The sequence below is a fragment of the Onychomys torridus genome, chromosome 16, assembly GCF_903995425.1.
Source record: "Onychomys torridus chromosome 16, mOncTor1.1, whole genome shotgun sequence".
NCBI classification, from domain to species: domain Eukaryota; kingdom Metazoa; phylum Chordata; class Mammalia; order Rodentia; family Cricetidae; genus Onychomys; species Onychomys torridus.
The window spans coordinates 40,904,059-41,033,220 of NC_050458.1; the positions used below are offsets into that span (position 1 = coordinate 40,904,059).

Here is a 129,162-nt window from a genome sequence, read left to right on the forward strand (position 1 = left end):
CAGGGTGCGTGTGGAATGGGGGGGAGGTTTGGTGATGGATAGTCAAAGTGAAGATGGTCAGGTGGAGGGACCCTGCTAATCTTTCTCAGCCTCAGCCTCAGGGCCTTCAGGGCTGCTGCCTTCCAGGCCCTTCCTTTTGCATGTGTGCTTTGGGTCTGAGGCCGAGCCCAGAACCTCCACCTACCACGCCCACACCCCTGCCCATCAGTATTTTATTTCGTCCATTGTTCCCAACGGCCAAGGATTTGTGAGTTCAGCTGCAGGCATGGGAGCAAGGGACAGGAGAAGTGGGTCCCTGGACTACTGTCATACTTGAGTAAACTTAGACTATGTGGTTGGGATGTCCGAGAAGAGGGGCAAAGATGCAAGCCAGACATTTGGCCCGCCTGGTGGGGCATCTGAGTCAGAAGCCCATAGTAGGGGAGCTTAGTGAAGTGTCTGGCTGGGCAACTCAGTGGTGTAGGACAGATGTAGAGGCATGGCAGGAGCTTGGGCCACTTAGAGCTGTAGCCCAGGTGAGGGGACATGACAGCCAAGCCAGTACAGGGGACAGAGTTAGAGAGGTGTAGTGGTGTGTGCCTCAGTTTCTCAGGATAGGGAAGAGAGAGTGAAGACCTGTCACTAGCCTCAGAGGAGCTGGGTCACTCCAGATCACACCAGCCTGGTTAGAAAGCCACCGTTAGGCCCTCTAGAAAGCCATGGTCAAACAGCAGCCACCATACAGTGGCCTGCCATGATTTTCCATCAGGAACACAGACCGACATCTCTGCTGGGTGGGGCAACAATACTCCTGGAGGACACTGAGGACCCAGGACCTGGCTCCCTCAGGGGTAGAGAAGTCCTTGACCCTGTTCAGAGAGGAGAAGATACTGGCCAGGCCACCAAGGGCTCTACTCTGGCTCCGGAAGATCCTCTGGGCCACAGTACCCCTACAGGTCACTCAGACTACCTTCCTGAAGTTCCTCCCCAGCTCTGAGGTTGGGGGGAGGTAGGCCAGAGCCCAGCATTTCATCCCCCATCCACGTTCTCAGCATACTGCTCTCCTGTGACAGGTAGAGCAGGGCCAGAAGGGGCCCATCCCTGGCCCTATCCACTCAGAGAAGCCTGTGGCCCTTTCTTCCCTGCAGCTACAGTAATGCTTTGGCCCCCTGAGGCCCCAGCACTGCTCTGCTAGGAACACACTCCCCCTTCACTCCCCACCTCTGTGTCCCCAACTTCATTACCCCTCCACGCCCCTTCTCCCCCTCCAACTCCACTCCCCTCTGCCCCTCTCCTCTCTTGCATCCTTTTCCCCACACCTTGGCTCTCTCCTCCTTCTCTCCTTTCTCTTTCTCCACCAGCTTTCCACCCCCCATCTCCATGCCCGCCGTCACAGGCCAGCTTCACCACCCAACCTCTATCATCCTGTTCACCGCCATCACTGAAGAGAGCTTCACCGTCCTGCTGATTAGTTTTTTGTCAACTCGACACAAATTAGAGTCACTGAGGCATTTCCTCCATCAGACTGGCCTGTGGGCAACTCTGTAAGGGCATTTTCTTGATTAATGATTGCTGTGGGAGGGCCCAGACTGTTGTAGGTGGTACTACCCTTGAGAAGATGGTCCTGGGTGTCAAAAGCAAGCAAGCCAAGCAAGCCATGGAGAGCAAGCCAGTAAGCAGCATTATTCCTCCTGCCTGGCTCCTGTCAGCCTGACCTTACCCCACTGGCACTGACATCAACAGACACCCTCACCTATCACCATCTTCACCATCTCTGGCACTGAAGTGGCTGGTCTGGGCCTAGGCAGCCATGGGGACGTGACTCCAGGAACTGGGGTAGGGTAGGGTTAGAAGTGGTGGACAGCTCTAGTGGGACCTACTGCTGGCATGTGAGTGGACACCAAGGAGAAAGGGTAGATGCTGGGTGTATTCTCTGGCTAGAGGGAAAGGCTACTGTTACCTGAAGCTCACAGGAAAGCAACAGGCCAGAGAAGGAAGGGAGGACAGCCGCCAGACCCCAGGGAGGAGTCTGGCAGCATCTAGAGGAGGAAGTCAAGGTAGGTTGGAAGATGGGGAGGTAGCTACGCCCGGCCCAGGCAGGCCCAGCTGCTGAGGGCTAGGACCGGACACAGACCTTTGGCTAGGACTGAGATGGCACCCCCCTGTTGCAGGAGTCCAGACTGGGTTGTGGACTTTAGGCTGGTGGTAGAGGCGGGGAGCTGAGCAAGAGGCCTCTCAAGTCTAAGGTCCCATCCTTCAGGGAGGGGTCTCTACCTCAGCTGTTCCCACCATGAATTCTCAGTGCTTGCATGCTCCAGGAGCCCTTGGAGGCCTGTAGCCAAGGCCTACCCCATAGAGAGGGTCCACAGTAGCCTGGACTGGCTGCTTCTCTATGTATCCTCCTCGGGGTAGCCCAGGCTCCATGCACATGCATAATGCAGTATTTACCTGGAGGGGTGATTGGCAGCCTCTCTGACTTCCCCTCCCCCGCAGCCCCAGACGTTGAGCCAGACGTGCATTAAGGCGGGAGTGACTTATCGAGCTGTCAGGGGGAGCATTTTAAGACAGAATTATAGGGGAGAGGAAAAAGATTTTTACCAAATTAATGAAAAATCAATCTGGCCTCAAAAATCCATTAGCCTTCATAATGCGCCTGTTCCAGGCTGAGCCGCACAGTCCAATATCGGCTGTTAAATACCGCAGTGGCTCCCCCGCGGCCCGCCATTCATTATAGACGGGCAGTGTTTACTTCTAAGAGTGACACCTGCCCCCGTTGTCAGCCTAGAGCTCCCGGCCCCATGGCCCCCAGGAGGCCCCAGACCCGGACCCCCATCCGGGAAGTGAGCCATCGGCTCCCTGACACACGCCCAGATGAGCAGGGCCCAGCCTGAGAAGCCACAGGGAGAAAGTGCAGACCTCAGTGAACGGTGGTGCAGGCAGATTAAAATGTTCTGCTGGTGATAGATGGTGGCATCTTCGGGGGGAGTGACCATGAGGGTCAGGTAACCATGAGGACGATGTGACCCTAGGATGAGGTGACCACGGAGGTTAAGTGACTACTAGGTGAAGTAGCAGTGACAGCGGGTGGCCACTGAGGAAAGTGACTATTGCGTGAGTCGATCACGAGGGTGGAGGGAAGTGACCGTGAGGTAAGATGACCACGAAGATAAGGTAACTATGAGAGTAATCATGGGGACACCACCAGGTCCATGGTACCCATCGGCATGTTGTTGCTGTGCACAGACCGGGTGGGTGATGGGGGCAAGGCTGGTGGTCACTAGCTAGCAGCTGTAGTAACAACACTGCCAGTTGTTAATCGGAGATGGTCATGCAGCCATAAAGGTGACCACAGGGTAGCTGGGGAATGGACCCTGAGGAACTGGGCAGCTCTCACCTGGGGACAAACGGCCTACAAAAGCAGGTGGCTTTCCTGTCCCCTTCTATCCAAACAGGAGGACAGCTGGGATCCAGGGCCTGAGAAAGGCCTTGTCTCAAGGCACTGTTTTCCTCATACCTAGTCCCTGGGATGGGTGGACATCACAGGGCAGATGGCACGTCTGGGGTGGCTACAAAGACCCAGGATGCCCGAGGAAGCCGTGAGGCTAAAAACGTCAAAGAGCTACGGAAGCCCAGGGATGTTAGGGGTGGCTGGGAGGCCAGAGAGGCCTTAGGACAAGCGGCATGCTGTTGAGGTCAAAGAGTCCAAACGGACCCATTCAGCAGAAGGCCTAAGGAGGCCGGCAAACGGGCTTGACCCAGAGGGCTTCCTCCTCCCGCCTCCATTTTGAGCCACCTGCTGGGCCAGGCTGCAAATGGATAGCCGAGATTACTCTGTGTCCTATACCAGGCAGTTCCATGGCTAGAGACTGGATGGATTTTTTTTTTAATTAAATTGACAGAAACAACAACAACAAAAACCTCTTCTTTCCCTCTCTATGGAATATTATCTTGGGATGCTAGCTACCTTCCTAAAGCAGCCATAACCTGGGACCCTAGAAGGAAGGCAGGGTAGGTATCTATACTGGTTTCCTCAGGGGTCCCCCATGGACCTGGCCTTGGGCAAGGCAGCATTTCTGGGAATAGCTCATGCTGAAAAACAACAAACTGGCATTCAGTGTCCCTCAGGAGCCATGCAAGCCACCTCAAACCCAAGTCCTGCTCCTCAGGGTCCTCTTGCCTGACTCAGCTCTGGCCAAGATCACATGGCCTCCAGTCTACCCGCCTCGCCTAGACCACACTGTGTAAATGGATTCACATTCCAGAAAACTCAACTTCCAAAGCAGCCAAACGAATTGTCTGGTTTCTTTTCTCACTCCATCAGAGTCCTGAGTGTGGGAGATGTGCCGTGAGGTGTCAACTGCCCGGCGGGGCTTAGTCCTGGCTCCTGCTCCAAAGAGCAGGTGGGTTGGTAATAGGCTAACAGGAGAACCCAGCCACCTGCTCACTCCTCACCAAGTCCGCTGTGGAGGCAGACTGCCTGCCAAGGCCTTGTAGATTAAATCCCAATTCATTAGTGGTGGAGGCTGGGTGGGAAGCGTGGGTAGCCCCAGGCCCTGTCTGCAGTCTAGAGTGACTCCATAGGCTGTCAGACCCACCAAGTAAACCACTATTGATCTGTGGCCACATGCACCAGCTGCAAGCCACGCAGACAGACAGAGGGCAGGGGTAGCCCCAGCTGTGTGACCCGAGCGTGGGACCATTCTGAAGGTTTTTCAGGGCTAGTAGCAGAATCCAGGTCACCAGCAGCTACATTCCTCACTTCTGGCACATTTGCTGTCCTGCTTGTCAGGGTCTCCTCATGCACCTCCCTCATATGCCTGTCTTCAGGGCTCAGGAGAAGGTTTGGGGACCCCCGTACCTACTTTCTATGCCTGTGCCTGCTTCTCTTTCTGGCCTATGGATCTCACATTGTCTGTGGGAGTCCCCCCACCTCTGTCACTAGCATCGTGGTCTCTATGGGAGCATCTGTGTCCTGGGGCACCCAAAACCAACCCACTGGCAAGACAGCTGTAGCCTTGTAGCTAGGGGTGGCACTGAGGGCCAGCTATCCTCCGTGTAGAGGCCTGTTGGAGTAGTAGCTTTAGCTTAAGCACTGCTACCAACACTGGGGAACATCGCACACTTCTGATGGAGAAGCAGTCCTGTTCCCATGGCCGTGTCTGGATGGACTGACTCCCGAGAGGCCAATCCAGCCTATCAGATCAATAGCCAGGCACATCCTGGCGTAGCAGATCTGCTGACCCAGGCTGGGCCTGCTCCCTCCTGCTTTCCTCGTCAATAGCGGATCATCCGGACCCCTGCTGGTCTCAGCCCCTCAGGGAGAGGCAATGCTGACCTGGCCCTGTAGCCATACCAGGGGCGCCATCCTGACAGAGGCCAGACAATCAGACAAGGCCATCTAAGCCTTACCACTCGACTGTCTCCTCCTTCTAGGTCTTACCCACTCTACTGTCTTCTCGGGGGTCCCCAATCCATCAGGGTGGGCTTATGGAGACTGTGTGGGAGCTTGCACCAGACTGGGGTAACACAATTCCTGTATTGTTCACCATCAGTGCATGGCAGTGAAGGCAGCTAGATGCCAGAACTCTCATACAGAACTTAAGGGACTGACTTGACCTCAGAGACTTTGCCTGTCAGGTATCATGGCCAGGATGGCTTCCCAGGTTGCAGGACTGGATCCTGTGCCAGGAAACTAGCTGCCCAAGAGTTTAGGGGAGGTATAGTTCCAATGGAGATGTATACACCTCCTGCTTCAGCACATCCGGCCTCTATTTCCTTACCAGCAGTGGTTGGGGCAAAACAGACACATACCAAAACAGCGTGGATTTGAAGGCACCTTCTGTGTTGTACAGGGCACCTGATCTGTCACTCCACTTGACCCAAGTGAGGTCTTTGCTCATCACAGAGGCCCCAATGGTTCCCATGCTGATAAACCAGGGAGTGAGATGGCCACACAGGGACAAGGACAGCACCCACTACTGGGTGCTCAGGCACCAGGACAGAATAACCCAAAGCAGAAAGAAAGAGGGTTTTGAAGACTGCTTAGGTATTCCCCAGGCTGGCTGAAGAGGCTTTTAGTAGCACTGTGTGGGTAGGTGGGGGTGGGGAGGATGTTAGGCAGCTGTTCACCTGATACAAAGGGGGACCCATGGACAGAAAGTCACCTGACCACTGTGAGGAAGCAGAGGGACAGAGGGGAGGTACCTGGGACTCTGATCTACTTCACAGGTCCTGGGCTAGATGTGGGCTCCTGTTTTTGGTGCCCAGAGAGGCTCAGAGACCTTCTAGGATCACACAGCAGGTGGGGCCCAACCAGGTCTGATCCTTACCTCCTGGAGTGTTCAGGCATCTGCCTGAAGGCAGGCCCCTCTCTGCCACCAGCCTCTGTCCCGTCCTGCAGCTGTCCCTTCTGCCTTATGGAGGCTATAGGTGGCCTCCTGTGTTCCCCATCTCACGACTGCTTGACCAGGTCCTGAGACTTGCCTGTTCTTGGAACCTAGTTTTCTGAATATTTTCGAAGGGGACGTTCAATCAATTACCCCCAGTGCAAGGCCGTTTCTCTGACCAGGACAAGCATCATCCTACCCCTCAGAAGAGCCTTCTGGCTGATCAATGGTCTCAGCCTCAGTGGCAGCTTGTCCTCTGCCCCTGACAGGTCAGCAAACCTTGGCCCAGTGTCCAGAGGGGATTCAGAGACTCAGGGCAGGGAAGACAAAAATGACTCTTTTAACTCAGCCCTGATCCCTACCACATCAGCACCCCTGACCTCAGTTGGCACCTCCCAGTGATCCCAGAGCACCATACAGGTGGGTGACAACCGTGTCCCAGTGATCATGCCGGCCTGGCCTGTTCCCAGTCACCTGATGGTGTTTCCCGGTTCTCTTACAGGCTGAACACAATCATGGGCAGCAGGGACTGAGTCCCACACTGCCACTGTGAAGTGCCCTTCCCACAGCAGGGTTGTCCCCTAGGCCCAGCACTGCTTGATTTTCTTGTAAGTGGCTCTCAGGATGGCAATGGTGTGTCCTCCAGCCCTATGCTGCCCAGACTCTTGAGGCAGGCCTAGGATGGTTGCCCCCATGAAACTGCACACAGCTTCCACAGCAGCTCCCAGGAAGTCCTTGGCTTGTTATTCCTCTGCAGTCTCTCCAGGGAGCAGTTAATGTGACCCAGGGGCCACAGTGACTGCCTAGGCCCAGCAACCACCATCATTGCCTCCTCAACTTCTAGAGCCCTTGGTGGGGCGGCCTGGCCCCACCCTAGCCCAGGGAGTACAGTCAGACAACTACCCATATTGGCTGGACCTGGGCCCAGACAGGCTGGAACTGGACCTCCACAGCCTGTTAGAAAATACTCCAGATCTGGGTGGTGGTGGCACATGCCTTTAATCCCAGCACTCGGGAGGCAGAGGCAAGCGGAATTCTGTGAGTTCAAGGCCAGCCTGGGCTACAAAGTGAGTTCCAGGACAGGCACAAAACTGCACAGAGAAACCATGTCTTGGCAAAAAAAAAAAAAAAAAAGAAAAGAAAAAGAAAAAGAAAAAAAAGAAAGAAAGAAAAGAAAATACTCCCAAGTTCCCTGTCAGCCATTTTCAGCAAAGATCAGTGGCATTAAGCATAGTGCTGCTGGGACCGTTCCCACTGTCACCTCCAACTTTCCATCTTCCTATGCTGGTCCTCTGACCCTCTGATGGACCTCCCTGCCTGGGCACCTCCTTCTCCTGTGTCTCCTCTAGAGCCTTCTGTCAGTGGGGCCCGCCCCCCAGAGTGTTCCACAGGGTGGCCCTCAGCAGCATGTGTCCCCAAAGCTCTAAGGATAGGTATCTCTCTTGGTGTGTCAGAGCAGAGGGGCTCTCATCTAGGAGGACAGGAGCCAAGAGAGGCCAAAATGAGCCTGGAGAGCAGAGGCTCTGGAGGAAGCAGGGGGGAGGGGAGGGCAGGGCAGCAGGGTTGTGTCCAGCATAGATTGATGTCTCTGGCGGCTGGCAGCCCAGAATGTTTTTAATGGTCCCTAAAGCCCTCGGTCAGCCAGAGCTGAGCTCAGCAGCTGCTTTGGCCAGTCAGGAGGGCGTAGGCCACTGGGAGCCCACTTCAGGCCTCAGTCCCTCCCCCTAATTGCCTCCCTCCATGCTGAGGATCCTGAAACTGGCCCCCCCCACCCCCCACCAAGAACTCAGGGCGATGGATGCAGCCCTGTCCTGGGCTTCCCCCAGACTCCCGTGATGACCCTTGTGTGCTGGGCTGGATCTATCCCACCCTTGGAGCCTTTCTTGGGGTAGGGATGGAGAGGAAGCTTCCCCGGAAGCCCACTTCATTTGTCACAGGCCCATTAGGTGCTGACAGGTCCTTCCCACCTGCCCAGTTAGGGCAGGCTGAGGCCCCCTGGTGCCCATCCATCACGTGTCCTGCACCTTGTTCTGTTCTGGAGAGCTTCTGACAGCAGCTTTCCCACAGAGGAGGCCGGGATGGGGAGCACCTGGGTGTGTGTGATGGGGGGGGGGGTGGCTCCTCTTCCTGAAGCAGAAACAGTAGCTTGCAAGCTTTCAGCCCCTACCACCATCCTCACCTGGAGGAAGACCAAAACCTATGGGCACCTGCCTGTGTCACCAGTAGCCTGTCTAATGAGTGGGTCTCCCATGCCTCACTGCCTATCCAGGGAGCTCTGGGCCTCAGTTTGCCCAAGGCCTAGACACAGGACGTGGGAAGCCAGCTGGCCATGGGTGCCAGAAGACGAAGTAAGAGGGCCAGCTTCTCTTCTAGCCTCTCTTGGGGTGTCCTCTGAACTCCAGGCTTGCTGTCCAGATTCTGGGGGCTTCCAAGAGCTTTCTCTGAGCCTTTGGGAATGGCTGATGGCCCCTCCACTCTTCTGGGAGGCGTGGGACAGCTTTGAATGCAGCTGTCCAAGGTTCAGGCCTGCGCCCAGGCCATGGCTGTTTATAGATGCAGTTTATAATTTTAGAAGACATCTGGGAGGTGCTGCCACAACCAGGTCCCAGAGATACCGGAGGCTACAGAGGACAGAGCAGTGCCCCTGAGGCCACAGCCAAGCAAGCAGCTCCTCCAGTCCAGTCTTACTTTTCTATTGCTGTGACGAAGTACCATGATCAAGGCAACGTAGGAAACGTTTAATCTGGGGACTTACGGTTTCAGAGGGTCAGAGGCAGCACAAAAGCATGGCAGCAGGAACAGCCGAGTGGTCACATCTTGATCCACACGTTGGAGGGAGGCAGAGAAAGAAACACTGGGAAAGGTGGGAGTCTTTTAAAACCTCAAAGTGTGCCCCAGTGATTCACTTGTTCTAACAAGACCACGCCTCCTAATCCTTCCCAAACAGTACCACCACCTGGGGACCAAATATTCAGACAGATGTATGAGCCTGTGGGGACCATTCACATTCAACCACTGCAAGCCTTCTTCTTGGAGGACACAGAGGCCATAGTTACCTAAGGGTAGTGACAACCACATTTATTGAGCATACAGGCAATCTTCATGGATCTGTGGGTCCTACTTCAGAAAGTGGGGGTGACCAGCACAGGCTAGATCCACCTACCCTTCACACGAGGGTCTCCAGAGAGCATATAGGCACTCCAGGACATCTCTTCTATATAACAGTGAACCCTTTGTCAGGTAAACATATCTCAGATAACATCAGGGGTGAGGGAGTGGGGGAACACACCTAGGCCGGGGTAGTTCTGCTGTTTTCCTGAGTGCTTCTAATAGCTGCATCAGTAGAGGAGATGTCTGCCTCAGAGCGTACTGACTGAGGAGAAATGCAGATTCTGCCTTCTCACAGGGGTGGGTTAGGAGGCTGAGGGGCTCCTAGAGGTGCCACGGTCCTCCTCCTCCTTCCACGTTTCAGCCTCCCACTTTCCCAGCCCCACCCCCACAGCCTGGATTAATTTGGGAAGGGCAATGTTTATATTAACCGTTCATTTATCGACGTCTGCTTGCTGGGTCAATGGCCAAATTTATTGTCTCACAAGATGGGCCGTATTGAGCCAAGCAGCTTCCTCCTCGCTTCCCCCAACAGCTTAGCGGGGACAGACATTGTCAATATGAAGACCACTGACCTTGGGTCTACTAGTCTCTGCTGGGAACTGGGGAAGGAGAGAAGGGAGCTGGTAGCAGGGTCACCCCTGCACACACACACACACACACACACACACACACACACACACACACACACTGCGGAACCCTCATAGCTTAGGTGTCAATGCCCCAGGCAGAGGACAGAAGACAGAGAAGTTGGGTCAGTAGTCAGTATCCACACACTCACAGGGTACCTGCCATGCCTAGCCCAGGCAGCCAATATGATGAGAGAGACAGTCACCGGATGACCGGATTGTCCAGAAGCCAATGCGGATAAGTAGTACACTAGAGAAACTGCCAGGGGTCTTAGGTCCTGCAGTGTTGGCCTAGAGCCCAGGGGCATCTGAGGTAGGGAGGGATGAGGGAGCCAGGGAGTCTCCTCACCTGGTAGCTGTGCCAACCTTTTCAAGAAAGAGAAGGAGCTGAGGAGGGTGGATGAGGCCTCTGACCTCTGGCCCACCAGACTAGCCATAGAGCTCTGCCATATCAGGGAAGAGGCAATGGGGTGGGTCCGCAGATGAACAGTCTTATTAAATAAGAAACACAGAGCCAATAGCAGAGTTAAAAAGCCCAAGAGATCAAAGCAATAGCTAAGAACTAAAAACCCTTTCTTACCTCACTGCTGCTGCTGTCCTTCCCCTCAGCAAAGAGGCCTACTTCCTGTGTGTCTGTCCTTTTTGTTGACTTTCTGTTCTGCCTTCTCATTGGTTGTAAACCCAACCACATGACCTCCTCGTCACTGTCTGTCTATACAGACCTCCAGGTCTTCTATGGTTGGTACTGAGATTAAAGGCGTGTGTCTGCATGCTGGCTGTATCCTTGAACACACAGAGATCCGCCTGGCTCTGCCTCCCAAATGCTGGGATTAAAGGCGTGCGCCACCACCGCCCAGCTTCTGCTAGTAGCTCTGACCCCCAGGAAACTTTATTTACTAACATACAAATAAAATCACATTTCAGTACAAATAAAATATCACCATAAAGTTCCTCACAGCCTCAGTCTTGCCTGTGCTTCTGGGGTCCAAGTGGGCCCTGTGCCTACACTGTCTGCCAAAATCCCACTACACTGCCACCATGGCACCCTCTGGGAAGAACCCCACCCTGAGCTCTGGGCCTCCACAGATGGCTCAGAACACTCCTCAGGTGAGCATCCAGGCTCTAGTGAGAGCCCTTAGAGAACAGGAGCTAGTGTCAGCAACCTGCAGGCCTGACCTGACCCCAAGCTCAGCTCTGTGACCACCAGGCTCTCCGGCCCTTCCTCTCACCTCCTGGTTATTCATGCATTATTCAACCACAGACATGTCCTGAGTAGCTATTGAGAACCAGCCTCTGAGGAATAGCCAGCAGCCAGCAGAAGGCTTTGCCTTCTAGAACAGCCCAAGGCTGGGGTGCAGGCTGCAAGGCTGAGGTGCAGGCTGCAAGGCTGGGGTGCAGGCTACAAGGCTGGGGTGCAGGCTACAAGGCTGGGGTGCAGGCTGGGTGGGGGTGGGTCCACATGGTCATAAGCAGAGAAACCTACAGACATGGTGAAGAGTGTCTGCCTAGGGACCTACACATGTATGTGAAAATCAGCAGCAGAATGATCTGGAACACAAGGGAGATGGTCCTGGGGGCAGCCAGGGGGATTGTGGGACTTTGTGGAACTTACTAGTACTAGAGAACAGTAGGGGGTCTGTTCTATGCTGGTGGGGAATTGGTGTGTTTGGTGTCTTTGTTTGTGGAGCTGTTTGTTTGTTTGTGTTTGTTGAGACAGGGTCTCACCTCGTAGCCCTGGCTGGCCAAGGACTAGCTATAGAGACCAGGCTGGCCTTGAACTCACAAAGATCCATATGCCTCTGCCTCTCAGGTATTGCGATTAACGTGTACAGCACCATCCCATTCTGGTGTCTTATGAAGGAGGATTGTGTAGGGTGTGACAGGAGAGGCCACACAGGGTGGGCTTCTGCTATGTCTCCTACAGGTTGCCCACCAAGAACCCTGTCCTCCCCCACCCTACTACCTTCCACTCTGCGCACAGCTTTCTGGGCTGTGTTTCACCCCATGGCCACCAGAAGGCGCATGGAGCCCAGGTAGGCAACACAGCCCTGCGGAGGCCAGGGGCTAGTCAAAGGGCTCATTTGTCCACAAGCAGTTCATCGATGGCTTGGGAAGGGCAGCGATGTTGATTGAGATGCCACACTTGAATTAGAATCTCCACGGATGGTGATGAGCAATTGATCAGCTCATCAGGGGAGCTGGCCCTGGAAATGGAGAGGGTAGGAGACATGGGGGAAGAAAAGGGGAGGGGAGGGGAGGGGAGGGGAGGAGGCAGACACAAACCCCAGTTCCACCCACCTCAGTCTTGCTCATGATCTGTCCCTCTATCTGTGATTCCAGGGATGGGTAGATCCCCAAGCCTGTGTTCCCTCCAACAGCAGTGGGAGCCATGCCAGACCCTGATACCTCTTTTCAGTTTCCTTTTATACACATAATTAATGGTTTTATTTCCTTGAGCTGTTTTAGGTTGTAGACAAATGATTGAGGATTTCCAAGTCCCCTTGGTCTCCCCTGTCAGCAGCAGCTTTGCGTTGCTGTGATTGAGTGCTTACGACTTGCAGCCCTGTGGTGATCACCGAGCCACACTCACCGTAGACTCAGTCCCTGTGACTCTGCCAGCACCCAGCCCTTCTCAGCGGCCCCAGCTAATCTGCTCAGTGCAACTGTACGCTTGCCCTCTGTTGCCTTCTGTGTAAGGGCTCTCTCCACGTGTTTTTCCAGGTTTGCAGGGTGCTTCTTTTCAGTGCTGGGTCATAGTCTGCAGTCTGGATGGGCTGTAGTTCATTCATGCGGCACTTGCTGAAGGGGACCCTGGCTGCTTTAGTTTGAGTCACCAAACACAAAGCTGCTGGAGATGCTCTGGGTGGGTTTGATGGGGTCACCAAACTGGCTGGCAAAAGCCAGAGTGCACCTCTGCCAAGCCCTGCACTTCCCTCTGCAGGAAACCACACTGGCACAGACACAGACACAGACACACACACACACACAGACACACACACACACACACACACACCCTTCCATAGAGGCTCTGGGCTTCAAGGGAATTGTTTGCTGCTTCCTGACAGACTCTACCACCCGGGGGTACTCACCAGTGCAGAACACAGGCCTCCATTCCCTTGCCTCTTTGGGCTCCTTGTTAACTTCTGGCTCAAGTTATATAGACACCATCCAGCAAATCATAGTGGGACCCCTCCTCTCCTCCTCCTCCTCCTCTTCCTCCTCCTCTTCCTTTCTCTCTCTCTCTCTCTCTCTCTCTCTCTCTCTCTCTCTCTCTCTCTCTTTCTCTCTCTCCCCCTTCCTCTTTATGCCTGTGTCCTCCCGTTCCCCCTCCCCCACTCTCATACTTTCACCCTGTGTCCTGCCTACATTGGCCTGACCCCACACACTTGGTGTCATAGTGTCCCTTCTGAGCCTTCTGTACTGTGTGCCCATCACCTGAATGGTGTAGTGACTTTCCTGTGGTTGCTTCCCTCAGCTCTCCAAGCTTGTGACTGCCTCTTTCCTGGTTCTCTCTCATTTCTAGGTACCCTGACATCCAGAATGCAAACTTTCAGGACTCAGGACACCTCAGAGGTCCCTATTCTGCAATCATGAGTCTGCCAGGGGACTCACACTCCCATTGAGGCACCTTATCTTTCTGATTTCCTTCTTTATGTGTGACCAACCCTGCAGGAACCTTCTAGTATCTTCTCTGTCCTCAGCATTGTGAAGTTTCATGATCGCCGGGGTCTCTTTCTACCAGGTAGCAAATCCTGAGCCTATTTCTGATTTTGGAGGGGTCTTTTTCTCTGTCTCTGGCACAGTCTGCTTAGTCTTGTCCACTCCTTAGTGCTCTGGGTGACAACTGAAAATCTTTGATCTCACCTAAGGAAACTGCGTCTTCCTGAAGATGAGCAATCCCTTTACAGGGTCCTTAGCCTTAAGCCGTCCCCACTCACACCCAGCCCAGGCCACAGCTACCCTGGCCTTCTTCCACACATAGCCTATGGAGAACCTAACAGACTAACCAGAGGCAGATGGGAACAGTGTTCTGAGCAACAGAGGGGAGGTATTTGGGAAAGGGGGGGTCCTTAGGATATCCTCTGGAGTTAAGTTCATGCCGAGCAGTGGTGGCGCACACCTTTAATCCCAGCACTCGGGAGGCAGAGGCAGGCAGATCTTTGTGAGTTCCAGGCCAGCCTGGTCTACAGAGTGAGATCCAGAAAAAGCATAAAGCTACACAGAGAAACCCTGTCTAGCTGTCTAGGGAAAAAAAAAAAGTTCACCTTTAGTATTGATTATCTATTTAGTATTGATTATTTATTCACAATTTGGCAGAATGGCCTGAACCCAACCCAATAACTCTAGTTCTCTTTACCCCACTAAGCAGGCTAGGCTGGTTGGGGGTGCCTCCTAAGCCCCCAGAAGCACTGTAGGGTGTCACTGAAAAAAATATGGTGGGGTACAGTTAAGAAGTACCGGGCTGGAGAGATGGCTCAGAGGTTAAGAGCACCGACTGCTCTTCCAGAGGTCCTGAGTTCAATTCCCAGCAACCACATGGTGGCTCACAACCATCTGTAATGAGATCTGGCACCCTCTTCTGTATAATACATAAATAAATAAATAAATAAATAAATAAATAAATAAATAAATAAATAAATAAAATAAGTACCCAGAGGGGACAACATGGACCATAGCCAGGGATCTGCTTATCCTAGCTCTGGACTCTGCCTGGCATGGGTTCCCAAAGGGCTACAGCAGGTGTCATGTTCCCCCAAGAAGCCCTTTCTCTCTGCCAGCTGTCCCTGTACATCATTCCCAAACCTGGTGGACAAATTCTGGACAGTTCTCTCTGTCCCCTGATGTCAACTGGGAATTAAGACTCGGTCCTCTATAGAAGCCCACCCTGCCCTCCTCAGCAAGATCTCCACTCTTTCTCTTTCCTACCCTGCCCATGGATTCCTGCACACCTAACTGAGGCTGAGTCTGTTTGGAGCACATGGCAGCATTGCAAGGGTGTTGGTCAAAATGCAGAGTCTCAGACTTCCCGTGGGTCCCTAGATTCCCTGGGTGGATCGAGAAAGGTACCCAGGGTTGTTCTGAGCTTAGGGTCTGCTTATGGGTACCTTTGATGAAGTCTATCTGTCACAGGATGTGTCCCAGGGTCCCTCTTGGTCCCTAACAGCCTCCTGGAGGGATTGGAGTATCTGGGTGAAAAGACCCTACCTCCCTGAGCTTTCCCTATCCTGAGACCCTGAGGCTCTCTCCTTCATCTACAAAACACCCGGTGGGTTTGATGGATAAGCTGGCTAGTGTGAGGAAATACATTGAGAGAGGTAGGCAGAGTTCATGTTTCTGTTTAATAAAGCATATGGGGCAAGGCAGAGTAGGACCAGGAGTAGTGGCACTTTTAATCTCAGAGTTCTGTGAGTTCAAGGCCAGCCTGGTCTACATAACAAATTCCATGAGAACCAGGGCTACATAAAGAGACCCCATTCATGGCCTCAAAGCCACCTCAGGCCATTGCCCTGCCTACAGTAGTCCCTCTATAGTCAAGAGCCCAGCTCTGCCTCCTGCCACAGCGCTCCTGTCCCATGGTTCCCAGCTGAGCTCTTTACCCTTCCTGGGGGGTGGGGAAGGTGGGGGTGGGGGTGGGGACTTAGGCTCCAATACTCTTAGGCAGGACTATGAGAAATCCCTGTGGCAGCCCAGGGCAGCATGATGTCTGGCCAGCAGGAGGCGCCATGCCTAAGCCTCCAGGTTCTTCTGCAACCTGAGCCAACCACCTTGCCCTCCCATCACAGGGGTTGTAGAGTACCTAGGACTTGTCCCCACACCGTCCTCCAACTCACGGACATTGATGCCACTAGCACCCCTGGCAAGGCGTGGTGGGGAGCACGCCTCTGGGAGGGGCCCCTACTCAGCCCCCATCCCATTGCCTCTGTCCATCTAGTGGGGATGCTCCCTCGCTGCTAGGGCTAGGTAGGAAGAACTGGGGCTCCACAGTGAGCCCTTTAGGGATGGAGAGAGTGCTGCCCTCTTGAGGAGGGACGTGGCCAGGAGGAGGAGGCCGCTTCAGGGTCTCTACTCAAGCTCTGCGGGCCACAGCACTGTTCTCCACGCTGTGTGCTGCTGCCCTGATTCGAAGCCCCTGACCTGCAGGCCCTCTCTCTCTGCTCTGGCACTCCTATCCTGGGGTCTAGTCATGAAGGCCATGGCCGGTCTTCCTTGGGACTTCAAGGACTACAGAAAACTGTTCAGTGGACTCCAATAATCAGAGCCTAGCCCCCTTGGGCCCTAGAGCCACCATCTCAAGGGCAACGCTGTCCTGGGGCTCCCATACGGTTCCTTCCACAGCCATGCAATGGTCCCTGTGCTGTTTCCAGTGTTCTGTGCCCTGGTCCTACCCGCACCAGGCTCTCTATCTGGTCTCTAAGAAAATGAGATTTGCCCCCCTGGGACGGAGGGGAGGGGAGCCCAGCACCTAGGATTTTAGGGGGAGATAGTCACCACTTTTCACACCTTTGGTCAAATCTGAGTGCTGTGCCCTACCCTGAGTGAGGGGTTCTCTGAACTGGTCCAGCTGGACCACTGACATTCCTCAGGGATCTCCTGTGGAGCCCAACTCAATCTTCAGGAAGCTTCTGCCTGGGTTATGTAGAACCCACCCTGTACGGCGCCAGCCAGGTAGGCTGGGCCCTCAGCTTGCTTTAGACCAAAGCACTTCTGCAGAATGTCCAGTGAGGAACTCTGGCATCGGAGGAGGGGCTGTTTCTCACTTGTATTTGTCCAGACATCTGACCTGTCCCCCTACCTCCCCTATCTCCACCTGCCTGGCGGGCTTTCTCTGTCATAGCCCTGGGTGTCCTGGAATTCATTCTGTAGAACAATTGTTTCTCACTTTCTAACAAGAGGTAAAGTCGTAGCAGCTGGGTTAGCTACTGAAAGCTCAGATCAGAAAGGGCTCCTGAGGGACAGGAACTTGTCCTCAACCCTCTGCTCCTGCCACTTAAATTGCCACACACACCCCAATCTCCCGGGACACAATCTCTAATTCATCCTCACGGTATTAGTGTCCCAGACATGGGTCACAAGGTCAGCTGCAAGCAGGAAGGTGGGCTGTGGACAGTGAGGTGGGGGACGGTCCCCAGCAGCAAGGGGATCGATCTGTGAGCACATCGGTGAACATTCGCGAACGTCCGTCCTCGTCCTTTGCTCTGTACTTCACCCCGCACACAGGCCTGAGCGCCTAAGTACGCCAGGGCTGGCTTCCAAAGGCGCACAGCTGCTTGCAGACAGCTGTGCGATCCGCGGTTCCCACCTCATCCCACTTGCCCGGGTTGGGACAGCCCGGGGCACCGGCGGTGGCAGTTCAGCGCGTCACCTCCCCTGCCACCCGCGCGGCGCAGCGGGCACGCAGCCCCTCCAGATGCTCAGATCCCAGGGCCCCTGCGCCTCCTCGGGCGGCGCCATCTGACGCCCCTCTCTGCAAAGTCGGGACCCCCTCGCCTGCTGCCATCTGTCGGCGGTGGAACCGCGCCAGGCCATGAGCTGGGACAGGCCGGCGCTCCCGCCCAGTTCCCAGAGCCCCAAATTCCCGGCTGCGGCTGCGATGTGGGTCCTTTTTTCTTCGAGGTGCTGCCTCTGGGCGGAAGACTGGCCAATTGCAGGGATTGGGGAATGGGGCCAGCAAGTGCCTGGGCCCTGTCTTCCAACTTAGACCATTCGCTTGGGTCCTCCCAATCTCAGGCGATTGAGCCTCCGCTGGCTGCTAAAATCCCGTCCAAGCACCAGTCCGCCCCAGCCCAGCTGACCCCTGCAGGGTGTGATAACTCCCTAATCCCCACTGCTTAGCTGCTCCTCCAAAGAGTCCTGGAGCCCAAGATGCCCCTCTCAGAGGCCAGCTGAGGGCATTCTCCAGGCTCACTGCTCCCAGGCTTTCCCAGGACTCCCCACTCCCTCCCTGCCCCCTCCCCCAGCTGCCGCTGTCTTACAAGGCTCTAGATAGGATCACACTGAGCTTTTCCCAGCAACCCCCAACAGGTTTGTCATTACCATCTCAGAGAGGGTACAGCCAACCTATGCAGGGCCCAGAAAGGAAGAGGTGTGGCCGGCCAGGACCCTAGTGAGCCTACCACGGGCAGGGAGAGAACCCACTGTGGGCTGGGTGAAAAATGGAGGAAAGGCTTTAAGCCAACCCCAACCCCTGGCTCCTCCCCAACCACCAGCCTCCCTGCCCCTCCAGGCATTCCTGGAGCCTGTTAGCCGGGGAGCTGCTTCAAAAACCACTTCCAAGTTGTAAGACCACCGTTAGCTGCTGGCCACTGTGACTGCGTCACTCCTGGATCTGTGGCTACCTGTGGGAGCCCAGAGAGGCACAAGTGGACCTGCCAACTAAGGAGCAGAGAGGACATGTTCTGAGACCCAGAAGCAGAATCATGAGGAAGCGAAAAGGCTAGGGCTGGGATGGTGGGGAGGAGGGTGGGTCCCCAAGGGAGAGCAGAAACTGAGGCTGGCACCGAGGCTTTTCTGGGGTCTTCAAGAGCAAAGCCGCCAGGCAGGGGGTGCTTGGTGCCAAGGTTGCCCTTCACCCTCCTCCAGTCTCAATAAAGATGATAATTAGTATCCTGACCACTCAATTAATTAGGCGTCATGAGCTTAATTATGACAGAGGGGGCAGTGCCATCAGCCTCCTCCAGGAGCTGAGGGTTATTGACCAGAACAGGCACATGAGGGGAGCTGTCATCACAGCCCATGGAGCTGGCCGGGCGATGGAGGAGGCAGGCAGCAGTGTGTGTGTGTGTGTGTGTGTGTGTGTGTGTGTGTGTGTGTGTACACTGCCCCCTCCACACGCCTCCCCAATCCCCTATCTAACCCACCAGCCTCTTCTGCCTAAGGAAGCCCTCCAAAATCTGAGGACCACCCACTAGACCCCACCTCTTAAAGGTCCTATCATCTTCCACATAGTTTTGGTTGAGGACCAAGCTTCTAGCACATGAACCCTCGTGGGGAACAGTCACACAGTGCATCTCACCTTCGTCATCACCGTCATAGTTTCTGAGGAAAACTGGGTGTCGACTCTTCATGCCCACAGGATGGTAATTAGGGGGCTGCCTCTGCAGTTGGGTTGCTACACCACCCATGCCCCTTTCTTGCCTTGCTTTATTACATCATGCATAGAACATCACCAAAGGGGTACATGTGGGTACCATCTTATGGCCAGCTTTGCTCTTCTTTGTGTGTGTGTGGAAGGGGGCTGGTGCTGATGATTGAACCCAAGGCCTCACACATGCACTGATGATGGTGATGGTGGTGGTGGTGACGATATGGTGGTGGTATGGTGATGGTAGTGATTGTTATGGTGGTGGTATGGTGATAGCGGTGGTGTGATGGTGATGATGATGGTAGTGCTGTGGTGATGGTATCAATGATTATGGTGGTAGTGGTGGTGGTATGGTGATGGTGTTGATGGTTATGGTGGTGGTGTGGTGATGGTGGTGGTGGTATGGTGATGGTAGTGATGGTTATGGTGGTGGTATGGTGATAGTGGTTATTGTGGTGGTGGTGGTGGTGGTATGGTGATGGTAGTGATGGTTATGGTGGTGGTATGGTGATAGTGGTGGTGTGGTGATGGTGGTGGTGGTATGGTGATGGTAGTGATGGTTATGGTGGCAATGGTGGTGGTATGGTGATGATGGAGTGGGATGTAGAGGTGGGTGCAGTATAGAGGTGAGGAGCTTTGGGGCCTGGTTGAGGCTGAGAATGGTGCTTTTGCAACCCACCCTGTCCAACAGAGACTCCAGCAGTCTGTGTCCTGAGCACAGGCTCAGGGTGTCAAGGCCTCCCCCGTCCAAAGAGGAGGCAGGCCCCAGTGTTCTTGGAGGATGTTTGGAAGTCAGCGGTCCTGGTCAGAGGCTAGATGGCTTCTGAGGTTCTGGTGCCTTTCCAGACCTTCCTGAGCCCCCACCCTCCCCCCGTGCTGGAAAACCTCCGGGCAGGACTCTGGCTGACCTTGGAGGTCTACTTGAGTTGGCATGTTGGCACCTGGGAGGTCCCAATTATTGGTGGCCTGTCAGTGATGAGACCTGGAAAGACCAATGTTGGCTTTCAAAGAGAGTAGCAGGGAAGAGACTGGAGCCTCCAGGGAGGGCAGAAACCAGCCTCCAGCACAGTGAGAGGGCCGCGGTACAGGAGCAGCTTCCTCACAGGAGGCCTGGAGAGGAAGTCCTCCAGGTGCCTCTACCTTGCATGACTCTTGCTGTGCCTGAAACCCCACCTGGGTGAACTTCCTCCCCAAAGGCAAGCAGAGGCAGTGGGCAGGTGTCAATGCTTTTTGTAGCTAGAGTAGAGTAGAGATGAGTCCCTCAAACAGGCTAGCTAGGGCATATCCTGAGAAGCAAGGAGGCCCCTGGCACCATCTATAATAGGGTCCCTTTGCCATCCCTCACCTTCAGGAAAAGCCCCCAACAGGAAGCACGCTGCTCTTTCCAGGCGTATAGCCCCACCCTAACGCACGGGAGAAGCTGATAGCCTGGAACCTCAGCAATGCCAGGGGGCCAGGGCTGCAGGTGGTGGCGGGTCTCGGGCAGAGCTCTCCAGGCCAGAAGTGTGGAGGCCTATGGACCTCCCTTGCCCATGGTGGGTGCTCAGAGTCACATACAATTACTCACTCAGTGTATCATAATTACCACAAATAGCCCATTAAAAGAAATTATCATCAAGATGATATTAGCAGACAGCGGGGAAATGAAGAAAGAAAACTGCTTATTCTCTATTGTCCCTTAATGGGGACAGGGGATGGCCAGTCGGCAGCAACCGGAGTCGGCTGCCTTAACACCACAGCCCATTGGGCTGCCCCAGAATGGCATGGAGGGTGGCTTGCCTCGGGCTATCACAGGCAGTTGCTGCATCCTGTTCTGTTGGGGTGCCTTGTGTATCATGGGTCGGTTGAAGAAAGAAGGCACTCCCAAGATGAAATTGTAAGGCCGATGTGGCAGCAGGAAGGCCCAGCATCTTTTGACGGACTGAACCCTGAACAGCCGTACAATGGTATCATTTGTTGAAAGTTACACAAAATATTTCCTCATACCAAAGTCCCCAATCTTAACTTACATGTCTTACTGAAGGAGAGCATCACAAACCTTCGTGACTGTAGTCCTTTATTATGTATCATGTGCAACACACAATAATACAAGAGCCTCAGGTATGCCTGAAGCCTCTTGTGACCAAAGTAATGGGATGGCTGCAAAGCCCCCTCAGCAAGATACTTCTACAGATCACAGGAAACATTCACTGTTTTCCACAAGGATTCCTCAAGGTCAAAGTACTTCTAAAAAAAGAACCAGTTGTTCGTTCTAATATCTACCCCGATACAGTGATTTTGCTACATTCCTGTACCACCATTCCTCAGCTCTACTTTCTGAACCTCCAAAGCCCTCAGGAAACTCTGTCCTAGGCTCCAAGAAAAAATACCCAGAGGCCCTGCAAGTCCCAAGACCTTAGTCAACCTCATGGTGACCTGAGCTCAGACCCTGTGGGGTAGTATATAGGGAATAAGGGCAATCTGGAAGGTAGCAGAGAGTCTTGAGAATGGCAAGGAGGGACAGAGGATTGAGGGCCCCAGGACAGAATGTCAAGGCTCTGTCTGGTGGCCCTCTGTGGCTCTAGCCACCAGACCTCCTCCCTCTGGCTCCTGGAGACTCCTAGGAGCAGGTTTACTAAGGACAGGCAGGAGACCCTCACTGGATGCAAGGGACTGAATGACATCTCAAACTCAGCCCCTCTTCCTCTTACCAAGGACACCAGGAGTCTGTCACCTGGGAAGAGTACCCCTCTAGCCTCCTCTGAAAGAGTCCCTCAGCCACAGGGAAAAGACTGGCCACTGGCAATAATGACTTCCAAGAAACTACCAGACTGCAGGCTGGCAACCTTTTGCGGAGACCCGACCCCAGTAAAACTTGCCCTCCATGGAGAAGCTATAATGCTGTGTCTTCCTTGGAACTAATTCAGGACAATTAACCATCAGCAGGCCACTATGTGGGGCTGGAAAAATGGCTCAGCAGTTAGGAACATGCACACACTGCTCTTTCAGAGGACCTGAGTTTGGTTTCCAGAAGCCATGTTAGGAGCTTTCAGGTGGATCACAACTCTCGGGAACTCCAGCTTCAGGGGGTCTCCAGGACAACTTCATTCGTGTGCACATACCCCTACACAAACATACATGCATGTACATAATTTGAAGAGTAACACATAAATAAGTAAAAATGTTTGCTATATGGAGCAGGACCAAATAACCAGAGAGATGGAGCCAGAGGAACCAGAACATGAGGACAGTATGAGCCTAGGCCTTGAGAATACTTGGAGAGATGCAAGGGTGTTCAGTCCTCACCATGGAATCCCAGGGGTCAGCGGCACTATTATAGAAGAGTTGAGGCCAAATAAGTTCACATAAATCTCCCCACAGTCAAAGAATCCAGGGGTGGCCAAGTTAGTATTAGGGGAGGGGAGATACCCAATCACAGAGCAAGAGAAAGTTTAATGGGAAAATGTACTCGCCAGTAAGATTAGAAGATAATAGACAGAGAGACAGAAAGTAGGAGTGTTTTTAAAATGTAAGGATGATCCCGGAGGCCCAAATTCCTGCACCTGCAGGAGGAGCATGTGTGTTAGGGTTCTCAAGGAGACCCTAGTCATGTATAATGCTAGGGCCCCCTGGCTTTGCAGGAGTCAATCAGTGGTCAAGGGAGTCAACCCAGGACGATGGCCTGGAGCCTCCAGGAACCTCAAGACCTGAGCCTCCAGAGAGAAAGGCTCAACCAAATCCAATGTAACTTTGAGGAAAGCCCCTAAACGTTCCAAATCTGGTAATAACAGGTGGAATCCAGAGCCCATTGGAGGGAGAGGGACAGAGGGAAACTGTCAGGGAGCAGTCAATGTCACCGCACCTGAAGGAACAGTGGAAGCCCTCCAGGGGATAAATCTCAAGAGGAGGGAGGAGCCCAAAGCCAGCAATGGTACCCAGGCCTACCGGAAGGAGGAGGAGCCAGAGGAGGCTTTAGATGAGGAAGGGAAGGAGGTGGTTAAGTGGAACTGGGAGGCGCTTTTGCTGGTCTGTCCATCTTTCCATCTTTCTTTTTTCAGTTTCCCTTCAACAAATGCTTACTGAGTGTCCCTCAGTACCAGGCTCTCTGAGCAGCTCAGGAGCCAATAGTGGAAACACAGAGCCTCGCCCTCCTTGCTAACAGTGTGGCTGTCAGGACAGAGGCTGGAGATCAGCAGGTGAAGCAGATGGCAAGAAGAACAGAAGACATAAACAAGGGCTCTGGAGTGCCCTGCAGCCCTAGGCAGGCTTCTGGACATGGGTGAGTAAGGTTTGAAGAGGACAATGAGGGAGAAGTGGGGAAAGCAGAAAGAGACCTGTTGTGTGAGCTTGAAGTTCCCCATGACTCTCTATACCTGCCTTTCTACTCATCTCCACATCTCCACTAGTTCCCCCTCACCTGTCTACATATCTACCATCCACCCGCCCATCCACCCATCCATCCATCCACCCACCCATCCATCCACCCATCCATCCATCCACCCACCCATCCATCCACCCATCCATCCACCCATCCACCCACCCATCCACCCATCCATCCATCCACCCACCCATCCATCCACCCATCCATCCATCCACCCACCCATCCATCCACCCATCCATCCACCCATCCACCCACCCACCCATCCATCCATCCGCCCACCCACCCACCCACCCACCCATCCATCCATCCATCCATCCATCCATCTGTCCATTCACATGTCCATCCATCCATCCATCCACCCACCCATCCATCCATCCGCCCATCCACCCATCCATCCATCCATCCATCCATCCATCCATCCATCCATCCATCTGTCCATTCACATGTCCATCCATCCATCCATCCATCCATCCATCCATCATCTGTCCATTCACATGTCCATCCATCCATCCATCCATCCATCCATCCATCCATCCATCCATCATCTGTCCATTCACATGTCCATCCATCCATCCATCCATCCATCCATCCATCCACATGTCTGTCCATCCATCCATCCATCCATCCATCCATCCATCCATCCATCCATCCACATGTCTGTCCATCTATCCATCCATCCATCCATCCATCCATCCATCCATCCATCCATCCACATATCTACCCATCTGTCCATCCATTCACCCACATATCTATCCATCCACACACCCATCCATCTATCCAGCTATCCCACAATCCACTCCCCCATCTATCCATGCATACACACATACAAACACCAGTCCATCCACATCCACATTCTGAATCACCCGTGCATTTCTTATCCAGTCTCCATCTTCCCCTCATCCCACTCATTCTTCATATTCCTACTCATTCATTACAGGCTTCTGTCAACTCCATAGGTTTTGTCTTTGGCCTACACCAGCTGCTCATCTCTGATCCCCAGGCTCTAGTTCTCTTAGAGTGGCCTTGTCTGTACTTCAGAGAGTCTTGGAGTATACCTGTGGGTAGCTTGTCTGGGGCTTTCTCTAAAGGAGGGAGGTCCAGAGGCTGCATTTCCTCCTCAGGTAGAAGCCAAGCCATTCTCTCATCCTCTCACCTGGGTTGACCCCCTCCTTATACTGTTCCTACAGAGTGAGATCCAGGAAAGCCACAAAGCTATACAGAGAAACCCTGTCTCAAAAAACAAAACCAAACAAACAAACAAAAGAGGTAGTTTCTTCCTCCTTCCTAGAATACAGATGTGATGCCTAGAGCCGAAGTGGCTGGCTAGTTCGGACCACAAGACTTGAAGTATCTAGGCTCAGGTAGAAGGAGCCTGAATCCCAGAGTGTTTCATGAAGCAGTCATGGACCATCAACCTCTGGATTTTCATAAGATTAAAAATTCAATTTGCAATACTAGGGATGTAGTTGAATTAGTAGGATGCTTGCCTAAGATGAACAAAGACCTGGGTTCACTTCCCAGCTCTAAAGAAATATGGCTTAGATGCATACACCTGTAACCCCAGTGCTGGGGGTGCAGGAGGATCAGAAATTCAAGGTCATCCTTAGCTATATAGAGTTCAAGGCCAGCCAGGGACTCATGAGACCCTTCCTATCTCAAAACAAAATTTTATCTGCTTTGTTTGAGTCATTGTTCATTCTGCTCTCTATTATCTGAGTTTATATTGGTCACTGTACAGTGCCACTTTTGCAGTAGAGGTGTGGAAGACTTGTGGGTAATTCAAGCCAGATGTTCCAAAGATGGGTGAGGGTGCGTCCCTGCTCACTTGAGGTGGAGAAGCCCATCTCTTGCCCCTTCTCATTTTCTTCAAGGAAATGGAGCTCTTGGCAGAAGGGGCATTGGAGTCTTCCTGCATGGCTCTCTCCCTGGGGCTCCAGTAGCCCGTGGGCTGCAGATCAATCTGACGATAGCCTTTTCTCCAAATGCCTTTCTAGCTACAAATGAGCAATTTTGGTTTGTTGTCCACCACACAATGCATTTGCAATGTTATTTAATGTGTGGGTATAGGTTTCATGTTTAAAATATGCCAGACAGTGGGGTCTGGGATTATCTCTGGGCTTTTCCTGTGAATTCTGACGGAGTGTTTCTGAATTCTAGGTTTGTGCCTCCCTGGATTCTGATCTTCATGTGACCCCAAGTCCTGGGCTCCCAAGTGTCTTCAATCCTGTTACCCAAACTCAACAAACAAAAAACAAACAAACAACAACAACAACAACAAAAAACAACCAGAGGGTTTAGGCTAGACTGTCTGCAGAACACCACACCCAGGGCTGGTTAGGTCTGGGTTTTGCCTGCTGGATAGAACCCATTGGGAACAGGCTCATAGGACCTATGGGGGACAGGTTTGTACTGGGCATAGCAGCCTCTGCTGCAGAGTGCAGGAAGGTGGGTATGGAGAGAGCTGAGCTGAACTTCATCTCTATGGACAGGCAATTGGTGTCCCAGCTTGTGAAGCCAAGCTCCCTTCAGGACATGGCTATGTCCCTAGCTTTCCAAGTACACTATAAATATGGCCAAGATGTCTCTGGCCATGGACTGGGGGCCACCCTGGTTCCAGTCTCCTGTCCTCCTTTGCCAGTGCTTTTCAGACTGACTAAGGACTGTGGAGAGACCTGCTGGTTCTTACCATGCCCCCTGTGGAGGGGTGGGTGGGGACAGATCGCTGTCATTTTACTACTGAGGGGGTGTGACAGAGCTGGGGGGAGTGGACTTAGTCTGACTGTTCAGTAGGTGAAGATTGTGTCTCCTCCCCTGCTGAGACCATCATCCCCCTTGGGCCACTCAGTCCCCTAGGGCACAGGGGGAAGTGGATTCAGTTAGAGTGGCTCCCATCAGAAAGGGTTTAGAATAACTGGAACTGCCCATCAGATGGCTAGAAGCCATCATGGGGGCTCAGCCTGAAGCCCTCTTCCTCACAGCTCCGGCTGGCTTCCCGAAACGAAGTACCACAGAAGCGGGTGTCCTGCTGATGCCCAGTGAGACACCTGAGCTGCATTGTCCTTCCTTGTGGGGTCCCCACCCCCTCCCTTTCTTCCCTCGGGCTCTGTCCTTTCCCCAGCTCCTCCCCTCCTCTTCCGCCCTGCCCCTTTCTCCTCCCTCCTTGCCACCTTTCTTCTGACTTCTCCCCCCCCCCCTCTCTCTCTTGAGCTGAGGATCGAACCCAGGGCCTTGCACTTGCTAGGCAAGCACTCTACCACTGAGCTAAATCCCCAACCCTCTCTCCCTCTCTTATACCTTCCTTCTCTCCTCCCTCCTTCCTCCCTCCCTCTTTCTCCCTCCCTCCTCCCTCCTTTTCCTTCCTTTTTTTACCGCTCCACCTCTTCCCCTTCCTCCACTCCTTCTCTTCCTTCCCACTTTTTCTTCCCCTCCCAAGCGAGCCCCCCTTATCCTTTTCTTCGTCCCCCCTTCTTTCCCGACCCCTCTTTTTCTCTCCCAGACTTACTGCCAAGCGCTCCCCATTCCTGCTCACTCTCGTGGCCTCACAGTTGCACCTTGGAGTCTGCCCTCTGAGCGACGAGCCACACCCCCTCACACTTGTCCGCTGTGGGGTGCAACACTTACCTGCTGCTCTGACATATCCGGTCCCAATGACACCGCTCTGTGCCAGGTCCTGGGGAAGCCCCGTCGGGGTCTCCCACACCAACACACACAAGATGTCTGTAAGTGCTACTTCCCTGCCAGAGCCACACCCCACCTTGACAAAGAATAGCCCCTCCTCCAACCGTAGCGGAGGAGTGGAAGGTGCCAGGCAGGCAAGGCTGGAGCAACAGGCAGGGCAATGGGTGGGCAAGACATGGAAACAGCCCCCCACACACACACTGCCCAGATGGCAGCTTTGAGAGTCTTGGTGGTAACCTCCTCCTAGGGACAGCCTAACTTGGGTTAAAGAAGTCTGGCCAGTGAATCAGCGGGAGCTGGGGTGGGGGTCTGTGGCAGCCTGTATCACCAAGAGGGGCCCTGAAGGGGTGCCTCAAAGCTACTGGGCAGCACACTAGCTAGGTGGCAGTGGGTAGCCCTTGACCCCTCTTTTCCTTAGCAACCTTATCAGGTATAGTCAGTGGCTGCCACCCCAAGACCACTCCACGGAATCCAAGCAGGTCACGCATGCACGTCTGTCCGGCACACTCAGAGTCCTCCAGAGTCTCCAGCTCATCTCTCAGGATAGGTTTGGAGTGAAAGAGTGGGATGCCCTTGTGAGCCAGGACCAGGCTGTGATCGGGAGGTGCTGGGGAGGTAGGGCAGGTCTCTGGTGACTCTCACCTGCCCACCAGACAACATTGAGGGACATAGGACAGAGGGACGGCAGAATCAAGTCCCTCAGCTCTGGCCAAGGTAATGCCTGCTGTCAAGTGTTGGGGAGGAATCACCCCCAGGCTAGAGCTGATTCTAATTATCTTCAGGACATCAGCCCTTGGTGTCAGTGGACAAGAGCATTGGCGTCACAGCAGCCAGCATAGAAGGGGCCTCTGGGGTCAGAAGGAGCCAGGCTGAGGGGGCATTAAAGTTGGTGACAATGCTCACATCAAGGAAAGGGTCTTGGCTGTGGTCGCAGGTCCCCACACCCCCCTCCCCCAGCACACTCCTCCCCAGCCCCGGGCTAATTGGCTGTGACAGCTCAAGCCCTCAGCAGCTGAGCAGCGTCTCCGTGAATTAGGCAGGCGCTGAGCCCACCAGTCGCAAATTACTCTGCCTCTGCTGTGCTGGCTCTTGCGGTCGCTGAGCGGAAGTGAACTCCACTGCATCTTCGCAGGGCGGGAGTGTCCAGGGCTAGAGAGTGCACGCACTCATCCCCCCCCCCGCCCTCCCCTCCTGTCAACCAAGGGTCTCACCTTCACACCTGCCCGCAGCCCTCCTGCCCCCTCTGCTTCACCTCCTTTCCTCTTGTCCCCCCTGCCTCTGGTTGGTCCTCGCTGGCTAGTGGCAGGGATGAAGCTCTGATTTCACACATCTCTCAGTGGGACCGAGAGGATCCTTGGGGCTCCTGGAGTAGCCACTGGCCTCCACCACAGGACACCTTGAGAGTTGGGGTTTAGTCACACCCCCTTCTGCTCACAGGAAGCCAGCGCTTCTTCCTCACTGTCACTGACAGTGTCCCCTGCTCTTCCTCTGGACCCTGGCCCTGCAGCATACTTGGGTCTCACACAGCCACCGGGGTGTCATACTATGAAGGTGGGGCCCACTTTCATCTGTTCCTCTGAGGCTGCCCCTCATAACCTATACATCCCCCACTTTCTGATGCCCCAAAGTTCCCTCAGCATGGAAAGTTCTCCCTGGGCTACCCCATCCTGGTTCTCACTCTCTGACCCCCAATCACCCCATCCTGCACATCTGCCTCTCAAGAAGGAGACCTTCACCTCTCACCTTGGGGTTGGCTCTGTCACATCCAGAATGATGTCACCTCCTAAAAGAGCCCTCAGCACACAGGAGATGCTAAATCAAGCCTCAAATAAATGAATCGCCTCTCCAGGAGGCAAGGGCAGAAGGATTGTGGTGACGGGTCATGGTACACCCCCCACTCCTCCGACCACCACTGCAGTGCCTCCACCTTGGCCTGGCCTGGGCTTGAATCTGGAAGAGCAGGCGCCAGAGACCCAGTCCCCGTACTCAACAGGGACTCCCTGGCCTCTAGCCTGACTCCATGGCCTCACAAACTGCTGACCAGGCAGCTGGGTTCTGAGGACAGGGTCGGCGGCGTGGGATGAACAAGAGTTGTGGATCTAGCAGGACTGGTGTCCCTTCCCTCTGGCTTTCATGGCTGGCTCAAAGTCCCACAGTCCCTCTTTCCAAAGCAGCTGGCTGGTGAGGAAACCCCTAGCTTGAGGCATGGCCAGCTTCTTCCTCATACTTGCCCTATCCACGCAGCGGCTGCATGCACAGGGCCTGGCACCAGTGGCCCATCACTCATAAAATCCCTTCTCCTCCTCCTTGTGTATCTGTGTGAGGCCCATAGGCCTTCATCTGCTGCTGTGTACTAGAGGACCTGTGCCTTTGCCTGGAGTCAGCCTTGTGCATGTACTGGGATGGGAGGCGTGTGCGGGCACACATTCTGCACCCACATTCGCAGCCATCTGCATGCACATATCCATGTGTGCTGGGTTGGTGTCCCTGTGTGTACACAGCATTAGGGTGTGCCCTCCTTGTGGGGTGCTAGAGACAAGTGGGTCTTGTCCCAACTTTAGAGCTAGCTGTAAATAGAGACGGGTGGGGTGGTGGTGGAGGGGCTTCAATGTGCAGGGAAGGGAGTGGAGGAGGGCAGAGCGGTATCCAGCTGTAGCTGAGGTGGAGTTGTTCCATACGCAGAAGTGGGGCTTATAAATGGGCTGCCCAGAACTAGCGGCAGAGCCAGGACAGGGCTACCTGCAACATGATAACACTCATGGATCCTGGTTTGCAGGCTTTTCCGTGAAGTTTAATCTGCTGGAGTCTGTGCTGTGTGGTGAGATCTTTGCAGACCACAGGAAAAGACCAAACAGCCTCAAATGTTCCTCCAGGACATAGCTGAGCTCTCTTGCTAGATCCGTTGTTGGTCATTTTAGTCCCTGTTGGTCCCCAGGAGGCAGGTGGAAGGATGTGTGTGGGGTGCAGGGCGTGGGGTATAAACTGAGCAGATCTTGTGGTCCTCGGGCAGCCTTGCTAGCATAGCAAGGTATCTCTCCTACCCCACTCCACCCCACATCCTCAGACCAGAATGGCTGGTGGGCAAGGACTGGAGGCCTGATCTGCTCTGGTTCTCATACTGAGGCTTAGGAGACACCAGGCTCCTCTTGGTGACATCATGGCTGCCTCTTAGAGCACCTGAGGAGCCGGTGAGGCCCTGGATGAACAGTGCACAAGGCACTGAGTGAAGGCTAATTCCAGTTTGGACTATGGTCACCCTTGTCTCAGTCCCCAAACCACATTGTCCTCTAGCCCCTGTGGTCCAGGTAGGCCATAGCCAATACCTGGTACTGCTATTGCCCTGACACACCAACACAGAATGGACAAGCATGCACATCTGCACGCGCATGCACACACACGTACATTGGCACCCACAGAACTCTCAAGACCATTTTAAATGGAGCTCTAAGGCACCTCAAACACCCCAACCTCTGAGCCAGGAAACAGGATACCTGAAGTTTTTCCACCCTCACCACCTCATCTTCAGCAAGGTTCTCGGGGACATAATGAGACCTCCTTAGAAAATGGGAGTCTTAAACCAGGAGTGGTGGTGCACACCTTTAATCCCAGCACTTGGGAGACAAGGCAGGTGGATCTTTGAGTTCCAGGACAGGCAGGGCCACACAGAGAAATCCTGTCTCAGACAACCAAAAAGGAGAGAGAGAGAGAGAGAGAGAGAGAGAGAGAGAGAGAGAGAGAGAGAGAGCGCTTTGTGTAAGAGTACCCTCCTTGGGCACAGACCAGGGCTTCCTTCCCTGCACAGGACAAGGAAAAGCCAAAGGAACTTCCCACACACGGGGTTTCTGAGCTCCCCAAAAGGCTTCTAGAAAAGACCATCGTATGCCTCACCCGTCCTGGAGGAAGAGCCGAGTAAAGAGAGAAGAGGGAGGAGAAGGTAAGTGAAATCAGATCTAGTCCCTCACAAATAGGACGAGAACTTGGAGCAGTCCTAAGAGGACACCAGCATACTGTGGCTCCTGAGTACCACAGCAATGCTGCAGTGGAGTCCCAGACGCTCAAAGGGGACAGGCAAAGCCTCGAGTACTGGATGCTGAGAGAGACCAGTGTGGGTTGAGTTAAAAGAACTCATTCAGTGTGAGGTGAGACTTGCAGGTTCCAGCTTCATTGGGGGAAGTTCATGCACTTTGTCTTCCCAAGAAAGGGCTCTGAGTTGAGGGAAACTTGGCTGCTGGGGGTCCAATGAAACACCTAAATCCTAGTCAAGAACAGAAGCCCCATCTCTGTGTTCCCCTTCCGTTGCCTGGAGCCATTACAGAACCACCCTCTTGGGGGACGTTCGGAGACAGGTCCTGAGTGACCACAGAGTCCTCAACACACAGTGTCCATTTCTTTCCTTTCCAACAGCATTTTCTCCCCCAAAACGCTGGCTCAGCTGCTCCCAGCCTGGGGTCCTATGAGGCTCTCCCTGAGTTGTTTTTTTTTTTTTTTCCTAAGGCAAAAGGAGCCGGGGGACAAAGGTGATTTGCCTTTCTTGGACCTGGGGTGGAGACTGAACTCCGGATTGTCTCAAGACTGAAGCTACTGTGCAATGGATGTAGAGCTCCGACTGACTTCTGACACAGAGCCACACTCTAGGCAGGAGCCCCTCTGGGCTCTAAATTTGCAAACTGCGGACCTTTACACTCTCATGAAGGGAGGGAACTGTCATCTAAAAGTCTGTAGCTGCCCACAGCCTCGAAAGGAAAGGTGAGATTCTCAGAGATCTCTCTTACTACACAGGTTGGGCTTGCATGCTTTGGAGAAAAGAGGCTGGGCCTCCCCCTGGGAGAGGGACAGCTGGCAAGAATGGCCAGGACAGCTCAGGCCACCAGGATACAGCTGCAATGAACTTGAACTCACCACCAAGGACGCCTGCAGCCTCTGCCCTGCCTCTATGGCAAGAGGGCCAGCCAGAGAATGCTGTCTTGGGTACTGACAGATACATTTCCCTCCTGGTCCAGTTCTCCCTGTTCTTGCCTCTCTGGACACGGCAGCTCAAGTAACACTCAATCCAAGGATTTCCATATTTTTCTATTCCAGAAGAAACATGTAAAAAATGAAAGCCACAGACATCAGCCAGGTTCCAGTGACTTTTGGATCTAAACAGATTTATTATTTTTTTTTAAATTTTTTCCTTTCCTCAGTTTCGTAACAAATGAAAAAAAAAAAAAAAAGAACACAACAAAAACCAACAACACAATTTTTTTTTCAACGAGTTGTCTAACGTCCTGTTCAGAAAGCTCAGCAGGAGCCTCCTGGGAGCAGCAGAGGACTGGAGGAGCCTCAGAGCACCGGAGCCAAGCCTCAGAAAACCAGATCTCAGCCCGTGCAGAAGCGCCCAGCTTAGAGTGCCCACCGCCGGGCCTCTCTCCCGGCTAGTCCAAAAAGCGACCAAGCTTTAAAAAAGATTCCACAAACGAAACACCATTTAAATTAAATAAAAACACCTTACCACCCGCCCATGCCAGGAGGCTCAGGCCTAAGCCTCCTCTTTAAAAATTTTCTTCTAGAACTGTGCATTACTTTTAAAATTCTTTCACTTCTCTGGAAGGTTAAAATAAGATATATTTCCCCGGAGTCATAAATACGATCTGGTGCATAGAGAAATAGCAGCGCGGGAGTCCGGGCCAGCCCCCACCCGGCTGAGCACGGCCAACCCCCCACCCCCCTCCCCCAGTCGAGTATAGCAGGGCAGTGGGACCGACACGCAGGTAAGTTCCTCGGCTTCCTCTACAGGGAGAACCGGACAGGGTGGGGACAAGCGGGCTGGAGGGCAGGCAAGGCCGGGACCCCTCGGAGCGAGCGAACGAGCGAGGGCACATGCGGGCACTCGCCGACCTCCGAGGGAGCACGGAGACCAGGGGATTCCTCTGGGTTTTCTAATTATCAAGCAAAATAAATATTCACGTTGTGAAAATAAGACCGCTTTAAAAAGGAGGAGGAGGAGGAGTAAAAACAGGGCTAGGAAAGAGAGACAGAAAGAAAGTCGACGGAGGAGCGCAGGGCCGGCGGAGGCTACCGGGAGCTGGTGGCAGCGCGGCCCCGCTGCGGGTGGGCGGAGGTCGGGACGCAGAACTGCGCTCCCCGTCTGTACAAGCGAACGTTGCCGAGGAAGTCAGACCCGGCTCGGGCTTCGCTAGGATTCACCATTCCCGGGGCGCCGAGGAACCTCGACAACGTCTAGACGGCGGCGACCCCGAGGTCGTTCGGAGCCGGTGGCTCGGCGGCGGAGGAGGCGCACCGCGGTAGCTACCTGGCGCTGGGAGCTTCGCGGCGGGACGCACCGGGCGGACGGGAGGACCACGGCAGCTGCACCGCCGCGCGCGCGCGCCGCGCGTGTCCCGGGCCTCCGAGTCCCAGCCGAGGCCGGGGCGGCCTGCGCCAACTTGTCCCCGGCGGCGGCGGCCAGGCCCAGGGTCCGGCGCTCACAGGAAGAAGTCGGGCGCGCCTTTGGCTGCACCGGGGCCAGCCTGCGCCGCCGGCGAGGGCTCCCGAGGGAAGCCGGCCCCGCCCGCGCCCCCGGGGCCGCCCCGGCCCGCCAACTTCTCGTATTTCTCCTTGTACAGGTCCCGCTCCTTGGCCAGACGCCCCACCTCCAGCTTCAGCTGCTCCACCTGGCTCTGGAGCTGGCACTTCTCGCTCTCCAGAATGTGCCGCTGCTGCACCCGCTTGAAGCGGCACGACTGCGCGTAGCCGCGGTTCTTGAGCGTGCGCCGCTTCTGTTTCAGTCGGATGACCTCCTCCTTGCTGAAGCCGCGGAGCTGCCGGTTCAGCTCCCGCACCGACATGGACACCAGCTGGTCGTCGGAGAAGCGCTCCTCCAGGCGCACGTGGTGGCCCGCGCCGCCTCCGCCGTGACCCGCGCCGCCGCCGTGGTGGCCCGCGCCGCCGTGGTGGTGGTGGTGGTGGTGATGGTGGTGGTGGGCAGAGTGGTGGTGGTGAGCAGCGTGGTGTGCGCCGTGGTGGTGGCCGGCACCCATGTCGTCCGCGCCACCGCCGCCCGAGAAGCCCTGGCCCCGGAAGGCCTCATAGGCCGCAGCGGCCGCCGGGTGGTGCGCGCCGTGGTGCGCGCCGTGGTGGCCGCTGCCGATGAGAGCCTCCACGGCGTCCTCGGGCGTCAGGTTGAGCGCCTCCGGGTTCAGGTGGTGCTGGTACCCGCTCATCCAGTACAGATCCTCCAGCACCGCTTTTCCTGAGGCGCCCCCGACAGCGCCGGGGCCTCCACTCGGCGGCCCCGGGGCGCCCCCGGCCTGAGCCGCGCCGCCCCCGCCGCCCGCGCCGCCGCCGGTGCCCGGACTGGGTGCGCAGAAGCTGGGCGAAGAGGGCACCGAAGAGCAGGGCGTGCTGAGGGGCGTCGAGGACAGCGAGCCGGGTGGCAGGCGGTGGCAGAAGCGCTCGGCCTCGGGCGGCTCCTTCTTCACCTCGAACTTCATCAGGTCGAAGTCGTTGACGTACTCGATGGCCAGTGGGCTGCTGGGCAGCTCTGCGCCCATCGCCAGCTCCGCGGCCATCGCCCGGGGCCCCAGCCCCGCCGCCGCCGTCGCCGCCGCCGCGCCCGGCCGCGCCCCGACGGGCGGCGGGGGAGCGGGGGGAGCCGCGGGCCTCTCTCCCCCTAGCTCCCCCCCCACTCCGGATCGAGGTTTGTGCCGCGGTGGGCGCAGGCTCTGGTCGCACCGCCGAAGGGTGCAGAAAAAGTTTCGTGCAGTCAACTCCCGGCTGCGCTCAGGGAGCGCCGCCGGCCAGGCCTCTCGGGCGGCCCCCCGGCCCGCTGCGGGCGGGCGAAGGGCCCCGATCCTGCGCTCCTCCTCCTGCTCCTCCGCTGTCCCAGCCTGGCGGGTGCAGAGGCCGCGCCCGGGGCTCCGCCGCGCTCGGGGCTCTCCCGCCCCGCCCCACGCCCCACCCGCGCTGCCAGCCGGCCCCGCCTCCCTCGACCCTGCACCGAGCCGCGCAAGCCTTTATAGAGACGCGCTCCTGGGCCCGCCTCCCCAGGTGGGGGCCGGCGCCCCCGGGCCAATCGGAGGCCCAGCCCTGCCGCCTTCATTTGCCTATCCCCATGGCAACCGGGAGCCCAGCTGTCAATCTCCTGCGGGAAACAGCTGTGGGAAGGGGTGGGGATGGGCCGCCGGCAAGAGGAGTGGGCAGGGCCCCCTGGTGGCCGCCGCGTGGGACTGCACAGCGGAGGGCGCGAGACCAAGCGTCAGACTTCTCTACCCCTGGGCCCTGAGGTCCCAGGGTCGCACGAGCAGAGGGTGCGGTGAAGGTGCGCCCAGGCGATTCCCTCGACGTCTCGGTTCCGCTAGGTGGCCTAGCTGGCTGTGTCCCGCACGCGGCACGACCGGCCTGGAGTCCCCAGAACGGGGACCTCTAACCATCCTGACACCGGTGACTCCGAGCTGCCCAGGGAGCGCCGGCTATTTTTATCCTGTGGTTGGGACGGGTTCAGGAATTCAGTCAACAAAGTTGCTGGCACCTCGGGCGGCGGCGGGATGCACGGTGGAACCGCAGGCCTCTGACCGGTGTGGTAGGTGGAGAGGGACAGATGCCTGTGGACCACCATGGGGCTAGGGGAGCAGGTCTCAGGGGCCACCTGAGGTAGAGGACCCATTGAATGCGATGGGGCCGACGAGCCTGGACGCCTGCCAAAGAGATGCCAAGCAGGGCCCACAAGGAATCTCAGACCCAGCTGCCCACCACTGCGGTTTGGAGGCGCCTTGCAGGGTGGGCGAGAGTTGAGGTGGCAGGTGGAAAACAGATTGCCATCTTCACTCCCACTGAATGTCTCTCTACACCTACTGGGAGGCAGACTCAGAGCAAGAGAAACTCAAGAAGAAGGAGGAGGGTAGCTGACAAGGAGGTGTGAGCTTTGCGACCCCCTCCCTCCCAGAATTCCCGACCCCAACAGAAGATGGAGAAAGAGTGAGTGCACTTAGGAGCAACAGCTGGGCATGACTCGGAGCGGGCGTTTTTCTCCTCTGTTATCTTTATTGTGGTTATACTCCTTTAACTATTTAAAACAGAAATCTTCAATGTAAACCATTTGTGCACAGAAAAAAAGCCTGGAAGGATGGTCACAAGATACCTATCCCAGGATGCCATGTCAGAGGCTTTGCCTGCTCCCTCTCAGGTGCCTGCCATTTTATAGGAAGAATGTCTGGCAGCTCCCAGAGCCTTCTTCCCACGATGTCCTGTGGTGCCCTGACTCTCTTCCCCTTCATATTCCCCTATGCAGGAGGAAGCAAACAAAAGCGTGAGGAACCCCCCCACAAAGGTCTCCCCTCAGCCTGTCCCAGAGGAGGCTTCAGAGACGCATTGCTGGGACACAGCTTGGGACTCTGGTGCTGAGGTGGTACCCACAGCCATGTCAGGGTACATGTCCCCTCTACAGATGAGAAAACAGGCTGTGAACAGTAACAGGCTTTGTCCAAGACGAGTGAACCTGGGCCTAAAGTGGGGTCTTTGAGATAGAGCATGAGGGCTCACTAAGTGAGCCCGTGTTTCAGCAGCCTGTCTCCTACAGCTTGGCAAAAGGCTGAGTCCCAGAAGCCCAGGGCCTTAAGGACGAGCTACAGGTCTGGGCATGGCATCCCATGTGCCCTTGGGCACACTGAGAGTAGAGGAAGGAAATACTGAAATACTGATACTGGACAGCCTGCCTCCTCCAGCCCTGTTGTTTTTTGGTTTTTGGTTTTTGTTTGTTTGTTTTGCCTGTCTACATTAAGAAAAAGGAAGAGAAAAAAAAAAAAAAAAAAAGCAAGCCAGGTATGGTGGCGCACACCTTTAATCCCAGTACTTAGAGGCAGGCAGGTCTCTTGAATTCAAGGCCTACCTGGTCAACAGATCAAGTTCCTGGACAGCCAGGGCTACACACACACACACACACACACAACCAAAACCAAAAATCTGCCTCAAAAAAAAAAAAAAAAAAAAAAAAAAAAGGCAAAAGGAGAATGTTGACTCCCTCCCAGTATGCCAAGAACCATCATAAGCACAGCACCTCAAAAAGTGTGTTCACTCACTGTCTCAGGGTGTCAGGTCAGGAACACAGTAGGCAGGGGCTGGCACTTGCTTCTGTTGGCATTTCCCAGGCTGCACTGAGCTGTGGTCTTATCTACAACAGGGTTTTGTTTTTTGTTTTTGTCTTTTTTGTTTTTTTTTGTTTTTTTGACTCTAGGACAGTTGTTGAGTTGCTGCTGGCTGGAGGCTGCTGGGTTGGCTGGGTGAAGTGTGGGGAAAGCCAAGGAGACAGGAGAGCCTCAGATGTGAGCAGAGGGAAGGGTAAGCCCTGAATGCTGGGAGATAGCTGGGGAGGGACTGCTTGGAAGAATAGCCAGGGCTGCGGGATCAAGGTCAGACTTGAGGGGGATGTTGAGGAGCCTGGGAGACCCAGGCCCAGGGATTCTTCAAGGACTCTGAGTAGAGGGGAATTGGATTGTGAGAAGTGATGGAGAGGTTAGGGTGCCCATAATGCCACCCCAAACAACCAGTACCACCTACTTCCTGAGATTACTCAAGGCTACTTGCTTGCTATTGGGCTCAGTGTACTTAGCTCAACAGCTCCAACGACTATTGGATGACAAATACACTTCCAGGAACAGTCTCTACCCTTGGGTCCTTTACTCAGAGGAAGCAACATCTGGGCCCTCTGATTAATGTAGCTGGAAGGCTCCTCAACTGGGAGGTGGATAGGTTGGCCTGCTAGCCTCAGGGGACCGGCTTTGGGGCTCATGAGTTCCTACTGCATGGCTCTGTCCAGCAGGCCCTACCACTGGCAGCTGCCCATATACACCCACATCTCACTTAGCTCCTTGGGACTTGGATCATGTGAGGACTAGCTGCCTGCTGCTCACTCTCCTGCAAGGTTGAAGATCTCTAGCCCATCCACCATGGTCTGGAGGCTGCATGTGCCTCTGTCAAGTGCTTGCTAAGTCCTGCAGATAGTAAAGAAGTGAGGTAGGGCCAGAAGAGCAGCACCTATAATGTCTGTCTCAGCCTATACCAGTACTAGTTGAGTACAAGTGCCCATTGGGCTAGTCAGGAGTCCAGCCTACAGTGGTGCTCACTTGGGAAGTGAGCACAAAGCATGAGGGTATGCTTGCCTAGAACCTACCTATGAAGCCAGAGTGCTTAAGGATCCCAGCCTGAGGAGCCCTTTGCCAACCTGTGGAGTATCAGCCTTAGGGCAAGAGGTGGGGGACAGGGAACAGGTCAATGCTGCAGCCTGGTATCCTGTAGCTAGGTCTACCCGAGGGAGACAGATCCTCCTCCTACCCAGGGAGAGGAGGGAGACAGATCTGTTTGCCAGAGACTTTCTTTTCATAGTGTCTCATGGGTGGGTACCCCAGAAGCACAGGGAGAATACAGAGATGGCCCTGGGTGGCTGTGGTATGTGTGGTACTCCATTTCAGTGGACTTAAGAGTTTCACATTCTAGGCAAACACTCTACCACTAGTCCAGCAACGTGTGCCTTCTCCACCCCCTACCTCCACCTCCTCTGCTGGTGCTCACATGGGAACCCTGGCTAAACAATGGAGGGTCCGCTTAAGGCCGGGGTTGTAGGTGGCATAGGGCAACGCCCCAATAAGGCATCTAGGAGCCACAGTTCATGCCAGGCAAGGACGCCTGCCTGGGTTGGACTTGCCAACAGGAAGAAACTCACCTTGGCCCGCCTACAGGCCCTGCCCATCAAGCTCCAGGGGTCCAGTGTCAGGGGACTCTGATCCGTTCACTGATGGGTGATCTCAGGTTTTCCTTTGGACTAGTTCAGGTTCAGAGCCCACTCTTCTACTCAACTCCCCACAGTAGGGCCTTGATAAGAGTGACAGGGTGATAGTGAGGGGTGCCGGGCCACATGGCTAGACCTGCCTATGCTGGACAGTTTTTGTGGATAAACGTGTTTTCTCATGGAGGCCTAGGTGAGGAAACTCACGTCCTTGGCAGGGGCTGTGGTGGAGTACAAACGGCATACCTGTATCTCCTATAGCCTGGAGGGCAGAGGTCTTTACCACCTGTGTGTGGATTGGGCACCAAGATCCCGAAAGACAGACTTGGTACAGCAGAGGCTGAGGGGCTTGGGGTTCTGAGTCACAGGGGTAACATGGGCCCAGGCTACATGGTAGTGGTCTCACACACCACACTACAGCATGGGCAGGAGCTGACCTATACAAATATTCAGTACACACACCAGGAGGTTGCTGGCCTGCATCACTGGGGGCCTGTAAGCAAATCCTTTGATGGTCCATGCCTCAACCTTGGAAGGGGCACTTGAATGACCCCGTGTGCAGTTTTCCCTCTCCAGTGAGGAGGCTTTTCCAAGCCATACTCCTCCCCAGGGTAGCTAGGCCCTCTCTTCCTCTGCCTTGGTCCCAGCCTGTCCCACATAACATCAGATTATGCTCTGAAGCCCAGCAAACCCCATTCGTGTTGACTTGGCCAAGAGGAAAGGCTGCTTCTGAGCCTCTGAAACACACCAGAGTTGGTTAGAACAGGATTAGTCCTGCCAAAGGTAGTACAGGGCTCCTCTCTGGTATGTCCAGGGTCCTGTGGTTGCGTAGTAGTCAAGACAGACCAACTAGACACAGGATAAAACCTTTATTGCTGAACATCAAATGCCCACCAGGGAATCCTGGCCAGTGGCCTCTTCCCTGGGCAGGAGTCCTGGATGGAGAGGGCTGGGCACAAATCCTACAGCTATTGCCACACCCACCACAGGAGACAGACTGGGGTGAACCTCACATGGCACCCTGATGGGTGGGGAGCCAGGGATAAATCCTAATGTGAGGCTGAGTGCCTTGGGTGGGGTGGGAGGAGGGGGAGGAACAGGGAATGGACAGGGCCTTGGCTTGAGGAAGGAGAACAAGGCCTGGGCACACAAAGGCCTCCAAAGGCTGTAAGCCAAATGGGAGGAGCTATGTGCCCCTGCTTATAGCCCCAGCTGGGCTCAGTGGCAGGCTGCTTCTCCTCAGGAGCAGTGGTGGGTAGAGCCTCCATCTTCTCCAGGGGTGAGGGTCTGAGGTAGGTGTGGGCTGGTCCCCAGGGAGCCTCACAGGCGTGGTTTGATGTGTAGCGGCTTCCCTGCAAAGAGAGCAAAGGTCAAGTATCAAGCCACTCCAGCCCAGAAGGAACTTCCCCACTCCAAGTTTCTGGCTGAGGCTCAGGACAGGGCAAACTACCAGCCCAGGCCTGCCAGCAAGGGTCTGCAAGGAGCCAGGTGTCCTCCAGCTCTGATCTACCTCTTCAGTGCCTGCCGCCAGCCAGGCCCTGAGAGGGAAGGCAGAGAGGGAAGGGGACCTACGGACCCTGCCAGTTCAAGGTCTTTCTGGACTGTGTGGCCGCTGAGGAGGGCCAGGCAGCCCCTGTACAGTGGGCCCTCAGGTGGGAGCCACAACACTCAGAAGGCCAAGCTATAAATACTGGGCACGTGCAGACACCTGCCACACTCACACCTGAGAGCAAGGCTGCCAGACACAGACAAGGCAGGTGTGCTTCCCACATGGAAAACTGAGATGTGTGCAAGCAGGTGGCCCCAGGGGTGAGGTGAGTAAGACCAATAGAAGCTGACAGGGCCTGGAGGCAGGAGGGCAGGAAAAAGAGGGTCCCTGGAATAGCATGTCCTGAGGGCTCCTGCCTGGTGAGAGCTTTCTTTTCATAAATGTTCTGTGTCATTCTCCCAGGTTGACAGTATCCCGCTGGCCACAGCTATTTCAATGTGGCTATGTGGCACGACCCACGTGCCCCTGTAAGACCTCTCTTCTCGTGGCGGGGTTCCTTTCTTCAGGGCTGTTAATTCCATTCACTGTCCAGCCAGCCAAAGACAGGAGTGAGGCCCAGCAGCTGGGCCCAGGCCTGCAGATTCAACTCCCTCGGCCAGGTTAGCCCCCATTTGTCCTCTGGGCTGCTTCAGAGGCACAGCTAGGCTTCCTGCCAGAGACTGTCCCAGGCTCAGCTGCACCCGCCCCTCCAGCTCCCTTCCTGGCTGAACAAGCCTCATGAGCTTTCTGGAGCCCTCTTCTAGTCTGTCTAAACTATAGGTAGGGTCTAAGTACCCTATGGCTCCTTTGGTCCTGGGATTCACTTTTGGGTTCATGATCTTTACAAACACACACTGCCTCAAGGTCCACAGCTGCTCACTAGTCAGTGGCCACCTACATGGAAGGAACTGTTGCCCCATTTAGGTTCCAGTTGGGCAAGGCCTGGTATCATCCACTCTGCACCCAAGAAGGACGATGTAACCAGGAGGCAGCCCCTACAGCAGGCGCTTCAGTGTGCTCAGTGGGGCTGTTAGAGAAGCCTGCAGCAAGCATCTTCCATTAACGTTACGGCCGTGAAATATGACAATAAAATGATAGCCGTATGGTCGCAAATTTGCAGCCCGCCGAGCTGCGTGGGGTTTATCGTCACTCAAACGCGCAGAGAGCTGTAAAATGTTTACAGAAAGGGTCGTTTGCAGCCATAAAATCCTCTTTTCTCTCCTAAACAAGGCTGAGTGGAGCCATTTACCAAGCCCCAAACGCTCATTGGGGAGAGGGAACATCTGTTCTCTCCAGGAGTGTGCGGTGATCTTCCAGAACAAATTAACAGAAATGGGTGCTTTCTAATTAAATCAGCCCTCGCTGGGGTGGTCTTCAAGGCGGCCACTGCTGTGCTTGCTCCTCACTGGCCTGCCCTGGGCACCTGGTACACTGACTCCCAGGCCCCACCCAGAGATGCCATTCTGAAGTACACATTTTAAAAGATCCAGGAGGGACTAGACTGCTCACCTGAGTCCTTGGTGCGGGGGCTCCTGGGGGACTGGGGCCCACTCTGGCTTCCTGGGCTCGGGGAGGAATGCAGGGAGATGAAGGATGGCAGCTTGCAGAGGCTGCTGGAGCCTGTTCCTGAGCCTGTCCCACCTGTCCCAGAGGCGGCTTCTTCCTGGTCCAAGGATGGGGTGGGGGAGCTAGGAGAGGGGGAGGAGGAAGGGGAGGAGGCAGCGGTGGCCTTTGAAGACAGGGTAGAGGTGGAGGCTAATACCCTTGGGGAGTGGGGAGGGGAAACTGGGGCCTCAGTTCTGGAGGCCAGACCACTGGACATCAGTCTGGCAGGGCGCTGAGCAGTCGAGTGCTTCCTGCATGGAAGGGGGAACAATAGTGAGGGTGGGTGACTTCTCCCGCAGATAGTGGAGAGAAAGGGTACTTGTCAATTATTTGCATGGCACCTATCCTTAAACAGGGCTTCTAGACTCTCACCTCCATACCCAACCCTAGAGGCTATTGGGCATATCTATACAGATCTAAGCCTGGTGTACAGTCCAAGGACAAGCTGGTTTCAGAGCCTTTGACCTGAGGCAGATGGGGCTGAAGCCTGTGAGATTCCAGCTCCATTCCTCACCTTCTGGGGTCTAGGGTTCATCTGCAGGGAGTCCCCACAATCCACAGGAGATGGGCACAATTCTGGTTTCCCTATCCTTCAGGGGCATACTCCTCCTACCAAGTAAGGAGTGGGTTTCTGAAAGCCTCCATGCATGGGGATGTTTGTGACTATGTCCACATTTAGGGATCTAGAATATAGGCATCTTAGGAGCTCTTGTCTCCAACTGAGATTCCCTTTTGGATCTAAAGCCCACAGTTTTGGGGTGAGACTTTACCCCAGAGGGTCCTAAATGTCCTTAGAGCAGGGATGGGCCACCTCCAGTTCACATAAGCTCACATATGCAGCACCCATATGACCTGTCACCTGAGTACATGGCCAGCTGAGGCCCTGCTTCTGGGGGCCCCATCACTGGGCCCTGGGGTAGGAGGTGCAGCTGTCCGCCGGCCATGTCGCTTCTGGTTACGATGGAGCAGCTGGCACTGGTCACCACGGGGACAAATACCCTTGCGGGCAAAGTCAGGACACAGCAGCGTGTGCTTCTTCTTACACTAGGGGAAGAATAATAGTTGGTAGGGCTAAGCGGATGCTATGGCTACACAGAGAGAGGAGGGCCAAATACAGCCCAGTGAGAGCCCACTGACCCTGTAAGCTGCCCACCAGGTCTCACCAAAGGCTGCTTGGTGGAATGATGAGGCCACCAGGCTAGAGTTGTTCCACCTGGACATGAACTGAGGGTAGGGCCAGGGCCAGCACCTGCCTGGGGATTCCCAGAGCCTGAGGCCAGGCCATTGCTGGGGCTCTGCCTGTCTGCTCTGCCTGTCTGTCTCTGTTCCAGTGGGTGTGTTTGGAGCAGAGGAAGGAGGGTGGGGCTTGAGGCCTCAGGGGACCTCATGGGATAGGGTTTGGGCCAGGAGCCCAGGCTAGCAGGCAAGGCAGGTCGGCTGAGGCCGGGCATCACTGGGTTAGGGCTGGGCCAGGCACTCAATCCATGGCACCTGTCATGGGGCTAATTATACCAGTGTAGAGGCTAGGGGGAGGGCATGCCAGGCAGCAGGTGTCCAAGGCCAAGACTTAGATTCAGTTCTGTCCACCAGACCACACCAGGGACTCCAGCAGCCTCTGCCCAGTGTACAGTGGCTAGGCCCAGCCAGGGGGAGACTCCGAGATGTGTGCTCAGGGCTCCCAAGCTCTACTCTAGTCCAGCTACTACAAATCCAAAGCCTCTCCAAGGGAGGGTTACTAGCTCCCTCCCCAGTTTGGATGGGCACATCTTGGCAGAGAGAGCCAGAGCCTAGTTAATCTTGGGCACCCAAATTATACTTCCCATTGGAACAGGAAACAAGAAGCCCCAGGTCAAAATGAGACACCCCACTGAACTCACAGGATCTGTCAAGAGTTGAAAACTCACAATCAGTCACGGTACCAGAGCAGCCCATGCTAAGTCAGGGTATAGAATGGTATTCCAGCAGGAGACAGGACTCACAGTCTTACAACCACATCCTCACAGGCCGTGTGACCTCCCTATTAGAATGCGTCTTGTGAGGGAGGAGGGTATCCCCTGTCCCACAACTAGGACAAAGCCTGGCAGACAGCCTCACGGAGTGGGACACACTTCTTTAGCAGGCATCCAGCGGCACTGAAAGAGCCGTGCAGAGTAAGCACCCTAGTGGGACTTGCTCCTGTGATGTGGGTGCCCCACCTGCCCTGCAAGCAAGTGAAGGCAAGGTTCCTCCCTTCACAGACTCACTTATTTACTCCTACAAGGAATGTGAGCTCCTGTGCACTGGGCCCAGTTAGCAACCTGGGCTTAAAACTCAGGGCACCCTGACAGAGAAAATAAAAGCTGGAATGGCCAGAGAACAAAAGACTCACTGCCAGCATGCATGTGGCACATGTGAGCCAGTGCAGGTGTGTGTACAGTGTGAACAGTGACACTCAAGTAGTGCCAAGTGCCCCACAATCTAGTTCATCAAGCTATAGGAATCAGAGATGGGGCCCACCTCACTCCCAGAATGGGACACAGGCCACTCACTGATGCAAAGGCCTGACCAGTGACATACCCAAGCATCTGGAGTTAGGCTTGCACTGTTCTATAAGCAGCTGGACTATACGTGGGAACACTATGATAGTCACCACTGTCTGTGGAGGGCAGTGTAGTCCCTAGAATCCTAGAGCCTTAGGTGTTTGTGTAGAAAAGAGAACCCATCTCCAGAGATGAGAGACAGCAGAGAAATGAACCAAAGAAATGTGAAGGAAAGAGGTAAAACATAGCAGGAATTAAAGCCAAGAAACTCAAAGGGTGTCCCTTCTCATAATTAATAATCAGGAAGCAAGGGACCAACACAGAGGCAATGCTATCACAGAAGTAAAACTAGATGCTGAGGATGAGCAGAGACACGAGGCAGGGTGCAACTCAATGACACAGTGCAAGCCACGTGTGTGTGAAGCCTCTGGCCCAATCACCTGCACTTACAAAGACAAAAGACCTATGCCACATCAAAAACAAGCTTTATGCCAATCAATCTGAATACACAGGTGAAATCGACAAGTTCCAGAAAAATTGACAAGGAATAACAAAACTTGGATTTTCCTATTGCCATAAAGGATTTTCAGTCAGTATTTAAGGAAGTTCCAGCCCAAAGAGTTTTCATTATAATTTTCCAAGATTTTCCAAGACACAATTCTACTTCACAAACAGATCAAATCCACAGAGGAATAAAACAGAGCAGCACAGTCTGTGTGGCCAGAGTCTTGAGAGGACAAAGGCTTGCCATGAGGAGAACACCCAGGCCGACTCCGCACCTGAGGAAGCTGTAGGCAGAGGTGCTAAGCGACCAGGACCACAAGAAAATCAACACACAAAACCAACCGAACAACAGGTAGAAGTGAACTACAAAAAGATGACGACTGGGGGCTGGCAGGATGGTCCTGTGGGTAAAAGTCTTGCCCTGAAGGCCTGATGAACTGAGTTCAGCTTCAGGAACCCACACAATGGCTAGGAATGAGAGCGGAATCCTCAGCTGTCATCTGACTTCCACATACATGCCATGACAAGTGGCCCCCCTCACACACACAGCAGTAATAAATAAAAATTAAAATTAAAAAAAGAACACCAAGTATCGTGGCTTAATCCCAGCACTCTGGAGGTAGAAGTAGGCGGATCTCTATGAGTTCCAGGCCAGTCTGGTCTACACAGTGAGTTCCAGGACAACCAGGGTAGGAGAGATGGCTTGCTGGCTAACATTGAGAGGACCCAGCTTCAGTTTCCAGAGCTCATGTCAATCAAGTCACAACTAACCCTAACTAGGTTCTAGGGTATCTAATGCCCTCTTCTGGCCTCTGAAGGCACCTGCATGCACATGGTACACTCATCCACACATCCACAAATCCACAAAAAAAATGGTTTATAAAAATTAAGAAAAAAATAAGAAGATTGATAAACAGAAATTAGTATATTACAAGGCTAACTAAGAGGACAAAGTTTTTAGATCACCTCCATAGAAATAAATTCTTTAATAAAATCCAACCTTAATTCAAAGTTGAAATTAGGCAAATTCGGGATGGCAAAGAACATTGTCTTACTATACAGAACTTTCTAGAGCTGGCATGGTGGCCCATACTTTTAATCCCAGGACTCAGGAGGCAGAGACAACTGGATCTCTTCAAGTTTGAGGCTAGCCTGGTCTATATAGTTGAGTTCTAGGACAGCCAAGCCTACACAGTGAGAAGAATCTGGGCCAGTGAAATGACTCAGCAGCTCAGGCAGTTACCACCAACTCTGATGGTCTGAGTTCAATCTCCATGACCCACATGGCGGAAGGAAAGAGAACCAAGTCCAGCAGGTTGTCCCCTGACCTCCACCTGCATGCTGTGGCAAATATGCATGCAGGTACGTGTATGAGCACACACATACAGACCACTGAATAAATGATGTGGAGAACTGAGACTGAACCAGTAGAACAAACATGATGTCCCTGAGATGGTTTCCCTTTCCCTGCAATGTTCACTGTGCTCTGGTTCATCATTGTGGCTCACTGATGCCCAAGACAGGGCTGTTCCCATTCATCTGCTCTCCCTCCTTCCAGCTTCATTTGAGATGGCTCAGAGGTTAAAGGCACTGGCTGGCTGCTCTTGCAGAAGACCTGGGTTTGGTTCACAGAACCCACATGGAGGGTCACAACCATCTAACTCCAGTTCCAGGACTCAAACACCCTCTTCTGGCCTCAGCAGCCACCAGACACACACGTGGTGCACAGAATACATGCAAGCAAAACACTCATACATAAAATACAAATAAATAAATTTTGTTTTGTTTTGTTTTTCGTGACAGAGTTTCTCTGTGTAACAACCCTGGCTATCCTTGGAATGCATTCTGTAGACCAGGCCAACCTTGAACTCACAGAGATCTTCCTGCCTCTGCCTCCTAAGTATTGAGATTAAAGGTGTGTGCCACCACTGCCCAGCTACAAATAAATCTTTAAGCAAGCAAACAAGGGCTGGAGAGAAGGCTCAGCAGTTAAGAGCACTGGCTGCTCTTCCAAAGGTCCTAAGTTCAATTCCCAGCAACCACATAGTGGCTCACAACCATCTGTAATGAGATCTGGCGCCCTCTTCTGGCATGCAGGCAGAACACTGTATATATAATAAATCTCAATGTCACATCACTCAAAAAAACAAAAAACAAAACAAAACAAAAATAACAAGCAAACAAAAAACAAGTGTGCCTGAAAAGATGGCTCAGTGATTTGGAGTACGCGCTGCCCTTCCAGAAGACGAGAGTTCTGTTTCTGGTGCCCATGTTAAGTAGCTCAAAACTCACAAACAGATCTGATGCCTCTGGCCTCCATGTCTACCTGCATTCATGTGCACATACCCACACACAGACACACAAGTATACATAATTACAAATAAAATGAAAATTTAAAAAAAATGCGTGGGGTAGAGGGTCAGGAGAGGTGACTCAGGAGGTTAAGAGCACTGGCTACACTCGCATGACAGCTTACAACTACCTGTAACTACAGTTACAGGGGATCCACTGCCCTGCTCTGGCCTCCAAGGATACTGCATGGATACAAGTGATGCACAGACATACATACAGGCAAAATACTCAAGGCACATACAATAAAAACAAATAAGGGGTTGGGGATTTAGCTCAGTGGTAGAATGCTTGCCTAGCAAGTGCAAGGCCCTGGGTTCGATCCTAAGCTCCACAAAAAAATAAAAAATAAATAAAAAATAAAACAAAATTTCAATATCAGAAAATTTAAAATAAAATTCAACAGAAAAAGGCTGGATCATAGAATTGATCCATCAAAGAAAGGAATGGCCATAACTCAATCTGAAGAGGAGGCAGCAGAGCAGAGAAGGCAGATCCAGAAGGCCTTATATAATGGTATGAGGTGACGCCGTCAAGAGGAAGAAGCTACCCTAAATGCACATGCACATCCACCTGGCATGCTTGCACTTGCCTGTAATCACACACTGGGAAGCAGGAGCAGAAGAACTGTCACAAGTTAGAGACTAGCTTCCTCTAAACAGTGAGTTCTAGACCAACAAAGACACCCTGTCTCAACAAACCCAACCTAATAAAGTAAAACCTAAAATGTGTATGTACCAAACAAAAGAACTTTTTCATAAAAAAATTATTTTATTTTATGTATATTAGTGTTTTGCCTACATTTATGTATGTGTACCATATGTGTACCTAGTACCTGCAGAGGTCAAAAGACAGCATCAGATTCCCTGAAACCGGAGTTACAAATGGTCATGAGCCAACATGTGGATGCTAGGAATCAAGCCCAGGTCCTCCTCAAGAGCAGCAAGTGCTCTTAACTGCTGAGCCACCTCTCCAGCCCTACAAAGAGCTGTGTGGGAGCCAGAGATGGCTCATCTGGGTAAAGTGCTTGCTGTCCAAGCATGAAGACCCGGAGAAGGTAGGTAAAAAGGTAGGTACAGCAGCATGCTTGTAATCTCAGTCATAGGAAGACAGGGACAGGAGGATCCCCAGGGCTTACCAATATGGCCAGTCAAAGGCCCCGTCTCAAAAATTAAGGAGAAAAGCAACTAAGGAAAACATCTAATGTCAATCTCTGGCCTTTACGCACATATGCACACGCATGCCAAAACACATATGCACATGCATACGTATATATACAACAATCACAAAAAAACTTACTGACATGAAGGAGAGATAAACAGACTCATGAAAACTTGATGCCTAGGAGCTAAGGATATAGCTCAATTGGCAGAATGCTTGCCTACCGTGCATGAAGCCCAAGAGTTTTGGTCCCCAAGCCACGTAACTCAAGGCAGGGTGGCACACACCTGTAATCCCAGCTAGCTCTCTGGATATAAAGGCAGGAAGACCAAATGTTCAAGATCATCCTTAGCTACATATTGAGTTGAAAGTTGGGGCTACATGAAACCTTGTCTCAAAAAAAAAAAAAAAAAAAAAAAAAAAGAAGGAAAGAAAGAAAAAGAAAAATCTAGACAAAAACTCCAAAGAGCTCAAAAACATCTTTAGGGCCAGCAAGATAGTTCAGTGGGTGGAGGAGTTGATGGTACAAGTCTGGCACTTAGCTTCAGCTCCTGCACCAATGTGACGGTGGAGAGAGAACTGCCTCCAGAGCTGTCCTCCAGCTTGCACACCCCTCACATCTTATGTGTGTATATAGGTGTATATGTACACACATACACATATGTACACACATAATATATGCTCATATATACAGATGCATACAATAATAATAAAGGAAAAATTTTAAAAAATCTTTCAATAGCAAAATCTATTATTAAATCACAGAGTGTTTTATCCAACAAAAGAAAACATTTTTCAGGGCACCACAGCACCTCCTTTTTCCCTACACGGTGATGTTTGTTGAGGTCTGATGTTCTTACATAATACAAAACTAGCATTTGTGGTCTGACATGTTTTCAAGCACAGCTGGGGACAGGCTGTAGTCTCCCCCCTGGGAAACAAATAGATACGAAGTTTGAGTTTAGCCTTGGCTACCTAGTGAGATTCTGTCACAAACCAACTGAAGTTTAAAGCCTTTACATAAATGACAATGTGGCTGCAGGTATAAATGCAAGCTGTTTCCAACTGAAGGTCAGCAACAAGCCACATGTTTTGGTGAGAAAACAGCAGCTAGGAAGGAAAACCGGGTCTTGGTGCTTGCGCTCTCCCATCCTGTAGAAAATACCCAAGACAGACAACTCTCGGAGTAACAAAACAGGTCCAAAGAGCCAGGCGGTGGTGGTGCACGCCTTTAATCCCATATAAATGCACTTGGGAGGCAGAGGCAATCGGATCTCTGAGTTCCAGGTCAGCCTGGTCTACAGTGAGTTCTAGGACAGCCAGGGCTACACAGGGAAACCCTGTCTTGAAAAACCCAAAACAAAAACAAACAAACAGGCTCTTAGAAACTGAAATAGCTGGGGATGAAATGTAGCTTAGTGTAGAGCACTTGCCTAGCATGGGTTTGAGTCCAAGTTGAATGGGGATAGAAGCAGAGAAATACTAAAATTATACAGAGTATATTCTTTACTATGAGGAGATGAAATCAAGGTCAGAAAGACAACAAGATTCCTAGAAACTGAACTGAATAAGCCCTGAGTCAGGAAGCAGAGACATGAGGCCCTGAGGGAGAGCACAGCACCACAATGCTGGGGACACAGCTAAGCAAACATGCTCAGAAAAAGGGAAACTTCACAGTACTCTAAGCTCCCACTTCAGGAACCTAGAGGAAAGAGGCAAAATAAATGCCAAGCAAGCAGAAACAAGTAATAAAAATAACAGAAAACAATGAATTTGAAAAGGGAAAAAACACTAAGAGAAAGATCAACAAAACAGCTGTTCTGTGCAAAGAGCACTGAGATGATAGAACTTCTAGCCAAATACACCTCTAGAAAACTCACTTTCTATCCCAGAGCACTGAGTACAAAGACCTCTCCAGAAAGAGCCTCAGACTGCAGGCTCCACTGCCAAGTTCTATTACACCACTCAACAAAGAATTCGCCCTGAGTTTTTTCAACCGTTCATAACCAGAAAGAACATATTTCTAAACTTCTCCCATAAGGTCAGCATTACCTTGAAACTGCAACATCATACTTCATAAGAAGCCTAAGGCTATGTCATGCTCAGCGATGGAAAACAAGAGGAGGGATGTTCACTTTTGCCACTTTTATTCAACACAGTATTGACTTTCCAGCCAGAACAACTAGGCGAGGAAAAGAAACAAAAAGCCTTCAGATTGAAATGGGAGCAGTAACATTTTGTCTGTCTTCAGGTGACAGGTCCTATGTTTCAAAAATGCCAAGACACCTATACAAAATTATCAACGTTAACAAAGGAGTTCACAACCTGCGGTGGGGAGGATTCCCTGTTTATGGAAATGTGAAGTTGTCCAGTTACCATGGAACACAGTTTGGCAGCTTTACAAAAAGACAAATATAGGATTGACATATGATCCAGCAAAGAAGTAAAAGCAGATAGTTGTATGCCAGTGTTCTAGCATCCCTCACAGCAGCCAAAAGGTGGCACTAAGCCATGTCTACTCACAGACATGCACGGATGGACAGAATGCCTGCATGCATGTGATGGAATATTATGTGGCCATAAAAAGGAATGAAGTTCTTATATATATTGTGACATGACCCCTGAAAACACTATGCTGAGAAAAAGAACCGAGATACCAGACACAGAGGAACAAACGCTGATTTTATCATGTGAAATACCTAGACAAGGCTGTCAGGTTGGGGACAGGGAGGAAAGGGCAGTTGCTGCTTAACATGCTTGTAGTATTTCAGTTTGGGGGGCTGAAAAAGCTTTGAAAATACTTCCCAGTGGTGTAAACTGCAGATTACTGTGACTATGTACTTACTTTTGAGACAGGTCTTGCTGTGTGACCCTAGCTGGCCTAGTACTCAGTATGTAGACCAGACTGAGCATAAATGTGCACTGATCTTCCTACCTCTGTATCCCAAGTGCTGGGATTACCGGTGTGTGCCCTGGCTCAATACTGTAAGTTTAATGAAAGACAGAGCTGTTGCCTTAAGAATGGCTATGGTAATGAGCGTGTGGTATGTCACAGACCTGTTCTACAGCTCTGGGATTCACACTCAGGGCCTTGCCAATGCTAGGCAGGGGCTTTACTATGGAGCCACATCCCAGCTCTGGATCACAACGTTTCTTTTTCATTTCATATCATAATTAAAAAACCAAACCAAACAAACAAAACATGAGCAATGAGGACTTATTTCTATGGTGGGGTACTTGCCTAGTGTGCATGAAGCCCTAGGCTCAGTCCCAAGCACCGAAAAATATAATATACCAAAAGCTGTGACACTGAAACTTAGGGCTTTGTGAGTTGTATCTCAATGGATCCGTTACTTCCTCCAAGCCTTCACATTCAGAGGACAAGGAGGGCAGATCAGGATTTGAGAGATATACTCACTACTCACTACATAAAGGCTCACCACGTAAAGGCCTCACATGATAAGCAAATCAACAACAGAGTCCAGAGAGTACATGGCAGCCTGTACAAGACAGTCATCACATGGCTTTTTAAAAAAAAAAAAACAAAAACAAAACCAAAAAAAAAAAAAAAACCCATCACAGCCCCATGTGAGAGGCAGAGCCCTCATCTCTCAAAAAGAAGCATCCCTATTGGTTAAGACTTGTGTAGGTCATAGCTACAAGTGGCAGGGCAGGCTGGACTGGAGTCTGACCCTTACCCACAACCACCTCACCACAACTAATGGACTCAGCAGTACCAAATATGGGAGCTCTCTGTGATCACGGATGAACTCATAATGATGGGGAATACAGAAGGATTGAACCCAAGAATAGAGATCTGGGCTGATTGAAGGACACCCTCACCAGGCAGAGGTAATATGTGGTAATGGGCAGGAAAGCCAAAGATGCTATGGGAGGGTCAGGGTGCTCAGTAGCCAAGAGGGTCAGGGGATGGGTTAGCACAGGGCTGAGGCCTACAGGCAGGGTCCGGGACTGGCCTAGGCACATGCAGGAGGTGACAGAGCAGGAGTGCTGACTAGAGAGGAGAGCTGGGTAGCAGGTTCGGCAGAGAGGGAGAAAAGGCTGGGACACATGCACACACACAAATGGATGGTGCTCAAAGGCACACACATGCACATATATACCCAAAATGCACAGGCATACATCATATTCAGAGAACAGATTCGCCAGCTCTGTGCCCTGGGGCACGTTACACAGAATGAATACTCATGATCTAAGGAGATACATGCTGAGGCAAAGCTGGCATCACAGCCGTCAAGTGATCAAAGTGTGCCCTAGGTCACAATCAGGAGTGGGAGGAAGTGACACAGTGACACACTTGCCACTTTCTACTCTAGCGTGAGGATACACCAGACCCTGACAGTGAGAGGCATCCTACAAAACAGTCACCAGCTTGCCATCACTCATCTGTCCTCAAGTCCAGGAGAGTTGGCCTGCCAGCTGGCAGAGGCTACCCCGAGTGGTAAGACCTGGAGCAGCCCCATGGCCCCCAGAAAGGGAAGGAGCAGAGACTTACTCTCAGCCTAAATTATTCAAAAGGAAAGGGAACGCGCCTCTTTAACAAGCCCTGGCTTTATGAAGCAAGGTTAACAGTTTCACTTGATTCAGTGGAATATTATAAACTCTCTAGGGCCCATTTGAGGACTTCTACTTCAGGCGCAAGGTGACGACTCAGCACTTTTTATATTATTTAGAGAATAAAATTAACCCTCACAGGCCCAGGCTGCTACCTCCCCTCCCGCTGGATCTGGCCTGCTCAGCGCTTTCCCCCATATATAATTACAAGCTGCTATCCATCATGCGGCAGGGACGCAGCGCTGACACGCAGAAAGGGACGCAGTAAGCACTTCCACTAATAGAAGCAGGACTTAAATATCGCTCTGATATCTTCATTTAAATTGGAATATTTTACAATAATCAGCTGTAGCATCCATGGGGTCCTGCCCCTCACCTGGGCCAGCGCCTAGAAGTGCCCCTGCCAAGGCCTGCCAGTCCCCACCTCCCCGGAAGGGCTTCCTTGCCAGGGATCAGTGCCCTTCAAGGTGACCCGACAGCTCCTGTCAAGCTCACGCTGTCAGTGGCAATACAGAAGCATCAGTAGGCTCAAGGAAGTCACCACTTGTGTCCTCTCTGGAAGGAAGGCTCAAGCCACTTTGATGGGAAGACAGGATAAAAGACAGAAAGTATCAAGAAGCTCAGGCAACTTTAGAGGGCTATGCCCAGGCAGGATGAGGTAAATACACTGTGCTTCTGGTGCCCTCTGTGATGTGAAGCTTGGAAGGGTTCTTGGGACAGGGGCTGGCCCACACTGCCCGCTGGCTTTGATTTCACTTCACTGGCAGGTTGGGGGAGGGGGATGATCCACAGACAGGAAAGACAGCAAAGGCACTTTCTATGGGCCCCTGAGTTGTGTGTCATGGCTTTTCACTAGATACCAGGGACTAAAAGGCCCTCTCCAAGAGTCCCTAGCCATGCTTAGGCCCACCTCAGGCACAGAACCCCAGTGTGAGGAGCTCAGGTATGGGAGGCTTGGAGAAGAGGACTAGATCTCCAGGGCTCTCCTGTAGCTGTGCAGTTGGTAAGATCATGGCTAGCTCAGCTATGGGGATTTTCTCATAAAAGTCAACAGGTAGGACTGAGCTGCCTGGGCAGCCAGACAGGTAGTCTTGGACATCTAGGAAAAGGCAGCATGCTAGTTACCCAGGGATACAGTGCTAGCCCTCCTACCCATTTCCCAACCCTAACTCCACATTGGGTACCTCCACTGGGATATGGGATGCAGCCCTAGATCACCCTTACCAGCAGCCCTCTACCATAGGTGAGATGGAAGTGGGATACACAGACACACACAGACACACACCCACACCCACCCACCCACACACACACACCATCTCAGGGAAGCAGGTAGCCATACAGCTCACACAGCTACTTCAGTCCTGTAGAGTTTCCAACCTCTGACATCTCTTTCAGTCACGACTGGCTTCTCACAGCAATCTCCCCAGGTTTCACTATCTCAGCTACTTTATCCCTTACGTATTTTGGGTAGGCTCTACTATACACCCCTTGCTGCCCTTGCATGAGGACCTGGGGTGCTAGCTGGCCCTGTTGGACCCTGGGCAAGCTGCTGCACTTCTGAGTCATTTGTGAGATGGGCAAGACTAGCAAAGTCAATGCAGAGTACTGAAGACTGCTTACCAACCTGTCCCGTGCCCGCCTGAGCCCCTCACCTTTGCACCCAGCGGACAATAGCCTTTGAGGAAGTCACTGCACACTTCAGCCTTGCGGGACACATACACGTGGCTGTAGGGACAGTTGGTGTTGCTGCAGATCCCCTTCAGAAAGTAGGAGCACACAGGCATCTGTGGGAAGGAAGAAAGGTGTCAGGGCCCAAAAGTCTGGACCTTTGCACCACATCCACTTTACAAGTAAAAACACCAGGACTTGCAGACCCAAGAGGGTCCCACGGCTGGACAACAGCCACTCAGATCCTTCTTGAAGACCCTCACCATGGTCCTCCTGGTGGGAAGGAGAAATGGGCACAAAGCTGGCTCATAAATGGTGCACACCTTTAATCTCAACACTTGGGAGGCAGAGACAGGTGAATCTTGGTGAGTTCCGGGCCAGCTTGGTCTACGTAGTAAGCTCAAGACTAGCCAGGGCTATCTGGTGAGATTCCAGGGGGAAAAACAAATAAAACCAAAACAAACAAAAACCCCACAAAGAATAAACACACAAAGCCAGCCAGCAGCAGCTGGGGTCCAGGAAGTCATCTTCCCATATCAAACCCCTGCTTCCCTTGTCTGTTCTAACTCTGCCCAAATGAAGATATGGAGCTGGGCAGTCTGCAGCAACGAATTTTCCTAGGTGTGCTATCCCTACCCATGAACACAGTACGCAGGACTCCTAACCACCAACCCATGGCCTGGTGTATCTCGGGAGCCCTGGGATTTAGCTCTACTATCTAAGTGGGGCAGACTTGGAGCTGAACATCTAAGACACCAGGTCAGGCATCGGCCACATGGTAGCACCAAGGTCTAGCCCATCAGTAAATTGGGTCCTGGAGCAGAAAGTCTGGACCCACCCTGGCAGCTGTGGGTGGACAGGCCTGGGCAAGTGACTCAGCCCAGGAGCTAGATATATACCCTGTCCCTTTCTTAGTAGAGAGCTGCAACAGCCCTGATGACCGCTAGCTACAACTGCTACTTGTTACCACCGTGTGGGCCTGGAGGGGTCGATGGGCAATGGGACCTGGGTTTGAGACCATCCAAAGACGAGGCTACCTGTGATTTTCTAGGCAACTTTGCTCCTTCCCCTTCCATGGGCCAATCACCAGCCCTTTCTGGACTGTTTGGAGAATGGGTATTGTCACTGTCCTCATCCAGCACATCCTCCTCAGCCCCAGGAGGTCACTCATATCTCAAAATGCACATCTCAGCCTGCCGACACATCCCACACTTGCACTAGCAGCAGCTGAGGAGTACTTTCCTGACCCAAGGACTCCATGGGCAAGGTGGGAGAGGGAAAGGTAGGAACCTGTCTGAGGGAGGCCAAGGAGGAAGAGGCTGGGGCAGCAGCCCTGGAGTAGAGAGAGGAGGGGAAATCAAAGAAACAAAGGGTGATTTACTGAGCAAGAGTTTATTTTTAATTGTCTTTTAACTGCAGCCACAGAGGGGAGAGGGGCTGGGGGCCCTGTTTGGGCTGGCAGTGGTGAAGCTGTAGACAATTCCCTTAATGTGGTTTTTGATATAGAGCCCAAATTAGCTCTAATAAAAAGGGATAATAAAGCCAACTCTTGCACCAAACAGAGCTCCTCCTGGCTGTCAGAGCGGGGCCGTTACCAAGAGGAAACTGCGTTCTCATTTCAATTAACCTTGTTTGCACCCCGCCACGTCCACACAAATAACAATAACATTAATTCAGGGCGCTGGTGCGGCCCACACATTAGACAGCTTGGAGTGCGCACGGGCTTTGGAGCTGGCGCTTAATGAACCTGAAACTCGACGTGAATTTCCAAATTGCTCACGACAGAGTTTCGAAGCTCGATTAGGGAGAAAAATGCTGATTCTCTCCAAGCTTCTCAAGGGGAAAAGCTGTCGGAGCAGCAGCAGGCCTCACCCACCCGCCTCCTCTGCACTGCGGCCTTGGCCCCAGGCCCTTCCTCACACTCATGGGCGTCTTCTCAGAGGTCAGTGGGTCTAGGTGAGGCCCTGACCACAGAGCTCTCCGTCCTTGCAGGCTGGGGCACACCTGGGCACTGAAATCTTGGCTGTGCTGCCATCTTCTCTGACCACTACTCCGTCCACGGCAGTCTTGGGACAGGAGACAGAGAAGACCCTGACCTCCTCATACTACAGGAGCATCTAGGAGGCTTCCCTGCCCTGTTCCTGTAGTGGAGGTGGGAAGCAGCCTGGCATCATCACAGGACCTGGGGCGATGGTGACAGGAGAAGGAGACTCTCACATGTGCTATGCTAGGACCGCCCCCAGGTTGAGCGCTTCTTCCAGCAGGAGGAAGAGGCAGCACAACACTGCCAGGCCATGGGGGTGAAGGGGTGAGCTGGAGGACCATGTGAGTTTGTGGACACTGGAGGCGGGAGCTGCTAACTTAAGACCAAGGAACACTATGCAGTCCAGTCTGTCTGGAGGCTGGATGGCACCCAGAAATGTGTGGAAGAGCAGGCCTGCTGACCACACAGCACTCACCTTCTCCTTGGACACATGGTGAGAGAAAGGGCAGGAGCCATCTGTCTTCTTGCATGTGCCTCGGACAAATCTGCAGCATGGGATAGGAAGGTTTGGGGAGGGCTGGTGCCAGGTTTTGCCACTAACCCCCCAAGTTGTCGGTAAGGCTGGGCAGGGCACCTGGTGCACACGGCCACCTTCTCAGGGTCATGAATGTAAGGGCAGCGCTCGCCACGGTTACACCTGCCAAAGCGGTTGTAGTACATGCAGTACTCCCTTTTCTTCTCTTTCTTCTGCTTCGCCTGCCGGATGATGGCCAGGCTCCGCTGGACGGCCCGGCTACACAGAGAGAGGTTTGTGAGCCCAGGAGTGAGCAGGGAGCCCCTCCCTTCCCAGCCTCAAGGGACGCACCTGGCCAAGGATCGACTGCAGCTGGTGGCAGGGTCCAGTCGTCCTACGGGGCAACCAACAGGTACCATCAGGCCACAGCCAACTAACCCTTACCTACCACCCTTCCCTGGATGACTCACACTTCCTTCCTGCCAAACCATCTTGGCAAAGTCCCTTCAAGCCCCCTAGAACTTAGCTCAGGCATAGATGCTTCTTCCAGGAGCCCTTCCCTCTGGGGACACAGCATCAAGAGTAGGGCACTGCTGGGCCCTGTGTCTGCGTTATCCTGAGGGTAGGCGACCCTGGATCCAGCATGCCAGGGTCAAGGACTAGAAGAGCCTGCCAGCCCGATGTCTCCAACCAGCCAGGCTCCCTAAGATCAACTTGGTGCTTGCTGGTTCCCTACTGGCTTCCCAGTTTCTGCTCCTCGGTGCCCAGGTGGCTCACGGGGCAGGTCTTTGGGCTGAGGCAGGGATAGGCCCATTGACATGTCTCTAGGCTCTGTCCTTGGCCTGGCTACCAAGGAGGCCATCATACAAATGGCAAAGGGTAATGGCACCTAACTTTGTAGAGCCTGGGAAGGAAACAGAGGGGGCTACTCAGACCAGGGTAGAGGAAATGGGCCTGGCTGTATAGGAGAGAAACTGCTTTTTTAGACTTAAAGGATTATTAAAAAAGAAAGAGGGGGGGTGTAGGAGGAAGAGGAGGGGAGGGGAGAGAGGGAGAAGGAAGGGGGAGAGGAAAGAGGGAAGCATGAAGGGAGGAGGCTGGAAGGAGGAGGAGGAGGGGAGAAGAGGAGGAAGGGGAAGGAGGAGGAGGAGAATGAATGTGTTGGCACGGCTAGAAATGTGACTTGCCGCTCTGCACAGTGGCTGCAGACAGGGTGTCTAGGTCCAATTGGAGCTTGTTACTCAAAAGTTGGGAGGCTCCCTCCCTTTCATAGTCCTCAAACTCCCAAACACCAAAATCCAATTGGCCTGTCTGAGGTGACCAATGCGTCATGAAGACAATGGGATGGCAACAGGGCTCCCTGAGAACCTCACGGCTGCCATGTGGGGGATGCCCAGGCTCACCACACAGCTTTGCCTGCCTTTTAAAGATAGAGGCCAACCCCAGGATCACAGGGCAAGCAGGGCAGGGCCTGTTCAGGATGGCTTCCCCTGGTTCCTCAAATACACACATGACCCTTCCCAGACCAGATCCAATTTCCTACAGAGCAGCTGCTGAAATGAATACGTACAGCAGCAAGAGGCACAAGTGACATCACTCAGAAATTCTGAGGACCTGAGTGATGACAAAGCCATCTAGGTTTTAAAAGGGGATGTCCTAAAGTGCCTAAACCCACACTACCAGGCTATTATGATCCAAGCACCCGTGATCTGCTCTAGAGCAGCACCCCTCACTCCTTGCTCCAGACCTGCAACAGCCCTTCATGCCTCACTGCTTGGAAACTCATACCCTCTCACCTAGGCACTCTATAAGCTACTTGGCCCTGAGAGCCCCCCACACCCTTTTAAAATCCTCCCTAGACCAGGGTGGATGGTATGTTGAACCTTGGTACCTTAGGGACTTTGGGCCCAAGGCAAGACCAGGCCTGCTAGGGAAAGCCTGTCTGCTGCTAGGAAGTACCTGAGGTATCTGTTAAATGAGCTATGAGGGCAGATGTTACCCTCCTGGAGTTCTGTGGGGCCCTCTGGTCAGAGGCTGCCCTACACCTAACCTTAGTGCCCTTGAGTTTAAAAAGGGTATCCATGGGTCCCAGCGGGAAGCAGGGACTCTACTGCACAGCTATGCAGGCTCAGGCAGTTGGGACATGAATGAGGCCTCAGGGCAGGGACAGGGAGCCGAGAGCCCAGAAGGACTGAGGGTCTGAGGAGGAAGCTTCAAGGGAAAGGGTGGGACAAGGGTCTCGGGGTGTGGAGAAGCAAGGAAGAATTTAGGGTGGCTCTATTTCTAGCCGAGGACACCTGTCCTTAGGGTGGCAGTGGAGTGCTGTCCAGGTGGCACAGACACACACTCACTCACACCTGCCAGTCTTCGTAACCAGTGACGTGCAATGTGATAGTCTGTCAATGAGCACCAGTTCCCGGGCTGTCGCCCAGCCTGCTGGTGACACTGGCACCATCTGCTCCCAGCCAGAGACACGTGGGCATCACGTGCCACCTGTCAGGACCTGGTAGGGAGCAGCTTTCTCATCTTTCCACTTTCTGCTTTTAAAAACACATCAGCGTGGGGCTCACGGTGGGAGTTTTGACAAGGATAGGAGGCACCTTCCAAATGCTTTGCAGTGTTAAAAATGCACATAAAGTAGCTGGCTTGAAAAGAAGCAACCAGAGGTGCAAAAAGCTCCAGCACAGCCCTGACCTGGGAGCATAAGGTGCTGCTTCTGCTGTGCACTCTGGAGCGCTTTCACTTCCTGGAGTTTCCCAAAATAAATACTGGCTCCCTCCAACTCCACCCTTGCTCAGTGCCCTGTCTGTTCCCTGGTCCTCAAAGGGAGCTCATCTTTCGGAGAGGTCAAAGCCTCCTCAGCACTTGGCTATCATTCTGGCAGAGCCCACCAGGCAGGCAAACAAGGGGCTGAGCTCAGGTATCTGTCCCCAGTTTCATTGCTGAGCTGTCTAGCTGCTCCCAGGAGGTTGGAGCAAGGGCTTCCTAAAGCTCGGGTCTACTCAGCTGAGAGCCTGCCAGGTCCAGGCAGGGCACATTCAACAAAGGCATCTAGAGCTGCAATCTTGGAAAGAAAACCAAAATGGTAGAAGAAGTCACAGAGAGGAACAGCAGTAAGTAGTGTCTCCATGACCTGGTAGCTCTGCAGCTGACAAGGCTTCCCTGCATGCCCCTCTAATGTGACTTCCTGGTACTCAAGGAAGGGAAGGTAGGGAACAAATCATTAGTCACAGGGGGCCAGGTGTGATGGTGCGCGCCTTTAATCCCAGCACTCAGGAGGCAGAGGCAGGTGATCTCTGTGAGTTCGAGGACAGCCTGGTCTACAGAATGAGTTGCAGGACAGCCCGATCTACATAACAGAAGAACCCTGTGTCAAAAAACAAACAAAAGAAAAAGTTGCAGAGACCTCACTTGCCCAAGAACATATAGGTGGCTAGTCAGCAGCAGAAGGCTACAGCTCACACCTGCTTCACTTTGGCTGGAGGCCCTCAAGAAGCCAGGGCTAGCCCCGTCCTCTGAGACTTCTGTCCCTCACTGAAGGGACTGTCAGGCTTTTTGTGCTCTCACAAGTCCAGCCAACCAAGGACACAGGTCTCAGGCAAAAGTTCAGGGCAAGGGTGCAGGAAGTGGGCCATCTGACTAGCAGGTAGATTTGGGAGGGTGGGCTGAACTTCAGAAAGCCAAGAAAGCCATGGCTAATGCTGACTCCATCCTTGAGGGCCTGGAGGGGTGGCCAGGAAAGGAGCTGGTGCCCCATCCCTCCTGTGAAGTCAAAGGCTTGCTGACACTAGAGAAGGAAATTTATTTCTTTAATTATGACTGGTGTAAGTGGGCCAGTCAGCAGTAGTGCACTGTTGGGAGCAATCTACCTTCCTCACTGTGGGGTGGGGATCATGTGGGGGGTGTCTAGGCAGCAGGTGCTATCCAGATCACTGTTCATCTCCCCTGACTCAGAAGGAAGGGTGTGGTCTTGCCAGTCTGTCTTTCAACATGCCCCACATCCCATCCCAAGGAGAGAAAGGGCAAGCCCCAGAAAGGTCCTAGAGTAGCTGCCAAGCTTAGGTAGGTAGGTCAGGGACAATGACAGTCCTGACTGGCAGCAGGCTGAAGCCTTGGCAAAAGCAAGGAGAGAGGTAGAGGTAGTGGTAGAGAGGCTCCTGGGACTCCCACTCTGCTCTTGTCACATGTTCCCTTAGACAGCTTGCTGAATAGAAGACAGGCCCTAGGTGGCTGCTAGAGCACTGGGAAACAAGGCTGCAAGGGCTTATGGGAGAAGAAATTCCTTCTTAGTTGGGTCTATAGCCAAGAAAGGCGGGCAAAAGAGCCAGGCCCAGAGTAAGGGGGGTAGACTGTTCATATTACGGTGATGTGAAAGCTCTGTGTGCGGGAGCCAGGAAGGCAGAGTCTACAGAACTCGGCACTTGGTCCCTGGATCACAGGAACAGGCATAGCTTCCCGGTGAGAAGTGACAGGGAAGCAGCCCAGCCCTCTTTGTAGCTTAGAGCCCATCACCTCCCAGTGAAGGACCATGAGAGGCCAGCACTACTGCCTGCCCTGACAGAATTTATCTCTCTCATCTCCACCTCTCCCAGATAAGAGGGATACAAGAAGCTCAGATGGCTGGTGTAGCCCCATGTCCTAGGTCCATCCAGCCAAACACAGTGCAAACCAGGATTCAGCACAAGACGGTTAGTCCTTGTATCTGAGGACAGGACCATGTGGCAGTCACTAGGTAATGGTGGTCAATGCAGGGAGATGAGAGGGTTTATTTCCAAGCCCTAGGTTCAGTCCTAATCCCAAGCCTTGGTGCTTAGGAAGCCTGGAGTATGCGACAGTGTTTGGAATATGAGACAGAGCAAAAGCACAGGAACAGGGAGACTACAGTGGGTACTGGTGGGGACGCAGAGACTCAAGGGCATGTAAGAGTCAGGGCAGGAGCCCAAGCTATTCCCACAGTTCTTAAATGAGCTTACCAGGCTCTTCCACCCTAAAGGAATAAATGTCAGGAGCTATGTTCCCTATGCATCTTGTCTAGAACAGCACCTGGATGCTCTGGACCTGAAGAATAGCTCTCAAGCACAGCCTGGAAGGGACACAGAAGAACTGGCTGTCCCAAATGGGATATTCCCTGTTATCTTCGTGAACCTAGGACTGCCCTTGGCACTGCCTTCTCCCTGGTTGATTTCTTCTCCTTCCAGCCCGTCTGGTGAGTGAATAGGGCTGCTGGGCACAGCTGGGCCTCTGAATTCCACAGCAACCCATAATCTTGCCGTGCTTTTTGATGGGCAAAGAAGAGGATAAGATTGGACTGAAACCAAAATACTTTTCTAGTTAATTGTACAATAAGTACATCCAAAGCATTTCCTTCTCCTCAGCCTGTCCCCAGGCTGCAGGGGCTTGCAGCAGTGGTGATGTCTGCCTCCAGATACAGTTGGTGAGGCATCACCAATGTGATTAGGGGTGCCGTGGCCCCAGGTGTTTGCTCAGCCAGGCATGTTTACCATACCTGGCTCATCCTTTGTCCAAGAGCAAAACACAGGTGCTCCTGTATGGTCTCTCACAGAAAATCTGGCTGCTCAGCCAAGCGAGAGGCCAGCGCCACTCAGACTCGCAGGGGACATTGCCCCCACTCTGGCTACCCCTTCAGTTTCCCAAGGGATAGCTCCTAAAGCCCTGTGCCCATCCAGTTTTCTGGGTGCATCCACTCTCTCAGCTCTCTAAGTTCCAGGCCCCTGGCCTTGTCCCCTTATATGGCTATGCCCACAACTGAGCCCAGAGAAAGTGAGACTCACTGACATTCAGTGCTCATCCACATATTCTCCAGCATTCCATCTCACCTGTGCGAAGGAGGGCCCTGCTGCCATCACTGGGCCGGCTGGAGGTCTTGGAGAGCTTGTTGGCAGACACCTTGTAGAGAACCCCTCCTATACAGCGATAGCCTTTGTTCCGCCACCGAGGGGAACCAGATGGGGCTTTCCCACCTCCAGTGATGGCTGGACGCAGGCGGTTCAGCACCAGGGACCTACAGAGACAACAAACTGTTTATTAGACATGGCCCAGAATAAGCTTAGATTTGGTGGTCAGTGTTAAACCCGCCCTGAAGCACTTGCTGCTTCATGGGATACATTACAGTTGGGGTTGTTGGTTGTCTCTGGTCCCCCTGCCAGGAGACCCCTGTCCCCTTACCTCTCATAGAGACACATCTATAGCAATAGCCAAGGGCTTCTGACAAACTGGTTAGAAATTCATGAGCCCCAATGAGCCACAGAGAGGACTGGCCTCCAACACACACCTGTCCTTGCAGACTGTCTCCAAGCCTGGGCACTGGTGAGTATCTCCATGCTGGGGATGTTCCCTGGGGCACTGTATTTTGAAAAGCAGTGCAGGGCCTGGCCCCTTGGCACCAGTATATGATACCCACTTGGGTTTTTGCTAAGGTTGGTAGAAACTGTGCCCCAGGACAAGAGCTGCATAGGATCGACATGGACTACTCTGCTCATGGTACCCTCTCTTTGTCCACTGCTCAGAGAGCCCTGCACTGAGAATGTAGGAGGGTGGTCTCAAGCTCACCATGCCCACTGTGTGGGGTAGAAATTACTGTTCAAGAGGTAAAGGGGCAGCTGTAGGGTTGGTGGCTTGGAGTACAGACCTAAGCTAGGTCGGTCTTGGACCTCAGAGACCACCTTACTGCTCCCACCCTTTCAAGCCTTCAGGTCTACCAGATACCCCAGGACCCCTGGAGGCTCAGGCACTATACAAGCTGGGAAAGGGCCTTGATGTGACAGCCCTTGCCTAGCTGTGATTTGAGCAGACTGTCCTCAGGGAGGGAACTTGGTGCCCCAGCGTCCAGGTAAACCCAGAGGGCTCAGCATGCAGCCAATCTTCAAGATACATTTTGGTGGTGTGTAATGTTTATGTAAATCAGACACTACTTATCACATGATCACAGCCTGCATGCACTGCCCTCTAGTGGCAAATGTGAGCAATGGGCACCAGTTATGTATCAGTAGGGTACACAGAGGCCTTCATAACAGCAGTCCTCACTCCCCAGAGGACAGCTAAAATGGAAGGTATGGGCAACATATCCAGCCTGGTACAGGGCTGTGACCCTTCTCTTCCAGACCCCACTGGCGCCCATGGCCCTGTAGCCTATCCAGCTCTAGCTCCTGAGGGAAGCAAGGTCTGAAGGCTCTCAGGATTCCATAGCTGTAACAGACTCTTCTCCAGCCAACTAGGGCCAAGGAGGTATCTGGAGAGCTGAACTGTAGAATAACAGCCAGAGGAGGTCTGCTTGCTTGCTTGCTTGCTTGCTTGCTTGCTTGCTTGCCTGCCTTGCCAAGACACCTGCAGCACTGCCCTGTAACCCCGGGGAAGGCAGCCATGCACTTGGGCTCAGCTACCATTCTACCATCCAGCACCATAGCCCTTTTGAGCCTTGGTCTCTCCACTTGCAAGTTGGGATAACTCTTGCCAGCCAATGGCCTCAGAGGGCTCATTAGTGAGATAATGTGAGCAAAGCGAGCCAGCCGTCAGGGGACCAAAGCTGCGGTGTAAGTACAAACACAGTGGTGGGGAGGCCACAGAAGGCACTTAACCCAGTTTCTCTTAATTAAAATTCAAGTTCACAAACACCAATCTTGGAGGGAAAGAGTCCTGCCAAGCCAGGCTGCAGGGATCAGTCTGCCTGGCCACTCACTGCCCTAGCCATCACATACTTCAACCCTGTCAGTCCTAGAGGCTCAATGGTATGTCCTGACCTCTACTCAGAGCTATGGCCACTTCACTTAAGGATCACTTAAGTTCAACTTAATTCCAAATCCTCAGTTAAAATAAACTGGTACTAGAGCAGTAGCTGCTGGAGTTTGTTCACATGAGACTGGCTGGTTCCTCACTATCCATAGGGAAGACATCCCTGCAACCACCAGCCTGGGGCTAGAGTAGCATTCTGAGGAAGAGGGGACTGGAGAGTACCATTCTGCAGCAGTGACCTCTTACCTAGCTTCTGGCCACCCTACAACTGAAGCTAGAAGTCAGCTCTGGTCTCTTTACCAGAAGACCTGATGAGCTCCTGACTGGGATCCATGCAGGCTCTCTTTTCATAATATTTCTCTCAAGCACTCCATCTCTACACAGTGTATAGCTACACTATGCTATACAGTGTAAGCAAATACACAGCCACCAGAAATATGATGGTCACAAGACAAGCACACTCATGCTCAACTACAATCTGCCCAGCCCTGTGAGAACACACCTGATGCTTTTCCTCCAGAGGCATCTTAGGGAGCTGTGTAATGCACAGTGAGCTTTGAATGTGATTCCCATTTACTCCTCCTTAGACGCAGCCACAGAAAAGGAGCCACAGGTTAAAACAGTGAGGCAGCCACAGACCTATCCAGGCCCAGCCAGAACTGTGGAGTTCCTTTATTTCTTCAAGCACTTGCCCAAGAAGGAGGCCTGCAGCCCCTCCTTTATACATCAGGGAGTCTCAAGTTGGGGACTGTCAAGGGCCTGCCTCAAGAAACCAGGAGTCAGGAGAAAGCATGGGGTTCAGGCTAGACTAGGATGCCTCAGCCCAGACCTGGTTCTCACTGCCTTCACCCTCAGATGAACAAGCCAGTTTTTCATGACTGGTCTTCAGAGCTGAGAGGCTCATCTGTGGTTATAATTCTTCCCAAGACAGTATTACTTATTCCACATGTTTATTTTGTTTTATTTTTGCTTTGCTTTTTTGAAACAAAGTCTCACTATATAGGCCAAGATGACTTCAAACAAGAGACATTGCTGCCTCGACCTCCTGAGTGCTGAGATTACACCATACCTGGCTTGACATGTTTCAGTTCTTATGGATGATCAGGAAATACCCATTTGTCCCTTTCTCGTTCTTCCTTCAAAAAGTGCTCATTAGATGGTGATAACAACTGTGGGCCATCTGTGGAGCTACTTGGGCAAGATGCAGGATAGCAGCCCTTCTGCTCTTATCCTGACTGTGTGTGTGCAAAGGGCTGTGGGTCCAGGGCCTGCAGGGAATGGGGGCAGGTGCTACCTGCTGCTTTGCTCAACCAAGAGCCTGGGAGCCTTGTATGGAAAATCTACATTTGGGTTGCTGTGGATGAGACCTCAAGGGGACCTGGCTGGACCCTGGGGCTTAACGAGGTCAAGGCAAAGGCCTTTCCCTCACCCACCCCCAACCCCTGCCAGCTCACTGGCTTTGGAAGCTGCAGCAGAGGGCGCCAGGTGGGGCCTTGTAGCTTTTTACTGCCATGGGTGTCACAGCACTCCAGTAAATTGTTACCCTAATGGAGAGGACAGCCTTTGGAAACGAACTGTACAGAGAAGAGGGGATAAAATTAATGAGATAATAGCAGGGCCAAGGACCCTGCAAGCGCCTGCCCTCACGGCACGGCTCTGTAATTCCTTTTCTGCTACGGGAGCCGCAGATCTAAAGGCTTCTCCCATCCGTCCGGCAGGCCCATGCCGCCAGGAAATTTCATTAACGCTGGAAAATAGGAAAGGTATTAAGCGTGGATAATGAAGGCCAGGGAGGGAACAGTGCCTTAAGATAGTCTTCTTTCTCGCCTTTGTAATGGGAGGCATGAACTTTCCCTTCAAATCCATTTCTAATCCATTTGAAATACTACAGCAAATTATCTTTCCTTCAGCCCGAAAGCGGCCAGCCAATTTACTCCGAATAGAAGTGACAATGCCCCAGGATTTATCACCATAACCTTGACTACACCAGGGTGAGGCTGGGCCTCCCCTCTTCCCCTTGGGGGGGCACAAAGGATGGGGCAGGGGGAGATAACATTTTCAATGAAAAGCAGTGATAATGGGGAGAAAGACACACACCTCAAAAGTAGGGTTTTTTTTTTATTTCTTTCTTTTTTTTTTTCAAGAGAAAAAAAAGAAAGAAAGAAATGCTGTGTGTCTACTTCCTTATGGGCACTGGAAACTTCCAAGCCAGAAGCTGTCTGGGATGGCAGAAAGGCAGTGATAAGGTTGAAGGTACTTGGATGGCTAAGTCTGCTCTTTCCCTAGCTTTACAGGGTCTGGACACACAGAATGTTCCAACACTTACATCACCAGCCGCAGCCTCCAGCTCAGGGGACAGGCATCTGGCAGACAGCTAGTCCTAACAATTGCCCACCTGCCCCTCTGTGGGCACAGTCCTCCAGGCAGCCCAGCCTCTGCAACCCAGACTCTGGGTGCCATTCTCTTGGTTCTATAATGTCCTCATGCATGGGACCCTGACATGCAACACACCCCTTTCTTAGAGACCAGTGTGACCAGTACAGAGCCAGCACAGGTGGTAAGGGAGCAGGGATCCTGGAAGAGTCTGGGCAGTGCACAGTCAGGAGGCATGCAGAGGCCCAGGCCGCAGCCCAGTAATTCTAAACTTGGAAGCCCACACATACCAGGTCCAATGGCTTCTTTGAACAACAGATACTGAGGTCAGAGCTGGGTCTCTACAAAGACTGCCGATGAAGGAAAAGTTACCCGGGCAGCTGAGGCAAGGAGGTGGGACCTGCAGTTCATTTCCTTTCAGCACCCCAGACAGTACAGATAGTTTACGGGTAAACTGAAGTGAAGACAGAGAGTCCTACCCTGACCCTCCTGGGCCTCCCAGCTCAGCTCTGGCTCTTGCTGCCGCCCATCACACCCCAGCCTTTCCTGTTAAAACAAACAGGTGGCTGGGGAGACACCTCCCTCTGCAAAGCACTTGACACGCAGAGTGAGGCTCCATCCAGTACACATGTCCAGGCCAGTGCAGAGGTGTACACTTGTAATTCCAGTACCACTGAGGCAGAGAGAAGCAGACCCCTGGGGCTCACTGGCTACCCAGCTTAGCTGATTTGGTGAGCTCCAGACCAGTGAGAGATTTTGTGTCAAAAAGCAAGGTGGGCCGGGTAGAGCACGCATTTAATCCCAGCACTTGGGAGGCAGAGGCAGGCAGATCTCTATGAGTTCAAGGCCAGCCTGGTCTACAGAGTGAGTTCCAGGACAGCAAGGGCTACCCAGAGAAACCCTGTATAGAAAAACGAGAAAAAAAAAAAAAAAAAAAAAGGCAAGGTGGATGGCTCCTGAGGAATGACAGCTAAGACTGGTCTCTGGCTTCCATGCATATGTGCGCACACATTCACATGAACATACCTCTCCCCAATAAGAAACAAACAAAAGCCCATGTCTGTCCCCTCCCCTCACTGCCGAAGTCCAACAAGTAACACTTGTCTATACTTGCTTTCTATACTTACCGTCTGCCCCATGCCTACCCTCTCCCTCTAATCTATCTACTTCCATTCTCAGAACCTTCTGCCTCCCAGACCTCTCAGAAACTAAGGCCTTGCTACCTCCCCGCCAACCCCAGGCCTCATCCACTGTCCTCTGCCGAGATCCTAGAGTCCGGCCTGGCTTCTGCTGGTTCAGTTTAAGGATCCCTTCATCTGCTCTTTCCTGTCCATTTGTTTGAAACTACACAACTGATAAAGTCCCCCAATTTCCTCATCCCATGTATTTCACAAGAGCTCCACAGGGCTGAGCTCTTGCATCCTTTCTGGTCACTGCCCCCATGTTCAAACCTTCCCTCTCTCTAGTCCAGAATTCCACTTACCCTAGAGAAAGCTGCAGAGCCTTCAAAGTACTGTGTGTGTGTGTGTGTGTGTGTGTGTGTGTGTGTGTGTGTGTGTCCCGGAACTGGGCCTTTGCACATTGACGTCCCTCTGCCTAAAGACATGACTGGATATGGGTCCAAGCTCAGGCATTATGTCCTTGGGAAAGCCTTCTTCAATATCCAGTGAAGGTGAGATGCTCCCAGCCTAGGAAAGGCATGGATCCTATCTAGCCATTTATCTGTCACCCAGGACTCCCAGAGGACAAGGCCCATGCTGTGTGGAATGTAGGCAGCTCTGGAAACCTGTACTACTGGGCACACGACAGATATGGGAGCAGAGGAGTGGGTTCCCAGGACCTCTCAGGAAGGGCAGGGACGAGGGTGTGTTGGAAAGCTCTGGTCGGTTTCAGGCAGGGGTAGTGGGAGACAGAACAAGGAAGAATTGCTGGAGAGGGCAAGGAGATCTGACAAACAAGGTACCCATCTGTACATCAAAGGAATTGCTGAGCACCAAGGAAGCAATGGGATAGAAAGAAGAGGAGGGTCAGGGGACACATGAGGGCAGAGTAGTGACCCCTACACTGCTACCCAGAGAATGCAGCATGTGGGGCCAGGCTGCCCAAGCTGGAGGTGATGGAACAGGAGTCGGGCAGGCTGGCTGGGGAGCAGAGAAAACAAGCAGGGAAGCATTTTTCAGGAAATGGAGCACGGTTTTTGAAGGTTGGAGCTGAGCGATCGAGAGTGCGCAGTCAGCAGAAGAGGCAGCTTGCACGGCGAATCCCCAAGTAGGTCAGGCGGAGCCGCCGTGACAGGCACTAAACTGCTTAGCAGGGCTTTCCACCAGAAACCGGCCGCCCCACCCCAGCCATTCAGCTCAGGAGAGTGGGCTAGTATGTGTGCCTGTGTGTGTGCAAGCACACAAGCACGTGGTGGGTACCAAGCAGTACAAATACTCCTTCCCCCAGTGCTAGTCCTACCTAGTGGTTTCAGTACCTGCACAGCTTGGGCAGGGCAGCACGTGAAATGCTCTGGAAGAGAGAAGCCTCACTCAACAGGCTTATCTCAATGACCTGGACAACCCAGCGTCTCAGGTTCCCATGAAGACAGTCCTCGGGAGAAGACTACCAAGGCCATGAGGGACAAGCAGAGCAGAAGCATGGGGGTGGGAGATAACTAAGAAGACTCATGATCCCTGGGATCTAGGCACCATGCACAAAGGAAAAGGGCAATGTTGCCCTGGAGGGCCACAGTGAAGGTAAAGACACACGTGGAAAAGGCTGATCATGTAAACTGTACCAAAGGAAAGAGGTCAGCTTGGGGCAGGTAAGGCCATGGTTAGGCAGGGGGTGCAAGTGGGCGGCTGTTGGTGAAGGAGGTGAGACAGAGTTGGCTAATTAGGGCCTGAGGCTGCCCCATGATCAAGGGCTCCAAGGAAGAGCTCTGCTAGGGTATCACTCCTCAAGGGATCCTGCTCCACCCTTTCTCTCTCACATTAATGAGCAACAGTGATTCAGGGCCACCTCTTGCCAGCCCAGCCCAGTGGTGGTGGGTAAAGCCAATTGCACTGCCTCCATTACAAATGCCGCTGCCCTATTACAAGGGGCTGGGCGATTTTATGTACTTTATGTGCTCACATCTATTCAATTGGTATTTCGATCAATGGATACATTACAAGCTTTCCCTTTAAGAGCCTAATAAACAACAAGATGGAAAGTAAAATTCTCCATAAAATGACACTTTTAAAAATCCATTTCAGCTGAAGCTATTGGTGTTTTGTATGTTAGCTGCAAAAAACAGGTATTGCTGGGCCTTAATGGCCCTACTCAGAGTGCAGAGTTCAGCAACATGGGTAAAGAGGCTGGGGCCCAGTGGCCAACACAATTATCCTTGGTGGTAGTGGCTGGTATATACCACAGGCAGTGCCCTCAGTCCTCTGCAACTGGGTACCAGTTTTCCCATATTGTCTGCCCAGGACCCACTCAATACCAGCATGTCAGCTGCTGAGGGGCATAGTTAGGCCCTCAGGTATCCATAGGTCACACTTTCTAAGTAGACCCACAATGACACTCTTCCACCAAGCCATGGGAAAACCACTCCAAGACTGTGTAGGGAATTCAGCTGGCTCCCTGTATGAGGGAAGCCTCCCTAAGAAGTGGCCTCTATACCAACACCAGGGAAAGACCACAAAGCTCAACAATAAAAACTCCCTAGAGTTAGAGGGATGAACAGGTAAATGTGTATGAGAATCAATATCCTTCCAAGATGTTAGCAAAAACCAGGTGGAATAATACCTATGGAAGAAAAGTAATAAGAACTCAGAAGAACTTCAGGGGTATCTGGCCCACATGTGGAGGCAGTAGCACTTCCTTAACACGAAGAAGGGAAACCCACACAGCAGGGCAGGGCCTTCCTGACTGCAAGAAACAAAGCCTAAGAAGTAAGTGCAGTCTCGTTGCTTTGGAATGGCTGTTGGGGAAGGCTACAAAAGTACTCCCTAAAGTTCTCCTGGAAGAACAAGTGTTAAGGGACAATCCCAACAAACGACTCATCCACTGGTAAAATCGGAGGGGTCAGAACAGCCTAGTGTTTAAGGGTCTGAGTGAGGGCTGATGTCCATGTGCTTGGTGACCTTATCTCCTCTGAGAGGTGGTACCTCAGCCCAAGAAGGATCATAGACTCAGAGGTGACTTCCAAGTTGCAGGAAGAAAATAGGACCTTGGGCAGGCAAATATTTCTTAAACAAAGAACACTATTCATAAAAGAAAAGAATGATAGCCGGGGAGTAGTGGCCCACACCTAGTGCCCAGCACTAGGGAGGCAGAGGCAGGCGGATCTCTGAGGGAGTTTCAGAAGAGCCAGGGCTACACAGAGAAAAAGCAAAACAAAAGAATGATAGATAAGTCAGAGCATAAAAAAGCATGCCCTTAGACTGCTGGTGTAGCTCAGTAGTAGAGAACTGGTCTAGCATGTACAAGACCTGGCTTCATCATCAGCAACAATACAAAAAGCAAGCCCTAGAATGCAAGAAGACATTTAGGAGAAGAATATATACATAATGTACACAGTACTTCAGCAAATCAATAAAAAGGCAAACACAGGCAAAAGACTTGAAGAAGAACTCCATGGAAAAAGTACAACCACAGAATGCTAAGTAGGGAGGACACTCAGCAACATTAACTTGTCACGATAACGTGAAAGGGCTAGGAAGAGGCTTAGCAAGTTAAGGCTAAGCTGCCAAGCATGACAACCTGAGTTCAATCCCTGGGACCCACACAGTAGAAGGAGAAAACACAACACCACAGATTGTCCATTTGTGTACACACACACACACACACACACACACACACCCTCAGTGAGATGCTGCCATACACCAGCATCATGGCTCCTGTGCATTATAGCTGAACATGTAGGACCCCAGTTAACTTCACAATAAGAGACGAAGGGAAGGGACTCCAACACTGACGCTGTAACTGTCTGCAGTCGGGGCAACAGCGTGGGAACCTAGCTGTCTTATTTACTAATCCTCTCATCCATCCCAAGGCTGAACTCCACAAACATGAAAGTTCTCTGTCACCTCAAGACATGTCCAACAAGGCTGAGAACAGCTTTGTGGGCAGATGCCAAGGCAAAAAGTAACCAAGACACTTGTGAATAGCAAAATAGACAAGTCTTGAGAGAAAGCTACTGCAACACTCTGTACAGCCTGAGCACCTGAGGTAAGGAACCCGACTCAGGCTGGCCACAGAAAGCATGGGTGCTTCAACAACAGAAACATGTTTCCTCATGAGGCTGAGAGTTCCAGACCCAGGTGCCACTGACTGGTCTCGGGGGAGGCTTCCCTTCGTGGCTCCAGATGGCGCCTTCCCGCTGTTCTCACCGAGCTCTTCTCCAGGTGTGCACCTGTGTCTCTTCCTTTTCTTACATGGCGCCAGTCAGACTGGATTAAAGCTGAACATGTATGATCCCAGTTAACTTTACTCACTCCCAGAGACCTCTTCTCCAAATAAGGTTACATGAGGGTCAGAGCTTTACCTTATTTATGAATTCCAAAGGGACACAATCCAATCCACAGCAAGAGGCAAACAGGAGGAACTCTCTAGAGCCTACTGTACATTTCTATTACAGGAAAACCTCAGGACAGAGCCTTGGAGATCAGACTGTTGTAGGAACCAGGCAGAGGGGGTCTCAGGGAAGGCTCGTCTATAGAAACTGATTCATGGAGTCTTAAGAGGGAGAGAGACTTCACAGCATAGAAAATAGGACCTTCTGGCAAATGACCTTAGACAGACAAGCAAAGCCGAAGCTGGGTAAATGACCAAGGTGATAACCTGAACACTCAAAGAGTCCTATGAATGCACGAGAAACAGGCAAGCCAGAGGCAAGTGACCAATAAACAATGTTGAGTTAAAGCAATAAACCAAAACTCAGGAGTCCACATTTCTAATGACAGTGGCCATCAAAGGCAGGGCAGAGGAGCACACAACTGCATCTGCAGGACATGTCCAGCCCCACACCAGACCCATACAAGAGCCAGTCAATGGCACTTGTCCTAGCAGAGAGCCTCTGTTGTCATGAGAGGACCCCTGGGAAGACCACAGGAACAACAAGGAAGAATGGTCACTGCCAGACCAGCATCGGGACGGTGCCTCCTGTGAGAAGTTTCTTAGGTGCAAATACCAGAGGACAGACAGCATGGGGTCTGGAGTCCATTGTTCTAGCAGAACTCAGTCCTACTCTGTCACTCCTAATGACATCCAGGGGCTCTTCTAACACTTCATGGCACTGCTGGCCCTCTCTGCCAGGATTCCCTAGATTACCTGGGGCAAACAAGAGCCAGGAGGGAAGGAAGGGCTAGGTCAACCTCCCTCCAGCTGAGACCCTTAAACCCCTAGGTCAGGACATGTCAGAGCTGCCCTTCCAGCTTCTGCTCAGGCTCCTGCTCAGGTTCTGTGGTTAAGCCCTTGCCCCGCCCAGACCCAACCTCCCTGACCCAAACACTCAGGGGAGGAGGGACCATAATTTACGCTTCCCACCTATGCTTTATGGCTTTCTTAATTCAGCTCCTGCTACTATTAATGTAGTTAATGCTGAGATTATATCTATTTTCTGGCGTCAGGCAGAGATTTATTCAAGCCATTTTTCCGGTGGAGGCTCCCACGCTGTTAAATCAAGCACCTTGCCAATTAAGTGCTGACTTGGGAAGTGGGCGCAATCTTAACAGACATCCCACTGCAAATTACACAAGGGACTACAGCTCTGGGGAGGGGCAGGCAGCCACAGGCACCCTGCTGACTTGAAGAAAGCCCTCAAGAGCCTGGCATGGTGTTTGTTAGCAGTGGCTCAGCAGAAGCTGGGGTCCCAACCTGCCCACCCACCTGTAGACTGACCAGGATACCTGGGCCTGCTCCTGAGAAAAGGAGGTCTTGAAAATTTCAGCTCCAATCTATACACCAGGTCAACTGTCACCAGCAAAGCACACTGCAGGCCTCCATGAGCCTCAGCTGCCCAGGCAGCACGCGAAGCATTGAGATCTCCAACAGGCACAGCAAATGCCAGGTAGAGAAGGGTGGGGTGGAGGGCAGAAACCAAAGGACCTAGGAGGAGGCAGCTCCCACAGAAGGCCTGTTCCCTAGGCTCAGGGTAGAGATAGAGTGTCATCCACCCCCACATCTGAGAACACAGCATTATAAGAGGGTAAATGAAGATGAGAGGCTGGGAGGCAGTTGAAAGAGAGGACAAAAGAGGGGCCTCACCCGGACCTGAGAGCCCATGCCCCCTGGGGACACTCTTACACCTATGAAAGTGTCATTTCCTCCTGAAAGTACTGTAACCATAGCGATGCCAGCCCTGGCCACCCTCCTCCCCAACATGACACAGTGGGGTCCTGGGGTGAGCCCACTTGGATCCTAAGTGAGCACTTAGCAGGGAGCCCAAGAAATAGTATGATTCCTTCAGATAGCAGCTATCATGGGAGGGAATCTATCACTAAAAATGCCATGTTTCTCAGGTTCTAAGGCAAGGCCGTCACTACACACCATCCCAACACCAGGCCCACCCCTGAGAGCTGAAGCATGTTTTGAGGTAAGATCAGCTAGAGGACTGACATATAGGAAGTTAGATATAGTATTGATTATTTGAATGACACTTTACTACCACCTCGAAAAGCGGGCGAAAAGAGGTGTTTAAAACAGCATTTAATGATGTAAGGCACTCAGGTAGCACAGAGTGATAAAGAAACTTTGTTGCCCCCTGTCAGAGTAGCATCTCCACTTCTCTCTGCTGGGCATGGCCGGGACTGCCCATGCCTGCCCCTCACCCACGGGGCCCAGGCACCAACTACCACTGCATACGGGACAGCACAAGCACTCTCTAAGCTGAAGGAAAAGCTTACAGGCTTTCTGAACATTCCTTCTTACCAACCATCCTCACACAAATGGAAAGGATGTGCTCCCAGCTCTATCATTAAACACTTCATGATGTGGTCTGTGGTTATGTTGTGGCAAAGTCTCACTGAGGCCCTCCTGGGTCCTGTCTCTCAGGACTCACCCACAATAGGAGGAGAGACAAGCATCCATCTACAAACCAGAATGGTAAGGTCATACCTGTCTGACTGTGATCTTCTTTACTATAGGCCTATTACACCAGACAGAATGTCAGTCACACAAGCCAACAAGAAGGGGGAAGAGGTCAGTCACCTTTATACCCTCTAAATCAGATTCTGCAACATGGGGCTCAGGAATAGGAACAAGAGCAACGCCCAGTGCCTTGGAAGCCAGCCTTGATCTGGAGTCCACAAATTTCTCAGTAGGTACAAAGAAGATCCCATTACCCTCAAGTCCTAGCCTTCTGCCATCATCCTAACCCAAGAAGACTGTCCACCTGCAACAGAGTAGACTACTCCATCGGAGGGAAAAGCATTGAGCTGCAAGGTTTCTCCAGACAGCTTGAGTCCAAGGCAGATTGGAGGAGGGTCAGGGTGTGCCCACTTCAGGCTCATACTCAGGGCAGCAGCATCTGGAGCTACAGAATCCAGGCAGAGCAATTACTCCTCTGCTGGGAAGGCCTCCTTGTAGCTGGCAGAATATTCTGGAGAGCATCTCCCAGTTATGCATGAAGCCTCAGGGTCAAGCACAGTTCCACACAAACAAGGAGGCCAGAGTGAAGGCAGAGAGCACGTCACAGAGGAAGAAGGAAGAAAAGTCAGCACGTGGGACTTGCAGGCAGTCAGTCACAGAGCAGCACACCAGACTGCTGAGACTGCTTCAAGAGCACAGACATCACAAGGCCAGCAGGAGACAGAACGCGTGAGGGCATCAGTGCAGAGCCCCGAGCAGGGAGGATGGGCAGGTACTGCTTTCGGATGGCTCCTTGCCCTACCACCTCCTGATGCCCTCATGTTGTGGTCTGTCGACCTTCAGTGCTGCACTAGAGGGACAAATGGGTACTCCAGTAAGGCAGGGGAACAGACCACTGCTGCCTGCCCGGCCTTCCTTTGGCCCCGCAGGGCCTCAACATGGGGCCATTCCAAGTCAAGACCCTAGGCCTGTATGTCCAGAAGCCTCTTGGTCCTAGCCTGTACCCTTTCCCTGTCTCCCCTCAGACAGTCTCATCACAAACGCTCTAGCCATCGCTTCTTAGCTTCGTGCCAGTAGCCATGAAACCCTAGTAAAACAGCAGTAGAATGTTGGAAGAGGCTGACAGAGAGGTGTGTGACTCTGTGGGAAGAGGATCCTGTAGACTACAGCCCTGCCCTACACTTCCAGAACTTGAGAGGCAGTTGAGGGATAATTCAGGCTCTGCTCCTACTTGGGAACACAGGGGCACTGAAGTCTCGGAGGGAACTCTCAGTCCAGAACATACTTATCCTGGTCACAGGGCCATTCTGGAACTCACCCAAAAGCTATCAACTTGGATGTGGAGGGACCAAGCAAAGGAACAGACCCGGGTGCAGAAGCTCCATGTGGCTTCCTGCTCTGAGGGCAGAGTCTAAGAAAGGTACCTGCTGGCAAAGCATGTACTCACGTCCTGCCTGCCAGACAGTAGTCACCAACTCAGCCATCAACACCAGCGGGGCCCTGCACCCAAGAGCTTCCTCCTCAGGACTCAATCTCAGTCTGGACTCTGTTCCACCAGTTAGCAAGGGCTGGGTTCAAAGATCTCTGAGAAGGGGTTGGACAGATGGCTCAGTAGTTAAGAGACCTTATTGCTCTTGTAGAGGACTGGAGTTCAATTTCCAGCACCTACAAGGTGGCTCACAATGGTCTATAGCTCCAGGTCCAGGGGATCTGATGCCCTCTTCTGGTCTCTGCAGACACCAGACATGCAATTGATACACAGATATACATGTCGCAAAGCACCTTGCACATAAATTAAATAAAGTAACAATAAATAAAAAGATCTCTGGGAAAGTACCCTCTCTTCCTGAGAATCCTGTATCCCTCAGGTATATCCCAGCCTCGATATTGGTCAGGGGCTAACTGCTACCCTTACAAGATGGCTTTCCTGCCCATCCCTCCCTGAAAGGCTTTGAAATGGCATGGGCCTCAGCCTTAGTGCAAGCAGCAGGTGTCCGGCTCAGGAGGATGCCACTCAGCCTTGCAGCCCAGCACCACAGAAGACCCAAGCTCAAAGGCCTGCCTGCCTCAAACAGAAATAAATAACCAAGGCACTCTTTGAAATGACTTCCAAATTAAGAGTTGCATCCATGCTGTCAAGCCCCTGCTAGCAACTTCTGTGGCACCTTCCATGCAAAAACGTATCTCAGCCCATTTATTAGAATGATGAAGGCAAAGGGATCTAAAAATTGCACTCCTTCCTTAATGAGCAGCCGAAGGGATCGGTAAGCATAATTTCAGAAGCCAGTAATATTTTATATAATCGCCGAGTGGTTTAAATTGAAAACCCCCAACTGAATCAATATTTACTGCATTGAAACGAAATGAATAGTAATAAGTCACTAAGCTCCCTGTCCTGTTTCATAAAATAAAAAATTATAAAAATGAGCACAGGCGCAGGGAGGCCATCACATTAACTTTTACAGCACTTGGGGAGCTGTAACCGCCTGTTCTCATAAAATAAAATTCTAAAAAACCTGCCGGAAGAGGCCTCCTTCAACAGCACGTGGGTAAGCTTGTGGGGGCCAAAGCAGGAGGGGAATGAAAGCTCCAGGACTCATCCTCAAGAGCCCTCCCCGGGGCCAGAGAGGCCCCTGAGATCTCCTGCTACAGGCTGACAACACCTGCTGCTTGCTTAGCTTCTTCTGCACAGAGGACAGAGAGCTACCTTGAATGCAACTCCTGTTCCCCACAGGCAATATCCTACTTTGGTTTCTTTACCTATTTCTCAAATTTCAGAATATCAGATGGAATATGAGTGAGCAGCCTGACAGTGGGTCCACACAGGGCCCAAACAGACACACTCAGGCCTGCATCTCTGACCAGGCTAGGGAGGGACAGGAGTGAGCTGGCAGGGAATGGGATCCAGTAAATGTTCCCCAAGATAGAAGCATGGGACCAGGGCTTGGAGAACAATGGTGTTAGCAGACAGCCTGCCTGAGAGGTAAGTGTGTGCAAGTCACTATATGTGTGTGTGGCATGGGACAGGTGACAGAGAGGGCAGGTGGGACACACAGAGAAGGAAGGGCAAGCACCAGAATGAGGCCCCCAGGCCACAACCTTCTTGTTTCCTGAGCCCTAGGCAATCCATGAGGCTGATTCATGAAGGAAAGGGTAGGGAAAGAAAACATGGTACTGTAAAAAACCACAGGCACCCCCTCAGCCTAAGAATGAAAAGACAAACCACCATGTAGAGTAAAACACTGGACTGGATCTTTTACAAAGGAAGAGAACAAAGGGCCTGGACCAAGCTGTGAGTAAGTGCTCAACATCATGGGCACCAGGGGATACAGTGAGACTCTGCTACACACTGAGAGTAGATAGTAAAATAAAGCAAAACCAAACAAAACAACAACTCAATAACATCAGGTATAAGGGGAACAGAAAGAATCCTACCCTTAGTAAGGAAGACTAGGCAATTTCATATAACCTGAGTATGTGTCTTCTCCACATTCCAGTGATCCCCACCAGAGAAAAGGGAAGCTCAAGTGTGCACAGGTGCTTGGCAGCCTTCTCTCACATCTCTCAAATGAGAACCAGCTCAAATGTTCACCCAAGGAGAATTTGCATCAATATGGAATAAGAAATCACAAGGACAATAAGAAGTCACAAGGATAAGCATAAAACACAGGCTAAGCTGGCAGTGGTGGCTCACGCCTTTAATCCCAGCATTCTGGAGGCAGAGTCAGGTGGATCTCTGTGAGTTCGAGGCCAGCCTGGTCTACAGTGGGAGATCCAAAACAGGCACCAAAACTACATAGAGAAACTCTGTCAAGAAAGAAGGAAGGAAGGAAGGAAGGAAGGAAGGAAGGAAGGAAGGAAGGAAACAAAGAAACAAAGAAACAAAGAAACAAAGAAACAAAGCAAAACAAAACAAACAAAAAACAGGGCTAGGTGTTGGTGGTGCACGCCTTTAATCCCAGCACTCAGGAGGCAGAGGCAGGCGGATCTCTGTGAGTTCAAAGTCAGCCTGGTCTATGGAGTGAGTCCTAGGACAGCCAAGGCTACACAGAGAAACCCTGTCTTGAGAAACGAGAGAGAGAGAGAGAGAGAGAGAGAGAGAGAGCGCACACGAATGAACGAGAACATAAAACAGATCCATTGCACTGTGCAAACAAAGTGAGGGACAGTAACGTATGTGTCATTCCAGAACAAACAAGTGAGCCTAAGGGAGAAAAGAAAGTTGGATGGGAGCAGCACTGGGGCTGGAGGCAGGACCCAGGCAGGGCAGAGGAATGTGTCCCTGTACAGGCAAGCGCTACACATACAGCAGCATTCATCAGACTCTAACACTTAGACTTCTACATTTTACCACAGTGTGTTCCTCTACTTAGTAAGCTCCCTGCTCCCTGTGCTTAGTTGGAAGGAATGAAACTTGACTTCCAGGCCTGAACGAATGAACACACAGACTGATGCTGATGGAATGAGGATTCCCTGGGTTGGAGAGAGCCACAGACTGGTGGTGGCCGTGCCAGTGGCAGTGGCAGTGGTGGTGTGTGCACAAACACATCCAAGCACAGCAGATACAGAGGAAATTCAAAAGCAACATGGCAGGGTGTGTTTGCCCAAGACTAAATTTCAGGACTATTAATGATTGACCACAGAAGGCTTTCTACACACTGCAAAAACTAGCTAAGTGTTGACACACCATAAGGAGCAGGGTTTTTTTGTGTTTTTTTTTTTTTTTTTAATAAAGAAGTGACTGATTCCAGGACCACGCAAGGCAAAGTCCAGAGTGAACCTGGAGCACTTGTCCCACAAAAAGTAAGTGTCCAGGGAACAATGAGGCCTTGTTGAAAGAACCCAACCTAGCCTGAAGGATAGGACTGACCAAAATAAATAACGATAAACCAGATTGCAGCCTACTTACCAGTGTAAGTTCAGGACCACACCATTACACACAATCAAGGGGTCACTATTACAGGCAGAGTTCCATCAACCCACCAGAAGGAAGGAGGGACTGGAAAAATCCCTCACAGGTCTAAATGACTGGGTAACAACTCAACAGGGAACATGAGTCTGCCACGTTCTCACTAGGCCCTTGACATCTAAGGCCATCAGTGTGAACGGAACCCCATACTGAGCTGAGCTAGGGCCTTGTAAACTACCAGAGGGCTGTATACGACCTGGAAGGAGACCAAGGTGGAAGTCATCCTGGAGAGAACCATCACTGGCCTCACAAGGAATCACCCTTAGTACCTCTCACTACTACAACCCTCTTAGAATGTCTGGAAGCTGTGGCAACTCCAGCTCTAGCTGACAGTGAACCATACATCCCCTGATATGGATGGAAAGCTGCAGCCCTAGATCTAAGAAATGTCATTTGGAGGCAGGGCCTTTGGGAGGCTATTAAGAATCAGATTAGGGGGCTGGTGAGATGGCTCAGAGGTTAAGAACACTGACTGCTCTTCTAAAGGTCCTGAGTTCAATTCCCAGCAACCATATGGTGATTCACAACCATCTGTAATAAGGTCTGGTGCCCTCTTCTGGTCATACATGCTGTATACATAATTAATAAATAAATCTTTAAAAAAAAAAAAAAAGAATCAGATTAGGGCCTGAGGATCGGGTCCTCAGGATGGGATGAGTATCCTTTAAGTAAAAAGAACAAATGTCCATGAGCTCTCTTCTTCTCCCTTATATGAAGATGTCCCCCAGTAAACCAAAAGCAAGCCCTTCCCAGCCTCCACCATCTCTCTTCACCCTGATCTCAGACTTTGGCCTCCAGAAGTGAGAGGCAAGTCCCCACTTCTGAGCCATACACATGGTGACACTTTGTTGTGGCAGCCCTGGCAGTCACAAGACAGTCCCCTGCACAGAGAGCAGGCAGGAGGCAGAGCAGGGCAGTTGCTGGCAGTCAGGCTAGTAGGTGCACCTGCTCATTAAGGAAACACACAGAGACAGAGCACAGGAAGCAGCCGTGAAGTAGAGCTGCCTCCCATCCTTGGCTGAATCCTCTTTAATGAGACGTCACTTTGGGAGAAGCGTTTCAGAGCCTTTCAGAATCTTGGCCTAAACCTCGTCAAACTGCACAGAGATTACTTAAGATTTACCGCACGAGCACAAAATAAAATAAAATAAGGCACCCCAGCAAGCTGCAGCTCTGTGACAGGACCATTTGTAGTTGGGCTGGAAAAGCCTCTCGATTCATCTGCTTAAGTACAGTGGCTTCTGTTTATTTCGCACTTTCATGTCAAATGAATTTGGAGAAAGAAAAAAAGTGACAGGCAGTTTAGGGATATAAGTCACATTTCAGCTTCAGTTCAGATTGATGAACTTGCTGAAAGCCACAAGGACACAAGCAAATCCACAAATCTTAGGGAAAAAAAACCCGCCCGCCATGCTGATGTGCTCTTCTGTTCTAGGATGGCTCCTCTCTGAAGCCCCATTCAATTTCTGCCCCTGTATCTCAGACCCTGGGACTGCACAGCATCCTTTGGGCCACTTGGGCTGGTTCTGGGCCTGACACCCCTGGGGACAAGCCCTGTGCCAAGCCAAGAGTGGTATGCAATGCTCGAGGATTTGCTCTGGGAGGCTGAGGTGGAGCCAAGTGAGGTGCAGTGGGGCTCCCAGGCCCTGGACTGAGGTAACTAAACAATGGTTCCGTCCTGCTGATCCCCTGTGCATGAGCTAAGTACCACTTTCAACAGAGAAGCCCCAGAGCTGAGCAATACCCAATAGCCATTGCCAAGCACCCAAGAAGACAGAGATGGGTACCACAGATACTACCCTCAGAGTCAGAGTCCTGTACCAGAACAGACTGTGTCTTTTCACCTTGTCCCAGGCCTCAATGCATCCACCTGGCCAGGGCAACAGATGAGCTTGTCAACCACAGCCTCAATGGGCATGCTTAGGACTGAGGGTACCTCACTCAGCAACCTCCCAGTCTTCTGCTTAGACAGAGACAAGCACTGACCAAACAAAAAAAACCTGAGGTCACTAGCTGACTTCCATGTCCAGCCCAGAGAGTGTGTCAACAGTAGGAGGACCCACTTCCCCTCCTGGGAGTATTCTGTCAGCACATTCCCACCAATTTCTCATGACCTCCCCAGGAAAGCAGGGAGGTAAGAACACAGGCACAAGGCCCCAGGATGTAGCAGGGAGGCCTCACACAAGTTATGATGTCACCCAGTCACTGACAAGCTCTGCTTAGGATGAGGCAAACAGGCTGGTCTCTGGGCCTTTGAGGACCCACCTAAACCCTGGAGCCTCCCTGCCACTCACTGTCCATGTCTTACATACTCACTACCTGCTATTCCGTTTCTGACACTTCAGAATGAATAATGCCAATCCAAGGGCAGATTAGGAAACCAAGGCTTCAAGCCAGAAATGGCTTACCCACCCAAGGTCATGTAGCAAGCCATCCTCTCCAGAGTGGTCAAATCTCTAACCATAGTATCTGCAAAGGGTAAGAAGAGGCCATCTCCTATCTACATGTGTTCACCACTCTCCAACTCTGTCCATTAAAACTTCCAAGATTGCTAGGGCTACCCACCAGACCCTCCAGGGATGTCCTCCCTCCCCAAGTAGGAGGCAGCTATGGGCCTAAGGTAAGTCCCAGTAAAGAACACTGCTTTCTCTTCACTGCAGCAGTCCTTGGTCTGCGGGGGCCTGAGTCCAATGTCACCCCCTCCCAACTATTGCACAAGCAGACCTGAGAAACCTTCAGAGTTAGCTGCCCGAAGCAAGCCTGCCAAATGATGGCTGTGACCCCTGGCTCTGACAGGACACAGACAGCAGAGAAGCAGGTACCAGCTTCACCACTGGCCTTAGAGACAAGCTCTTTCTTCTGCTTCAATAAACCAAGCCCAAGTGTATGCAGCGGGCGATAGCAGGTCGAACAACTAGCTGGCAGCCTTTGTGCTGAGCAGGCAGCCACACCAGGGCATGGGTGACCTTGGGTAAGGGGGGCCCAATCTGCTGGCAGTCACTCTTTCCAGGGTCCCATGAGAACTGTATCCAAATATCTGGCAAGGGCTTAGAAGGGACCAGGGTGAGTGGTCAGGAAAGAGTGGAAGGCCCTTTACATACCCACAACAACTGTGTCCAGCTTGGTAAGCTGAACTATACCTCTGAGTACAGGGAGAACAAACACTGAGGCCTGGAGCCCACAGCTACTAGCTAGCATATAAATTCATTTCAGACACCTATGGCTGTGGGTCCTGAGCCATCAAAAGGGAATGTCCACCCCACCTCCTGCCCACCCATACAGTTGAACCACATCAGGTACCACCTTTACAGGACAGGAAGTTTAGAGAGAAGAGCCAAGTTGACTTTGCTGCTCTTTACCTCCTAGTCTCTACAGGAGATTGTGTGGCATGCCCACTGACTGCGCACCCACAGACCTACAACAAACAGTTCACTTTTCCAGGACTCTCTCAGCCCACTGGAGCCTGGGCACAAGTTTCTACATGACTCCTTTAGGGCCCTCCTAGGAAGCCCTGCTGAAACCTAGAGCCTGCTTAGCTCTCCAAGGTTGGAGAGAGAAGATGGCTGGGTCCCCCAGGAGCATTACCTTGTGCCCCTATCCAGGCCCCACGAGGAGGGATGCAGGACTAATACTGGCTGCAGGAGGGGGAGGTTCTCACTAGCTGAGAATCAATAAATCTGAACCTCATTCACGATGATCTGGGGCTCTTATTAAGTAAATTAATTTAAGTTAATTTAGCTCGATCATGACTCCCGATCACAGTGATTTAGTGAGGGGGAAATTGCATTAGGAAAGGCCATGCTCACCAGATAGAGGAACGGAAGAAAATTAGATCCACTTAGCAATGTGAATTAATATGGAAATAGCAGGTGTAAATTTAACCTTATCGAGAGAGTAAAAATTATCTTCATAAATTTGTAGAAATAGCCCCCAAGATGCATATAAATCTATTTAAAACAAAAATATTACAAAAAGTGCAGTAAAATTAATTTAAAATATACTTCCAGCTATTGCCTCCAGAAAAGTCAGCAACAGGGCCAAGCCTGGTGTGGCCAGTAGTAAGGGAGGAGGCCAGTAGACCTTGGACATACAAGCTAAGTAAATGTATGACACACACACACTTCCCCACCACAGGCCCTAGAGCCAGGCAGGGCTGTCCACATGCACCTATGGTATCGGCCTCAACCTGGACTCCTTTGGGCAGCAGCAGGAACACTGACAAAGCAGTACTACTGGAGGGCGGCAGGGCCTGGGATGCACTGTTCTACAAGCAGGCCTGCCCACAGTCTCCAGACCTACAGCTCCTCCAGTGCAAGGCTAGGCCACTCCTTGCTCCCTACCTATCCACTGGACTGCCACCTCTCAGAGTCTGGAGGTAGGACACTTTCACCTAAAAACAAAGAGATGAGTGAGGAGCAATGTCCCAAAAGACCCAGAGAAGACCCCAATGCCATACCCAGGCTTTTCCTGGAAATTGCTGTCCCTTACCCTGTGGCTGTCAGACACAGTAGCTATAGCAAGGCCAGTGCATTCATTGAGATGGTCTAGGTAGGGCAATGAAGAACCCTACATCACCGTTCTTTTTCGTTTGTTTGGGTTTTTGTTTTGTTTTGTTTTTCGAGACAGGGTTTCTCTGTGTAGCTTTGGAGTCTTTCCTGGATCTCACTCTGTAGACCAGGTTGGCCTCAAACTCAGAGATCTGCCTGGCTCTACATCCCGAGTGCTGGGATTAAAGGCATATACCACCACCACCTGGCTACATCACCATTCTCGACAGTTAATATGTTGGTAGTTTTCAGACAGGCTGCTCAGGGCCTGACTTCTCTCAATAGAAATTTCTCAGCAAGGACACCCATGGGCAGCTCATTGTAGAGGACCCAAATATATTGCAGCAGCAGTATCCACTGTGCATGAGGTCCCACAAATTAGTAGGCTTGCTGACATTAGCAGTGGACAAACACACACATGTATTTTTGTAAGTATGCCATATAAGCAAGCTGGCTGTGTATATGGTATACAAATTGCTAAACAAATGAAAAAAAAAATAGGCTGTTTGCCAATTAAGATGTTGCACACCATGTAGATCCTTGAAGAAGCTGAGATCCCAGAAGCCTTAGGTCTCAATCTTCAGCCCTCAATGCCTAGACAGTGAGCCAGTAACCAGGTTTGTAGACACCTCCTACCTGGATAATGAGATTCGCCGGGCCCGCCAGGAGGGTAGAGATGAGGGGAAGGATGGAGCACTGAGGGGAGAAGTTGGGGTCTTCTTGACAATGCGATAGCGGGTCTTGATCACCTTATTAGAGGGTGGAGTCCGCAGGTGTGCAGTGGAGGCTGCAAAGAAAATGCAGGCTTTAGCATGGATCAGCAGGGACAGGGCTAGGAAGCCCTAAGGGCCCAAGGCTATTGTCTGAGTTAAAGGAATCTCTATTACCCCTGGCCTCCAGCCTCACTCCTTGCACACACATAGATGTCTCCAAAAAGCCTGGCAGCTAAGGCTTTCAGAGGTGGCTGGTGCGGCCTCCAAGAGCCCAGAACATCCTCAAAGCCATCCTAATAGGATGGGAACAATGTATGACTGTTTCCAGTAGGAGCAGAAGCCCAGCAAGCTGATCCCCAGGCAACAGGGAGCCCTTACAAGTGAGAGTCCATACCAGGAACCCCTAGACTCCAAACTCCAAGATTGGTCCCAGAGGCTGGAGCAGACAAAGTCCTGCCCCTGTGCATGGGAGGGGCACCAGAAAACTCACTTCCTCTCCAGCACCTCCCAACACCATGCCCAAACAGATTTATGTACTTAATCACTGTTTTCATAACATTCTGTGGAGTGATATCCACGATGGCTTTTTCTTGCTGAATGTTTCTTGCAATTAGCAGGGATCTGTTTTGCCCGAGTTCCCTTCCACTTGATAGCCAGCAATTTCTCCATAGCTTCAAGGAATGCGCCTAATTGCCCGACTTTCATAATGTACAGCTCTAACTGCCCAGATAATTAAAGCTAACACGGCCGCCTCTCATGGCTGCTCCCCTCTGGCATGAGACACGGGGCCCTGAACAGACCCAAGCCAAACATACCCAGGTGGCCTGAGTCCCTTCAGTCTGTGCCTAGCTTCCTCCTGCTCCAGGAACACTCAAAGATACTTGTCTGTCCCTACTCTGTATTCAGGCTGTGAGTAGCTCTGAGTGACCCAGCTGCTGTGACAGTTCCTGAGAGTCATCTGCTGGAGACCAGCAGAGCGCCCACATTTCAGCTTCCAGAAGCAGCACCTCAGCCAAACAGGCTCTGGAAAAGCCACGGGAAAGATGAGCCCACACACCCACCGTGCCCACATCACCACTGTCCTTCCTCATTCAGATGTCACTGAAAGCCCTCCCTCAGGCACTGAACGCCCCGCTTGCACCAGAGCTACAGCTTCAACCAGGGCTTGCTTCAGTCGGCACGCACGCACGCACGCATGCACACTGACTGTCTCAGGGTCACCTGGTCAAAGCCCTCCTGGGTTGTGTTGGGGTTGAGTGACCCTCAGAGGGACAGTGCAAGAGCTATCTGGTCCCAGGGAGCAGAGGCAGGTGCCAGTCAAACGATGCCATAGCAGCATCTAGATGACTCATCCCAGCTACTCCCTCCACCTGCCATCACACCCTATTCAACAAGTTCTCTTTTCTATCAAAGACTCAGTAAGGATGTATTAATTTATTTACTTATGTGTAGGTGAATGCACACATGCCCATGTGTCACATCGCCCAGGTGGAGATCAGAAAACAACTTATGGAAGTCTCCTTACACCATGTGGGCCCCAGGGATCAAATTCAGGTCCTCATACTGGGAGGACCATCTTGAGCCATCTCACCAACTTTTCTGATTCATTCTCATTCTCTCTCTCTCTCTCTCTCTCTCTCTCTCTCTCTCCCCCTCCCCAACTCAGCTTTGAAAAGTATTCTTTTATTTTATTTTTCTGATTTTCTCTTTTTTTCTCCTGCTTCTGGTTCTCTCTGTTCCCATCTGTCTGTCCCAATTTTTCTCTCTCCTTCATGTCTATGCTATTTCCCATCTCCTAGTCTGTCTCTCTCCAAGTCTCTAAGAATAGCAGGTTCTGACCAAGGAGAAAACAGGAGTTCAGAAACCAAGCAAGAAGCTGCATTAGAGCTGGAAAGAAGATTCAGCAGTTAACAACACTTACTGCTCTTGCAGAGGACCTAAGTTTGGTTCCTAGCACCCATATCAGGGCACTAACAACCACCTAGGACTCTAGCTCCAGAGGATCTGAAACCCTTTCCTGACTTCCATAGGCACCTAAACTTATATGCACGTACCCAAACATGGACACGGACACAGATACACACACACATGCACCACACACACACACACACACACACACACACACACACACACACACACACACAACATGCCTTTAATCCTAACACTCAGGAGGCAGAGGCAAGCAGATCTCTGAATTCAAGGCCACCTTGATCTACATAGTGAGTTCTAGACCAGCCAGAGCTACATAAGTAAGACCATGTCTCAGGAAACTTAAATAAATAATACACATAGCCGGGCAGTGGTGGCACATGCCTTTAATCCCAGAACTCTGGAGGCAGAGCCAGGCAGATCTTTGTAAGTTTGAGGCCAGCCTGGGCTACAAGTGAGTTCCAGAACAGGTGCCAAAGCTACACAGAGAAACTCTGTCTCAAACAACAACAACAACAACAATAATAATAATAATAATAAATCTAAGAGAAGTTGCGTTACCTGGAATTCTGTGATCCTCGCTGAGTTACCAAAGTGAATCTGCAACTCTGAGCACTGCCCCTATAACCCAACATGTTTAGGACGCAGGGGAGAGCCTGGTACACAGTGGGTATCAATAAATAAATGTTTGTTGAATTGGATTTTCAAGGTCTTAGAACCAAGGAGAGGCCAATGATCAATGTGAGTTTGTTCCAACTAAGAGCTCAAAAACACAGGCATCCTCGTTGTCAATAACCCAGAGATGACCTCACTGCCTGCAAGCCCAGCCCCAGGCTTTTGCTCTGAGACTGTGGCCTACTGGAACTGCTCCTTCTCTGCATGGGAAGCCTACAGTTGGGCTATCTGAGGCCACAATTCCCAGTAGACAGGGCATATCAACCAGAGCAATGCTCAGGGATCAAGCTGCTTGCTCCCCATGCTAAGGTAGTACACAGAAGGCTCCAGGGCTCCTAATAACTAACCAGCAACCTCTTCTGTTCATGCCCTGCTCATGGGTCTCCTAAGTCTGTGCATGGCTACTGAGATACAAATCCTAAAACTTGCCCACAGCTTAGAGCCACAAAGCTTAGTTCTATAGCCCAGCATACTCCAATGACAAGAGCTAGGACTGGGCTGTGCTGGAACCATGTTCCATCTGACAGCCTGTACCTGGTCAAAACCAGCTCTGCTCCTATTCCCTGGCCATCTTTTCAGCTAACATAGCCTTCCCTTATCCAGCAGATGTCCCCTCCTCAGGGGAGCCCTCCACCTCCACTGCCCATAGGACTGCATTCTAGAAAGGATCTCCCCATACGGCAGCTGAGAACAGTCGGGACTCGAGTAGAGTACCTAGGCTGAGGTCTCTGCTGTCCTCACTCCTCCTGCTAGCAAGTGTAGCGTCACATTTCTTCACTAACTTCCCGGATTTCACTTATTAGTGTCCAATTGTCACACCAAGAAAATACAAGGTAACAGCCAGGCGGTGGTGGCGCACGCCTTTAATCCCAGCACTCGGGAGGCAGGGCCAGGAGGATCTCTGTGAGTTTGAGGCCAGCCTGGTATACAGAATGAGATCCAGGACAGGCTCCAAAACTACACAGAGAAACCCTGTCTCAGAAAAAAAAAAAAAAAAAAAAAAAAAAAAAAGGAAAAATACAAGATAACTCAAACTCTCTGACTTCCTATCACTGTAAAGCAAGGTGGGGTATTTTCACACAACATCACCCCTATCATGGTCCCAAGGAACAGCCCTCTCATGAGAGTGAAATGATTTGAAGGATTCACAAAGAGGATTATGGAGCTCATCCACCCAATAGTGGGGCTGCATCACCCTAGTCTGGTTCCAAACTATTCATAGTCCCCAGCCTCTCTGGATAGACAGCTTAGATACATTCATGACAATGACCCCAGGGACATAGGGCAAACTGTCAGACAGATGGGCTACAGAAATGAAAAAACAAAAACAAAAACCCGGATGCAGTAGCCAGCAGGAGCAGGAGTTTGTAAGACTATGCTTAGCACACAGGGACCAGACAGGCTTAAAGGAGGATGGGCCCCTCCCTGAGACAGGGGATAAAGACTTAGAACTCCTGAGCAGCCAGACTCACTGTCAGAAACAGCTTGGGCCCTCCTCCCAGAGGACACAGGTGGGGGCAGCCCACCCCGCCTTGCTGGCTGAAGGGTTTTGTGTAGATAATCATGTTATTTAGATAGGATGTTGGTTTAATTCCCTTCATTACAGACTCCCAGGGCTGTAATTTTTTTTCTCCGCATGATGTATCCCCTGTGGCACGCTTCACTCAAATCAAGGCCCTTGCGCCTTTATTGCCTACGCTGCCCTAGCTGTGTTATCAGGCCCACACATGCAGCCCTCTCCGCCCGCCGTCCAGAGGTCACTTCTAATGACTAATCGAACTCATTAGCTTTCCTAATTAAAAACTTTACTACCGCAATGGAAGACAAACTACAAAAAAACTGCTGGCATCATATTTGAATGGGATATGAGCCCCATCTATCAGCAGGGCTTCAGCTCCTGTCCAAGGCTGAACTCTCTGGCTGTGAGGTTCAACACCCTCACTTCCAAGCTGGGGGCTGGTCAGGAGCAGCAGCTCAAGGGTACCCTCAAGAGCATGGTTGTTCCCTCACCCAAAAACATACTATTAGGAGGGAAAAAGGGAGCCCACTCAGCCCAGAAAGTCTGGACAGCCCCAAAGTGGCTGAGCAGGGGCCTAGGAGTCAGCCACTGTCCAGCAGCACTGCTCTCTTAGTGGCTCCACCACAGATGGCATAATCCTCTGACAGGTGTCTCAGGCAGGAGTTGAGAAGCAGTTCAGACTTTCATGGAACTTCAAAGGTAAATGACTAGGAAGAAAATAAGTTGCTAACTTCACAACCAGTAAATACATAGGATATGAGAACTAGTACTTTGTACAAAGAAATACCTAAGGTGACCCAGGGAAAAGCTACTTCCCAACCTCTTGCTCCAGCCAGCTGAAGAGCCAAGGTAAGCATTCTGACCACAAAAGCCACACAAGCTTCCTTAGGAAAGGAGAGGACACTGAGATGGAATCTTGCCCCATCCACAGTAGAGAGCCAAAAGATTTCTGATCACGCCCAAGAGTGATGTCCATCAACCCTAGCTGGGCCCCAGGAACAGGTAGGTGAATAGCAGCAAGCTTCTGCTGGGATGGCTAGCACAGGACAGGAGTCTTCAGCAGAGTGAGCTCTGGCTTAAGAAAATATCCTTCCATTCCAACCAGGTCAGCTAAGACAGAGGCCAGAAACTGGCACCCAAGCACAGAATGTGCCAGGGTCAGCCATCAGGCAGACATGCCAATGGAACAGGAGAAGTGGGGCCTACAAATAAGAATGTAACCTGCCTGACAAAACTCTGAAAATTACTCCAAGTTCTTGACAGCGAAGATGCTGGGAAACAGGCAGGCAGGAGTCAGAGCCACAGGAAGACTATAACACTCCAGGATGCATGCAGAGAGGGCAGAGACAGAAGGCCATCTGGAGCTGGCTTCTCAGAGTTGTTCTAGTACTACCCAGGTTGAGGTCCCTTCATGGTTGAGGACAGGGAACTAAGCCACAGAGATGGCTACTGGGCTGAGAGTATCTGCCCAGTCAGGCTTGCTGCCTCTAATTCTGGATGATTCAACTTTCTTCATATATTGCCTAATCTGCTTTTTATCAACAGCTACCTTGACACTTCTTCAATATCTTCAAACTGTCTATACTCTTCACTGGCTAAGTCAACTCTAAGAACTCATCACAGATCAGCTCTTCCAGAAGCCACATTGATTTCTACTCTGCTCCATAAACTATACTTCCCTTCCCATTCGGCTCCTAGGCTAGCTGCCCTGTTTGTCCATCAATAAATAGCATCTTCTTCCATGGTCCCCACCTCACGATGAGCATGGGCAGTGTCTAACCAGCTCACAGTGGCACTGGCTAAGTGTATACACCCAACTCTCTTGTCAGTGACAATAGTCCAAAGGGTCTTTCCCTCCTCGTACCACAGTCTCTGATGAGATGCAAGCTCTAGGCCAGCTCAGGGTCTGTCCTGGTACAAATGGCCTGGGAGAAGAAACATGGGCATGAGGTAGAGAGCAGCAACCAGCAGGAACCAGTCTGACCTCCTTCACTGGCACAGGCAGGTGGTAGTGAGCTCCAGTACACAGAGCCTGCAGGAACATGTTAATATAATTGGGGTTATGCCTATCACCTTGGCCTGGTAAATGCTCCCTAATAATGTGACTCAATACTACCACACACCTTCATGCCCACCCGCTTTCTCTTTAAGTCCTTTTCTTCTACCTTATACACTATTCTTGCCATCCCATAGTTCAAGAGCTGTGCCTGAGTCGCCACAACTGCAGAAGGGCTCCAGAGCCAAGGCACAGCCAGTCTCCTATGAGAGACAATTAATTGCCTAATTAGTTGTGTTACAATAGATGGTGTGCCGGTGCCATATGTACACACAGGGGCAAGACAGGAAACATCATTCCAGACATTCCAGAGCGACTTTCCAGAGAACCTGGCTCTAAAGAGCAGAAGCAATCATAGATTACAGCCACAGGCCAAGACTAGAGAAATGCCAGGGCTTCAAGAAGCAGGGGCAGTCCTAGACAAGGGTACCCTAATCCCCGGTAAAAATGGAGAGATAAACCAGAGATGGCCAAGAATCAGGGCACACTGGCCAGGTACTCAGCAAGTACCTGACAAGTCAGGCCCCTTTCTCAAGCCTTCTCATGTGACAGTGCCCTGTCTTTCTTGAGTTGGACTAGGAAAGGCCTGAAGGCAGGTCCAGCAGTGGAGGGGGCAAGAATGGACCCCTTGCCTATTCTGGGATAACCAAGAAGTAGTGGTAGTGAGAAGCCATTTGAGCTTAGTGGCTTCTGGGCAGACTCTCAGCAGCTGAGACAGCACAATGGGAGGGGATACCGTCTTATTCCATCCAATTCCCACTTCTCTTCTGCTGCAGTCAGCAGGTGCCCTGGGGGGCACTAGTCCTCTCCAGCAACCTGTCCCCCTCCACAACTCGTGCAGAAAGACTACATGTTCCGTACGTATAGACAAGCATAAGAGCCAGCACTCAGGTCTGTGTCTGTAGAGCCAGTATGGTGTACCCTGCCAGCATGAGGCCCAGTCAGACAGCCTCTTCCCCACAACTGCTGAATTGCACTCTTGGGAAAATGGCCACAAAATTCTAAACAGAACATGCAGCATACATTTCTGAAAGGCCTCTGCTCCTGCATTTAAAACCGTGACGTACATCTGAGCTGTCTGCAAACCCCACGAGCCTGGAAGGAGCACAATGCCCACTAGTGCAGCAGGAGGGAGCAGAGGTAGTGTCAGCAGGACTGTCTGTCTCTCACAGAAAGCAGGGTGGGCAAGAGCTGCTCCTGGGTGAGCAGGCTCTTCCTGACTCGAGCAGACATACCACACCCTATAAAGGCCTGGGGCTGGGATCTGAGATAATGCACATGGTAGTCCACACTGTGGCCAGGTGGCATAGTCAGAGTGACCAGGGCTTAGGGCCATAGCAAGACCTAACCAAAGCGAGGACCATGGAATCAGCCACTTCCTAACCACAGGGAGCCACCTGGGGAACACAGGTATGTGTGATTATTAGTCCCTGAGGTAGTTGAAAGGAAATTCAAACAAGGCAGACTCTGACACTCCTGTGTTATAACGGAGGAGAAAGGATCCAAAAGAGACTATTCTACTTGGGAATCCCTATGCCATCTAAACCATCCTGCTCCTCCCAGAAGACTATGGGACCGTCTCTGGCTCAGGTCCATTTCTCTCCTGTTTCTGCCATACCAAAGCTTGCCTAGAACCACAACTCAGAGTCAAATGCTCCTACCCCAGGCTCTGCCTCAGCTTCTCCCAGTGTATGACTGTAGCTGTACCACATAGATTGCCTTCTGTACAGACATGCAAAACACACACATACACACACACACACACACACACACACACACACACACACACACACACGCACACCATCTAATTTCCTTTTTCCATTGCTCAGTGGCCAAGTATCATACCACTAGCTCCTATACAAGGTAAAACCAAGGCTCCAGCTTCCATCCTACCAGCCTCCTCAGTTCTGTGCCAGACCAATGACTTGTAACTCTATACTGGAACTAGGACATCCTGCTCTGGGGCTAGCCAAAGGAAATAATAGCTCCTGCAGAACCCAGCCTTGAAGCCCTAAGCTCCCTGCCTGGGAGTACACTTAGGGAGGAATATCTGTGTATGGCACCAACAGCTAGGTTCCTACTGACACCAAGTAAAGTCAAAGACTGACCACAGGCCAGAGGTGGAGGCTCCTTAGTGTGCCTCTCTCAATCTTTCTGGTCTCTGACCATCTCCATCATCACCTCTTATCTATGTAAGAAAGTCTGTAGCTAGGCTTGGCTGTTTCAGTGTGTGGCATCTGCTTCTAGGGAGCTGAGGCATATTACCTCATTCACTCAGGCCCCATTCACTCCACCCAGCAATAACTCCCTCCACTGGACCATGGATGTATAGAACCAGCACTGCTTCCCACTTATTAGTTCATGCCACTGTATACCCAGAGAGTATAAGGACCAGTTCTTAGCAGGGTCCCAAGACTGTCCACTGAGTCCTGACTCTACCTAGACCCACTGGAAGCCTACCCTCTGCCTTCTGGTCCCCGACACCTAGCTAGGAAGTTCTAACTGCTTTCCTTTTCCAGACACCACGAATGGAGTATGTGCTGCCTCTCACCCTCAGTCATGGCAGCCAGGCAGTCAGCAGCAGGGCCTCTTAGATCACAGGAAATAATCAGTACTGATGAGTACTGCATCCCGGTCTGTTCATGTACGACAACTGCCTTCCTGATGGTGGCACTGGCAAGCTGTGGGGACCAACGACTATGAGAGGAAGCAAAATCAAAGCAGACAAACCTGAAGGCCTGCCCCTGGCCCCAGCTTCCCAGGCACCCTAAACCCTCAACTATTTAGGGAGGCAGGAGCCAAATGACCTGACATCCCTGTCACTAGAAGCAGAGAGTTCTCTGCTTCTCATGCTCTCACATAAAACAATGCCAAGCATATAGCAGAACTGAAGGTCATGGCAGCCCTTCAATATACTGCTTAGACAACAACAGCTAGACATACAAGAACCGAGAGCAGCCTGCCTATAACACCTAACACAGAGGCTCAGCACATGGGTCCAGCTCGGGCCATGTGGGTACCAGGGCAAACAGTCTTTGCAGGAGCCTCTAAAAGACACACAGGGCTCAACTCTTACTATTACTAGTCTGTCAATGATTACAAAGGCATTGCATCCTTTGTCCATGACAACTGCTAGAATCATGCCTGTCCACTTGAACTTGGCCGCCTATGCCTGTCCACACCTCTACCCATGCCCATGTCTCCATCTATGCCCACAAACTATAGACAGATTTCTGTCTGTCTGCACACAAGTGTAATGCCAACCTAAACTAGCCCCAGAGACTACTCATACTTAGCGTTCTAATGCCTGACCAGTATCAGCCCAGGTCTTTAGAGCAAGAAGTTCCACCCACCTACTCTCACCCATAAAGACACAGCCCATAAGGTTACATCTGTATTATCACATCAAAACTCCTGCCCTCCCAACCACCCTCCTTTGAGAAAGAGTCATCCTTCTGCTTCCGAAGCTTGTCTGTCTGTTTTTCTAAATAAGACAGGATGGCAGCTAAGGCAGGGAGCGACTGGTGAACCCTCCCCACCACCACGCTGGCACGGCAGGAGCTGCCAGAGACCGTGCTCTAACAAGCTTCAGATGTGGGATGACTGGAATCTCAAAGTATGAATTTTTATGAGTCTAATAAATCACTCTACTTTTCCTGTGTTTGATAGTTCCCAGCAAATCAAAAGGGAAAAGACATGCCACAAGCAGCCAGGTCCTTAGGTCTAGGGGTGGGCACAGGCAGCATGATGGGCATCTCAGGCCCCTCCTGAACACCCTGGCTCTGTACTCTGAGGACAAGGCCAGTATGTCCAGCAGGCCCCTTGGGAACAGCAGCAAGGCAACGTGCAGGTAGAAGTTCACTAGCTTCTAGGAAGGCCCTGCCAGAATCCCAAAATGGTAGAAAAACATGCCTCAAGTCCTTACCAGCAGAGGAGGACTTTACAGTCATATGGGCAGTTATAGCAACAGGCCTTCTAGTTTCCAGTCAGAATCTGTACAAGAGACAGGGACACATGTGTACACACACATACATATATGCTCACCCAACATAAAAATAGCAGGAAGACCCAGCCCTGTGAGAGGAGGCGGCTCTCTGGTATCACACTGTGGGCCCATCTCAGGTACCTGACCAAGACCCAGAAACTTCAGCTGTTCTGTCCCCTCAGGTGAACATGGTCAAGTGGCTGTCTGAATCTCCTAGCTGGCTTGTCATCAGCCTTCAATGCAGCACCATGGAAACAAGGAATCCATCTTTGACAAACATTTACAGATTATCAAATCACAACGGCAGCCCCAGACAGGCCATAAGTCACCCTAAGCAGCCATTCGCACTGCAGGCTGAGGAGTGTGGGCAGCTCGGTGATGACAAATACTGCTGTCAACCACCCTGTCCCCCTGTGCAAGATCCGTATTCTCTGTTGTTCCACACTACCTGGTGTTTAATGACAACACTGTCAGCCCCACACTCAGCCACCAAAGCCGCTGCCGCCTCAGACTGTCAGAGCCCTATTAGAGAGAAGATTGAGACCCTACTCTTCCTGAAGTCACTCAAGCAACCCAAGCTCCTAGTTCCTGTAATTATTGTGTGCTAGCCATCGATCGTGCACGACACCTGACCCGCCTGTATGAAATGGGAGTAGTTTGCTGTGTGACAGTCGCTGTAGATTATGGGGGGCTGGGTCTCCCCTCCCCTTCTAACCATCACTCTACCCGACCTTACAGGCTGGTGAAGGAAGAAGGGAAGACAGTACCACCCACCATTAGAGAGCTGCCACCGCAGGGTGGGAGCAGGCCTGCCCTGCACCTCAGGGGCTGCCCAGGTAGCCCCTGACTGGCTTGCAGCTTTCCCCAGTTAACTTCAAGTCCCAGGCTGACTTAGAGGACAGCCTTCTCCACTTCAATATTCTACAGGGCCTTAGGCCCCAACACATATGGAAAAGGACCTTCCTTGGTACTGTAAGTCCTGCCTGGACCGTGGATCACGATGGTTTCACCTTGTTGATCTGCTGTGACACTAGCTCCAAGTATGCAGAGGCACAGTGCTCCTTCTGTCCCATAGGACCACTTATAGCCCCAAACCATAATGTAGCACACACCAAAGATGAAAACCTGCTCCTAACCCTGATGCCCCTATCCCTAAGGATATGGATAGCCCCAGCTCACCCAACTGGGCTCATCCTTGCTCTACCATCCTTATGACTTGGGGACCCTGTGATCCTTCCCCTCTACCTTGGGATGCTTATGTCCCCAAGCCCTCTAGAGACCATGCCTGCACATGGAAGTCAGTCAGACTCCCAGATGTGCATGGGCATAAGCACAGTACCAGAGGACAGGGCCTGCCTGTGCCAGCACAGGACCTCTAGGCTCTGAGTGAAGTACAGCCAGAATGCTCAGGCCCTTCTCAATTTCAGGGGACAGGCCATAGTGACCTTTTAATGAAGATTCAGGTCCCCTCAATTTCTGTTGGTCACAGCTAGCCATGTCCCCAGAACGCCAGGCCCTGCTATGTGAACATCAGCATGATGTTCAAGGCAAGGTGGGAGGAGAGACCAAAGGCCAGGCTGTATCTCTGAGGCCCCAAGAACCTGAGCTGCTTAAGTTATTAAATGATTCCATTGGACAGCCAGGTAAGGAAACAGCCTCAGCTTACCCTAAAGAGCCATAGATTGAACCATCACTGGGCTCATTCCCTCCTATCCATAGCTGTGAGTTGCATGTGACCTTCCCACGAGTGGAGCCTGGCTAGACTCTGAAGTCAAGAGGATAAATCACAAGCTGAGTGGCTACTGCCAGATGGCCTGAGGTCCTAACTTCATCTTATAAACTCCCCCAGAGGGCATGAGCATCCTGCTCACCACAGCCTGGCCTTCTCTTGGCATCCCTCCTCTACTCCCTGAGTCAGAGCCAAGAAAAGATGCTCTGAAAAGAAGCCTGGAAACCACACTCTATAAAAACAACTAAGGAGAAGCTGGATTCCTCTTGTTAACACTGAGTTACCAGGCCTTTCTTGGCCACCCTGGCCTATTACTATGGAGAAGCAGGCCAGCTGCAAAGGAGAACCCTTGGAGCTAGGCCTCACTGTCAGGACCTTTAGGAGTCCATCACTGGTCCTGCACTGTGATCAGAACCAAGGACAGGCCCATTAAGCAAGTCAGAGATGGCAGGGTGAGAACTACTCTCAAAAAAGATCTAGTTCAAATCACAGCTTCCAGAAAACATGCTCACCTGTGCTTCTGCACACACACTCCCACACAGATGCACGCATGCACACATGCAAGGCCTGCCCACAGAGCTGATAGTGCAGACTGGGGCCTTGAGAAATCAGCAAGAACTTCCCACTACCCTCAGCCCAGTGAAGGCACCAACAGACAGCAGGGCTCCCTCTCTGGCCTCAAATGAAGCCCACTAGTAGGATAGGCACTATCACCCTCAAAACATGAAACATACATCCTTTTCCTCTGGAGTCTCCCATCCAGTAGCAATGATACCATATGCCTCAACATCTCCTGGTAATGGCCCCTCAGGAGCAAAGAACCTGCTAGCCCTAAGGCCAGGAAGCAGTAGTTGTGTACAAGGCCAGAGATGTCCTGGAGAGGAAGGGTCGTCAATATAGCACAGCACAGCACCTGTGAGAGCCAGGAATACATCTGACCACAAAACCCTCCAACAAGGAGGGGAGGAAGCAGCAGAAGGAACCACTCCATGGTCTGGGGAAGAGCAATGCAAAAGCCCAGGAGAGGGCAGTCAACTAGAATTAGAGCAGACAGCTGCAGTGGCAGACTGGTGAATGGGTCTTCAGACAGTGCTGACCCACCCCCAGGTGCAGCCCCCAAACTCACCTACAGTACCCAAGGACTGAGGGCTCCAGGGTGATGCCTTCTCTGGGTTAATAGTACCACAGAGGAGTTTCAAGCGATGGCAGCTAATCCTGAACCATCCCAAATAAGCATCAACAACCCAAGCCTTGCCCCCATGGCCCACCTGACCATGAGACCTAAAGAAGGAATCCCAACCTGGGACCTGAAGCCTAGATATAAAGGCAGAACTACCACTGACCCTGCCCATCTAGAAGGCATTGTCAGAAGCTAGGTGGGCTTCTCCAGGATGCAAGGAGGATGTTACATAGACCTCTGGAGTCAGAGCAGGTGAGGTCCTAAAAAAAAAAAAGAAAGAAAGAAAGAAAGGAGTGGGTACTCTAGAATGGTGTCTCCCAGGAGGGCAAGCCCAGCATGGGCTCCTCTGCTAGGCTTGAAGGAATAAGGTTCACAGAACTACAGAGTGGAGAAGGGCAAAGAGATGGTCTGAGCTGAGAAAACAAGTCTCGGGAGACAATCCCCAAAACACCAGTCTATTTCAACCTTCTAGACATCCAGTAATGACTACACAGGACTAGACTTCGCAGTATGACACTCAAATGGGCTGAGTGTCCACATATGAAACACTCAGAACTCCAAGGCATCCTGAGAGACAAACATGAGGATTCTGCTGCCAGATGCTAGACTGCCCAACCCTCTCCTAAAACCTTCTCAGGTGGCTAGGGCTCCAGAAAGTAGCCAATATCTCAACCCAGGATTTATCCTCTGTAGGTGACACCAACCCACTGCAGGAGCCAGAGCTTCTACCAGAGACATGCACCCTACCACTCACACACTCTGTACTGATGCAGAAAGGGCATTAAGAGAAGAGCTGCCAGATCCCATCAGAGCCGGTGCAGCTTTGAATGTTCTGTAAAGAAGAAACACCCAGCTGTAAGACTGATTTAGATGAGCAGATGACAAAGGATGACGAGAGAGGCTGGAGGGCCTAACCACAGGATGTTCTGCAGCCTGAGGTACAGGTCACAGCCCTGCATGTAAGAGCCTGGGTTCTTACCTCAAGACCCAGCCATACCACTCTTGGGCATATACTCAAGGAATGCTTGTAGTGGGTAGCCATTCCATCTGTGACCTGGAAGTTCCAACCCCCACTAAGGCTTCGGTAACGGTCATGCCTACAAGGCAGGACTGAGAGAGGACGCTGAAGACCTGGGATCCAGATGCACTCTTTGGTGCCTGGACCCTAGACGCTGGAGGTAGACTGAGCAGAGTTCTCCAGAGAACACCGCCGGACTGCGCCATACCTTTCCCAGATCCTACAACCTACCTATCCCTTCATTTGTAAGTTACCCCACAAAATAAACCTCCCTTTTAACTACATGGAGTGACCTTAATAATTTCACCAATAAATGCTCAATCATACCACAAAGATACATGCTCAACTATGCAGCACTATTTGTAATAGCCAGAACCTGGAAACAACCTAGATGCCCGTCAACTGAAGAATGGATTAAGAAAATGTGGTACATGTACACAATGGAGTACTACTCAGCAGAGAAAAACAATGACAGCATGAAATTTTGCAGGCAAATGGATGGAACTAGAAAAAATCATCCTGAGTGAAGTAACCCAAACCCAGAAGGACAAACATGGTATGGACTCACTCATATGCGGATTCTAGATATAAAGCAAAGAACAATCAGACTGTAACCCACAGAACCATGGAGGCTTTATATATATATAGCAGGGGGAACCCTAGGATGACTATGGCTTATAATAATAAGTTTTGGTTTGACTCAATTACTGAGCAAGCCTCAATGAAACATTTCACTATTAAGATAAAAATTTATACTGTATCAAGCTGATAACAGAAAAATAAAAATATTTTTTAAAAAAGCCTGGGTTCTGATGACTGTCCCACAGGAAAGGCATCCAGAACAGCAGCTTATCTCACAGGTTCCCCCAACCATACTTTAACAAGCTAAGAGGAGTATATGTGCCATGAACAGAGATCTTTGGGCACAGTACTTTATCCTATAAATATGTAGCACTGGGCTCCCTCAGCATGTCCCAAGTGGGCCCTGGAGCAGGGTAGCTGACATGGAGCAGGTTCAGGGGGGCTCTGAAATCTATTCCCTCAGCACAGCTATGGCAGGTAGATAGCAACTCCCCAGAACCTGTCATCCACTGAAACCCAACAAGCTTCCTGATAGTTGGCTCGGACTGTCACAGCTTCAAGGAAGTTACTCATGTAAGCACTCAGAATTCTAGGACATCCTGTAAGACACACATGGGGATTCTGCTTCCAACTACTTGAATACCCAACCCTTTCCACCAAAACTTTTTTCTTGGGTGGCTAGGACTCAGAAAGTAGCCAAGGTCATGACCCAGGAATTATCCTCTGTAGGTAACACCAACTCACTGCAGGACAGTGGGCTACTTACTTAAATTCTGATGTCCCAGTTAGATGCCATACTCTCCAAGGAGGAGGAAGAAAAGACACAGGCAAGATTCTAGTCAGGCCCTATATTGAACTACATTAGCCAGATCTACCTGGCTGAGAGATCCAAATGAGACAGGAGACCCAGAACCAGCTGTGACCCTAAGCCTACTCCATCCCCCTCAACCAGCAGCCTGTGACTGGTTATATGACAGGTGCCCATCCATGGCAGCCTGTACATTAGCCCCAGGAGAGAAGACTGGCCTCTGAGAGTTTGCATACAGCCAACATCTCCACCTGGACATCACCTTCAGGGCAAAGCCGGGAAAGCTATGTTCCCTTGCTCAGGGCTCAGGGCTGTAGGACTCAGGACTGTGAAAGAGAATGGGGAAAACAGTGGTTTGCTTCTAGTCAGAAGACTCCTCTACAGCAGTGACCTGCCAGTCCACGTGGACTGGATACTTTGTCCTGACTCCACAGGGACCAGTCACAGTGGAAATAAGCATTCAGGCCATGCACAGCTGCTGGCCCCTGAGGAAGCCCCTAAAGACATATGGATCAAAAGCACCAAAACGAAGATTAGGACCCAGGAGCTTATCTCCAAGGCCAGGGTTCCTTCCTGCCAGGCCTGAAAGACAGACATGCAAACAAAGCCACAAATAACTGGACACTTAATGATCACAAGCTGCTGGATTTATAGTCACCATACCCAGCTATAGATTTTCTTTGTAAATTTCATCAATTTCTATGCATTTAGACTAAATCTTCAATTTAGAAGGCCATGAGCCCTGAAAAGGCCCCAGCAGTGTGAATGTGGTGCTTTCTTGACCACTCCTTGCCCTGAAGACTTCCTCTCCAGCAGGCTTTGCCTAATCCATGTTTCCTCCTGTGGAAGAAATGAGAACCCTTTATAGCAAACAACTTATTGTTGGCAATACTAAGCCACAACCATGTCCATGGACACAAGAGAGGGGATGAACAATCAGAAAATCCACAAAAAGTACAGTGAATGCAGTCTCCTCTCCAGGAATTCCTATGATATCACACATAGCCTGGCCCTGAGACGACCACACCCACAGATCCTGTAGCCACAGATCTTCCTTTGGTGAAACCACCAGAGGGACCGAAGCAGCAAGGAAAAGGAAGGCATTCAGTTCAGATTCCAGTGGGCAAGACATCACGAGAGGATAGAGCTCCATCTAAGTCACATGTTCCCAAAGAGGACGTAGGCCAGGAAGGCTGCAGTTGTCAAGAGGAAGGCCAGCAAGGGGCTCAGTCTGGGGAGTTCCATCCAAGAGCACCACAAATGGCCTTCCAGCCAGCCTGACCTAGACTCTGATTGCAGTAACCTCTCAATGAGCAGGTACACAGAAGACCCAAAGCTGCAGATCTCCATGACACGGGGCAACAACAGGATATCTGAGAGGAGTCCCAGAAAGGATCCAGTACTGATGGTGTAGCAGAAGACTCCTCAAGCCAGTCCAATGACTCACTGCAATGAATATTTCAAGTAACACTGTGTGACACACCGTGACACACCACAGCTTCCACGGGAGGTTGCAAGGGCGGAGGGCAGCTATCAAAGGACAGAGGGATGAGTGGGATTCAAGTGTATGGCATAAAATTCACGAAGAATCAATAAAAAGTTTAAAAAAGGCCAGGCGGTGGTGGCGCACATCTTTAATTCCAGCACTCAGGAGGCAGAGTCAGGCGGATCTCTGTGAGTTCAAGGCCAGCCTGGTTTACAGAGTGAAATCCAGGACAGGTACCAAAATTACACAGAGAAACCCTGTCTCGAAAAACTAAAAAACAACTGTGGCAAGCTGAATGCTCAGCTCAGTGCCATAGAGCATGCAAGCAGTTGTGAGGCCCTGAGTTCAAACTGCACACAAAGGCTTTAAAGTAGTATTAACAGGTTTTCTCTAGACTTGAGAAAATGACTAGATGAAAGTCAGGTGTGGTTGTGCATACCTTTGATCCCAGCATTCAGTACTCAGGAGACAGAGCCAGGTGGGTCTCTGTGAGTTTCAGGCCAGCCAGAACAACAATGTTTTCAAATGCAATTTACCAAAACCACAAGTTGAGCTATAAATCTGGAGAAACGTCAAACGGTCTGAAATCCAACTGCACACACAAACTGAAATCATTAGTTAAAATAACTTCGGGCTGGAGAGATGGCTCAGTGGTTAAGAGCACTGGCTGCTCTTCCAGAGATCCTGAGTTCAATTCCCAGCAACCACATGGTGGTTCACAACCATCTGTAATGAGATCTGGCGCCCTCTTCTGGCCTGCAATCAAACATCTTGTATATGTAATAAATAAATAAATAAATAAATAAATAAATAAATAAATAAATAAATAAATCTTTATAAATAGATAAATAAATAAATAACTTCAAAATCCCCACGTTTGTAAATTAAGAAGTACCTTTTATAACTCATGGGTCAAAAGGAAAACAGTCCCATGAAAACTATAAAGTATTCGGAGAAAACAAAGTTAACTTAGAGAAAACAGCTACAGCAGGCCAGCAAGATGGCTCAGCAGATAAAAGCTCTTGCCGCCAAGCCTGATAACCTGAGTTCAGTATCTAGAACCCACAGGATGGAAGACATCCTCTGACCTCCACATGCATGGTATGTTACATGTGTGTGTGCGCGCGTGCACACACACACACATGTAATAATTTTGAAAAGCTACCTAGAATAAAATTCTAACAGACTGCACATTTAGACATTCACAGAGCTTCCACCCCACCCACTGCTTCCTCACATACTCAGGTCGACTGGACTCTGTGGTAAGTGAGGTCCTAACATGAGCCCCTCCCTATCTGGTCTCATTGCTTGCTGACTTTCAAGCACTGTTAACCCAACTAATCCTCATTCTCGGGACAGATCAGGGTCCCTGGCATGGGAGGCAAAGTGACTTACAGCCCTTGCCTTCAGATACCAGTATCTGATGCCCAGTAGCCCTGATGCCCAAATCAAGTTGTGGGGACAGGAAACCATCCTGAGCTAGAACCAGATGAACCCCCACCCCCAGGCATGTATTTCCCTTTAAAAATAAAAAGACCCAGGCATGAAGGAAAGAGCCAAAGAATGTTTTTAGAGACTCTTTGAGCAAAGCATAACCTTGGAGACCCTAAACATAGCTGTCAGTCGTAAGGCCGAGAACTACTGGCTAAGCAGAGCAGCAGGAGCAGGCCCAGCCAGCTGGCTGCTCATGTCAAACTCAGACACACCCTGGCTAATTTCAGAATGTCATCATTGGGCTCCAGCACAAACACAAAACAGGGTCTCTGTACAACCCTCAAGCAGCAATGGCAGCCTGACCTCTAGCCCCATGAAGCCATACCCTGCTCCTCGCCCCAAAGGCCAGCCCATGAAGTCAGAGGGGCTCCACATTCAGCTACCTCTCCCCAGAAACCTCGGCAGACACCTCCTATGCCCCATAGGCCTGGCTGTCCTCCTCAGCCAGCCCTAGCTGGGGTGTAGCATGAGTCATTAATGGTCTTATTAATTAAATCAAACCTGGAGCCAGGTATTGGGGTAAATGCTGGAAGATCAAAGAAACAGAACAAGCCACAGCCACCTCACCTTGCCAATTCCTCAGCTGATCCTGTTTCCTCAGACTGGAAGCCTCTGAGTCCTTATCCAAATGAATCTCAGCTGAACTGCTTCTCGAAAGCCTGAAGCTTAACCAGCCTAGTTCCTGGTCCTCACGCCTTAAATACCTTTCTGCTTTCTGCCATCACTTTCTGGGATTAAAGACGTGTGTCACCATGCCTGGCTGTTTCCAATGTGGCCTTGAACTCACAGAGATCCAGACGGATCTCTGCCCCTGGAATGCTAAGATTAAAGGTGTGAGTGCCACCATTTTCTAGCCTCTGTATCTAGTGGCTGTTCTGTTCTCTGACCCCAGATAAGTTTATTAGAGTGCACAATATTTTGGGGCACACAATACCACCACACTGGGGTGCCACCCTGGAGCTCCCAGTGTGATTCTGCAAGGAATAATACCCTTTCTATTTAGTGTCCTTGACCAGAGGAGATCAGGTCAGGCCCTTTCACTGTGGAGAGGCAACCCAGGAAGGCTCCCTGGCAAGAAGACAAGAGGAACCCTGCCTATTCCAGAACACTGTGTTCCAACTACCCAGCTGTCTTCCATGCCCAGCTGTCATAAGCAGTAAAAAAAATTCTATGGAATGCTCTCAAACCCATCATGAGTATACCCTTCAAAGCCAGGCAACTTCCAACATCATCCCTTAGGACTCCTGTCTCTAAGCACTAATCACAGTGCTGCTGCTTCTGGCCCTGCATGGCTCTAGAGGGTCCCCATCTTAGGAAAAGTAGACCTGAGAAGAACCCTTGAACAGCCTAAGTCATGAACTGGTGACCAAAGCCAGGCTGTCTGGTACATTGTGCCATCTCTATTCTCCATCATGTGAAACATCTTGACTTGAGGATTTAGAGGGAGGGGTTGTCTGAATCCTTACAGCATGGTCTGCCAAACCCAGGTAGGCTACCCAGGTTCAAACCCCAAATGCTTTAAGAAGCAATACCAGGCAGGGGTCCACTGTAGATACAGTACCACAAGCAAAACAGCACTCACAGGAACAAGCTGGGTTGGGCTCATCAAGTACCTCTCCCAACCAGTGGGGTGTGCTCCCGGCTCACAGTGTTCTGTCACCTGCCCCATTACAGTGAGATTGATGACCTTCCTAAGACTACCAACCACCTAACTGGGGACTAGCCAACCTGAAAAGGTTCCTGGAAAGCTGCCCACTATCAGGGCACAGCCCAGCACTGGAAAGCTATACACTAAGGCTGGCTCATGGGCTGTGCCCTGACCCCTGAATCTATCCTACACTAACACAGGTTTGGGTGCGGGCCCCTTTCCTGGCCTACCTAGAGCCCTGTCACTATGTCCTGAAACCTACAACCTACCACAAATTGGTACTAATTCCACATTAGGGGCATTTGCCTGCAGCTGGCACCCATCCCACTGTTGGGTAGCAAACAAAGGATGAGTATGCTAAATTGTATCCACATGCTGCCTCTAGGCCTTGCTGACTGTGCTTGAGTACAGACCAGGTCATGGGGGATGATTTCCAGGACAGTTCCTACGCCATATTTCCTGGGAAAATCCCTGGGGGCTCAGTAGTGTATCCTCAAAGGAGTCAGCAGCTTTCACGGGCCCTGATAGCCCAGCAAGAGGCAGCTGGACAAAGGTGCTCTGCAGCCCAGCACCCAGTGTTAAGCTAAGCTCTTGAGATTCTTAAGCCAGTCTATGCTCAGTAGCCAAGGTGCAGTATTTGATTCAAAGTCAGTCAGGACACATAGAAGATAGGTGATTCTTCAGGAGGAAAGTGTCAAGAGAACTATTCTCACTTCAGTTACAGAGGAGCTAGCCAAACTGTTTTAAGCCAGAGGGGGCCTGCTGTCTCAAAGATACAAGCTCTAGCCACCCTGATACCACCACCCTTCCCAAGCCAGGAGTCAGAAGGGGCAAGCTCACATGTGTGTTCATGCCAATTCTTGTGGAATAATTAATTAGCATGGTTTTGACAAACGTAAAATTGGAGGCCTCCAGCGTGCCTGATAATTTATGCAAGATCCAAGGATCGCTGCCGATGCCTTTCCCAGAGCCTAATTCAGCATTTTCTTTTTTCCCTTATGAAAGCAGGACTCCAGATTTAACTGCTCTCACGCCCTTTAACAGTGTTTGCCATAGTAAAATCGAACAGCCCAGCTGCAAACCAGTGAGCAACAATGGATCGCAGACCCCTGAGGCACTGGGCAGGGCTTCCCAGGCAGCGGCAGCAGCAGCTACAGCTACCACACAGCACAGAGGAACACCACACTGGTCTGAAACACCAAAAGGTTCCAGGTCCTTGATCTACATAGAGACCCTGGGACCAGTCAACTCTTAATTTCACAGGAAAAAAAAAACCCACAAAAACCAGACAGCAGTGCAAAGAACATAGAAGGTCCAAATTCCCTCAGCAAGACAATGACACCAACCAGCCCAGATAGGCTTAGCTACTTTATGTAGATTAATTATCTCAGCCAAGTTCTAGAACTTGTGGCTAATGTGGCTAATCCCAGCATTCAATGATGCCTATCAAGCGTGACCTCTCACTCAGATATGTGGCCCTGAGCCCTTCCCTGTCAGATGCACCAAGCTTTCCCTGAGCACCCCAACAAGTACCCTAGGCTCCAATGCACTTCCACAACCCTCACCAGAGCGTCTGCTAGCTACCTAAGCTGGGCTATAACTAGAGAGAAAGCTGCATGCATTCTTGCTGTCTATACTGAAGTTCTGATTGCAGCTCTCTGCTCTCCTACAAGATAAGACCCATGCCTTGGGCTGCATTAGAGAGAGCAGCCAGCCAAGGCCACCAAGGGCTATTGGTAAGGAAAGATGCTGTCACAACCAAGCTGCCACTCCTAAAGCTCTGTGCTACCATTCTGGGCTCTCTGGCTGAACTCCGCTGGAAGTCAGCTCCCCAGAGACCACACAGCTGGGAGCCAGGCAGAGGGCCGGGCACCTGAGAGACTGCAGCTCACCATGCTGCTGTACAGCCAGTGTGTGAGCACTCTCATCTGCCAGCACGCCTGCTCCTAGACTTCCCCAACTTCCCTCACTGGCACAAGTGGTAAGACAATGCCATCCCATAGCCAGCCAGTGCTATGGGATATTCATGGACCCCCTAGGCATGCCACTACTGGTCCTGGCCCACCAGGCACACTTGACACAGGCAGGAACAATATCCCAACAGGTAGGCCTATTGTTTCTACTGGCAGGTCAGTTCCTTGCAGACTCTCTCATCCTCAGTTGCTAAATATAATGATGCTCCAACAGTCCTGGGCCTTGGAAAGACCTGAGATCTCCCCCCAAATGAGCAGCGCTGCTCTCAACAGGCAATCAAACACACCATAATACACACCTTCCTGGCCCATATACTGACCAAACCCTGCCCAGCCTAAGTCAGATGAGACGGGTATCCCCAGACAGCAGGGCTTGCTCACCCAACAAGAGCTCTGGAGTGAGGCCAGGAACTGGCTTCCAACACGTATGGTGAGAGAAGTGGAGAGAACAACCTTCATCCAGAAGAAGCACTCTGCAGAGGAGAACCCTGTTCCAAACATTCTTCCTCTGGTTTCTGCAATGAAAGAAGCCAACCCACCCTGCCCTGCACCAAGGACTCACATCTATGTAACAAGAGCAGGACAAAACCCTCATGCAGGATCTTTCTAGTGAGGCAATACAGACAACAGACGCAGAAATTCACAGACAAAGGAAAAGCGGGAAGTGGGAATGCCGTGTGACAGTCTTAAAGCTTGGAAGGCTGGATATGGGCACTGAGCATTTGCCTGAATGAAGGCAGGGGGCCCTGGATATCTGAGAGAAGAGGATCTCATTGCAAAAAGTAAGTAGGCAGACACAGAGTGTTGAGAAATGTCTAGCCAAAGTGGGTGGGCCTACTCACAGAGAAGTCTGGCTGGAGATGGGAAAGGGAGGACCTATTGAAGAAGCAAAAGCTAATATCCGGCCAGTGTAGATGGGGTTTGGCTAGGGAGGGGTGGGATCTGGCCCATGAATGAACAGTTCCTGGCCAAGGAGTAAGGTCTTCAAAAAGGGGCAGGGCTTTTAAAGGGTCAAATCTAGCCAGAGAAAAGGTAGGCCTAATCAGTAGCAAGAGCCCAAAGTACTTTGGCAAAGGAGGAGAAATGAAAGCCAGGACAGTGGCTCATACCTATAATCCCAGGACTGGGAGGCAGCGGCGGCAGGCTCAAGATCATCCTTAACTACATATTAGCCTAGGCTGCACACATAACCTAGGCTTTAAAAATAAGTAGGTGAAGTAAGAAGGGTAACTTATCCAAGCTCCTCAGGAGGCTGGAGCAGAGCACCAGTCAAGGCCTCTCTGGGTTACAGCAGGAGTCCAAGGCCAAAGGGAAAACTGAAGACAGAACTCAAGGGCAGAGCATTTGCTTAGGTATGTTCAGGCCCTGAGTTCAATCCCCAGTCCCCAGAGCAGTGGACAAATTAAGCATGAAGCTATAACTACAGGAAGAATACGGATGAGCCTCCTCCCATGCCCAAAGCTACCTGGCAAGTTGCCTCTTCCCCAGAATAGCTGAAAAAAGTGATTCTGAAAGGACCCATATATATCAGAAATGCCTGCTTAGGAACTCTGCCAGCAGCAGGGGATATAAGGTGTGTTAAGGGGGCAAAGGAGGAAGTTGATGGGCAGGGCCTAAAAGCACAAGAGATCAAGCAGGTCAGCAGGCTTGAGCACATCTGTCTATACAGCCAAGAGTGACAATGGAGAAGCTGTCCTACCACAATATAAAGGCAGGCCTCACCCAGACACTGAGAAAGACCAGCCAGAGCTCTGAGGAGGCTGTCTCCAGAATGGCTAGAAGCTAGAGGGTAGGATCAGCTCCCAGAGAACATTGAACATCTGAGGGATTCCCAAACCTCCACTGGTGCCAGTTCTAGGCTAAGGATGGCAAAAGAGCTACCCAGTTTGTAGTGAGTACTGGGCTAACAAGCAGCTAATAGTGCTTACATGGGGAGGACTTCCTGAGCACATCTTTAAAAAACTTTGAATCTGGGAATGAGCACCCATCCCAGCAGACTCTCACCCTAGGCAGGACAAGAGGACTTTCACTGAGGGATACCTGGCCAGCCAAGGAGCCAAAACCCTTACCTATCCTTCTGCCAATGACCTAAAATGAGTGGTTACTCTGCTTCTTACCTATAAATGTTAACACTTATGTTAAATGTTCATCCTACAGGACTACCACAGTGAAGTGAGGGATGGTTCCTGTCACATGCTAAAGAACTCTGGACTAGAGGCAGGTACCTATGCCCAGGAGGCCCCTGTGAAAGCCTAGGAAGCAGATGGGCCTGAGGTCAGCCCACCATCTGCATAGTAACACAGTGAAAATTCACCTAGTCCTTATTATCCAGCCCTCTAAGCAAGCCCCAACCCAGAACCCACCAGACTAACCCTTTACCTAAGAAGGCTCTATTTCCAGGGCAAGGCCAAGGTTTGTTCGTTTGTTTAAAAGAATTTTTTGTTGTTTTTTGTTTTTATTTTTGTTTTTCAAGACAGGTTTTCTCTGCATAACAACCTTGGCTGTTCTGGAACTCAGTTTGTAAACCAGGCTGGCCTTGAACTCACAAATTCGCCTGCCTCTGCCTCCCAAGTACTGGAACTAACGGTATGTACTACCACAGCCTGGCTTTAAAAGATTTTTTTAATTTTATTTATTTGTTTGTTTGTTTAAATTTTATTGTTTTATTTTATTTTGTTTTTTTTAGACAGAGTTTCTCTACGGCTGTCCTGGAACTTGCTCTGTAGACTAGGCTGACCTTAAACTCAGAGATCACCTGCCTCTGCCTCCAGAGTGCTGAGATTAAAGGTGTGCACCACTATGCCTAGCCAATTCATTTTATTTTTAACAGTGTGTGTGTGTGTGTGTGTGTGTGTGTGTGTGTGTGTGTGCATGCACGCATAGGAGGACACCTGAGTATGGATGCCCATGGAAGCTGGAAGTGTCACACCTCCTAGAACTGGAGTTACAGGCAGTTGTGAGCCACCTGACATGGGTGTTGGAATCAAACGGGAACGGGGATCCTCTAGAAGACCAGGATATGCTCCTAACTGCTATTTGTTCCAGCCCTGTTTTTAAAAATATTTTTTATTTTGTTTTAAATGATTTGTATATGTGTGTCCATGTGTTGGTATGCACACATGCACACAGATATGCACAGAGTCCAGAAGAGAGTGACAGATCCCCTGGAACTAAAATTATAAGCAGCTGTGAACTTAACTTGGGTCCTCTATAAGAGCAGTAAATGTGAGCCAGGCAATGGTGGCTTTAATCCTAGCACTTGGGAGGCAGAGCCAGGAGGATCTCTGTGAGTTCGAGGCCAGCTTAGGCTACAGAGTGAGTTCCAGGAAAGGCGCCAAAGCTACACAGAGAAACCCTGTCTTGAAAAATAAAAAAATAAAATAAAAATTAAAAAAAAAGAGCAGTATATGTACTTATTAACTACTAAGTCCAAGACCAAAATTTTTAAAACATAGTTATAAGCAGAAAAGGAAAGCAATGGCCACATATCTACTATGGGAAGATAAACGAGAAGGGTCTTCCTATCCAAGCCTACCTCTGAGAAGTAGCCTATTGGTTAGAGGCCCACAACTTACTGATACTAAGTAAGTTAACAGTGACCTAACTTAGGGCAGCAGGTGAAAAGTTGGCTGGTATGTCAACTTAAACAGCACCCTATGCACACAGCTCAGGGAGCCAAGACAATACTATTTCTAGGCCATGCCCTTAGGTGAGTAAGCCTGGGCACTCACTCCAAGACTCCCAGGTCCTATATCCCCACACTGACCAAAGGCACAGCATCACATGGTAACTACCAACTGCCACATCCCTAAAGGTTCATCCCTCCCCAAATGCCTTTTCTAGCATCTGTCCATGGGAGGCAGACCAAGCAGGTCTCAGCAGCAGACCTAGCACACATGCCTCCTTGGCCCCCTCAGGGCTCTCTTTGGGGGCTCTCACCCCACAGTAGGGAGACACCACATCAGACTGGAACCTTCCTGACACTCTTGGTCCCCAGGCATGAGCAGTCTCATGGCTGCTGAACAATGCAGTTTTGAATTCAATTAAAGCGATTATCTGTTGTGCCAAATAAATTGTGTACAGCATATATCCTGCAGCACTTTACACCTCCAGGCTCATTATTCCCTAACTGTTTCCTCCTGTTTATGCGCTCTCAAATTAAATTGCTGATAATACGCGCCAAAATAAAAAATGAGCACACCTTGTCCCAAGAAAATTGATTCTCCTTCTCCTGAACTGGCGATTGCCAGGTTTTATATACTCGGTTCCTGGTGATCATTAGTAATTCAATTTTCTTTTTATTAGCCCCCTTATCTGCTGAGCAATATAGTGGCAGCGCTGACCTCTTTCGCACGGGTAAATGTTTAAAATCTTTTCCCTGATTAATTTTGCCAGTTAAGAAAAAGAGGAGAAATGGCCCGGCTCTTAGCCATCACAATGAATAAAGCTTAATGTTGATTGTGATGGAATTTCTAATGCCAGGGAAATTGATTGAACGCGGCAATTACGCTGCAAGAGTAACTCGGGGGAGATGGGATCGCTTTCTTCTGGCCGTAGCCTTTTGGTTATTTAAAACAATCCAATTTGCAAGGATAATTATGTATTAGTGTTTTATCTGCCACTTGAAATGAACAGGGGAGTTTCGATACTGGCCCAGCATTAGCAGGTTATTGCTGCAAATTACTTGATATCTGCTTTCTTTCACATAAAGAGGAAATTAGGCAATCAATTACCAGAAAAAGGTGGATGGAGGGATAAGAGGGGCAAGTGCGCCCTCTGCTGGCTGTTAGGCCACACAGTAGGGCTGAGTAGTGACCTGGAGAAGGGGTGGGCCAGAAACAGCTAAGCTACCCCACTCCTGGGCACCCAAAGTCTACTGAGCAATCAGGTCCCTCTCTAGGCACCAGGGTACTGGCATGAAGAAGAGATCTGGAACTAGGGCTAAGCATTTTCTTGGAGGGAAGCAGAAAGAGAAGACCCCAAGCACTAGATGAAAGAAAGGGTAGCTCTTATCCACTGACCCCATGTACAAGGAGACCCTGACCGCCAACATCCACATGAGCTTGAGGCCTGTACCCACTTGGAAACAGAAAAGCTCCACTCAGCAATGTAGCAAGACCCCAGCCTAGGGAATCAAACAGACTGGCCAGAGCCTTGAATATCATTCAGCCTGGGGTTCTTGGGTGAGCAAGGAAAAGAGGCAGATAGTAAGCCTTGCAGGAGGGAGCTAAGGAAACTACAAGCCGGTTCCTGAAGCCAGCCAGATCTGTCCAGGCTCAGCTTAGAGAAATTACTACTGTTCACCCTCATCTCCTTGGCCAAAGCCCTGGCAAGGCCTACCACCTGTAGACAGCCTACCCTTGAGACCTGTCTATCTGGAGTTGTGTGCTAGTTGTCTCTGCAACTGCCACCTGAGTAGCCATACCAACCACAGGCTCAGCATGCTGTTTGCACAGTTCGTTTCTGCTTAGATGACTACCGTCCCTTGATCTCACATGCAAGGCCTTGCATATTAGCCATCCTGACTCACTGTCTACTCCAGCCCACTAGCCCAATCCTGCCACCTGATGTTCCTGATGTCTTCTGGTTCCCTCATCTATCCCCTCCTTGACACCACAGTCAGAACCTATTCCTTTTCCTTACTGTGGCATAAAAGAGCCTCCCTCCCCCATGACCTAGTGTCCTCTCCACTGGGGCCATCCCCTTTTCTTTTCTTTTTCTTTTCTTTTTTTGTGGAGCTGAGGATTGAACCCAGGGCCTTGTGCTTGCTAGGCAAGCGCTCTACCACTGAGCTAAATCCCCAACCCCCCCTTTTCCAACCTTGTATCGCACATTGGCTATATGGCCTTCCTTCTGCTCTGTGTGCAACTGCTGCCTTCACCTGCATTCCTGAGTACTATTTCCTCTCTTCACTTAAGTCTAAAGAAACACTCCCAATGCCTACCTAGTATTTACACCTCCCTGCAACCCATAACTACACTCTTCTGCTTTCTTGTTCTCAGGACACCTTTACTACCCAAAGCCAATTGTCCAGGCTATCTACAAGGGCTCAGGCAGCCATCTGCCTCTAGTGGAATGTGGCTCAGCATCCCCAGGAACCAGCATGACAATTCTTGACCCCAAGGTGCCCATCACATGCTTAGTGAGTAAGCAGGAAAGTGAATAGATAGAAAGACTCCCCACGGTCCTTCCTACAACAGAAATACCAAGACACTATGCAGTCACTGTATCTGTCTATGAGGCTAACCATTCCCCACCCCTAGTGGTGGCAGCAGCAACAGCTTCAGTAGCCCCAACACATCCAAGGCACTACAGGTGGAGCCATTGAACTCAAGACCCCTCACCTCTCACCCTCCCCTGCCCACCTATGGGGCTGGGGGACATTGTGTCAGCCCCTACCAACAGAAAACAACCTTTGCTGTCCCCAGTCTATATGCCACTCTACCACACAGACACAGCAAAGATTCCAGTAAGGATCTCACAGCCCTTCTTCACACCCAGGCAACACCAGCAGATTTTCCATCTCCACCCAAAGCTGTAAGTCTCTTCAACCCATCCTTCTCAACTGCCCAAGGAGAACCCGGCCATGTCCGGCCCACCCCTCTCTCTAGCCTCTCTCTTGGGTCCCATACCCCACCCTCCTAACATGGTTCTGAACCACCCTAGCACAGTGCAGCTCATCCTCAGCCAGTGCCTAAAGCCCTCCTCTCTGTCATACCTTCCTTGGTGGAGAGGTGGGCCCGGCCGGATGGCATGCAGCTCAGCCGATGCCTGGTGACCTGCATCAGACCCTTGTGGGGAGTCTTCCTCAGAATGGGGCTGTTCTTCCCCCGGAGGGTCGGTCTCCGCCGCTGAGTGAGATGGCTTTTGGTGGTGGTGGTGGCCAAGGGGCTGCACTTCTTGTCCCCTGGAAAGCTATGGAGATAAAACACACAACACTACCAACATGCCCTCTGGGTAGATCTGCCCAAGCACCTTCCTCATCTGGAGACAGCACAGGCTGCCATACTCTACAGGTGGTTCCAGCCACAACCACAGCTGCAGCTGCAGCTGCAACCCAGCCCCTGCCCCTGCCCCTGCCCCTGCCCCTGCCCCTGCCCCTGCCCCTGCCCCAGCCCTTCTCCAAGCCAGATTAGGCCCTGCACAAGACTAGAGGAAAAACTGATGGAGAAGGACTGCACTCCTGAAAAGGAGCTACCTTCAGGTCTGAATGTCATTTCCCCAGCATATCTTCAAGGCTGCTCCAAAACTCCCCCTCCAAGGTCCCCACCACAGCATGATAAGAACAAATCTATCTTTAGGCACTATGAGGATGGGACTCAGGGTCAGATAACTACAAACAACACATGTCTGGAAGGCAGAGCCAGAAGGAAATGAGTGTATACAGAGCCAAAGACCAAATTAAGACTGCAGGAAGAACTTCCTTAGGCGGATTCATGGCAAGGAGAGGAAGTGTCTTCTGGAAGAACACTGTCTGATGGCCTAGGCAGGCCCTTGGCCTGGCAAGCAGACAATATTTACCATCAGCAGCTGATCAGCAGTCTCTGACCCCTAACCATATATTCTAGGCTATGATGCTATCTTTCAGTCTCCCACAGTCATGCAAGGACTCAAAAGTAATATGTATTCATAAAGTAGTAGCTCAGCCTGATCACTTGGCCACCACCAGCTGGGCTGTAAAGCCAATCCGCTTCCTCTGGAATGATAGCCACCCAACACCTTAGCACACACTGAAGGTGGCCCAAGAGCCCCACGCTGGGAGAGCCTTGGAAATGCAGTGCCCCGACCCCTTTCACTGTCACCCAACGTAACACAAATAGTGCATCCTTCTGTCTGGGCCAGGGCACAGTCCCCCACAAAGCTTGACTTCCTGGGACCTAAAGCCCTCAAATAAAAAACAGAGCAGGAAAGTCCAGGCACACCTGGCAGAGCCCAGCACCCTAGTCCACCACCTAGCTCAGACACATAATGCACTGCTCTGGCCAGAACAGCCATGCAGCATTTACATACTGCTATACACTAGACAGACCAGGGTGCTACTCCCCAAGCACCTAACCTGGTATGACACCGTTTTTTAACCCAGCCCCCCCCCCCCCCCCCCCCCCCCGTCCCTAGAAGGGAAACTACCCAAAATGACTTCCTAGTTTCTCACCAACAGAAAGGAAGGTTAGGTCTGCCAGCATTACCGGTGTCAGAGCTCTTGCCTCCCCATCCCTGCTGAGGCCCCCCCATGCAAGACCCTAAATCACTCTAGCTTTACCTGACACATCTTTACATGATGACACTACCTCCAGCCTCACTCCTACAAGAAGCATGACCCAAAATCACACACAAAGCTCCCAGCCTGGGCCACACATCTGTGGTGCTGAACAGACCCAACATTGGCCTTCTTTTTCCCTAACCTGGAAACTAGGAAGGGAACACAAGCTCAAGTAATACAATGGCTCCAAACTCCCTAACTCAGGAGCCAAAAAGCTTTAATGAGCCCTACCCCACCCACCTAGATAGGATATTGCAAGATGGAAAGAGGCACACCTGGTACTGCCCCGCCTCCGGATAATCTTGGTACGGCTCTTCACTTTGTAAGCTGAGAGTGGTGTCTCTCCAAAGAGGGTCTTCAAATTGCTGGGCCCCATTGCTGGTCTGTCCCCTGAAGGGGACCTAGATGGGACTGGGGAGAGCTGAGAAGTATGGTCCTTGCTGCCAGCTTCTGACTGCCAACGAAAAGAGGAAGACGAAGAAGCAGAGGGGCTGGAAGCCTTCCACTTGTACTTGCTGGGAGATGGTCCAAGCTTGGATGATATGGCCAGTTTCTCAGGCCTGGCCTCTGGGTCGACTTTAGGCTGTGACTTCTCTGTCTTTCCAACTGTGCCAAAAGTGTTCACACTCTCCAGAGTTGTTCTGGGACTGAGAGCCCTCCGCGTGACCCGTGGACTCTTTTCTGAGGCTGCCACCCATTTGTAGTTGTTTTTCCGAAACTTGCTGGTCCGACAAGACACTAGCAGTGAGGCCTCCCTGGCCTGCCTGCCTCCTGTCACTGGTCTGACTGGAGCTACCACTGAACCCAAGGAAGCAGGCTGGTCAGCATGGCCAGTATTTGCTCTTTGGTCTCCAATGAGCTGTTCGGCATAGCTTGCAGAATGAGGGCCTACTTTCCGGCCCAGGGCAACACCAGTACGTTGGTGCACAACCGAGGATGGGAAGTGTGCTCTGATGGCAACTTCACTTTCGCTGACCGTCCGCCGATGCTCAGAGGGACTGTCACTAACCCTGCCCACAGACTTCACCACCCGAGGCTTACCAGGCTCCTTCTGGCAGACCAGAAGGGGGTCATCCACATTGTAACACACCTTGGTTCTTCCTGGCTTTGCAGGCTGCAGTTGTCCACCAGGGAGCTCAACCTCACTTCCCTGGGGTCTTTGGTCATTCCAGGACTCATCATAGTCTTCCAAGGAGCCCCGCTGGGCCCCTGAAACGCTGGTGGATCCAGTCTTTGATGGTGGCTTGATTTTAATAACCATATTCTGATCTGGACTGAGCTGGACCTGTCTCTCCAATACATACTGCTGGGGGTCAGGATGCTGGCTGTTCCCAGACCTGATGGATGCCTGCAAAGCATGATCACTGGCTGGGTCCGAAGGGTCCAGAGGCTGATTCACAAGGGAATATTTCTTGCGCCATGAAGGGCCATGGTGTGAGGAGAAGCCCCTCCGACTTGGACGAGAGTAGCGGGCACCAAAGGTCCTACCATCCTGGTAAGCGGGTGGCTGCCATCGAGTAGCTGAGGTGCCCAGGGCAGGGCCATTGCCATGGAGTGTTTTATAGTCATCAATTAGACCTGAGAAGGCAAAATCACAGGCTCAGTTATCTAGAAGTGTGAATAAAAACTGCCTACAATAAAAACAGCAACCATCGGGGTTGGGGATTTAGCTCAATGGTAGAGCGCTTGCCTACCAAGCACAAGGCCTTGGGTTCAGTCCTCAGCTCCGGCGCAAAAAAAAACAAAACACAAAAAAACAAAAACAAACAAAAAAAAAACAACAACCAAGACTACTACCCCTACCCTAATACCCTAGACACATTCTCCTTCCTGTGCCCCTTACTGACTTGAGAGCAGCCCTAAGTGACTGGAAACCATAGAAAAGTTCAGCCCAAATCTCTAGGCTTGTCAATTCCATGAGCTCTTCCCCATCATTACTACTTCATTATTATTTTGTCTGCTTATTCTGGAAATGCAGCTTTTGAGGTATAACTGTTTCTATTCACCGTTCTCCTAGGTCCATAGTGTTTTGAGGGCGAGTGTCACTCCATATACAAAAACAAAAAACAAAACAGGCCACAGAAACCTGTAGTGCCCAGATAAGCACAGGTAAGTCTTCCACATCGCCCTCTAGTTTGCCCACTCATGGAAAAGAAGCCAGACTGCACCTTAGTAATCGCCTCAGAACTGATGCTTCTGTAACCCAGTGCTTGACAGCCAGAAAAAACAACAACACAATACACCCACTGACGGCCCACTAGCTAACAACCGTATCTCCCACGGAGAAGGCCCGATACCACCACCACAAGGAGTTTCCAATGAAGTGACTCCCGGTGCCCTGAAGGAGGAGAGAAGGACCCCGGGGCCGGTTCACAACCCGCCCGGACACACAGGGTCTGCCTCCACCCCTACAGGAAGGCCACGCCCAAACTGGGAGATACCTCGGGCCGGTTAGAGGGAAACCCAAACAGTAGCCCCGAAAGGGGCAGGCCACCTGGACTCTGCCCAGCACTGGCTTTCCAGAGCCCTAAGGGTTTTCTGTGGGGAAAATTTTGGAAAGGTGTTAAAACTTATAAAGACCAACTAGGCTCTAAAAACTGTAAGCTGCGGGAGCAGATGCCTGGGTAGTCAGCCTTCGAGTTCGAGGGGGCTGTGCCTGAATCGAGAGAGAGGCATCAACGGCAGCGGAGAGCAACGCTCCGGAGCCGCCCCGGGCTGGAGGCCGGCTGACGCGACCCGCCGCGGGCAGGCCACCGCGCTGTCTCCTGCTAGCCCTCCGAGGCCCGCTCACTCGCCCCGAAGCCTAGAGGGTCTGTCACCCGCGGGCCGCAAGGACCCGGCCGCTCATACTCCCACCCAGCCAAGCCGACCGTCAGGAGAGAGACCGCGCCCGACAGCGCCCGCTTCTGAAAGGGTCCGCGGCGATCACAAGAAACAAGCGGACGCGCTCCCGGGCCGCGGCCCCCCTCACCCTGCAGGAGGCGGATCTGCCGCCGCAGCAGCTCCTTTTCCTCCATCTCTGGAGTCCGCGACGCCCAGCCAGGCCCCCGCGACGTCATCGCTGCGCGACTGTTTCCTCCAGGCGGGGCCGAGAGAACGCTGGGCTGGACTCGGCGTGGATTTGAGGCTGGGATGCACCGTCGCCTAGGCAACCGTGCGAGGGCGCCTGCGTACAACGAGAAACGAGCCATCATCCTGAAGCGCCCGGAAGTGGAGGTGGGGCAGTCTGGCTTCCGCACCAATTCCTGCGCTTTATTCCTCCGCTGGGAGTTCCATGGAAGACTTGGAGGGGATGGGTAACAACTCTCTCGGCCCCAGGAAGCCCTTTTATTATTTTATTTTTTCGAGACGGAGTCTCGCTATGTATTCCTGATTGGGGAAACATAGGGAACTCGCTAAGTAGAGCAGGCTGGCCTCGAACTCAGAGAGATTCACGTTCCTCTGCCTCCGGAACTGGAATTAAAGGGGTGCCCTTTTAACGCCTTTGCTACGGCAGCACGAGAACAGCGGAAAAGAATCGGAGGCTGTTTTTGCGGGTGGTAACAGATGTTAAGACGAAAAACTCCTTGAGTGGGGTTACATGCAGACAGCACTCATACATTAAATATATATAAATAATTTTTAAAAATACCAATTCTATCATATTTGTACATCATAATAGCTAACTGGAAACAACCCAACAACCCAAGTGACTGTTCACACGGAAATGGAATATAATCCAGTGGCTTTTTTGGTTTTTTGGGGGGGACAGAGCCTCACTATGTAGCCCTGGCCGTCCTGGAACTCACTATGTAGACCAGGCTGGCCTATGAACTCTCGAGGCCAGCCTGGGCTACCAAGTGAGTCCCAGGAAAGGCACAAGCTACACAGAGAAACCCTGTCTCAAAAAACCAAAAAAAAAAAAAAAAAAAAAAAAAAGGCCCTGATACTCCAGATCGGTAAAATATTCACACTCTTCTAGTATAGTCTTTTCCCCAAATTCCAGTCCTATTAGTTCAGGATGGAAAGTCTTCTCTAATGAATATTCTGTAGTTTGAGATTTCTCCCTTTTCTGATCATAGGCTCAGTCATGTAGCAAAACGCCTGCTACTTTCCTGAGATAAGCAGGCACCAGCCACCAGCGGGGAGGAGAAAGGGCCTATTGCTTCCTGCCTATCTGTGACTCTGTGATGAGCCATAAGCTCACCTCATAGATTTACATCTTACACATCTACCACAGACCTGCACAATAAGTAAAATTAAAGGATATTTCTTCAGGCTAACTAAGGGAATTCAGTTCTACAACAATAAAAAGTATAGGGAGTGGGAAATGTTCTAAAATATAAACTTTTTTCTCAAGAGCAATTAAATATCTTCAGCAAAAAAATTTAAAAATAGCCGGGCAGTGGTGGTGTACGCCTTTAATCCCAGCACTTGGGAGGCAGAGGCAGATGGATCTCTGTGAGTTCAAGGCCAGCCTGGTCTACAGAGTGAGTTCCAGGAAAGGCGCCAAAGCTACACAGAGAAACTCTATCTCGAAGAACCAAAAAAAAAAATTTTTTTTAATTAAAAATATATAAAGGGCCAGCAAGATGACTCACTGGGTACAGGTGTTTACCATCAAGCCCAATGACCTCAGCTCAACCCCTGGAATCCACCTGGTAGAAGGAGAAAACTGATTCCATGAAGATGTCCTCTGACCTCCAGACACATGCCATGGCATGGACATGCACCCATACACACAAATACGTTTCTATAAATATCCATATGAGTAAACTGGCCACATGAATTGTGCTTCTAATGAGGCATCTGCTGACATAGGCAAGAACATAACCCATTGGCTAGGGAGTCTAGGCAGGAGGATGGCTCATATAGAGGCTTCAGGAAGCAAGGTGGGAAGCCACTCCCAAACAGAACATCTTTATGGAGGGGTTGAATCTATCAAAAACATCTTGCTTCCTGCTTCCTTCTTTACCCAGTCCTGTCTCTCTGCCCCCAAACCTCCTCACTGCCACACTCTCAGCTGAACTTTGGAATGTTTCTGGTTCTTCCCAGTCACTTGCAGCCAGATGTACCCAAGGGAGTGGCCAAGGGGACAAGCCCATGAGCGACTTATGTACCAGAACTGGTGGCCATGGATTGACCCTGCCCACGCCTCAACGCTTAAGAGACTTAAACCTTGGCAAAGCTTAGAAGGGGGAGAAATACTCCCAAACTCTGTGAAATGGAATCTCCATCTGCAGTCTTTAAGATTTTTTTTTATGCATATGAGTGTTTTGCCTGCGTGTGTGTCTAGGCACTACATTTGTACAGTTCATAAGGAAGCTGAAAGAGGTCACTGGATCTTCTGGACCTCTAGTTACAGGTATTTATGAACTTCCATGTGGGTGCTAGGAATCAAACATGGATCCTGCGTGAGCAACAAATGCTCTTAACCCCTGAGCTGTCTCTCCAGGGCTCTACCTGCAGTCTTTTTTATTTTTTATGTTTTGGCTTCTTGAGACAGGGTTTCTCTGTGTAGCCCTTGCTGTCCTGGAACTAACTCTGTAGACCAGGCTGCCCTCAAACTCAGAGATCTGCCTGCCTCTGCCTCCTGAGCGCCGGGATCAAAGGCATGCACCACCACCGAGGATGGATTTTTTTTTTTTTAAGATTTATTTATTTGTTATGTTTACAGTGTTCTGTTTGCATGTATTCCTTCAAGCCAGAAGAGGGCACCAGATATCATGACAGATGGTTGTGAGCCACCATGTGGTTGCTGGGAATTGAACTCAGAACCTCTGGAAGAACAGTCAGTGCTCTTAACCTCTGAGCCATCTCTCCAGCCCTAGATGTTGTTTTAAGCGCTAAGTTTAGTTTTGATTTATTTGCAGCAAAAACGGATGGGCGCTAAGATTGTCCTCTGTGCTGGATGAGTTCTCTACTCCTGGGATCCAGTACTGAGGCTGCAGTAGAGTCCTGGGCATTTGCTGAGAGGACAGGGATTGTAGCTTTGTCCAGGGATGGGCAAATGTTACTGAGACGGGCACTGTCCAAGTTATTTTACAGACACTGGTCTTGGCACTTACATTTGTCAAACTGAAGGTAAAAGCAATCCACTCCCAGGGCAGGAAGATGGCGCAGTGGGCAGAGGCACTTGTGACAAAGCCTGACAACTGAGTTCAACGACTGGATCCCACGCAGTGGAAGAGAAAACTGACTTCAGCAAATTGTCCTCTGACCTTCACAAGCACTCTGTGACACACACACACACACACACACACACACACACACACACACCACAATACAAATACATACATACATACAATACACACACACTAAATAATAATAAAAACATCCACATCCAGCATTGACAACGGCAATAGAACTGTGTGATCCACTTTGAGAGCCATGTAGTTTTTCTAAAAGACAGTTAGTAGTGTGGGGCAAGACCATAAACACCTTAAAAAAAAGATTTATTTTCTTTTGATTATTTGCATGTATGTATGTGGATGGGGCATTGGAACATGAGTGAAGGTGCTCATGGGGACCAGAGGCATGTGATCACCATAGATCTGGAGTTAAAAGTGGTCTCCAATCACCACAGATGGATGCTAGGAACTGTAGTACAAATTCTTATTGGTCTTAATAATAAAAACCCCAGAGTCAGATATCAGGGTGAAAACTGAAAGGTCAGAGAAGCAGAGCTGCCAGCCACTAGAAAGACTTCTTACCTCTAGGAATCCTCAGACTTCATCTGTTTTATCACTTCCTCTCTCCACCTAGCCATATCACTTCTGTTTCCTCCTCCCAAGTGCTGGGATTAAGGGTGTGTGCCACCACTACCTGGCCTCCAGTGGCTAGCTCCACACTCTGATCTCCAGGCAAACTTTATTTGTTGGAGCACAAACAAAATATCACCACAAGGAACCAAACTTGAGTCCTTTACAAGAGCAATGTGTGCTCTTAACTGCTGAGCTGTGTCTGCAGCCCAGTGATTCCTTTGGAATATTTTAATATTAGGAAACTGACGTGGGATGTTCTTCTGCACGCTGTGAATGTGTGTTACTTTTATTGGTTGATGAATAAAACTGCTTTGGCCTATGGCAAGGCAGGATAGAGTCAGGCGGGAAATCCAAGCAGAGATATAGGAGAAAAAGGCCACTCAAGGAGCAACATGCTAGCAGACAGATAACGCCACAGCAATGTGGCAATACATAGATTAATAGAAATGGGCTAATTGAAGATGTAAGAGCTGCCAGGCAGTGGTGGCGCACGCCTTTAATCCCAGCACTTGGGAGGCAGAGCCAGGCAGTTCTCTGTGAGTTCGAGGCCAGCCTGGGCTACCAAGTGAGTTCTGGGAAAGGCGCAAAGCTACACAGGGAAACCCTGTCTCAAAAAAACAAAAAAAAAAAAAAAAAAAAAAACAAAGCAAAAAAAAAAAAAAAAAAAAAAAAAAGGATGAAGAGCTAGCTAGTAATAAGCCTGAGCCATAAGTCTCTGAGTGATTATATTACAAGCAGCTGTGGGACCAGGCAGGACACAGAAAAGCCTCCACCTACAGGAAACAACGAAGCACACACAAGAATTAACATAAAAAAATATCAAGCACCGGGCTGGAGAGATGGCTCAGAGGTTAAGAGCACAGGCTGTTCTTCCAGAGGTTCTGAGTTCAATTCCCAGCAACCACATGGTGGCTCACAACCATCTGTAATGAGATCTGATGTCCTCTTCTGGCCATGAAGACACAGCACTGTATACATAATAATAAAGGAATAAATCTTTAAAAAAAATATCAAGCACCGCCAGGCGATGGTGGTGCATGCCTTTAATCCCAACACTTGGGAGGCAGAGGCAGGCAGATCTCTGTGAGTTCGAGGCCAGCCTGGTCTACAGAGTGAGTTCCAGGATAGGTTCCAAAGCTATACAGGGAAACACTGTCTTGAAACCCCCATATATATCAAGCACCACATTGTTTATTAATTCCAAAAATATGTTTATAGCACTTTACAGAAAATTAACATGATATTTACGTGTGTGTGTGTGTGTGTGTGTGTGTGTGTGTGTGTGTGTGTGTGTTTATGGGATGGACTCCAACAAAACTCAGAACAGAGAAGGGAAGATATCCCAGAATGACTGGGTTGGAATTTCCCATAATGAAGCTTAAAAAGCATTTATATGGAGGCTGGAAAGATAGTTCAGCAGTTGAGAGGACACAGGTTCAATTCCCAGCACCCACATGGCGGCTCATAATCCTCTGTAAATCCAGTCCCAGTGATCTGATGTCCTCTTCTAACCTCGACAGGCATTGCGTGGCAAAACATGCAGGCAAAATACCCATACACATAAAAACAAAGGTCAAAAGATTAATTTAAAAACACTTACAGATTGGCCAACCCTTGTGCTCAGCAAGCTCACCACCACTGAGCCACATCCCTAGGCCTAATAGGTTCAACCTTATAACAATCCTATCAGGTATAGAGCTAGAGCCAATGCCTGAAGCCAGCACTTCCTTTAGAATGCAGACCAGTTCCAGCCTCTACCTATGGAATGTGATGCTGGTTCAGCTCCCTCCCCACCCAACAGACTTGCAGGATAGCAATGCCTTCTCTGGTCATGTCCACCCTCAGCTAGTAGTTTGTGGCCATCTCCCGATGGCCTGCTCTCTCCCTCAGGTTTTCTTGCCTTTTTTTTTTTTTCTCAAGACAGGGTTGTTCTGTGTAGCTCTAGTTGTCCCAGAACTCAATATGTAGACCAGGCTAGCCTGGAACTCATAGAGTTCCACCTGCCTCTGCCTCCCAAGTGGTGGGATTAAAGGTGTTCACCACTGCCACCCTGCTCTATGTTGTTTTTTTTTTTCTCCATAAAGCACACCTATTTGCAGAGCTGCCCAGATGCAGGTTGTGGTGGAGAATGGATAGTCTTTCAGCAAGCAGATACCACTGTGAGTCACACATCCCTGTTGCCCATGCTGTAGGCCCCTTCTTGTTCTTCCCCAGGGGAGATTTTTCTCTGGTCCCTCTCCACCCCTCTGCTTTCATGTACTGCCTCCTGTGCTCCTTTCTGGCTCTTCTAATGCCAGGGATTCCTCTGATCTTCCCACCTGATCATGTCCCAAGCCACCCTGGGTGTGCCCTGGGCCTGGCATACCTGCCTTCCCAGCCCTAACTCCCAAGACCTCCCAGATACTGCCTCTGTGAAGTGTGTCCTGGGGCTAGTCTAGGGGGAAAGTGTCATCATTTTAAAAGTATTTTTATCTGGATAAAATACACAGAATGTCAGATCTGTTGTATACATATTACACACACTTTGTCCTTCAACAGTGTCTACTCTAAGAGAGATGATGGTTCAGTGGTTAGGAGCACTGGCTGCTCTTTCAGAGCACTTTGGTTTGAGTCCCAGCACATGGTAGCTCACAACTGTCTGTTACTCCAGTTCCAGGTCACCTTCAAATCTTCAGGCACCAGGTACACACATACCTTCAGGCACAGACATTGATACAGGCAAAACACTCACATACATAAATTTTTGCCAGGCAGTGGTGGCACACACCTTTAATCTCAGCACTCAGGATACAGAGGCAGGCAGATCTATGTGAGTTCGAGGCCAGCCTGGTCTACAGAGCGAGTTCTGGGACAGCCAGGGCTACACAGAGAAATACTGTCTCAATAGTTGTTTAGCTTGAACTGTTTAGGGGGGCCCCAGGCAGTGGGATTGGGACCTGTCCCTAGTGCATGAGCAGGCTTTTTGGAGCCTAGTGCCTATGGTGAGACAGGCAGCCTTGGTGCAGGGAAGAGGGGCTTGGACCTGCCTCATCTGAATGTACGAGGCTCTGCTGACTCCCCATGGGAGACCTTGCCTTGAAGGAGGTGGGAATGGGGGATAAGTTGGGGGAAGGCTGGGGGAGGGGGGTGGGAGGAGGGAGGAAATGGGAATCTGTGGTTGATATGTAAAATGAATAGAAAATCTCTTAATTAAAAAAAAGTTCCAAAAAAAAAGAAAAAGAAAGAAAGGAAGGAAGGAAGGAAGGAAGGAAGAAAAAGAAACACTGTCTTGAAAAACTGGGGGGGGGGGGGTGTTTACTCTCTCATCCACTGATTCAGCCTGCACTCAGTTTGGGGATTTTTTTTTCAATTCCACTCTCAGGGTGTGGCTCTTCCTTGGCTCTCCATCCTGGCCAAGCGGAGGTCCACGAACGTCAGCAGGCAGGGGCCATGACATGAGCATGGCTCACGGCAAGGCAACAGAAAAGGTCCTTGGCAGGCTGGCCTATATACCTCCTGGAGAGAGGAGAGCAGGAAGTGACTGAAAGGGAAGAGAGAGAGTCACTATACCCCTCACCCCACCAACCCCTGCTGCAAAGCTTCTCAGACCCACAGAGCCACTTCTGGCCACAAGTTTGTCTATTTTGCTATGAGTTCCCTCTTGTCAGACTCAGTAAAACTAGACATAAGAAGGCTTCAGCCCCATGTGTCTGGGACAATGACTTTCTCAGGAGCCCTGATAGGGATTGTTTGCTCTACATGTACCTGTGCTTTGCAGGCCCAGCCCAGGACATGTAGATTTTGGTAAATGAAACAATTCAGACAATATGGCTTGGCTAGTACAGCAGAGACATCTCCATCAACTGCAGCTGTTAAACCCTGGGTTTCCAAGACCAGTCAACTTGGAAACAGTAAAGAACCTATACATTTCTCCTCTTCTCTCTTTAAGAACTTCTTGCCAAGCCAGGCAGTGGTGGCTCAAGCCTTTATCCCAGCACTTCGGAAGCAGGAGGCAGGTGGATCTGAGTTCAAGGCCAGCCTGGTCTACAGAGTGAGTTCCAGGATAGTCAGGGCTACACAGAGAAACCCTACCTAAAAAAAAAAAAAAAAAAAGGAAAGAAACAATAACAACAAAATAAACTTCTTGCCAAATGAACCGCTTTCCTCTTTAGAGAATTTGTGTGATTTAGGTTGAATTTGGCATCCTTGGCCATAGAATGGAGCACTCCACCGGGCTCTTGGGGACATATGGACGGTGTGAACTTTTCAGTCTTTTGTGAGAGCAGAGGCAGGAGGTCTAGCTACCAGTGTCACCCCTCAGCTCCCAAAGAGATCCCTTGGGCTTTTAGGGACCACAACTGAGACCAAATGGGGATTTGTATTATTGACACATTAAAGAATTTCAGGACTAGCCAATATGAAACAGAGGTGGGGTATAAAAAATATATTTTAATATAGGCTTAAGCACCAAAATTTAGAGAAAGAGAGATTCTCAGAGGAAAGCATGGATGTGGGAGTCTCAAAGAACATTCATTCAAAGTAAGACATACTCCAGTGAGGGCACAGGCTCCTCAAGGGGTAGCCAGAGCTGGCTGTTTTACAATAATCATATTGGATTTTGGTGGGGTTTGAAATTTCCTTCAAAAAGTTGCTAAGAAGCAGGGCAGTGGTGGTACATACCTTTGATCCCAGCACTCAGGAGGCAGAGGCAGGCGGATCTCTGAGTTCGAGGCCAGTCTGGTCTACAGAGTGAGTCCCAGGACAGTCAGGGCTACACACAGACACCCTGTCTCAAAAAAAAAATTCTTTTTAAGTTGCTAAGAAACCTAAATAAGCCCACCAGGTGGTTCCTAGGAGGTGACTTGTTGGGGGCACAAATTTGTGCCCACAGATCACTGGGAAAATCAGGAGTGTTAAACACAGAGGGGCCTCTTCTCAACGGAGAGGATAAAATACCTGTGTTCCCACCCAGATGGGAGTGGAATTTGTTAATGACCTGGTGACCCTTTTGCTCTCTGAAGAGACAGACCTCACCCGCCTTTTGCTATAGATGCAGACCTCACCCAAATTCCCCAGAATGATTATCTTAGAATCTTCCCTCCCTTGATCATCCTTCGGGGAGATGTCTCGTGTACTTGGCCTGCTGACCTCTATGCTATTGATCAGATACCACACTAGATTCTAGGCCTTTTTTACTTTGTAAAGGAGTTTCTATGTAGTCACACCTTAAGCTTTATTGTGCTTTATTGTGCATCTAGGACTGGATAAATTGTTTTGGCAACTGTGTTTTGAAGATTTATTTATTATGTATACAGTGTTCCGCCTGCATGCGTGCAGGCCGAAAGAGGGCGCCAGATCTCATTACAGATGGTTGTGAGGCACCATGTAGTTGCTGGGAATTGAACCCAGGTCCTCTGGAAGAGCAGTCAGTGCTCTTAACCTCTGAGCCATCTCTCCAGCCCCCTGTTGTGTCTTTTTTTTTCCCCCAGAGCTGAAGACTGAACCCAAGGCCTTGCGCTTGCTAGGCAAGCGCTCTACCACTGAGCTAAATCCCCAGCCCTCCTCCCCCATTGTGTTTTAAGTATGCTGACAATGAACTTCCTGGCACTAGACTCCCCCGAAGTCTGATCCAGGTTGACAAAGTCAATCTGCAAGGGATTTTGACTCTCATTTCTTCCAGCGGTTAGCTTCCCTGTCTGGCACCTACAGGGATCACCCTGAGAGGAGAGAGATCCTAACCAAAGTCATACCGAAAATATCTATATATGAGAATGTTATCTCTATTCAGCAGCCTTTACTGCAAACGTTAACTATGCTAGATCTTGCTTCTCAACTGAGGAGAGGTTTCAATCTGACTCCAGGGGAAGGGGGTCCTTTCCCGACCCCTCTCCCCATCATTTGCTACCTCAGCCTCACCTTCCAGTCTTCCACCTGCTGAGTCCCAGGCTTCCTGGATCATCAGTTCCTGAAAAACAAGCCCTACTCCCAAAGCAGTGTGTGGCAGAAAGACCTAGGGGAAATGTGGGGGCGTGCGAGTGGCAGACACAGGGCACTATGTCCTTTCAACCCATCCCATTGGTACGGGGACCTGACCCTCACAAAGGGAAATAAGACCAGAAGGATGTGCCAGGAATGGGCACCTACAGATGGGCCCGGGGTTTCATGAGGGAGCAGGGGCCCCCTTCAACCCTACCCCCCCACCCCCACCCCCACCCACCCACCCCCCGCTGCCTGTCTCCAGAGGGCAGCAACTGGCCACTTTCCCTGCACTCCTCAACACCCTGGGTCCTTCTGCAGCCTTT

At 51.1% G+C, this 129,162-nt stretch overlaps 2 protein-coding genes across 2 annotated transcripts; both read right to left on the reverse strand.

Annotated features, from left to right (window-relative positions):
* Positions 1–32,355: 32,355 nt before the first annotated feature.
* On the reverse strand, positions 32,356–35,184 carry Mafa (MAF bZIP transcription factor A). Its single transcript, XM_036208477.1, has one exon. The coding sequence runs from the start codon at positions 34,770–34,772 to the stop codon at positions 33,687–33,689; it is 1,086 nt and encodes a 361-aa protein (XP_036064370.1). The 5' UTR covers positions 34,773–35,184; the 3' UTR covers positions 32,356–33,686.
* A 4,650-nt stretch (positions 35,185–39,834) lies between these two features.
* On the reverse strand, positions 39,835–119,187 carry Zc3h3 (zinc finger CCCH-type containing 3). Its single transcript, XM_036208683.1, has 12 exons — positions 119,110–119,187; positions 116,414–117,716; positions 114,597–114,793; positions 85,720–85,870; positions 63,225–63,409; positions 57,739–57,781; positions 57,508–57,666; positions 57,349–57,418; positions 54,874–55,005; positions 42,973–43,157; positions 42,018–42,364; positions 39,835–40,332 (listed from the first exon to the last, which is right to left on the reverse strand). The coding sequence occupies exons 1-12, from the start codon at positions 119,153–119,155 to the stop codon at positions 40,301–40,303; spliced, it is 2,850 nt and encodes a 949-aa protein (XP_036064576.1). The 5' UTR covers positions 119,156–119,187; the 3' UTR covers positions 39,835–40,300.
* Positions 119,188–129,162: the final 9,975 nt, after the last annotated feature.

Bases quoted from the DNA above. Each gene is read 5' to 3' on its own strand.
- Mafa (XM_036208477.1), bottom strand. From the start codon at position 34,772: ATGGCCGCGGAGCTGGCGATGGGCGCAGAGCTGCCCAGCAGCCCACTG.
- Zc3h3 (XM_036208683.1), bottom strand. From the start codon at position 119,155: ATGGAGGAAAAGGAGCTGCTGCGGCGGCAGATCCGCCTCCTGCAGG. The intron at 63,410-85,719 runs GTAGGAGGTGTC...TTGTCTCTGTAG, and splicing joins CGGCGAATCTCATTATCCAG to GTCCCTGGTGCTGAACCGCC. The intron at 42,365-42,972 runs GTGACAGGTCAT...CCTTCCATGCAG, and splicing joins TCAGCTGGCCATGTACTCAG to GAAGCACTCGACTGCTCAGC.